This window comes from Dreissena polymorpha, chromosome 6, assembly GCF_020536995.1.
Source record: "Dreissena polymorpha isolate Duluth1 chromosome 6, UMN_Dpol_1.0, whole genome shotgun sequence".
In the NCBI taxonomy this organism is placed as follows: Eukaryota; Metazoa; Mollusca; class Bivalvia; order Myida; family Dreissenidae; genus Dreissena; species Dreissena polymorpha.
This window is the reverse complement of record NC_068360.1, coordinates 88,526,448-88,670,626: the sequence shown is the minus strand read 5'-3', so window position 1 is coordinate 88,670,626 and position 144,179 is coordinate 88,526,448. Positions and strand designations below refer to the sequence as shown.

The window sequence follows — 144,179 nt, the reverse complement described above, 5'->3', positions numbered from 1 at the left end:
GCGATTATTGAGAAAAATTTAGACACGATCATTGAGAGAACTGAACAATTACAAAACATAGAGCACTTATACGCAATTATTGAGAGAAATTAAGACGCGATCATTAAGAGAACTAAACACTGAGAGAACTTATACGCGATCATTGAGAGAACTAAACACTGAGAGAACTTATACGCGATCATTGAGAGAACTTACCACGAAAAGAACAAAGAAAACTTATACGCGACCACTGAGAGAATAGAACAATGAGAGAACATAGAGAATTTATGCGCGATTATTGAGAAAAATTTAGACACGATCATTGAGAGAACTGAACAATGAGAGAACATAGAGAACTTATACGCAATTATTGAGAGAAATTAAGACGCGATCATTGAGAGAACTGAACAATGAGAGAATATAGAGAACTTATACGCGATTATTGTGAGAAATAAGGACGCGACCACTGACAGAACTTAACAGGCGATCACAGAGACAAATTAAAACGCGGGCAATGAGAGAACTTAACACTGAGAGAACTTAGGGCACTTATACACGATAACTGAGAGAACTGAAGACGCAATCGTTAAGAAAACTAAACATTCAGAGAACTTATACACGATCATTGAGAGAACTTACCACAAAAAGAACAAAGAAAACTTATACGCGACCACTGAGAGAACAGAACAATTAGAGAACAAAGAGAATTTATGCGCGATTATTGAGAAAAATTAAGACACGATCATTGAAAGAACTGAACAATGAGAGAACATAGAGAACTTATGCGCGATTATTGAGAGAAATTAAGACGCGATCATTGAGAGAACTGAACAATGAGAGAATATAGAGAACTTATACGCGATTATTGTGAGAAATAAGGACGCGACCACTGACAGAACTTAACACGCGATCACAGAGACAAATTAAAACGCCGTTAATGTGGGAACTTAACACTGAGAGAACTTTACGAACTTATACATGATAACTGAGAGAACTTAAGACGCGATTATTAAGAGAACTAAACACTGAGAGAACTTAGAGAACTTATACGCGATCATTGAGAGAACTTAACACGAAGACAACAAAGAAAACCTATACGCGACCACTGAGAGAACTGAACAATTACAGAACATAGAGAACTTATGCGCGATTATTGAGAGAAATTAAGACGCTATCATTGAGACAACTGAACAATAAGAGAATATAGAGAACTTATATGCGATTATTGTGAGAAATTTGGACGCGACCACTGACAGAACTTAACACGCCATCTCAGAGACAAATTAAAACGCTGACAATGAGAGAACTAAACACTGAGAGAACTTAGCGAACTTATACATGATAACTGAGAGAACTTAAGACGCGATCATTGAGAGAAATAAACACTGAGAGAACTGAGAGAACTTATATGCAATTACTGAGAGAAAATAAGATGTTATCAATGAGAAAAATTAAGACGCTATTGTTGAGAGAATTTAACACTGATAGAACTTAGAGCACTTATACATGATAACTGAGAAAACCTTAGACCCCCCCAAATATGCTCAAAGTACCCAATATACTCTCAAAATACCCTAACCTTACCCTAACCTAACCCTAACTCTAACCCTAACCTGCCAAAATTATGAGTATTTGGGTATTTTGAGCGAATTTGGGTGCATTTGGGTGCATTTCAGGGTGTATTTCGGGAGGTATTTGGCTGTTAAGGGGTCAATCGTGTTTCCAACTTCACATTGATAGAAAAATAAGAACATATACGCGATCAATAAGAAAAATTTAGATGCGATCACTGAGAGAACTTAACACTGAGAGAACATAGAGCACTTATACGCGATAACTGAGAGAACTTAAGACGCGATCATTGAGAGAACTTAACACTGAGAGAACTTAAAGAACTTATACGCGAATTTTGAGAGAAATTAGGTAAGAACTTGGTAAGAACTTAACACTCCATTACAGAGACAAATTAACACATGGTCAATGAGAGAACTTAACACTGAGAGAACTTAGCGCACTTATACACGATTACTGAGAGAAATTAATACGCGATCATTGAGAGAACTGAACAATGAGAGAATATAGAGAACTAATACGCGATTATTGAGAGAAATTAGGTTGGAACTTAGTTAGAACTTAACACGCGATTACAGAGACAAATTAACACACAGTCAATGAGAGAACCTACCACTGAGAGAACTTAGCGCACTTATACACGATAACTGAGACAACTTAAGACGCGATCATTAAGAGAACTAAAAACTGAGAGAACTTAGAGAACTTATACGCGATCATTGAGATAACTTAACACGAAGACAACAAAGAAAACTTATACGCCACCACTGAGAGAACTGAACAATGAGAGAACATAGAGAACTTATGCGCGATTATTGAGAGAAATTAAGACGCAATCTTTGAGAGAACTGAACAATGAGAGAATAAAGAGAACTTATACCGGATTATTGTGAGAAATAAGGACACGACCACTGACAGAACTTAACAGGCGATCACAGAGACAAATTAAAACGCGGGAAATGAGAGAACTTAACACTGAGAGAACTTTGCGCACTTATACACGATAACTGAGAGAACTTAAGACGCGATCATTAACAGAACTAAACACTGAGAGAACTTAAAGAGGACTTATACGGGATCATTGAGAACTTACCACGAAAAGAACAAAGAAAACTTATACGCTACCACTGAGAGAACAGAACAATGAGAGAACATAGAGAACTTATGCGTGATTATTGAGAGAAATTAAGACGCGATCACTGAGAGAACTGAACAATGAGAGAATATAGAGAACTTATACGCGATTATTGTGAGAAATAAGGACGCAACCACAGACAGAAATTAACAGGCGATCACAAAGACAAATTAAAACGCGGGCAATGAGAGAACTTAACACTGAGAGACCTTAGCGCACTTATACACGATAACTGAGAGAACTTAAGACGCGATCATTAAGAGAACTTAACACTTAGAGAACTGAAGAGAACTTTAACGCGATCATTGAGATAACTTACCACGAAAAGAACAAAGAAAACTTATACGTGACCACTGAGAGAACAGAACAATGAGAGAACATAGAGATTTATGCGCGATTATTGAGAAAAATTAAGACACGATCATTGAGAGAACTGAACAATGAGAGAACATAGAGAACTTATGCGCGATTATTGAGAAATTAAGATGCGATCATTGAGAGAACTGAACAATGAGAGAATATAGAGAACTAATACGCGATTATTGAGAGAAATTAGGTTGGAACTTAGTTAGAACTTAACAGGCGATTACAGAGACAAATTAACACACGGTCAATGAGAGAACCTAACACTGAGAGAACATAGCGCACTTATACACGATGACTGAGAGAACTTAAGACGCGATCATTAAGAGAACTAAAAACTGAGAGAACTTAGAGAACTTATACGCGATCATTGAGATAACTTAACACGAAGAGAACAAAGAAAACTTATACGCCACCACTGAGAGAACTGAACAATGAGAGAACATAGAGAACTTATGCGCGATTATTGAGAGAAATTAAGACACGATCATTGAGAGAACTGAACAATGAGAGAATATAGAGAACTTATACACGATTATTGTGAGAAATAAGGACGCGACCACTGACAGAACTTAACACGCGATCACAGAGACAAATTAAAACGCCGTCAATGAGGAAACTTAACACTGAGAGAACTTTACGAACTTATACACGATAACTGAGAGAACTTAAGACGCGATTATTAAGAGAACTAAACACTGAGAGAACTTAGAGAACTTATACGCGATCATTGAGAGAACTTAACACGAAGACAACAAAGAAAACGTATACGCAACCACTGAGAGAACTGAACAAATAAAGAACATAGAGAACTTATGCGCGATTATTGAGAGAAATTATGACGCGATCATTGAGAGAACTGAACAATGAGAGAACATAGAGAACTTATACCCGATTATTGAGAGAAATTAGGATGCGACCATTGACAAAACTTAACACGTGATCACAGAGACAAATTAATAAGCGATCATTGAGAGAACTGAACAATGAGAGAATATAGAGAACTTATACGCGATAATTGAGAGAAATTAGGTTGGAACTTAGTTAGAACTTAACACGCGATAACAGAGACAAATTAACACACGGTCAATGAGAGAACCTAACACTGAGAGAACTTAGCGCACTTATACACGATAACTGAGAGAACTTAAGACGCGATCATTAAGCGAACTAAAAACTGAGAGAACTTAGAGAACTTATACGCGATCATTGAGATAACTTAACACGAAGAGAACAAAGAAAACTTATACGCCACCACTGAGAGAACTGAACAATGAGAGAACAAAGAGAATTTATGCGCGATTATCGAGAGAAATTAAGACACTCATTGAGAGAACTGAACAATGAGAGAATATAGAGAACTTATACACGATTATTGTGAGAAATAAGGACGCAACCACTGACAGAACTTAACACGCAATCACAGAGACAAATTAAAACGCCGTCAATGTGGGAACTTAACACTGAGAGAACTTTACGAACTTATACACGATAACTGAGAGAACTTAAGACGCGATTATTAAGAGAACTAAACACTGAGAGAACTTAGAGAACTTATACGCGATCATTGAGAGAACTTAATACAAAGAAAACAAAGAAAACTTATACGCGACCACTGAGAGAACTGAACAATTACAAAACATAGAGAACTTATGCGCAATTATTGAGAAAAATTAAGACGCGAACATTGAGAGAACTGAACAATGAAAGAACATAGAGAACTTATACGCGATAATTGAGAGAAATTAGGACGCGATCACTGACAGAACTTAACAGGCGATCACAGAGACAAATTAAAACGCGGGCAATGAGAGAACTTAAAACTGAGAGAACTTAGCGCACTTATACACGATAACTGAGAGAACTTAAGACGCGATCATTAAGAGAACTAAACACTGAGAGAACTTAAGAGAACTTTAACGCGTTCATTGAGAGAACTTACCATGAAAAGAACAAAGAAAACTTATATGCGACCACTGAGAGAACAAAACAATGAGAGAACATAGAGAATTTATGCGGGATTATTGAGAAAAATTAAGACACGATCATTGAGAGAACTGAACAATGTGAGAACATAGAGAACTTATACGCAATTATTGAGAGAAATTAAGACGCGATCATTGAGAGAACTGAACAATGAGAGAATATAGAGAACTAATACGCGATTATTGAGAGAAATTAGGTTGGAACTTAGTTAGAACTTAACACGCGATTACAGAGACAAATTAACACACAGTCAATGAGAGAACCTACCACTGAGAGAACTTAGCGCACTTATACACGATAACTGAGACAACTTAAGACGCGATCATTAAGAGAACTAAAAACTGAGAGAACTTAGAGAACTTATACGCGATCATTGAGATAACTTAACACGAAGACAACAAAGAAAACTTATACGCCACCACTGAGAGAACTGAACAATGAGAGAACATAGAGAACTTATGCGCGATTATTGAGAGAAATTAAGACGCAATCATTGAGAGAACTGAACAATGAGAGAATAAAGAGAACTTATACCGGATTATTGTGAGAAATAAGGACACGACCACTGACAGAACTTAACAGGCGATCACAGAGACAAATTAAAACGCGGGAAATGAGAGAACTTAACACTGAGAGAACTTTGCGCACTTATACACGATAACTGAGAGAACTTAAGACGCGATCATTAACAGAACTAAACACTGAGAGAACTTAAAGAGGACTTATACGGGATCATTGAGAACTTACCACGAAAAGAACAAAGAAAACTTATACGCGACCACTGAGAGAACAGAACAATGAGAGAACATAGAGAACTTATGCGTGATTATTGAGAGAAATTAAGACGCGATCACTGAGAGAACTGAACAATGAGAGAATATAGAGAACTTATACGCGATTATTGTGAGAAATAAGGACGCAACCACAGACAGAAATTAACAGGCGATCACAAAGACAAATTAAAACGCGGGCAATGAGAGAACTTAACACTGAGAGACCTTAGCGCACTTATACACGATAACTGAGAGAACTTAAGACGCGATCATTAAGAGAACTTAACACTTAGAGAACTGAAGAGAACTTTAACGCGATCATTGAGATAACTTACCACGAAAAGAACAAAGAAAACTTATACGTGACCACTGAGAGAACAGAACAATGAGAGAACATAGAGATTTATGCGCGATTATTGAGAAAAATTAAGACACGATCATTGAGAGAACTGAACAATGAGAGAACATAGAGAACTTATGCGCGATTATTGAGAAATTAAGATGCGATCATTGAGAGAACTGAACAATGAGAGAATATAGAGAACTTATACGCGATAATTGAGAGAAATTAGGTTGGAACTTAGTTAGAACTTAACACGCGATTACAGAGACAAATTAACACACAGTCAATGAGAAAACCTACCACTAAGAGAACTTAGCGCACTTATACACGATAACTGAGAGAACTTAAGACGCGATCATTAAGAGAACTAAAAACTGAGAGAACTTAGAGAACTTATACGCGATCATTGAAATAACTTAACACGAAGACAAAGAAGAAAACTTATACGCCACCACTGAGAGAACTGAACAATGAGAGAACATAGAGAACTTATGCGCGATTATTGAGAGAAATTAAGACGCGATCATTGAGAGAACTGAACAATGAGAGAACATAGAGAACTTATGCGCGATTATTGAGAAACTAAGATGCGATCATTGAGAGAACTGAACAATGAGAGAATATAGAGAACTAATACGCGATTATTGAGAGAAATTAGGTTGGAACTTAGTTAGAACTTAACAGGCGATTACAGAGACAAATTAACACACGGTCAATGAGAGAACCTAACACTGAGAGAACATAGCGCACTTATACACGATGACTGAGAGAACTTAAGACGCGATCATTAAGAGAACTAAAAACTGAGAGAACTTAGAGAACTTATACGCGATCATTGAGATAACTTAACACGAAGAGAACAAAGAAAACTTATACGCCACCACTGAGAGAACTGAACAATGAGAGAACATAGAGAACTTATGCGCAATTATTGAGAGAAATTAAGACACGATCATTGAGAGAACTGAACAATGAGAGAATATAGAGAACTTATACACGATTATTGTGAGAAATAAGGACGCGACCACTGACAGAACTTAACACGCGATCACAGAGACAAATTAAAACGCCGTCAATGAGGAAACTTAACACTGAGAGAACTTTACGAACTTATACACGATAACTGAGAGAACTTAAGACGCGATTATTAAGAGAACTAAACACTGAGAGAACTTAGAGAACTTATACGCGATCATTGAGAGAACTTAACACGAAGACAACAAAGAAAACGTATACGCAACCACTGAGAGAACTGAACAATTACAGAACATAGAGAACTTATGCGCGATTATTGAGAGAAATTATGACGCGATCATTGAGAGAACTGAACAATGAGAGAACATAGAGAACTTATACCCGATTATTGAGAGAAATTAGGATGCGACCATTGACAAAACTTAACACGTGATCACAGAGACAAATTAATAAGCGATCATTGAGAGAACTGAACAATGAGAGAATATAGAGAACTTATACGCGATAATTGAGAGAAATTAGGTTGGAACTTAGTTAGAACTTAACACGCGATAACAGAGACAAATTAACACACGGTCAATGAGAGAACCTAACACTGAGAGAACTTAGCGCACTTATAAACGATAACTGAGAGAACTTAAGACGCGATCATTAAGCGAACTAAAAACTGAGAGAACTTAGAGAACTTATACGCGATCATTGAGATAACTTAACACGAAGAGAACAAAGAAAACTTATACGCCACCACTGAGAGAACTGAACAATGAGAGAACAAAGAGAATTTATGCGCGATTATCGAGAGAAATTAAGACACTCATTGAGAGAACTGAACAATGAGAGAATATAGAGAACTTATACACGATTATTGTGAGAAATAAGGACGCAACCACTGACAGAACTTAACACGCAATCACAGAGACAAATTAAAACGCCGTCAATGTGGGAACTTAACACTGAGAGAACTTTACGAACTTATACACGATAACTGAGAGAACTTAAGACGCGATTATTAAGAGAACTAAACACTGAGAGAACTTAGAGAACTTATACGCGATCATTGAGAGAACTTAATACAAAGAAAACAAAGAAAACTTATACGCGACCACTGAGAGAACTGAACAATTACAAAACATAGAGAACTTATGCGCAATTATTGAGAAAAATTAAGACGCGAACATTGAGAGAACTGAACAATGAAAGAACATAGAGAACTTATACGCGATAATTGAGAGAAATTAGGACGCGATCACTGACAGAACTTAACAGGCGATCACAGAGACAAATTAAAACGCGGGCAATGAGAGAACTTAAAACTGAGAGAACTTAGCGCACTTATACACGATAACTGAGAGAACTTAAGACGCGATCATTAAGAGAACTAAACACTGAGAGAACTTAAGAGAACTTTAACGCGTTCATTGAGAGAACTTACCATGAAAAGAACAAAGAAAACTTATATGCGACCACTGAGAGAACAAAACAATGAGAGAACATAGAGAATTTATGCGGGATTATTGAGAAAAATTAAGACACGATCATTGAGAGAACTGAACAATGTGAGAACATAGAGAACTTATACGCAATTATTGAGAGAAATTAAGACGCGATCATTGAGAGAACTGAGCAATGAGAGAATATAGAGAACTTATACGCGATTATTGTGAGAAATAAGGACGCGACCACTGACAGAACTTAACAGGCGATCAAAGAGACAAATTAAAACGCGGGCAATGAGAGAACTTAACACTGAGAGAACTTAGCGCACTTATACACGATAACTGAGAGAACTTAAGACGCGATCATTAAGAGAACTTAACACTTAGAGAACTGAAGAGAACTTTAACGCGATCATTGAGATAACTTACCACGAAAAGAACAAAGAAAACTTATACGTGACCACTGAGAGAACAGAACAATGAGAGAACATAGAGAATTTATGCGCGATTATTGAGAAAAATTAAGACACGATCATTGAGAGAACTGAACAATGAGAGAACATAGAGAACTTATGCGCAATTATTGAGAAATTAAGATGCGATCATTGAGAGAACTGAACAATGAGAGAATATAGAGAACTAATACGCGATTATTGAGAGAAATTAGGTTGGAACTTAGTTAGAACTTAACAGGCGATTACAGAGACAAATTAACACACGGTCAATGAGAGAACCTAACACTGAGAGAACTTGGCGCACTTATACACGATGACTGAGAGAACTTAAGACGCGATCAATAAGAGAACTAAAAACTGAGAGAACTTAGAGAACTTATACGCGATCATTGAGATAACTTAACACGAAGAGAACAAAGAAAACTTATACGCCACCACTGAGAGAACTGAACAATGAGAGAACATAGAGAACTTATGCGCGATTATTGAGAGAAATTAAGACACGATCATTGAGAGAACTGAAAAATGAGAGAATATAGAGAACTTATACACGATTATTGTGAGAAATAAGGACGCGACCACTGACAGAACTTAACACGCGATCACAGAGACAAATTAAAACGCCGTCAATGAGGAAACTTAACACTGAGAGAACTTTAGGAACTTATACACGATAACTGAGAGAACTTAAGACGCGATTATTAAGAGAACTAAACACTTAGAGAACTTAGAGAACTTATACGCGATCATTGAGAGAACTTAACACGAAGACAACAAAGAAAACGTATACGCAACCACTGAGAGAACTGAACAATTACAGAACATAGAGAACTTATGCGCGATTATTGAGAGAAATTATGACGCGATCATTGAGAGAACTGAACAATGAGAGAACATAGAGAACTTATGCGCGATTATTGAGAGAAATTAAGACACGATCATTGAGAGAACTGAACAATGAGAGAACATAGAGAACTTATGCACGATTATTGAGAAATTAAGATGCGATCATTGAGAGAACTGAACAATGAGAGAATATAGAGAACTAATACGCGATTATTGAGAGAAATTAGGTTGGAACTTAGTTAGAACTTAACAAGCGATTACAGAGACAAATTAACACACGGTCAATGAGAGAACCTAACACTGAGAGAACTTAGCGCACTTATACACAATGACTGAGAGAACTTAAGACGCGATCATTAAGAGAACTAAAAACTGAGAGAACTTAGAGAACTTATACGCGATCATTGAGATAACTTAACACGAAGAGAACAAAGAAAACTTATACGCCACCACTGAGAGAACTGAACAATGAGAGAACATAGAGAACTTATGCGCGATTATTGAGAGAAATTAAGACACGATCATTGAGAGAACTGAACAATGAGAGAATATAGAGAACTTATACACGATTATTGTGAGAAATAAGGATGCGACCACTGACAGAACTTAACACGCGATCACAGAGACAAATTAAAACGCCGTCAATGAGGGAACTTAACACTGAGAGAACTTTACGAACTTATACACGATAACTGAGAGAACTTAAGACGCAATTATTAAGAGAACTAAACACTGAGAGAACTTAGAGAACTTATACGCGATCATTGAGAGAACTTAACACGAAGACAACAAAGAAAACTTATATGCGACCACTGAGAGAACAAAACAATGAGAGAACATAGAGAATTTATGCGCGATTATTGAGAAAAATTAAAACACGATAATTGACAGAACTGAACAATGAGAGAACATAGAGAACTTATACGCGATTATTGAGAGAAATTAAGACGCGATCATTGAGAGAACTGAACAATGAGAGAATATAGAGAACTTATATGCAATTATTGTGAGAAATAAGGACGCGACCACTGACAGAACTTAACAGGCCATCACAGAGACAAATTAAAACGCGTGCAATGAGAGAACTTAACACTGAGAAAACTTAGCGCACTTATACACGATAACTGAGAGAACTTAAGACGCGATCATTAAGAGAACTAAACACTGAGAGAACTTAAGAGAACTAATATGCGATCATTGAGAGAACTTACCACGAAAAGAACAAAGAAAACTTATACGCGACCACTGAGAGAACAGAACAATGAGAGAACATAGAGAATTTATGCGCGATTATTGAGAAAAATTAAGATACGATCATTGAAAGAACTGAACAATGAGAGAATATAGAGAACTTATGCGCGATTATTGAGAGAAATTAAGACGCGATCATTGAGAGAACTGAACAATGAGAGAATATAGAGAACTTATATGCGATTATTGAGAGAAATAAGGACGTGACCACTGACAGAACTTAACACGCGATCACAGAGACAAATAAAACGCCCTCAATGAGGGAACTTAAAACTGAGAGAACTTTACGAACTTAAACACGATAGCTGAGAGAACTTAAGACGCGATTATTAAGAGAACTAAACACTGAGAGAACTTAGAGAACTTATACGCGATCATTGAGAGAACTTAACACGAAGACAACAAAGAAAACTTATACGCCACCACTGAGAGAACTGAACAATGAGAGAACATAGAGAACTTATGCGCGATTATTGAGAGAAATTAAGACGCGATCATTGAGAGAACTGAACAATGAGAGAATATAAAGAACTAATACGCGATTATTGAGAGAAATAAGGACGCGACCACCGACAGAACTTAACAGGCGATCACAGAGACAAATTAAAACGCCGTCAATGAGGGAACTTAACACTGAGAGAACTTTACGAACTTATACACGATAACTGAGAGAACTTAAGACGCGATTATTAAGAGAACTAAACACTGAGAGAACTTAGAGAACTTATACGCGATCATTGAGAGAACTTAACACAAAGAAAACTTATACGCAACCACTGAGAGAACTGAACAATTACAGAACATAGAGAACTTATGCGCGATTATTGAGAAAAATTATGACGCGATCATTGAGAGAACTGAAAAATGAGAGAACATAGAGAACTTATACCCGATTATTGAGAGAAATTAGGATGCGACCATTGACAAAACTTAACACATGATCACAGAGACAAATTAATACGAGATCATTGAGAGAACTGAACAATGAGAGAGTATAGAGAACTTATACGCGATTATTGAGAGAAATTAGGTTGGAACTTAGTTAGAACTTAACACGCGATTACAGAGACAAATTAACACACGGTCAATGAGAGACCCTAACACTGAGAGAACTTAGCGCACTTATACACGATAACTGAGAGAACTTAAGACGCGATCATTAAGAGAACTAAAAACTGAGAGAACTTCGAGAACTTATACGCGATCATTGAGATAACTGAACACGAAGAGAACAAAGAAAACTTATACGCCACCACTGAGAGAACTGAACAATGAGAGAACATAGAGAACTTATGCGCGATTATTGAGAGAAATTAAGACACGATCATTGAGAGAACTGAACAATGAGAGAATATAGAGAACTTATATGCGATTATTGTGAGAAATAAGGACGCGACCACTGACAGAACTTAACAGGCGATCACAGAGACAAATTAAAACGCGGGCAATGAGAGAACTTAACACTGAGAGAACTTAGCGCACTTATACACGATAACTGAGAGAACTTAAGACGCGATCATTAAGAGAACTAAACACTGAGAGAACTTAAGAGAACTTATACGCGATCATTGAGAGAACTTACCACGAAAAGAACAAAGAAAACTTATACGTGACAACTGAGAGAACAGAACAATGAGAGAACATAGAGAATTTATGCGCGATTATTGAGAAAAATTAAGACACGATCATTGACATAACTGAACAATGAGAGAACAGAGAAAACTTATGCGCGATTATTGAGAGAAATTTAGACGCGATCATTGAGAGAACTGAACAATGAGAGAATATAGAGAACTTATACGCGATTATTGAGAGAAATAAGGACGCACCCACTGACAGAACTTAACACGCGATCACAGAGACAAATTAAAACGCCGTCAATGAGGGAACTTAACACTGAGAAAACTTTACGAACTTATACACGATAACTGAGAGAACTTAAGACGCGATTATTAAGAGAACTAAACACTGAGAGAACTTAGAGAACTTATACGCGATCATTGAGAGAACTTAACACAAAGACAACAAAGAAAACCTATACGCGACCGCTGAGAGAACTGAACAATTACAGAACATAGAGAACTTATGCGTGATTATTGAGAGAAATTAAGACGCGATCATTGAGAGAACTGAACAATGAGAGAACATAGAGAACTTATACGCGATCATTGAGAGAAATTAGTACGCGATTACTGACTTAAATTAACACGCGATCACAGAGACAAATTAAAACGCGGTGAATAAGAGAACTTAACACTGAGAGAACTTAGCGCACTTACACGTGATAACTGAGAGAACTTAAGACGCGATCATTGAGAGAACTTAGCACTGAGAGAACTTAAAGAACTTATACGCGATCAATGAGAGAACTTAACAATGACAGAACAAAGAAAACTTACACGCGACCACTGAGAGAACTGAACAATTAGAGAACATAAGAGAACTTGTACGCCATTATTGAAAGAAATAAAGATGCGATCATTGAGAGAACTGAACAATGAGAGAACATAGAAAACTTATACGCGATTATAGAGAAAGTAGGTTAGAACTTAGTTAGAACTTAACACGCAATTACAGAGACAAATTAAAACAATTTCAAATAGAGAACTTAACACTGAGAGAACTAAGCGCACTTATACACGATAACTGAGAGAACTTAAGACGCGATCATATAGAGAACTTAACACTGAGAGAACTTAAAGAACTTATACGCGATCATTGAGAGAACTTAACACGAAGAGAACAAAGAAAACTTATACGTGTCCACTGAGAGAACTGGACAATGAGAGAACATAGAGAACTTATGCGCGATGATTGAGAGAAATTAAGACGCGATCATTGAGAGAACTAAACAATGAGAGATCATAGAGAACTTATACGCGATTATTGAGAGAAATTAGGACATGATCACTGACAGAACTTAACACTTGATCACAGAGACAAATTCAAATGCGGTCAATGAGAGAACTTAACACTAAGACAACTTAGAGAACTTATACGCTATTATTGAGAGAAATTAGGTTAGACCTTAGTTAGAACTTAACACGCCATCACAGAGACAAATTAACACACGGTCAATGAGAGAACTTAACACTGAGAGAACTTAGAGAACTTATACGCGATAACTGAGAGAAGTTTATACACTATCATTAAGAGAACTAAACACCGAGAAAACTTAGAGAACTTATACGCGATAACTGAGAGAACTTATGAAGGGATCATTAAGAGAACTAAACACTGAGAGTACTCAGAGAACTTATACGCGATCATTGAGAGAACTTAACACTGAGAGAACTTAAACGCGATTACTGAGAGAAAATAAGACGTGATTAGTGAGAAAAATTAAGACGCTATTTTTGAGAGAACTTAACACTGATAGAACTTAGAGCACTTATATGAGATAAATGAGAGAACTTCAGACGTGATCATTGAGAGAACTTAAGACGCGATGATTGAGAGAATTTAACACTGAGAGAACATAGAGAACTTATAAGCAATTACTGACAGAAAATAAGACGTGATCAGTGAGAAAAATTAATATGCCATCATTGACAGAACTTAACACCTAGAAGTCTATTGTATTTAATAGTCAGTTGTATGTAAAAACAAACATGATTCCCATAAAGCTAATAATTTTTCAAATAATGGACATCAAAGAGAGCTTCAATCCTAATGAATTATCTCAAAATGTCCCAATCAGCAATCTCGTGGTAGCTTTCTTTCTACATGAGAACGTGCACAAGATGATCAGGCTCAGCTCACAGATTCTGGTCTTAGTGAGACAGGATCAGGCTCAGCTCACAGCTACTGGTCTTGGTGAGACAGGATCAGGCTCAGCTCACAGATACTGGTCTTAGTGAGACAGGATCAGGCTCAGCTCATAGCTACTGGTCTTGGTGAGACAGGATCATGTTCAATCAATTCAACTTGTCAGCTGCATTTCTGAATTAAACATCTAAACATGTGAACATGGATATGACAGAAAGACACCTGAAATAATAGGTCATACATTATGTCCCTAAAACAGCAAATAAGGCAGTCGCCGTGGTGTAATAGATATAGTGTCCGCCTAGTGGCCGGGAATTATGGGTACAATCCCCACTGTTGGAGCGTTCTTTAAATCTCCCCCAAAAGACACCAAGTACTGGTTCTAGGCCCAGGAAACAAACTCTTAGAGCCTTTCAATAAGCCTGAGGCTTTCAATGCAATCGAGCTAAAATAAATATGTTTAAACTAATCATTTAAAGTCTCTTCATCAACATAACAAATGTCAACAATATTTTTACTGCAATTCTTTTCAACACTCAAACTGTTATGGCAATAACCCATGTATCATGAACAAATTTAAATGATTTCCTATTAAATAACAGATTTAAAGTCTAAAACAAAAATTAAAAGTCTAAAAATCTTTCTTGCATTATTTACCAGACATTGAATGATAGTCCAGTTAAAGTTATTTTATGGTCAAATTTTAAGTTTGCAATTGCCTAGGTATGAACATGTATAATACAGCACCATCATCATGCATCAACTGCAGCAGCATTTGACTGTCATCATCAGCAGCATCACCACCTGACACCAACTGCAGCAGCAGGGTGTATGTAATCATCAGCAGCAGCATCACCAGGCACAAACTGCAGCAGCATTTGGCTGTTATCATCAGCAGCAGCATCACCAGGCAGCAACTGCAGCAGCAGAATTTGGCCGTCATCATAAGAAGCACAACCACTCTCTGAGCCATATCCTAAGCATAAGGCAGGTCAATAAGGATTTTCCTGCCTACGGTAAATTGATAGCTTTATTCTAATCACAGAGTTTTGTCAAACATGCAATTTAATAAATATCTCCTGCTCTGCTTTGTCACCATTGTCTTCAAATGCACTTAGATAAGAGTGCGGATCATTGGGGATCTCTTTGACATTTAAACTTCATGTCAATAACATTTTTTATGTTGCAATTAAAATGGCTTGAGAAATGTGGAAAAAGTTTGCTCCACAAAGCTTGCACCCAATGTGACCTACTAACATAAGTGGGTGGGTTCCATATATTTATGAAAGTTGATAGAGACTGCCAAACAGTGCATCAATATTATTCATATACAACTGCTTTCAAAACTACTAACTAAGTACAAAAAATGTAATTAACAAAATTAACTACATGAATGTGTGCAAAATGCAATGATAATGACCAGCATTAATTTTGGCTTCTGAATATATTACAGCCTTTGATGTTTGACCAATTATTGTGTGCCTGTACTGTCATGAATAAAGCATTTTGTTTTCAATTAATTGCTTGTCAGTTATTGGACCAATTTGAGAAGTTCTTTACCATATTGAGACCCAATTCAAGCATCAGACTACGTTGTTTTGACAAGTACAATAACAAATATTGGTGAGAGGGGGCAGATAGAAGTTACCCATCCCAAGAATGGCACGTTAAAAACTAGAGCGTCTGAAAACAATCTAGGGTAAGGCTCTGGCATTATATACAGTTATTGTTAATACAGGGAAACTTAAAATGAATTAATATTCAATAAAACTATATAAAATGATGCATTAAAATTTCATGTGAACAAGGGCTGTTTGTAAAACATGCATGCCCCCCATATGGGCTGTCTGTTGTAGTGGCAGCCATTGTGTGAATACGATTTTTGTCACTGTGACCTTAACCTTTGACCTAGTGACCTGAAAATCAATAGGGGTCATCTGCGAGTCACAATCAATGTACCTATGAAGTGTCATGATCCTAGGCAAAAGCGTTCTTGAGTTATCATCCGATAATCACTTTACTATTTCGGGTCACCGTGACCTTGACCTTTGACCTTGTGACCTCAAAATCAATAGGGGTCATCTGCAAGTCATGATCAATCTACCTATGAAGTTTCATGATCCTAGGCGTATGCGTTCTAGAGTTATCATCCGAAAACCATTTTACTATTTCAAGTCACCGTGACCTTGACCTTTTACCTAGTGACCTCAATATCAATAGGGGTCATCTGCGAGTTATGATCAATCTACCCATGAAGTTTCATGATCCTAGGCGTATGCATTCTTAAGTTATCATCAGGAAACCATTTTACTATTTCGGGTCACCGTGACCTTGACCTTTGACCTTGTGACCTCAAAATCAATAGGGGTCATCTGCAAGTCATGATCAATCTACACATGAAGTTTCATGATCCTAGGCATATGCGTTCTTGAGTTATCATTCAAAAACCATTTTACTATTTCGGGTCACCGTGACCTTGACCTTTGACCTAGTGACCTCAAAATCAATAGGGGTCATCTGCGAGTCATGATCAATGTACCTATGAAGTTTCATGATCCTAGGCCCAAGCGTTCTTGAGTTATCGTTTGACAACCACCTGGTGGAGGGACCGACAGACAGACCGATAGACCGACAGACCGACATGAGCAAAGCAATATACCCCCTCTTCTTTGAAGGGGGGCATAAAAATGTGACTTCTATAGTGTTCGATCACAAGGTTTCTCTCTATATAGTCACATAAGGAAAACTGCCTCACCCCCTGGCAGCCATGTTTATTGACCCATCGGGACCATTTGCAAACTCATCTGAGATATATATAAAACAAATCTATTCACCAAGTTTCATGATGATTGGGCAAGCAAAAAATGTAACTTCTAGAGTGTTCACAAGCTTTTTTTTACTATATAAATATAAGAAAACTGCCCCCCCCCCGGCAGCCATGTTATTCAACTGACCGGAACCATTTTCCAACTCAACTCTCGTATCAAGGAAACAAATGTTCTGACCAAATTTCATGAAAATTGGGCAAAAAATGTGACTTCTAGAGTGTTCACATGTTTTCACTATATACATATAGAGAAATATGCCCCGCCCACTGGCGGCCATGTTTTTTCACCGATCTGGACCATTTTCGAACTCGTCCGACATATCAATAATACCAATGTTTTGATTAACTTTCATGGTGATTGGGCAAAAATTGTGACTATTAGAGTGTTAACAAGGTTTCTCTATAGCCATATTTGGAAAACTTCCCCGCCCGCTGGCGGCCATGTTTTTCAATGGACCAGAACCACTTTTGAACTCAAACAACATATCATTAACACAGACATATAGACAAAGTTACATGAAGATTAGGCATTAAATGTGACTTCTACAGTGTTTACAAGCTTTTTCTTTTTTTTTTACCTAGTGACCTAGGTTTTGACCCAACATGACCCAGTTTCAAACTCGATCGAGATTTCATTGGGACAAATCTTCTGACCAAGTTTCATGAAGATCGGACAATAAATGTGGCCTCTAGAGTGTTTACGAACAAATGTGGACGGACGGACGACGGACAAAGACCAGTCACAAAAGCTCACCTGAGCAATCAAGTGAGCTTAAAACAAGACCTGTCACCATAGGACAACATATGCCCCCTATAAACGCTTTGATAGAAGTTATAGCATTTTTCTAATCCTAAACGCAGATTTCGAAACCTAAACGCGGACCCTTAGTTCAAGGTAAAGGTCACAGGGGTCAAAATTTGTGTGCGTATGGAAAAGCCTTGTCCATATAAACATGCATACCAAATATGAAGGTTATATCTCAAGGGACATAGAAGTTATGAGCATTTTTCGAAACCTAAACGCAGATTTCAAAACCTAAACACGGACCCTAACTTCAAGGTAAAGGTCACAAGGGTAAAAAATTGTGTGCATATGGAAATGCCTTGTCCATATACACATGCATACCAAATATGAAGGTTATATCTCAAGGGACATAGAAGTTATGAGCATTTTTCGAATCCTAAACGCAGATTTTAAAACCTTAACACGGACCCGAAGTTCAAGGTCAAGGTCACAGGGGTTAAAAATTGTGTGCGTAAGGAAAGGCCTTGTCCATATACACATGCATACCAAATATGAAGGTTATATCTCAAGGGACATAGAAGTTATGAGCATTTTTCGAAACCTAAACGCAGATTTTGAAACCTAAACGCAGACCCTAAGTTCAACGTCAAGGTCACAGGGGTAAAACTTTTTGTGCTTATGGAAAGGCCTTGTCCATATACACATGCATACCAAATATGAAGGTTATATCTCAAGGGACATAGAAGTTATGAGCATTTTTCGAATCCTAAACGCAGATTTTAAAACCTAAACGCGGACCCTAAGTTCAAGGTCAAGGTCACAGGGCTAAAAAAATGTGTGCGTAAGGAAAGGCCTTGTCCACATACACATGCATACCAAATATGAAGGTTATATCTCAAGGGACATAGAAGTTATGAGCATTTTTGGAAACCTAAATGCAAAGTGTGACGGAAAGACGGACAGACAAACAGACGGACGGACAGTCCGATCACTAAATGCCCCCTTTTCTTCGAAAGGGGGCATAAGAACATCTAACCTTGAATACCAATTAACACATAAATGAAACACAACTACACTGTATTATTATGAAAACATTAATAATATAAGGGGAGTAACTACTGTATTCTTAAATGCAATATTAAGAGTTGTCTCACATGTTACATGACCTTAATTCATGATTGTTTGCAAGCCTTTTTACTATATAAATATAAGGAAAACTGCCACGTCCCCCTGGCAACAATGTATTTCAACAGACCGGAACCATTTTCAAACATAACTCGCGTATCTAGGAAACAAAAGTTCTGACAAAATTTCATGAAAATTGGGCAAAAAATGTGACTTCTAGAGTGTTGACATGTTTTCACTATATACATATAGAGAAAAATGCACCGCCCACTGGCGGCCATGTTTTTTCACTGATCTGGACCATTTTCGAACCTGTCTGAGAAATCAACAAGAGGGCCATGATGGCCCTGTATTGCTCCACTGCTGAAAAAAGGCTGAAACAAATATTCTCTGCATGTGCAAATACTTAAATATAGGCCCTATTTAAGCACATGTACACTTTTGTGACCCCCTGGGCTAGGTCAAATTTAACCCCAGGGGCATAATTTGAGCAAACTTTGTAGAGGACTACTATATCTCACTACATGTACATACAAAATATGGTAGCCCTAGGTCCTAGAGTTAAGGACAAGACTATTTTTAAAGTTTTCACAAAATAAGCAAGATATAAGCGTATATATTGTTCAATTTTGTGACCCGCGGTCAGGGTCAAATTTGATCCAAAGGACATAATTTGAACAAACTTGGTAGAAGACTATAAGATGTTACTGCATACCAAATTTGGTAGCCATAGTCTGAATGGTTTTCAACAAGAAGATTTTTAAAGATTTCACAAAATAGGCGCTTTATAAGCGCTTATTCAATTTTGTGACCCCCAGGGCAGGGTCAAAGTTGACCCCAGAGGCATTATTTGAACAAATTTGGTAGAGATATATTAGATGTCACTACATACCAAATTTGGTAGCCCTAGGCCCAATGGTTATGGACATTAAGATTTTAAAGTTTTCACAAAATAGGCCCCATATAAGTGTATGTTCAGTTTTGTGACCCCCCGGGCGGGGTCAAATTTGACCCCAGTGGTATAATTTGAACAAACTTGGTAGAGAACTATTAGATGTCACTACATACCAAATTTGGTAGCCCTATGCCTTTTGGTTAAGGTCAAGAGAATTTTAAAGTTTTCACAAAATAGGCACAATATAAGCATATAATCGATTTTGTGGCCCCCAGGGCAGGGTCAAATTTGACTCCTGGGGCATAATTTGAACAAACTAAGTGTAGGACTATACAATGTCACTACATACCAAGTTGTGTAGCCCTAGGCCTAATGGTTATGGACAAGAATTGTTTTAAAGTTTTCACAAAATAGGCATTATATAAGCATATGTTCAATTTTGTGATCCCCGGGGGAGGTTCAAATTTGACCCCAGGGATAAAATTTGAACAAATTTGGTAGAGACTATAAGATGTCACTACATACCAAATTTGATAGACCTAGGCTGGATGATTATGGACAGAAAGATTATTGAAGTTTTCATAAAATAGGCCTTATATAAGCATATTTTAAATTTTGTGATCCCCCGGGGCAGGGGCAATTTTGACCCCAGGGACATAATTTGAACAAACTTGGTAGAGGACTATAAGATTTCACTACATACCAAATTTGGTAGCCCTAGGCCTAAAGTTTATGGACAGGAAGAGTTTAAAGTTTTCACAAAATAGGCCTTATATAAGCGTATGTTCAATTTTGTGACCCTCGGGGCATAATTTGAACCCAGGGGCATAATTTGAACAATTTAACTTGGTAGAGAACTTTAAGATGTCACTACATACCAAATTTGGTAGCCCTAGACCCAATGGTTATGGATAGAAAGTTTTTAAAGTTTTCACAAAATAAGCCCTTTATAAGCATATATTCAATTTTGTGAATCCCGGGGCAGTTTCAAATTTGACACCAGGGGCATAATTTGAACAAACTAAGAAGAGAACTATAACATGTCACTACATAACAAATTTGTTAGCCCTATGCCATACAGTTATGGACAATAATATTTTTGAAAGTTTTCCCACAATAGGCATAGAAGCATATGTTTAATTTTGTTACCCTTGGGGCAGCGTCAAACTTGACCCCAGGGGCATAATTTGAAAAAACTTGGTAGAGGACTATCAGATGCCACTACATACCAAATTTGGTAGCCCTAAGCCAAATGTTTATGGACAAGAAGTTTTTAAAGTTTTCAAAAAATAAGACCTTTACAATAATATATTCAATTTTGTGACCCCTGGGCAGTTTCAAATTTGACCCCAGAGGCATAATTTGAACAAACTAAGAAGAGAACTATTACATGTCACTACATACCAAATTTGGTAGCCCTATGCCATACAGTTATGGAAAAGAATATTTTAAAAGTTTTCACAAAATAGGCCTTATATAAGCATATGTTCAATTTTGTGACCCTCGGGGCAGGGTCAAACTTGACCCCAGGGGCATAATTTGAAAAAACTTGGTAGAGGACTATAAGATGTCACTACATACCAAATTTGGTAGCCCTAGACCCAATGGTTATGGACAGAAAGATTTTTAAAGTTTTCACAAAATAGACCCTATATAAGCATATCTTCAATTTTGTGACTCCTAGGGCAGGGTCAAATTTGACCCCAAGGGCATAATTTGAAGAAATTTGGTAGAGGACTTTAAGATGTCTCTACATACCAAATTTATTAGCTCTAGGCCCAATGGTTATGGACAAGTAGATTTTTAATGTTTTCACAAAATAGGCCTTATATAAGCAGATGTTCAATTTTGTGACCCCCGGGACAGGGTCAAATTCGGCCCCAGGGGCATAATTTGGAGAAATTTGGTAGAGGACTATTAGATGTCTCTACATACCAAATTTGATAGCCCAAGGCCCAATGGTTATGGACGAGTAGATTTGAAAGTTTTCACAAAATAGGCCTTATATAAGCATATGTTCAATTTGTGACCCTGGGGCAGGGTCAAATTTGACCCCAGGGGCATAATTTGAAGAAATTTGGTAGAGGACTATTAGATGTCTCTACATTAAGGGTGTCACGTTTACAGATTTTTCTAAACGTTTAAACGAAATGAAATAAACAAAACGTTACCGTTTAAACGGTATCCCTATATCCGTTTAAAAAGCATCAGTACCATCGCATTTCCAAACCGAAAAAAGTATTTTATTTCCGGAAGTAATATTCAGTGCATATCCCATTCGCGCAATGACGTCATATTAAAACCATAAAATATTATAAAACAGAGCATCCGAATCACCACATTTGTATTCTATAAAAACAATTAAAAGAACGTCAAAAATAATGTAAAATCAATGAAAAATACTGTTTCCAAAAACGACACTCCGAAACAAATGCACGTATTTTGCATATGAAATACAATGTGTATATCGTTTGACCGCAGAAAATGAAAAACCAGTTAACTAGCAAAAACGTAATAAATATATAATTCGGTTAAAATATTGCTTTTCAACATGCTACCGCAGTGTTTGACTTGGCTAATCAATCTCTTAAAATATTTCAAGATGGCGGCATATGCACTGTTTCGTTGCCAAGTTGTAAGATTTTCGGAAAGTAACGAAGATTTTGCGTTAGTTTCCATTCATGTCTGTGCCATCCGCTAACCAATCAGAAATAAATTATTGCCGAATTCAGTAGCCCGGATTTACCACAAGTACCCGGTTTCGCAGTTTGTCATCGATATACTTCGTACAGCTACATGTAGTCGGCTACGTTATTTGCACCCTAATATTTATTATATTGATATTGGCTGTTGTTTAAACGTTTACTGTTTTGGTAAACGTCTTTCAGCAAAACATGAAACGCGACTGTTTAAACGTTTAAACGTGACACCCTTACTCTACATACCAAATTTGATAGACCTAGGCCCAATGGTTATGGACGAAAAGATTTTTAAAGTTTTCACAAAATAGGCCTTATATAAGCAGATGTTTAATTTTGTGACCCCCGGGGCAGTGTCAAATTTGACCCCAGGGGCAAAATTTGAAGAAATTTGGTAGAGGACTATTAGATGTCTCTACAAACCAAATTTGATAGCCCTAGGCCCAATGGTTATGGACGAGAAGATATTTGAAAGTTTTCACAAAATAGTCCTTATATAAGCAGATGTTCAATTTTGTGACCCCCGGGGCAGGGTCAAATTTGACCCCAGGGGCATAATTTGAAGAAATTCAGTAGAGGACTATTAGTTGTCTCTACATACCAAATTTGAGAGCCCTTAGGCCCAATGATTATGGAGGAGAAGATTTTGAAGGTTTTCACAAAATAGGCCTTATATAAGCAAATTTTCATTTTTGTGACCCCCGGGGCAGGGTCAAATTTGACCCCAGGGGCATAATTTAAACAAATTTGAAAAAGGTTCACACCAGGAACATTCCTGTGAAATTCCATCAGAATTGGACCAGTAGTTTTGGAGAAGAAGATGATTTAAGGAAAAGTTAACGCACGCACGCACGACGGACACAGGACCATGACATAAGCCCCACTGGACTCTGGCCAGTGAAGCTAATAAAACCAATGTTTTGACCAACTTTTATGATGATTGGGCAAAAATTGTGACTTCCAGAGTGTTTACAAGGTTTCTCTATAGCCAAATAAGGAAAACTGCCCCGCCCACTGGCGGCCATGTTTTTCAACAAACCGGAACCACTTTTGACAAACATTTTGACAAAGTAACATGAAGATTGGGCATGAAATGTGACTTCTACAGTGTTTACAAGTTTTTTGTTTTTTTTACCTACATGTAGTGACCTAGTTTTTGACCCAGAACGACCCAGTTTCGAACTCGACCGAGATTTCATTGGGACGAAGCTTCTGACCAAGTTTCATGAAGATCGGACAATAAATGTGGCCTCTAGAGTGTTTACGAACAAATGTTAACGGACAGACGGACGACAGACAAAGACCGGTCACAAAAGCTCACCTGAGCAATCAGGTGAGCTAAAAAGTTATGGCCAATGTTAAAGTTTTCGGACGGACAGACGCCATAAATTTGACATTTGACCTTGAAGGATGACCTTGACCTTTACTACTCAAAATGTGCAGCTCCATGAGATACACATGCATGCGAAATATCAAGTTGCTATCTTCAATAGTGAAAAAGTTATGGCCAATGTTAAAGTTTTTTTCGGACGGACGGACAGACTGACTGACATACTGACGGACAGTTCAACTGCGTTATGCCACTATACCGGGGGAATCAAAAGATATACAGCGTTGATTGTGGTTGGATTTGGTGAAAGGCAAAGAGTTCAATGAATGAGATCAAAGATAGCGAATGTCTTTTTCTGTGCAGTTCTTAGCTGCGTGACACGCAGTACTGGATGTTACGCAGAGTTTTTGCGGCTTATTTTACATTATTACATATTGCTGGTCATAAACCTATAGATACAAAACAGAAAACCAAAAGAAGAACTGGCCACATGTGAAGTATCCGTACATATTTTAAATATTCATACGCCTGTTCTTCGAACAAACCTGTTTTAGTGGTTTGTCGATTATTTACAGTATTGAGAATCATCGCGCTCATGCTTAATACATTAGTCAATATGGTGGAATAATTCTTGTTAAATAAATTAAAAATATAATTTATCATTTTATTGTTGAAAACACATTAAGAATCTAGTATTGACTTTCCACAATTATATCACTGAACATTTCCATTTAACATATTTCTGGTCTAAAGAAAATTCCACAGTCCAGGTTATATGCCAGATTCTTGAGTCAGATAGACTTCAGCTCTTATCAGCAATAAAATAATGGTCTGGAGCTGTTAATGAGATAACATTCTGAGATTGACCCTTTGGGAAGGTTAACCAGAGAAAGTGATTTATTGCTGCTGACCACAAGTCTTCCAGATAACCCAAACACTTCACCTAGTTCACGCGATAGCGTCTATATTAAATAACGATTATTTCACTGGCCGCGAAGTGACCTGGATACTGGCGCTGGCAATCCTCTGAAAATAAAAGGTGCACGCACAAACTGCATTGATGTCGAGAGTTGAGTGTAAAACTGTTCTATTTTTCAAGCCTTTTCATTAGAGATAAAATTGTTTTATGCAGTAAAAGTGTTACAAAGACGCGTCCATGTTTCCAATGTTCTGGTGGAATTTTGAAATCAGCCAATTGAATAAATGAAGTGTATTCATTCGTATCTAGCCGCAGGAAAATTTATTAGAATTTTATTGGATACTTACAAAGGTCAGGTAAGGTGAAAAGCTGGCTTATACAGCTATGCCAAAAAAGTGTTTGGTTTAATACCGGGGTAAACTAATTGTTTAGTGTTGATAGAAACAGGATTTCACCCGATTGATAAATGTAAACATTGGATCTAAAAAAGTCTAGTTAAAAAAAGAATAAAATTAAAGAAAAACAAGTATCGTTGGAAAAGATGGACGCTCCCCAATGATGCGCTTTGTCAATCTATGTGTTAATAACCACATAAAAAATCGATTTTTAGCCTTGGTGACCTTGACCTTGAACCCAGTGACCTCAAACCTCATCAAAAGGTAGAGGTCCAAGCAAGGTACCTACATGCCAAATATGAAAGAGATCTGTAAAGTAGTGAAGGCCCTATGAGAAACTGTAACAAAAGCGTGACGGAAAATCTATTATTAGCCTCAATGACCTTGACCTTGAAACCAGTGACCTCCTACCTCATCAAAAGGTAGAGGTCCATGCAAGGTACCTACATGCCAAATATAAAAGAGATCGGTAAAGTATTGAAGGCGCTGTGAGAAACGGTAACAAAAGTGAGACAGAAGGAAGGAAGGAAGGAAGGAAGGAAGGAAGGAAGGAAGGAAGGAAGGAAGGAAGGAAGGAAGGAAGGAAGGAAGGAAGGAAGGAAGGAAGGAAGGAAGGAAGGAAGGAAGGAAGGAAGGAAGGAAGGAAGGAAGGAAGGAAGGAAGGAAGGAAGGAAGGAAGGAAGGAAGGAAGGAAGGAAGGAAGGAAGGAAGGAAGGAAGGAAGGAAGGAAGGAAGGAAGGAAGGAAGGAAGGAAGGAAGGAAGGAAGGAAGGAAGGAAGGAAGGAAGGAAGGAAGGAAGGAAGGAAGGAAGGAAGGAAGGAAGGAAGGACAAACTGGCAACTATATGCTCCGCCGAAATTTTATTTCGCGGAGCATAAAAGTAACCCACAACTGGGCTTGAACCACTGACCCCTGGAGTAAAAGTCAAACACTGACCACTAGGCCATCCGTGCTCATACTATGATGGTTTTATTTTATACTTTATATAAGCAATCCTCGTAGTGTCTCTAAATATTATAGGTTCTTAATTAGTAAAAAGATGCATATAATGAATATTTTAGAGCATGGGAAATGTTCCAATGATAATTTTATTATTATATTTCAGATTTTTTTATCAGATATCAGTTAAATTGTTTGAAATTCATGTTTTTCCCCTTAGGTGAAGACAACAGTTTCAGTGATATTTTTTTTTCAGAATTCAACTATATAATATAAATGTATTTTTATTTTTTGTTTTCAGAAATCAGTTAAACTAATAATACTTAATGTATTTTCCTTTAAGATGGAAAGTGTTTCAATGATATTATTTTTTCAGAAATCAGCTGTATAATCAATGTATTTTATTGCATTTATTCTTAGGTGACAGCAGTTCCAATAATTATTTTATTTTCCTTCTACAGATATTACACGTGCCCACTTCAAGAAAGCTGTGGAAGAAAGTACTGACATCCCATTTGTATGTATACCTTGTGAAGAACAGGTCGCTTTACAAGAGGATGTCACTGCAGAATGAGAGAAGGAGGTCATGGGCACCCAGTTCGACAACGATGATCATGTGGACCCTCTAAACGTGTCCGTGAACTACAATGAACCAGAACCCAAACCTCATTGACAAATAATGAAAATGAAGCAATGATAAACCTCCTTTCTCTATTAATGCGCTTGATTGATCACTGATTAAATTAACATTGATAATTCAATCAGTGACTAATCAATTATATCAATAGAGGTGTTAAAAGAAGCAGATTTATCCCCCAAGTCTGAAATATACTGTGAGGAGAAAAGACTAAGGTATTAGTAGGAGAAAAGACTAGGGGGAGAAATGTCCAAGGATGAGTAAAGACCAGGGGGAAGAAATTACCAGACACCAATGTTCAGTATTACTGTTTCCTCACAAATAGCAAATAACTCCAACGAAAATGTGCGAATCTGACAAAAAATGTTTTTTTTATTTTGTCAATTTACCAAAACGTCAAAAGATCCCTTTACTAATAATATGCAACTTTTCAATTGTATGTATGTATTTTTTATAAAATGTTTAGCATAATAAATAAATTTTCCAAATTCGGATTAAAAAGCCAGTGTGATCACAATCAATCAAGTAATGCCAATATGCTTTACTTACTGTCACAAGAACAATGTTAACATCGATCTTTGAATTCCATGTTTTTTTCTTTCCCGCGTTTTACCATCTCGAGCAGGTCGGGCGTTAGATGATCATGCGACGATAAAGCACAAGCTGAAATGGTCACTACTAATAACGGCCTCAGTTCAAATGGTCTCAATTCATTAAACGCTAGGTATTAGATCGTCGTCATAAATAGGGTCCCGACATTTTTTGCATCATCTTTATCATAGCATTGTGAGTTTTTTTAACATGAACACCCAATATGCACACATGATTTTGTTGCAGTTACTTGCTGTTTGGTAAAGTCTAAGAGATTTAATAACAATGTAATTGGTTATCAATTCGAATAAACTAAAGTATTGTCTGTTTACTTGTTTTGGTTACCCAAACGTTTCAGTTATCTTTAAGTTAATGTGCTTACTCTTTGCTTTGCGCTCTTTGTATACAGGTATCGGGAGGTGCTTACGGACAACTGCTTTTGCGTTAATTTTACAGCCCGGTCAATGTTCACTTTGTTATGTTGACAACAAGGACAATATGGTTCTTCAAATTTTTGACATTCCAGACAATTGTTTATATTATTTTATTTATATTATTTGTATAAAGCCAGTACAATGTTCATACAATATTTTAACAGCCTGTACAATTGTTTCAACATTATTTTGACACCCGGACAATGGTTCCTACGTTATTTTGACAACCGCAGGCCCGTAGCCAGGGTTTTGAAAAGGAGGGTGCGAATTTTCCTATCAACGATTGTTATTGGGCAACGAAGTGGCGAAGGGGGTACGTGCGAAAAGGGGTGTCCCCCTCCTGCAATCGGGGGGGGGGGTGAAGGTTCTTCCCCTAGACAATTTTGAAAATGAAACGTAAAATCCTGCATACTGGTGACTTTTTATCTGTATTTAGAGACTGAAGTTATAACGCATTTTTATATGAAATTTCACTTTCATTGACCATACTCAGTGACTGATCGACATGAATATGATATATATTACACATGTATTCCCCACTACCGTTTTTCGATCAGTCACGGAAATACATAATTTTATACGTTTTTTAACCCGACACTAGTATGCGCCCACACACTGTGTTTACATATGCAACAACACATTTATAGAATGTAAAATCAACAATAAGAACGGTATGAAATATCATTATTTATTGAAATCTTGATAAAATTGGTGTATTTTACCATTCCAAAATTCTACCATTCATAAATCAAGCAAATTAAACTTTGTCTGCTACTATGGATATAGTACCAGAGGCCTAGCATTGCTCTAAACGTGCTAATAGTGTATTGTAAAACAAATACTGATTAACAAAACTGGGTCTTCTCTAATCTGCATCAATACTAAACAGAAATAAAAATGGTATAACTGGTTACTTTTATTGTTTTAAAGTAACATTACTATTCAAAATCAACGAAAATTTCGTACAACTGTTCGTAAAATAAACTTGACCAATTAAAAATCAGTGTTCCTTATGGCAATTGCCGAAATTTTAACGTCAGATGTGGTCTGGTAAAATAGATGTTTGTAGATACAAAAATGCTCGTTTTTATTATTGTTTTGCATATCTATTCATACGACACATGAACACTGAAAAAGTGTTCGTGTGTCATATGAATAGATATATTCGCGGGAATTAATTTTGGCCACAAATAAATAAAAACGAGCATTTTGTATCTACAAAAATCTATGTAATCATACCACATCCAGTGCCGTAGCCAGACCCAAATTTAAGCCGAGGCAGTATCTTAGGTCCTTCTAGGGGGGTCCGGGGGCATGCCCCCATCCCGTTTTTTTTTATACCTAGAACGTCTCTGGTGCGTTTTAAAGGCCATTTAGACTACATTTTATACCTAAATTATTGGAATCGTGGACGCTACATATTACCGTTCGGTATCAATAAAGTTCATTGTCAATTTATATTCTGATACCATAAACGGTGTTTGAAGTGACAATGATATAAAAACTTTACTACAGATAAAATAGTCATATACTTCATTCGAAGTCAGATAGAAGAAAGGAAAAATTGAGACGCAGCTCTCTCATTCAAGCCATAGTATGTATATGGATAATAGAATGTTCTTTACATATTTAGTATTGAAATACTAAAATAAAATAGATCTACCTTATAATATGAAGAAACAGATCTATCAAACATTTTAGCGAATAATGTTTCATGAACATGTTTTATTATTCTTCAACTTTTAATTATCAATCTTATTGAACGCTAATTCAACTCTCCTGTCTCCAGTCGAATCCCACATTTGAAGATTTTTTTCGATCAATTGGAATGTGTTTATGCACAAACATTACAGCGATGCCATTAAGCCATTCCTCTTTCATAGTAGAACGTGTCCACGTTTTAAGCCTTCGAAATGCGCTAAAACTCCGCTCACATGTAAAAGAACCAATACAAAATATTATTTCTTAAGTTAACATCAAATCAGCTTCCGCAAACTTGCTGTTGTAGTTCAAACAAGTTCACCGTGAAAAAAATCGTGGACGATTTGTTTTTCCATTTAGAGCTTGAAAGCACAATAGGGCTCTTTAAAGAAATATTTAAATACATTAAATCAAACTCGTTTTCAATCATAAACACATATAAAAAGGATCATTGGTGGAATTTACTTATACACGGACCTACTGGGATTCGAACCAACAATAAAATAGTGAGCAATGGATCCAAAGTCTGACGCCTTACCGATTGCGTCACAGGGGCATATTGCTTATCATGAGGAGTACAAATATTTAACTTAAATCAGTAAAGTTTTTGGCCATTTTTTCAATGTTCTTGTGCAACATTTTGTTTTAGCACTGCGTCATCATTTTCTGTCAGTTGACATTTCTATCATCAACGTTCTATCATCAACTTCATTGACTATTAAAAAGAAAAGACTTGAACTTTATCTAAAAAAAAGTTTAATACGCGGGATACTGTATCATAATTTGAAAATTCGAATGTAAGTTTACAAAGATTCTTACCACCTGAAACGGTCCCGGATTAAACTCGACGCCAGCCATAAAGAGGAGAATTCCAATAAAGGCGAAAACGCAAACCACCCGAAGTGTGTCTAGGTCTAAAATAGACCCAGACCTGGCCGTAAAACACCCGATCCTCGCTCGGTACGTTCCGATGTCCACAACATTTTGTACACACCGGTCTTACTGACCTGTGTAAATGCGCGCTAAGAATTGTGGGAAACGGACTATTTCTAGCATTGGGCTGGTAAACATAAAAAACACGGAAGTGAAACATTGTAATTAATTATTATCAAAAACAGGCCCCATCAAACCGGGTCAGCTATAATACATTCTTGGATGCAGTTTGTGCTTTAAAAGGAGCCATTTTTCATGTCAGTCTTTTGTTGTAATATTCACTTAACACGTTGCAATGATAGCTCTCTTGAATGCTCTGAGCTTTTATAAGTACATACGATGATACGTACAGCTCAGAGCCCGGAGGGTCAATAGCTGGGAGTTGTATTATTGCAACTACTTGCAATGACTGTTATCTTCGAAATAATAAATAAATCGAAATCATATATACATATTTATAATTTAATACCTGTTGAATTTTGAGGACGTCAACGATTCAAAATAAACGCTGAGGACGTCATGGTAACTTGAACATTTGGCACTTTCATATATTTATTTATCAGTAGATACTGAAAATGCTGAATGTGCTCATCGCAACATCAAAGCAAAACAGGTGAGATGTTTACAGCTTTATTTTTCTTGACATAATATTGTATGTTTTCCATTTAATTTATATGCTCATTTTGTATATAATTAATTTATTTTTATTCATAATCAGAATAGTTGATGCATGTATCTTGATCATTGTGAGGTGCCACGTTTAGCCTTACAGAGTTCATTTGAAACATGCGGTGCACGATTTACAAAACTCAATTTCAACAAAGTTACCAACATCACTTTAAAAAATATGATTGGTGAAAAGAGCCTCTCTCAGGAATTTGATGTTATTCTAGAAGTTAGAAAACTCTATGAACACGATTTTTTTGACAACTATATCCTACCCCCGATAAAGGTAAGACATATAACATATTTGTTAACATTAATTAGTTAAGAAATCATTTACATCGATCAATGCAACGTAACGTTTAAAGTTGCAGTATAAGCACGTGTTAATACAGACATCGTCCGTTACAGGTGCATTCCATTGTGAACCTGACTTTGTTAGCAGGGAAATACTGCTATGCTCATAGTGATCCGCATACCAAGCCGTTCGATCACAGGTATGGCTGAGTTTAATGTTCTTTAAATTTAATAATTACACTGTTATCTGTGTGATGACTATGTTTTAAACGTAAATATCGCTAACTTGTAGGTATACCATATGCAAAGATGTTTGTCTATAAATTCCATCTTGTAATACATGAATGGCTTCATAAATGCGCGATACTAACATATCAAACCTGCAAAACCATGCAGTTGAAAACATTTTCAAACTAATAAGACAAAGCGATTTCAAAATGTTGTTCTTTATATTCATATTTATGCCGTTTTCAATATTACAACGATGAAACTTTTTATCAGATTGGCTATTAAAGAAAAAAAATATAAGAGCCACATTTAAGAGCACGGGAAAAGGGACATTTGTGATGTACAGGAATAAACGTTTGAACACAGAGGTGATATTGGTGTATAGCCAAATGTTAACAGTATATGTTTTTACAATAGTTAAGAAAGTGTAAATAATAAACTTTACTAGAACCGTCATAATTGTATGCAAGTTTGGCATTTGCTGCCACAGCGCTATTATTTAAGGTTTTATGGAGGTCGCGCTCATGTCTATAATTAATATGATTCAATGTGCAACTAATTTGTAGGTGCAGATAAAACAAGGAATATGTCGGAATTACTCACCGCAAAGAGCCATCCATACTGTGTTGTAACAGTGGCAGTTAGGACCGGAGGAGATGTTTATGTGATTGACTTGGTGAATACAAAAACTGCTTTTTTGCAATGTAGAGACGGTGTTTTATCAAGAAAAGTCAGAAGGAAAAGCACTAAGGAATACATGGTATAAATGCCCTCATACATCTCAAATAAAACTATTTAGATTAATTACAGCATGTTATAAGCTTCCATGTCAAATATTAGACCGGTATGCATTTAAATATGTTATTTACCGAATGTATTGCAGATTTATCTTCCAACCGGCACTGAAGTTTGAGTTACAAATTCATGGTACTCATTTGTGGAAGTCGATATATTACCCGGACATCATGACTTTGGAGAAACAGACGGACTTTGCGGCAAATTCGATGGAACGTCTCGAGCTTATGACTATTGTGTTGAACATGGGACGTGCACAGAGTAACTAATTTTAAATACATATTATAACAAATAATCGCAAATACCTACATAGCAAGTTTATTTTATTATTTGCCCTTTTTATGTAAAACGTATAACGTGTATAGCGTCAACATTTTAATTTAACACACTCAAGCAAGCACACGTAAAGATATATTTTTATTTAATTGGACCACACATAATGATATTAAATAAATAAACTATAATCCCTAAAGCTCGAATAATTTGGCTTTTTTTACAAATATATTGACGTTGTGATACGGTTGTTGTGTTTTGTAAACAGAAGGGTCAATTATTTGGCTGTATCAAGTGATGCCAAACTGGTACACATTAACGAAAATTATAACTCTTAATACAAATCGTTTTATCAACGAGGCACAGGTTATTTGCTTAATGATTTATGAATTAAAAAATGCAAAATATTTATTTCAAATTATCTTGAAATGCAAGCAAAATTAAAATAACGAATATGTTTTGTTTAATGACAACAAATATCCATTATATTTGCGTTTCTGATTTAATAAGTATTGAATACCGAAACTGATACACATTTCAGAAATATATCACTCTGAAAACAACTCGCTTTATCAAAGTTAGGTCACGAATGCTAGATACATTGACATTACGACTTTGTTTTTTAACCGATAGTAAGTGTATTTGTGTCTCGGATTTAATGAGTATAAATTGTGTAAATGTAAGCAAATTTATAGCATTGATTTGAAAAATATATCAAATATGAATCTAATTAGTGTGTGCTTTATTGAATTATTGCTGTTTTTGAACATATACTAAACTTGTGATTCTAAACATGACATTTCTGCATTGTTTAATGTCAAATATGAATATGACTTGAAAATGCAATTTTGTACTTTGCTTACTAAATAAGCACATTACATAAATTAATGGAGGATTGATAAACAGAAAATACTGTGTCTGGATGGCTAGATATACGTTTCATAATTAAATCACAGCTACAACATTGTTATGATCTGTAGTAAGGAAAAAATGCATATCTACATAACTTTGTATTATGAGCTAGCATAATTCCGCGAGATATTTAGATTTGATATTGTTCGCAATGAAACGCCTTTTACTGATGTAAACAAATGATGACGCACATGCAACAAACTAAACAATGTTCAGAAAAGAAAAATAATGACAATTACTTTACTTGTAAAATATTTAATTTCAAAGAAATGCGTTTTCATTGATTTACCGTGTATTAAATTTATAGGGATGTGTTTTTAGTATAAGCATACATTTACATTAAACTATAAATATCTGTGTAACAAGTCATTTAAATGCCTAAACCATGATTTCTTGAAGGTTCAAGGTCGATGAGTCCGCATCATTATTCAACAAGTCAGCACTCAAGTTATTAGAATCATGGAGGGAAGACTTAACACTCTGTGAATGTCAAAACAGTAATACGAATATAACTGACAAAATCCATTGTGGAACGGACATGAAAAACTCCTGCACACTTAAAAGTTACTCTGAGGTTGGCATAGACGAATGTTAAACTAGTCGACGGAAAAGAGACATGCACCTTTATTACGATTTTAAACCAGATAGACAACCATATATAACAACTGACAAGGTATAAGAAAAACATGAGTGTTATTATACCTTTTAATTATCATTTTACTATACTGCTACCAAATGCAGCTAGTTTCTTTTTAGTGTAATTTTAGTTTCTAACGAATACTTTTTAGGACATGACAGTTAGATCCAGACGTTCGAAAACAGTAATCGACTTTGACACAGCCAGACAACTTTGTGTGGAGCAAATGAACACAACTACCGTGCAGTTATGCTTAACAGTGCCTGGTCTTGATATTGACTCGTATTACGATGACTGTGCCTCAGATTATTTGGTATGCTATCATCAGAACTCTTTGTTTTGCATATTTGGTTGTTTTAAGTTTCTTAAATTAATCTGATTCAATCAACTATGGTATTTTAATTAAATGCAAAATACATTTATGTGAATAAAAAGCACATTTCGGTTTCTTTGTTTTTTAATACTTTATGCGATTAATGCACATGTTGTTGCCAGACCTAGACTTAATAAACTCGACTTCAGGCGTCCAATTCCATGGAGTGGGTTCAAATCCACATAGAAGGAATAAAACAAACCTGCATCCAGTACTTAGAGTTTCATAAACCAATCTCTCCTGAGATTATCAGGAACGTCACTTTAATTGACGAATACAAAACCAATGCAACCTCGGTTTCTACAACATCAGCGCCAATTCTTGATCCAGATTCAGTGACAGAGCTTTAACAACGTATTGAAGACATGTCATGTGTAGATGACTGTAACCACAATGGTGACTGTGTTTATGGTAAATCATTTAATGATATAATTATTTAGAATAATAATAATTTTAGTGTGCGGTCTATAATGAGTTAAAGGGTATTGTCGCTGTGTCACTGAAATAAAATGTGTGTGATTTCCAATGTTTTGTATTTTACTTTGCAGGAACGTGCAAATGTCGCACTGGTTATTTAGGTGAAGATTGTGCTTTTACAACGTATTGAAGACGTGTCTTGTGTAGATGACTGTAACAACAATGGTGAATGTGTTCATGGTAAATAATTGCATGATATGAATATTTTAAATAATAATAATGTTAGTGTGTTGTCCATATGAGTTTAATGAGTGCAATTTCACTAAAATAAAATGGGTATGATTGATCATGTTTTTTTATTTTACTTTGCAGGGACTTGCAAATGTCGCACTTGTTATTTAGGTGAAGATTGTGCCATTCATGAAAATGATGCCCCGAACATCATCGGCATACCAGACAATGGTTTGTGTGATCTATCAGAAAGACCGTGTGAACAGACGGCCGTTGTAGGAAAACATTTTGTTGATGGAAATCTTCAATGCCGACTCGTCCCTTTCAAGGTTGTTATAAAGATCAAATTTAAAAGCATATTACATTTGCATACCTCTCGATGTCTATAATACGGTTCTTTTTATGTATAGCTTTTCTAAATGTATGTAAATTATTATGTAACGATTCAGTTTAACTTAAAATACGCGATATTGGTATGAATTACAAAACAAGCGATCTGTATATTTTCAGTTAAAAGCAACTTTTGTAAGTACAATTTAATATGCATTTCACGATAACGTGTTTAAGTTATGTATAGACTATTACTTTTTAACATGCATAATATTGTTTCACTTTCAGGTCTTTTCTGACAACTCTATTGTTAAAGCAACTGCAATTTCGGCACGAGCAAGAGACTTGACACGTTTCTCCAAGTGTTTTGCACCTTGCCAGGAGCTAAACGTAAGCGTCGCTCGATGACAGATGTGGACATAGATGCGATGGCAAAGGGCTATGCAGTTTCTGTTTCTAACAACGGACATATCTTCAGTGTGGAAGACTCCATACTATTATTCGATTCTACGTGTTTGGATTGCACAAAAACCGGGAATGTGTTGTGCAAGAAAAAGGTATTTACTTTAAGACATTGTGTACATTTATTAAATGAACTGTGGAGTGTTCAAATATTGTGCGAAATCACAAATACTGAATAAAATCAAATAACTTTTAATTTTAAGCCAGGGTATTGTGTACACGAGGGGCATTGTTATAATCAAGGCGCCGCGGTCGGTTGTTACAGATGCATCAACCGGGAACATTAGACTGGACACCAGAAGGTAATTTCCATCCACTAGTATTACATATTGATTTCATAATTATTTCTCCCATTTTTATAAAATATTAATTTACGGATGTTACGTTTGAAATTCACATCTTTTGGACGATTTAGAAACGAACATCTTAAGAATTGAAATTAGGCTCTTTCATCCGTGTTTAATATAGCAAACACATGCCGATTTCTAACGTAATCCTATTCAGCACAAGGCTTTTGTTTATAGAAAAAAAGCTTCATCACATGACAAATGAAATGAAAACATTGTGAAGTCACACAAAATTAGTAGTTTGAGTAAATTGCCAATTTGCTTTCATGTAATATTATAATTTGTTATTGAGAATTATCCGTTATCTTCATTTAAATTGTCTCTACTATTGTATATTGCCATGGAACCATTAAACCATCGCTGGTGTTAAACACATTGCATTATCGTTTGTTATTATTCGCGTAGATGTCTAAACTCACTATTGACATAGATTTCTTGCGATAATTTATGCAGCGACACCATTGAGCACCAAAATTGAAATGCACACATGTTATAAATTTAGTGAATCTAAACATAATGCAGTTGTGTAATGTATCGAAATAGATGTTGTCTACCTTTTGGGGATTAAACGTATGCACTTATGGAAATAAGCGGTTTAAATAACTGTTTAAGGATATCTATAGCATACACTCCAGTTTTTAACACGTTTGTTCTCATTTTATGTGAAAATCATATTTAAATATGCGCTTATATATTTGGGATATTTATTTAACATGGTATATGTAAACGCGGCGCGTATAACGATAGCGTCGATGACAGAGGAGTTTAAGTGAATCATACCGTTATTTGCCTAATAATCTGACGATTGACCGTCAGCAGTATTAAGTTATACTTGTTTGACACTTGCACATCATTAAGTGGTTCTAAATGGGCCGGCTTAGTCAGTTGTTAGACCGCTGGTCGACATTATCTTTTTACTGGTAAACAAGCTTTCCTGCCAGTATATAGATATATATGTGTAAATCTCGTATGGTACGTTCTACAAATAGACATCGGTGAGTTGTACTAACACGTTTACTATTACCCTTGCGTGTGTACACATTTCAATAGATTTTGTAAATATTCATTTACATTGTGATGTGGTTGCATTTTATTTATTATTGAGTATAGTTTTTGTACCCTTCTATCCAATAATCCAGTAGTTATTGTTTCAATTTAAAAATGTTTCATTTCTTTATGTTAGCTAAATTCGAAGTAAATCTTGTCTCGCAAACGTCGATATTGTATTCATGTAACAATAGTACATAGTTAAGAAAATACATATATGACATCCATAATAATCTTTTGGAGTGGAGTATAAATAAAGAAAGGTCAAACACAGACTGAGTTAAACATATTAAAATAACGGTTTAAGCGGAGTACCAGTCTATATGAATACACTACACGAGTTTATGAAGTCTATTTAAGCGTCCGATGAATAACATTACCGATCATATTGTTCCTTTTGTACTTTATTCAGACCCCCAATTATCAATATGTACTTCGACTGTCCTTTATAAGACATTTTGTGTTGTTTCCCTATGTGTCAAGTAAAAGAAAATCTAGAATATGTGCGCGCAAACATGTGTGCAATACAATTGAACAACATTTTCATATTAATTTAAAGCATTGTAAAGCAATGTTGAATAATTGTTAAACAGTTTTTAGTTTTGAAATTTTCCATACCATTTATATAATGACTCAAATACATTTAAACAATATATTCAACAAATGTTTGTCTCCAATCATTTCAATGTCCTCTCGCAAATCGTAAACTCGTTATGAACGTGTTTCGGTTTTTCAGGCTGCATGATCTTGATTGGTTACGATTCATCAAAACTTTGGAGCATTGGTGCTGTTCTAGGATCGTTGGTTCTTGTGGTCTTTGTAATAGTTGGTCTAAAATGTAAATGGTAAGTAGATGCTTACTTTATTCTTTAAAATGATTTATGTACAACTAAACAAAAACTGTGTTTTCTATTATTGTCAAGAACATCTAACAAGTGTTTCGATACCAACATTCTCAAATTGTCATCTGCAAACATAATATGTGTGTTTTGTGATTGCTGCGTTTTTTGCTTAAACGGAATGCAGCAAACGTTAAGCACCGTTCTTAATTATATTGAAAAAGGTATTATGCGACATGTCCATGTATCGATGATTACTTTGTTGCAGGATACATGTGTCCGAACCTAAAACAAGAGACCAAGTCTTCCCGCCGACGCTACGCCGGTTTTCATTCGAGACCAAACCGTCGATCAAATTGAGCTGTATGATGGTACCATTTAACTAAATGACAGTAACTTTTAAACTGGAATGAAACCCGATAAAGATAAAAAAATAGTAAAATCTTTTCGTCATGTTAATAAACATATTATGAAATATCGTATTATGTCATGTGATAATTGCACATTGTGTGGAACTATTCGTATTAAAATCTACAACATTAACTTATGCAATGTAAACTTGCACCATTATGTATTTGTTTATTTATCAGGGGTATAATGTTTTATTTACTAACGAGGAAATTTACTTCACTTCCGAGCAGCTACACAATGCCATTGCATTACGTCATATACTTTTATGTGAAAATAAAGAATTAACATCATCTATGAAGCAGGTATAGAAACTAACAACTGTCAAAAATATGTTTTGTGGGATAACCAGGTATGTCATGTATACCATAAACTATCTGGGTCGTGGTAAGTATAATTTTATGATAAAACACTTACGTCAGACATGATACAAATTGAATCTAAAATTGCTTGATAAAAAACAATACTTGTTTATTCGTTTAAGTTTTGTTTATTGTTTGTTTTCTGTCGCAATTCTTTCTTTTTATGCGGTTTTGGATTGCAGGCTGTTTTTCTGGTTTTCTGTAATTGAACGTTTAAGGTGTACATGTATTCTACCGTCAATCAATCACTGTTACTAATGTGGATCGGTTTGAATGTTAGTAAAATATGTTGTTGTTTCTTGCGAATAAAAAACCTTTTGACGGCCGCAGTTTATATTTAAAACACATATATACCGGACATATATCTCAATGTATGATATGTAAAGTAAATTCTACGTTAGAATTTAGAAATCTATAAACAGCGACATATATTTGATTCTTTGGATGAGACAGTTTTTACGGTAAATATATGATTAAAGTTAAGCTCTATACTAAATACGTATCAATCTATTAGTATGGCATAAATTCGCTATACGTTTGGTAACTTAAGAATAAATATGTAAATAAAATTGCCAAAATGCATTAAAGCGAGCATGTTTGATCTTTCGAAAAATATCAAAACAGATAAATGATTGATGATATAAAGAAACAACTGGAAATAATATTCGAAATAAGTGGTACCAGAAATTAACCACAGTAAGAGCTATTTATAAACGCAAATAATTGTCCCTGGCATATTAAAAAAATAATTCGTGTTCAAAATTATGTACATTTAGCCAATCCCCACTTTTCTTTGCATAAACATTTATTTGTACATACCTTACTCGATCTAAGCTTGTGTATTAAGGCAAATGCGACTTATCGTATTGGTATATTTACAAACTTGGTCGTAATGAATACCACTGAAGTAAATATAATTTGAAATGCGGTATCATTATATGAAAGTAAATATATGTTTTGTATTTAACACGCATCGTTCATATGTAGGTACTGGTTTAAGATTGAGAATATAAAATGTTGACATTCAAAGAGGCTATACTCGCTCTAAAGGCATTTTTTTTTAAATGAAGTATTGCATATCAAGTACATAAAATAATTTCTAAACGATTTCTGGACTGGCTTGTAGGTGATCTTTGTAAACATGATCTGTATAGCTACTCGGTATTGCTAATTATGAAATTATTGCAAGTACCCAAAAATTACGTGCAGCAATTGTGTGAATGTTGCCGCTTGCGCTTCGCTGTCAGACACAACATTATTACTCATTTTAAACAATAGTGTGAGAACGTTTATTTTTTCCGTTAGAAAACAGTCTTGGGAGATATATGTTGACCCGCTTTCATGAAACAATAATCAGTTTGCAGGAATGATTAAGGGGTTAATTTTTTATTTTAAAATATTTTACATGCACAAAAATAAGATCATGTGAGGATATCTTGTTTTGAACACTCAAATAATTGAACATGTAGTGCAGTACAGATACAACGTAACATAACAAATAAAGACGCACATTTTTTTCACACATTAAGAGGCTACATAATCATTGTTATCAGTATCCATCTATATATTTGAATTATCGTATACAAACCTTGCTTGCTCTTCTGTAAGTGTAGATGAAGATCACAATGTCGATTTATGATACTTAGACAATTGAAGGTAACTGATCAAACGCATTTATCTTGTCCCCCCCCCCCCTATTTTTGGTGCGCTTTCGCTTATCTTGTTCTGGCAGGTGTTAACGACCAAAATTGCGTCGGTACAATTACAAATGTTTCTCGTTCATTATGACTGTTGTCGCTCGATCGTGTTCGTGTGTATGCTGTTTTGAAGAGCTCGAAATAAAAACTCGCCCATACGACTTTAACTTCGTATGGCGTTCCACTGTGGATGTGCGATGAGTAATACCAAAAGGGCACGTTATAACGATAAAACCAGGACGCAGATATGACATTTGCTGTGGTTGTTTCGTTTGTCTTTATAGATATCCTCAAACTTATAAGCATGTCTTCTGAACAATTTCACAGTGTTTAATATTTGATACTGTTATCGAACGACATATATCGCTGTATGTTCCTTTTTAAAATAATATATTTAAAAATCATGCTTACATGAAAGCGGCTTAAATCTGACCAAATAAATTAACATAACACAAAATTATTCTTACAATGTTTAACTGACATGGGTTGAAAAACATACAAAAACAATAGTTGTTTATACGCCATGTGCCTTTAGTTCTTTTGCTTTGTTTTTACGTAGGGCATTTATGTATGTAATTTATAGTTATAAATGACAGTACCATTTATGAATATATATAATAATCAAGGGTACATACTCGATTTAATAAACACACACATGCATTGTTTCAGCTTCAATACCGCGTTAATTTTGACGTCCGCTTTATAAAAACAAATAAACGTGGCTGCTACTCTTGTCAGGGTGACTCAACAAATTCTCTTTAATCCTGACCACGGTCTCTAATGCCTTCTTTTATCACTTATAGTTATGGGATGATATTCCACATCAATTATATGTATTTCTATGTTTGCATATTATTATAATATTTGAGTTAAATATAAAGTGAGGTAACTTATCTAACTTCTTCCCGATTGAAAGTGGCTGCAGACAAGGAGATCCCCTCTCATGTTATATGTTTATCCTCTGCGCTGAAGTTGTGTCACTTGTATTGAGAGATAATACGATGATAAAGATATAACCATCCAAGGAATTGACATAAATTGTCCCAGTTTGCGGACGACACTACTATTTCTTAGACGGTGCTAAACAATCCTTAAATGAAACACTTACTGTTATACAGGAGTTTGCAACTATTTCTGGTCTTAATGTACATTTTGATCAAACTTATGTTGTATAGATTGGCAAGCTCTAATATAATTCATATACAATTTAAACAAAATACAAATAAAATTGGGTGCAACACAGCCAGGAATAAATTTCCATGCTTATTTGTCAAAAATAGTTAAAATAAATTACGACGAAAAAATGTTAAAAAGTAAAGTATTCTGAAAACTTAAAAAAGGAAGAATTTAACACCAATTGGAAATATTGTTTTTGTGAAAACACATATTTTGTGACTCTTCAATCACTTGTTCATTTCATTTCCTAGCCAGCCAGATACCATTTTTAAAAATAATAAAGTCTTCTATTCTGAGTATTATTTGGGATGGGCGTAGTAAAATAAATAAATAAAACAATATTAACGGAATTTAGCAAAGGAAATATAAGAAATCATCAATTTAGATGCATTTATTCCCCAAAAAAATAATCCTTCAGGAGAAATAGGATAGAAATCACAAAACGCTATTATGATACTTCTAAACCCTTTAATTGCAGTTATCATTATGCTTTAAACATATCTAACAGAATGTCAAACCCTTTTTGGGTAGTTGTTTTATAAAGCTTCGCATTCTATTGCGGTTAATTAGAAGTAACATAAGAAATCTTGTTATATCCAATTGTTTATTATCCAAATATATTGATAGGAAATAAAGCTATTTTGATAAGTCATGGTTCGTTGCTGGAATTCATTGTATATGTGCTATATTTAAAAATGTAATCTTTATTTCAGTTGTTGAATTAAATTGAATGTACAATTTGAATATAAATGTTATTAATTGAACAGGGGCAATAGATAATTTTTGAAAAAAACACTATATGTCTTGCCCTACTCAACAAATTATAAACAAACCATTTTTTCCCGATTATAACTTTTACTGAAAAAAGTATACGGTGCAAAAAGACTATACGTCAGTCTTAATAAAAATAAAGAACAACCAACAGTTAAAGCAAAATGGTGTACACAACTCAATACCATAATTCATAAAAAGCAATGGAATTGTATACTTGAGCTACAATTTTTAATAACCAATGTTCATTATGTTGTTAGGGTTCGGTGATTCAAATACAGATACATTTACAGACTTCTTGGAACAAACAGTCATTTTAGTAAAATGAAATTTGGATGACCCAATATGTTCTTTTTGCAAACAAAGTGTGACAAATATTTTTTTCTGGGAATGTCAGATGTAAAGCAATAATTAATGAAATGTTACCAGTGCAACATTTTCCTTTCATTAATATGAGACATTTTCTGCTAGGAGATTTAACAAAATTTGCTAGAGCCATTTATAATGTTATTTTGTTTATTAAGCTATATTTGTACAAGTGTAAACTGAATAGATGCTTTCCAAGAAATACACACAATATGACGAATCTTAATTTCTAAACATAATTAAGAATCATTTGAAAGTCAATGGGAATAGTTAATGCTATCGTCTCACACACTTAGCATTAAAATTTGATACTTGTTGCAGTTGTATACAACTTATTACAAAGTCACGTTATTCAATTGAAATAAGATGCTAACACATAGACAAAGTATTTATTGATATTTATTTTGCTCCTTAATTTTTTACATATATACTTTCAGTAATATATGATCAACAACATACTAGCGATACCGTTAACGGGCTTCCCCCGTGATAATTATAAATTGTGAAACTACATCCCTTCTAGTGTAGTGTGTACTGGCTTCATGCTTTAATACAAACAGTGACTGGTTATATACCCATGATAAACAAGACGAAAAATGTAACATCCGGCAAAGTTCAGCGAATTACCAAAGGCGTGTAAGTAATAAATGACATTTTGGCCTATATGCTTGACTTTACATGGGGAAGTCGGCGAGGTGAATACATTAATAACTTGTAATAAGACCACGTCGTTAAATCATTGTTTTTGTAAACATAAGGCCACACCATAAATTTGTTATTTTTATAAATAAATGATTTTTCTAATGTTCAATATATAATGTATAAATATTCGTTACGTTACAACAAAAACTCTTTATAGCGTACCGTTACTTAAACTAACTTAATTAAATTAAATATGTGTCTTAAAATATAATAATGTGTGCGGAATATTGTTTATCTATGCTTTTTTCATCTGCTATTACAAATTAATAAATATAATTTTTGTCTATAAACACTGGAAAATGTCTTTGTTTTTGTCTGCTTATATTTCTTGAATGCCATTGATTATAATAATATGCACTAATATTGTTTCTCTTCGCCTTCTTATCTGTTATTGCAATTACTATATATATCCTTGTGTGTTTACTCAAACTGGCAAATGTTTTGTTCTCTCTTTTTACATTTCTTTAATGTATTTTCAACACCAAATTACTTGTAATTGTAAAGGTAGAGATTATTTACTTACCTAAATACTATTTATAATTATCAATTAGAAAGATAACTTTAGAATTGGAGAACTGAATTAAAGATTTGTTGTATGTTGTTTTTTTCTCCATTTCTGATTGCATAACAGTATTTTGTTATATTTCATTTTATATATGTAATTGTTTGCAATCCTGAAATAAAATGTATTGGAAAAATAAAAAAAGGAAAAGAAAAAATATATAGTGTTATTTTCCAGTGCGATGGTTATATACATTACACTGCCGAGTACAGGCGGCAATATGTACGACGCCAATATCGTTTGTCATATCGTTTGTTTTCGGGCTAGCATGAGCTCTTGTTTAAGTGACACTTTTATGTCACATATATGTACTGTACTACTTTGCTTGAACGTACCACAGTGCGATTTTAAAGCCTAAGATTTAATTATTTAAAAAAAACAATCGACATTGAATGTGCAAAAGAATGTTTCTAATTTAATACGTGTATGCTTTTTTTTTAATAAATCACATATGCCTGTGCATACGGCGAAGTTTTGGAATCTCCGTTTTTCTAACTTGCATGTCGTGTGTTTATTTTTCATTAAACGAGGTATTCTCTCAATATCGCCAGGCAGGTTTCATGAAAATTCACAGATATACAGCTCGGTGCACATTCTTTCAGGTTGATCAAATCGTGCAGGTCTGCTGCAGCTGTAGGTCACCACAGCCAAAGCCACATTTTCACATGAAAACTTCAACAACCTTTTACTCTTAAACAACAGATCCCAGAGCTTTGATGTAAACAGGAAAAGGCCCAATAGTTCATTAGTTTTAATTAAAAGGTTGTTGTAAAAATTGACCACCATCCAAGGTCACACTATTTAAACATACTAATTATGTTAAACAGAGCGTAGATGGTTAGTATGAAACATCCTTTTCAAAGGTTATTTCAATTTTTTCTATATCTAGCACACTAACGATATACTAGGTTGGTGGATGGCAAGGTGAATGGGCGGGTGGGTTTGGGTTTGGGTAGGTTGGTGTTTGGGTGGGTTTTGTTGTTCTTTGATTCGGATGATGCGCGTTACAGTAAAAGTCGCATTTCAGATGCAACTCGCTTTTTTCCTATTTATAAAATAAAACAATACTTAATTTCTCTCAAAGTATTTATGTTTCACTCTTTGAAAAATTCTATAATGTTGCTTTATAAAACAAAAACAATTGGGGTATTACATGGGAATCAGTATTGAAAGCAAACCTATATTTTATAGGATTGCATTTTATTAAATTTTCATGATATAATAAAAATGTTTAAACGTTTGTGATTGCATCTGGGTTACGTGTGAGGTTATGCTTGCAACACGGCTTTTAAATCCCCATGCTTGGAAATGATCGTGCATGATGGTGAACCCATGTTTTGTCTCTGATAGGCGTTTCTTGTTTGATTTAATTATTTTTAATTTGTTTAGCAGTCACATAAACAACCAAGCTATGTAATATGGAATTTATACACCCATTATTGCTGCTTCTTCCTGTATTTGCGCGATGATTATCTGAGATATTAACTCTATGATTCTACATTCTCAAATCTTTTCTATAAAGAAGGAATGTAGTTGACAATTGTTAATAGTTTTATTTGATCGTTCGTCAAAAAGTTGTAATTCTGTTACTCTTGTATCTTCAATGCAATTGAGTAATTAAATAGTAATTAAATTGAATGCGTTTTAATTCCATTTTATTATTGTTTAATTTGAGTTACAATGCTATGACGTTAAATTTTATTTACACTTGAATGTATTATGAATATTGCTGGGCCAAGTGTGAGGTTGAGCGCTCTATAACCAGGTTTAAACCCCCAATGCTTTGCATTGACCGTTCCAAGGCGGTGACCCCAGCTTAATTCATATTTTGTGTTTATGTTGGTTTGTATTGTGCTGTATTGTGCTGTTTTGTACTGTTTGGGCAATCGGTCACTTGCCTTAAATAAAGGACCAACTAATTGTTTTTAATGAAAATTCAATACTGCTCCAGCAGCTGGAGTTTCACTTCTTTATATTGTAATGGTATTATGACACGGTTTATTATCTGTAATTGCATAATTTGAACCATTTGTTGTTTTAAGCAAAATTCACTCAGCCAATTTACTCTCCCATACTAAAGATTTTTGTTGAAGAGTTTTATTGTTACATGAACTGATAGTATTCATGTCAATATGTTTTTCTAAACATGATTAACAGAATTGAATTGAAACAGATTGTTTCAGAATCGAAATTTGTGGTCGATATTTTGCCAGCAAAAAGTAATATTGGACTTTTACCATGCTTGAAAATATCAATTATATGCATCTTTTACGATTAAAAACCCTGAAAAGTGCAGTGTTATAAACGCGAATCGATTGAAAAATTTGGAGAGTTCTGTTGATATTGTTATAGATTGCAAGGGGGCAACACCGTAAAGCCGAAAGGGCTTATTCATTCAAAAGAAATATAAATATAAACTGGCTTACCGGGTGAAAATATCCGCTACTCCTTCACGAAAAACACTTAAACGACGCCATCTTTGAAGTTTTGCTCCAACTTTCTCACTTAAACGCGGTAAGCTCCCATATACGCAGCCCCCCCCCCCCCTGATTGTGGTAAATGGTAAAACACGATAAATATTTTTTAAGATGCTCGTCGTTCATTGTGAAAATTTCGCCAAGTGTTTATCTTTTATCCTCAATTATATAATTAGTCTACATAAAAATAAGATAACGCTTCTTCTTCTTGGCGTTCGCTCTACACGATCACACCAGTTTCTTCAATAAATGATGTGGTCCGTCTCAGGTCATCCACGTCTCCATAAAGTTTCTGGTGGAGGGTTGTGTCCTGGGGCCACTTTGTAGCTCGCTCCTGGTCGTGACGTTTACATCTTTGGAGGATGTGTTCAGCTGTTTGGTCTTCTGTGCCACACGGACAGGTCGGTGACGGGGCCAGTCTGTATTCTTATGCATGTGTGCATTGAGTCTGTTGTGCCCTGATCGGAGTCTGACTATTATCACTTGCTCTGCCCTGCTTAAGAGATGATATGCATCGGCCTCTTGTCTTGGCCGGGTGAGTGATTTTATGATGGTGACTTTCTCCTTGTAGCTTACTTGCACAGGTGGCTGTTCTAACTGAGCACCTTGTTTTGCCAGTTGGTCAGCATCTTCGTTTCCGGCCACTCCACAGTGTGCTGGGATCCACTGGAGGGTCACGTTTAGGTTGGTGCTGATTCTTTGTAAGGCATTTGCAAGCTGAGGAACCTTGTTGTTGGTCAGGGCTTCCAATACAGACATGGCATCTGTAAAGAATACTACCGAGTTGACATCTTCAGTCGAGTCTTCAATCATTGAGACTGCCTTCATGAGAGCTAAAGTCTCTGCTCTGTAGTTGCTACAGTGTGTTCCGGTTGCTGCATGTTGTGTTTCTCGTTTTCCGGATGGGTACAGAATGACGATGCCAGCACCTCCATTTATGACTGCTCTAGTGGCAGAACCATCTGTGTAGACATGAGTCCATGCCTCTCTTGGGTATTCATCATTGATCATGGCAAGTGTGTGGCTATTTCTGATATGCTTATCCTCTTGTTTACCTGGCTGTAGGTGAGGAACACTGAATCTTACTGCAACATTTGACAGGTCATTTTGTAATGGATCTACGATGTCTTCTTTACCAAGCGGAGTGGTGGGGATGGTCAGATCTGTTGCATAGGCCTTGTCCAGCTTCTTAGCTTCGTGTACAAAGCTGCTACGCTTGATCCGATTTTTGGTGTACCCTTTAACTCTGGTTGACATGGGGTGATCAGTGAGGCATTTATATTTCTCTGTCTGAAGCAGGATTTTGACATCTCTTCTTTCTTGAAGTGGTTGTATTCCTGTTATCTTTTCCATGAAGGCAATTGGTGTGGACTTGGTTGCTCCTGTCATGATGCGCAGAGCTTGGTTCTGGATTTTGTCCAGAGCCTGGCGATTGGATTTGGCTGTGGAAGACCATGTGGGGGAACTATACTCTAGTTGGGGTCTCACTGTGCCTTGATAGACTGTCTTCAGTATGTGCTCATTTGCCCCCCATGTAGTTCCCGCAAGCTTTCGCATCATTGCAAGTTTTCTTCGGGCCTTTCCTTCTGCTTTCATGAGGTGTGGCTTCCACGTTTGCCTCTTGTCAAAGGTGACTCCCAGGTACGTGGTCTCGTCCGCTTCAGTCATAGGGATGTCTCCCATCCTCACTGTCCCTGCTTTCTGTTTTGATGACAATGTGAATAGTGTGGTGGATGATTTCTCTTTGTTGATCATAACACACCAGTCTTCAGCCCATGCGGTAAGCTTGTCTATTGCTTCTTGCATTCTGTATGTGGCTGTGGTGGCATGCTCTTCTTTGCACCATAACACAAGATCATCAGCATAAAGTGCCGCCTTCACTCCCCTTGGCAATTCAGACACAAGGTCGTTGATGAAGAGTAAGAAGAGCGTCGGGGACAGGACTCCTCCTTGTGGGACACCGTGCCGTAGAAGGAACTTCTTACTGCTTCTTTGGTTCAAGCTGACTCTTGCCCTTCTATTGAATAGATAGGACTTGATCCACTTCAGCATGTTTCCTCCAACTCCATTCCTCATCAGTTTGACTTGGAGTCCGTCAGTCCAGACTTTATCGAAGGCCCTTTGAAGGTCTATCCATGCTGTCAGGACAACCTTCTGTTCCTGGAAAGCATCTTCAATTTCTTGTGCCAGGTAGGTAGTCTGGTCCTCGGTGGAGCGGAATTGCCTGAATCCAGCTTGTTGTTTTGCAAGTAAGTCGTTCGTCTCCAGATACCATTTAAGGCGTGCATTTACAATTCTCTCCATCGTCTTCCCAACACAGCTAGTGAGGCTTATTGGACGGTAGCTTCCAGCCTGCTTCGGATCCTTGCCTTTCTTGTGGATAGGTATCATAATGGCCTCTTTCCAGACTTGGGGAAGTTGGCCTTGTGTCCAGCTGTGGTTGAAGATGTCTAGAAGTTTGTGCATTGCTGAACTGCCTAGATGGGTGATCATTTCATTGGTCACATTGTCTGGTCCTGGAGACTTCTTTAATTTCAGCTGTCTGACTGCTGTCTGTAGTTCGTGCAGTGTCAGGCTTTGGCTCATGCGGTCTGATGTCACATCATCTGTTTTCCTGTCCCTTTGTTCTCTTCTTACTTCTCTCTGTCTCTCTCTACTGACAGGAATGTCACTGACATCTTTGTAGTTGCTGGCAAAGACCTTTGCCGCTTGTTTGCCTGTCAGCAGCTCTCCATTCTCTTCCAGAGTTACTGAGCCTCTTGCTTGGACTTCATCGTCATTCAGCTGTTTCGTTAACCTCCACAGCTTACGGCCATCTCGCTCCAGGTTGAGTGATGCTGTTTTGTTTTTCCAGCTCTTTCTCTGGGCTTCAAGTTTGTGCCGCAGGAATTTGGCCTTGGCTCGCTGTAGTGAGAGGTTGCTTTCTTGTGAGGGGTTGCTTTCTGCTTCCACCCTCGCTTCTGTCAACTTGGTCTGGAGGTCTTCCAACTCCTTACTCCAGTATGGCTTGTAGTCTTTTCTGGCCCCACGTGGTATCGCCTTCTGTGCTGCGTTTAGTATGCATGCATTGAAGTCTTTCACAACTTTGTTTATATCTCTACCATCCACTCTGATATCTCTGCAGAGGTCATCACTCAGACGTTTGTATAAGGTCCAGTCGGCCTTCTTGTAGTTCCATCTGGGGATGCTTGAGGATGAAGAGGTAGAATGGTTTATGATGAGGTGAACTGGACGATGGTCGCTTCCTCCTAGTTGTGCTCAGACTTCTCTCTTGATATGCCCATGGATATCTGAAGTGCAGAAAGCTAAGTCGACGTTGTATGCCATCTCCTAGAGTAGAAAGTTGCCAGATCTTCAGGCTGGTTGATAAGATTAAGCTTGTTTTCATCTTGCCAGTTCTCCACTTCCTCTCCCCGTCGGTCCATGTGGTCATATCCCCAGCTTTGTGAATGACTGTTGAAGTCGCCAACAACAATGAAGTTAGATTCTTCTGTTGGGATACTGTCTAGGGAAAGAGCTTTGTCATTTGGAGAGTAGAGATTCACAAGCTTCAGATTGAAATCGTTCTTCCTGAGACTCAGAACCTGGAATTCAGAGTCATCCATATGCGTTTTAGTCTGGACAGCATTGATGTTGTTCCGGACTAATGTCAGGATGCCTCCTTTCTTTCTGCCTTCTCTGTCACATCGGAAACTCTGGTATCCTCTGACCTTGAAGGATTTAGCTGGCTGCAGATGAGTTTCCTGAATGCAGCAGACGTTAATGTCCTGTTCATGAAGGATATGTTCTAGCTCTGTCTTTTTGTTAAAGACTCCTTCTGCGTTCCAATGCATCACCTTGAAAGGATGATGTTGGTCTTTTCTCCTCCTAGGCTTGTTGTAGCCAGCTTTCTTTCCTCCTCTTCTCTTGGCTTGTTGTGGAATGAAGGAGGGACCCCCAGTAGCTGTGGGTGGACTCTGTCGAGGCTCAGAGCCCGGCACTGAATCTCCCTGGTGGGATCTCAAAGATTCAGCACCACATCGAGTAACACCGGTTGATTGTGTAGACATAGCGATGTACATGACGTCATGGTTTGTTAAGGGAGTGCCAATGGCCTAACGTCTCCGATTTCAACTCCCTAGGTTTTCTGTCGGGGTTACCTCACCCTTAGTCTTTGCCGATCCAACGACAAACCACAAGGCAGTGGTTTCCTACTTAACCCTGTAGGCGGGGAACCTTATATCCCTGGGAACACAGGGGCCATTTTACCCTTTGGCTGGGGGTCTGTTCATGGGCATCAGGGCATTTCCATACGCCGGTGGGCCTGGCATGCCGCATGTCTGGGGGCAGACCACCTCCGAGTCCCTGTAGTTCAGCCTGAGGCCGCGAGGTACTCAGTTGACGTGTGTCGCCACTAGGAGGCACTACATAGGACTTGTCTGTAGAGAGGCTATGTACTGGCAGTGAAGACTTACGCACTTCAGCTTCATTTTCGCACAGGGCTAGCCAGCGGTATAGGCTGAAAGCGAAGGTGACAAGCACGCAGGGCCCAACACTACACACAAGACGCATCAACAGACCATTTGACACACTTAACTCGCGTCATTTCATTATCTTTCATCCTCAATTATGTTATGTAATATATTGCATAATTCTACATTGCTTATTCAAGTAATACGTTATAGTTTAGGGATTGTTTACTTTATTTCACTCATACTGCTTTATAAATGAATGTAAACCGTACATCAATTAAAATAAAATAAAAATATTCGCCGCACACATGAAGGCGTTTGGATATAAAGGATATAAAGACTTAATCGGTTTTGGGCTCATTTGCCTCGTCTTTTTACCGTGAAACCTGCGCTGATTTGGTCTCATTTATGTCTTGTCTTTGATACTTGTTAGCAGTAATGAAAAAGATGCAATTAAATAACCCGTGTTATTTGTTTAAACCTATGTTTGTGTTTTTATCCTCTTTGTATTGCCCATGATATTTTTTAAGTAATAAAATAAACAACAAGCAAGTATAATACAAATTTACGTTTTTCTGCTTTTGTTAAAACAAACTATGTTTCATGTAATCCTGTAAATTGCCTTTATACTATAGGAAAAGACGTTTTGATGCACTGATTATCGTGGGCTTTTCAGATATGGTGGAAGTAATAAATTCGAACTGTTTTTAACAAATCAGTTTGTTTTTACTCCAATCCTTTACCAACTGCAATAATTGTATTAATCAATAAAAGTCACGATTTTACAATCAAAAAAGCTTACTTTGTGTCGATTGACACACGTGTAGTCCACGGTGAAAATACAAATGCGGTAGATGTGTGTGATGTCTTTTCATCGAAATGAATTGTAAACAGTATTTAAATAAGATTTTGTAGATTTGCTGCATATCTTAACAGCCAGAATCTAGAAAACATATTAGGATGAATTTTGATCTACATTCCTGTTTTGCTTCAATGCGACGATTTACTAAAAGGACATATTGACCGAGCGCTGAATAGGATGCAATAAAATACTGCGAAAATTGTCCTTGTATATCTGCATGGTGTATCATAGAGAACAAAAACCAATTTTAAAGGATTAATACTATTATCACTACGTCAATACCGACACGTTTACTTGTATTTGTAAAAACGTCGATTTTGTGTTTTTGAATCCACGTTGGCATCCGAAAATGACACCTGAAAGATAATTACCTACCTGGAAGCTAAACCCACATGAAATGGCCATAGACGACTCATATGACATAAATTAGTCATTTGAATGTTCGGTTTTGAATAAAAACTTAGTCCTAGGAACGCTTTGCTCCTTATAATTCTTCTTTCATACAGTTTTTAAGCTTGACTATTGCTAGCCTGAACACATTTCAAATACCCAGAAAACTGATAAAGTTTGTCGAGTAAGATACAAAAACCGTATTAAAATACGTATTAATATAAAGTTCATTATCTAAGGATTGCATGTTAAGACAATTTGCTCTTGTTTTTCAAGGCAAAAATATTTTTCTATAGTCGTTTATATTTACAATATATAGTGTATAACTAAATATCGCAGTGTCCCTTCCTCGATAAAGGCTTTCAGTGAACGGAAAGGGCCTAGTTGCACCGAACGTTGGCGTCATTGAACACAGTGTGTTACACTAGAAAGTTGGGAATGTGTCAAACCAATATGTTTATTGAACTTCATGGTTTGTTCTCTGTTTGCTGTGAGCGATCAGGACATTTATGTTTTATGCGGTGGTACATCATCGCAATCCTCCTTAGCCTTTTACTCCTTATCAAAACCATCATAATCAATACCATCATTATATTATGAACAGTATCATCATCATCGTCGTCGGCGTCATTATATATACATGTATATATATATATATATATATATATATATATTGTAAATGAGTGTTAAAAGCAGATTGAGATAATGTGATGACGCTGACGATAATTATCATGATAATTTTGCTGATGTTGATTCTGATATTGATTATCATAATTATGACAATAAATATATGGGAGAGGAGAATTGTGCTATTTAATATATGTATGATGATAATACTTATGAACATGGCGAAAATGATTCTTAGATTGATGCAGTTGCTTCTGCTTCCGCTGCTGCAGAAGCTCCTGACATAATGTTTGAAATCGGGACTTACAAGGTACTGCAAAGTGTGTCTCGTTCCATTCTTTATATATATAACATTGCAAGCACGTAAGTGTTGATTACAAAGAGAACGCACTTTGGTACTAAACACCGCACAGTTTGAACGACAGGTCATCGAATGATTAATTTGTTACATGCCATTTGATGTAAACATATATACCGCATTGTATTATATAACAAGAGGGCCTGAAAGGCCCAAGGTATCCCCCGCAACATATGCTTTGTTTGAGGATGGGTGCAAATTGGACGGATGAACATAATGATATGGCGCGGGAATATATTCATACCAAGTTTCAAAGAAATCCGCCAAAGCGCTTCCAAGATATGGCTCCGGACACAAAAATGCCTATAGTAAAAAGCATTTTTTCAAGATACAAAGGGCCATAAGTCTGTTTTTAACAGATGGTGTACAATGCCCTTTGGCGTGCATCATCCTCTTATGCATATATATACTCATACCAAGTTTCAATGAAATCCGCCAAAGAACTTCCAAGATATGGCTCCGGACACTAAAAAGCATTTTTTCAAGATACAAAGGGCCATAAGTCTGTTTTTAACAGATGGTGTACAATGCCATTTGGCGTGCATCATCCTCTTATGCATATATATACTCATACCAAGTTTAAATGAAATCCACCAAAGAACTTCCAAGATATGGCTCCGGACACAAAAGTGCCGGACGGACGGACGGACAGCCGGACGGACGGACAACGCCAAAACAATATCCCCTGGCGGGGGATAATAACTCTAGTCAATTCATACCAAACAAAAACGATAGACTGTCGCGTATAGGTTGAATGTGTGTTTATTTGAACATTTAAATTTGGTAAATTTTGCTAAGAAATACTATGCAATTACGTTTGCATGCACGTGTACACTAGTGACAAGCAACTACGTTTGCATGCACGTGTTCAATAGTGGCAAACTATCAAGCAAACTACGAAACTGTTGTTTGCAATTGTAGTGCATGTGATTGTGTTATAGTCACATTTATTTGTCGTAAGATCGTATTGTCATGATGGTGCCTTTTGAACCCGCTAACACCCCAAAACATTATGGCACAAATCAGTAATTATAGGTCCTTTTCTAGAGAACAATATTTATTAGTGATGCATAAAAAGTTAACTAAACCAGTAGTAAACGTAAATATATGTTAACTAAAATATTGATGGATGAATGATACTAAACCACTAAATTGCATTCATTCTAAACTAATTTTTAGAGGCACTTTCCACAAAAGTTCTTTTTAATGTAAACTACATTATCAGACACACGCCGATCATGCGAATACTTTGATAACGGATGGCACTTCGATAACAGAGAACAACAAAAGCCAAGGTTAGTTCTTCAGCTGTTTTGCATTTGTGTTCTGTCCATTGGGTTTTCGGACACGGAACGTTGTTTGGTTATAGCACTTCTTATTGCGAAGAAAGAAATTCACGAAAGATCGGTGGATTGTATTAAAAAGTGATAAAATCCCAGCGAAAATCAGCATGAACCGGATGATAAGTACATATTTTAACCAAATGAAAATGTTCAAACTGCATTCATATTTTATTGAATACTATCAACATTTCAGTAATTTTAAGCACATTAATTACTCACATTCTGGACTAGCAAACAGTTTTGTAAAAAAAATACAATATAAATAAATGCATTTCAAGTAGAAGACAAAACCCAGATATCAGAGTGCCCAAGTTGTTAAGAAGCTCTGTTGTCCGACGTGCCCATCATCGGGAATCAAAGGGTCTACAACATTATGCATACTATCTTTTAAACCACGCTCTTAATTTATATGTCGTTGAGTACTATCAAAATTTCCGTATTTGATCACAGTTGTTAATCTACATGCTCGAATATAAAACACTTAATTACAGTATGTCTACAGGGTGCAGAATCAATGGGTATGTCAGGGGTTTACACACGGGCTGGGCAGAATGTAATCAAAACCGTAAATACTTTATTTGTACAAATATCTCAAGTTATTTGAATACCTTTGCAAAAATCTTTAGTGCTTAAAAAACAGTTTTTCTTGCAGTTTGTAAAGGTATAACAATAAATCCCTGCATACGTCTGAAATCGGTGACATAATTTCCCGTTGCGCGAAAAATAACCGTTTAGTACAAATCGATTTTTGAACAAGAACAAATGCTTATTAATTAATTTAATTTTGATGTATTTCACATAGCCATAAGCAGAATAAAAATATGTCTTTTGTGTTCACTAGTTGACCAGCGTGAGACGCGCAATGCAAAAGTTACCAAAAAAATTGAAACCGTCAACACGAATGATACCATCTGCACGTTGTAAACACAATGTGCATGTAGTCAATACATAAATTAAGCTGCACAGTTTATTGACACTGTGTTTGCGTTGGAACGTTTGCCTTGCTTGATTTAGCAATCAAATATTAATAAATTAGAATAATGATAAAGGTTAAAGATAAATATAAAAATGATAAAGACATAATTCAGAATGCCTACTTATGCATGTGTGCTTTGTCGTCGAATGTTAAACTAATTGTGTGTATGTTTAAAAACAAATAAGACGCGTCACCTTTCAAAAAGTGTGTACATCTGCAGTACCCTTCCAACTTTGGTGTTATTCGACACCGCTAGTTTTGTTCCATCTGCACTCATACACACTGTCCTTGGGAAGGTCATATCCAATGGGTAGGTACCGAGAAAGTCACCTTCAACAGTAAGGTGCACGATGGAGTTCGTCAACCTACTGCACACCAGCACCGTGTCATCAGGTCCAACGCACGCGCCACACGGTTCCTTTAATTTCTTATTAGTGACTGCTTTTGACGTTCCCTTCATTGTGTCGTAAATGTATACAGTATGAGCCAACCTGTCTGTAAGTATTAGCGAGTTCTTGGACGGGACATAAGTGCTCTTACTTTCACCAAGTGTGTACTTCTTTCCGGGGAATTCAACGTGAGCAAAGTCGGATTGCACACCGTCCATTCGTATCATTCTCACCGGACATGTGTCATTAACAGCACTTACAACCATGGTTGATGAAAAAATCTGACAAATAGAGGATAGCTTAGCTGATGTGCTTATTACCCTGGCCATGCATATAAGGTTGTTAGGACTCACTGACAACAGACACACATCATTGGAAACTGTTACTGCAATATCAAACCGTGAAAGGCATACGACGTCTTTAGGATTGGACTGAAAATGGTACGGTGTTCCTTGCCTTTGTAGTTGCCCGTTCATTATGACACATTCCATGTTCTTGCTATCCACTGTTACCAGTCTCCCGTCCGGCATAAAGTCCAGCCCGCTGATAAAAGGAGGCTTCTTAGGATCTTCAGTGCTTTCAAGACACAAGGATACTTGCAGCTTAAGCTTTAATGGATGCGCACGATTCAAAACTCCCGCGGCGTCTGTAATGTAATAATTTTTGTATGAATCGATATTTGTATTGTTTATATCGGACAATATGAAACAGTTATATATGGCTGTCATAAAGTAAACGCAAATTACCAGTATTATTCATGCGCAAAAGATCGCATACTTATGATGATATAAAAAAAAACGTCGATACACTTGCATCGGAGTTGATATAAGGGTATTCTCTCAAACGCCAGAAAGGAGTCGTAATACAATATATTAGTATGACAAACATTTTTCTAGCATCGTTGTGCCAGTTCAATTGAAAAAAAAGTATTACCATCGTCGACAATTGCCACTTTGCCTCCCATAGCTGCCGCTTTGATCAATTCGGCTTCAGCTGAACGGAACATATCTGAAGCAGAACTGCGTGCGCTAAAAAATTGATGTCCACATAATCAGCGATGCAAATAATAGGCATTCCTATTAATCAGATGTTTCCCAAATCAAGTGTTAATACCAAGTAAGAATTAAAATATAAATTAATTAATCTTTAAAAAGTGCTTGTTCGTGTTAAATGGATAAACGTGTGTTTTGAACCATGATTCAATAACATTGTTCCCGAAATCATAGAAACATAAGATGTTTTAATTATGTTTACATGTACTAGACGTACATAAATGTATATGTATTGTATTGTATTGTAAAGTAATATGTAATATATTGTATATGTCAATCGACGATAATGCATACTTACAATACGTAAATGATCATATATTCTTTGCAGTTTCTTAATAAAAACCCTCGTTTTACCTGCTAATTTATGATTCCTCAATACATTTATATTCAACATATCTTTTTCTTTTGCGATCAGTGATGTAAGCTCTTTTGGAACAGCCAGTTTGACTGTGCATTCTTGGTGCGCATTTTGTTGTTGATTGAAATCCGTTTCCATTCTCTGCACGGTGACTTCAAGATGTTTGGCAGCAATATACTGTTGCTGGTTTGTTCCATGCTCTATAAGAAGTTTGCAAAAAGACACAAGTTTATTTATTTCTTCTGTTACTTTTGCCGATACAGCGTGACTTTCCCTAAACTTCGTGAACTCTTCGGACTGAATGCGATTTGCTTCCGTCAGCAACTTTTGCTTAGCATCTTGAACAAGATGCACTAGACGATCTTTTATTTCATCTACTTCTTTCAAACTACTCGCGATCGACTCGTTCAATTCTGTCTCAGACTGCTTGCAGTTCACCGTGTAAGCATTAACATCAAATGAAATTTGCAAAAGACGTTCGTTTAAGTCGTGCAGTTCTTGTCCTTTCTGTACAGACAAACTAACTAAATCATGAAACTTGTCGCATTGTCTATGCGTTAACACGCACGAGCTACAACATAGTTTTGCATGATCTTCGCAGTAAAATCTGATCTTCTCGTCATGCTCGTGACAGATGTCAATTCCTTTCATGTCTACTTTTACTGGGACTGAATCAATATCTTCAATACCCACAACGTCATGCTTGCCTGGTTTGAAGATCTTATGAAGATGGTTGCATTGATCACAAAATAGTTCATTACAAATCTTGCAGAAAACAGTGGCTGTTGTAGATGAATTATTTCTAACACATGGCTCGCATGATTGAATAACGACACATTCCCCTGGCATGTCACTTGAATTAGTTGATTCATCACTTTCACACGCAGCCATTCTAGAATCGATAAAAAAATAATTAGTGTTTTCTATAATTTAACTTTTGCTTTGAAAAAAAATAAAACGAAATGTTCCAAAAACATGTCAAATTGTTGTTTATGTATTTTCATCCAAATGTCTAAACAAAATCTTTTTATCAATGACATTTGGCACCGAATTGCTAAGTTCAATTTGATTCATCTGTGTCATTTAATCCGTCATTAAACCTAGCTGGTTGTTTTCTAAAATTCTACTTTCGATTTACAAATAACTTACTGCGCCCTAAACATGTGCCTTTGTTTAGTATATAAATTTAGATATTAAACACTTTTAATTAATATAATTATGCACTTGATTGCTAGTTTATATAATCTGTCCAAAGCCACAAAAGCCAGCATTGTGATACACGATTGTTTCGAAAAGTTTCGTGTCAGTCTAAATGTACGACTTTTAATACATTCTATACATAGACGGTGACGTCACTACGTTATTGTCAGTAAGACCGGTGTGTACACAATGACTTTTAATACGCCTCAAAGAGTCGAAAGTTACGGTGTTCCCAAAGTGCCAAGCGTTTCGCAAAATCGACCATTTGGTCACTACCGCTATCGAAACAATTATGTAAGAATTAACGGAAACACGATGTGAGAATGCGAGATCACGATGCACGATCGCGAAATTAATATCGTGATATTGCATCGAACTATCCTGTCCTAACATCGCATTTCGCATTCTCGCTTGTACACATCGGACATGCGAAAACAAAAAGTGATTTATCGAAATAAATTTCGCGATTTCGATTGTAACCTGGCAACCTCGTGAATTTCGCATTTTTGACCTTCTGATTGCGAAGGCTCGAATTTACATCTCGAGATTGCATAATCACTCCGACAAAACGATAATATACCACTATGGTAGCTCGCGATATTAATAGCGATATCTTTCATTGTATTTCTGCGATTTCGCTATAGCATATGTCGTAATTGCAGGTTCGCGTTTTAATAATTCCGCACGATTGCGCCCGCTTGCATATGCACAGATAAGCCATTTCGGTAACTATTTTTAGCACACATTCAAGGTGATCTGAACTGAACTATGTGTTGTTATTGGCGTGTACAGATTTGAAAGCGCCTTTTCAATAATTACTTTAAGAGCAATAAGGAGTCATTGAAGAATTGTCAACGTTTATTTTACTAGAGTTGCGACACCTTAAGGGTTTCGCGGGATGGAATGAGTGGAGAGATCAAATCAAATAGAAAATTGATTATTTCTATAAAAAAATTGGTACGAAATAATATGTGGGTACGAAAAAAAAAATTGGGTACGAAAACAAATTTGAGTACGAAAAAAAGGGTACGAACAAAATAAGGGTACGAAAAACTATTTCGGTACGAAAAAATGGGTACAAATAAAAAATTAGGTACGAAAAAATTTGGGTACCAAAAAATTTGAGTACAAACAAATAGGTACAAATTTGGGTACGAAAAAAATGTGGGTACAAAAAAATTGGGTACGAAAAAAATGTGGGTACAAAAAAAAATGGGATACGAAAACAAATTAGAGTACGAAAAAATATAGGGAACGAAAAAAAATTAGGGTACGAATAACTATTTGGGTATGAAAAAAAGGGTACAAATAAAAATTTGGGTACGAACAAATTTGGGTAAGAAATAAATTTGGGTATGAAAAAAAATGGTCAAAAAATATGGGTACAAAAAAATTGGGAATGAAAAACATTGGGTACGAACAAATTGGGTATGAAATAAAAATTTGGGTACGAAAAAATTGGGTACAAGAAAAATTGGGTACGAAAAAAATGGTTCTGAAAAAAAATTGGGTACGAAAAAAAATTGGGTACAAAAAATTTGGGTACGAAAAACATTTTGGTACGAAAAAAATGGGTACGAAATTTTGTTTGGGTACAAACACATTTGGGTAAGAAAAACATTTGGGTACGAAAAAAATGGTTACGAAAAAAAAACTTGAGTACAATAAGTTTGGGAACGAATAAAATGGGTACGAAAAAAAAATTGGGTACGTACACATTTGGGTACGAAAAACATTTGGGTACGAAAAAAATGGTTACGAACAAAAAATTTGGGTACGAAAAAATTTGGGTCGTAACCTAAAAAAATTTGAGTACGAAAAAAATGGGTAAGAAAAAAAATGGGTACAAAAAAAATATGGGTACGAAATATTTTGGGTACGAAAAAAAAAAATTAAAATCAAATTTGAATTATCTAGCGCGTGAATTGTCTCCTGGGGGTGAATTGTCTTGGGGTTGCTATTAACGATACATGTACATCCGGCCAAGCCACGTGTTTATAGCGATTGTGCAATAAAAAAACACCACTTTTTCGTCATTTTATCAAAAACTAGATTTTTCCCAGAAATGATGAATATGCCATCGTGTAGATCGCGTTCTGGTCCATATACATGTCAATTTTCAGCAAAAGTTATCAGCCAGTTTCTAATAGAGTCAAATCGCGGCTATAACCAGGAGCTTAAAGAATTTTAGTCGCAATTATCATTCGTTCAATTGAACGTCATCAATAGATGACGTCCAATATATCACTCATTCCATACAAAAATGTGGATACGAAAAATTTGGGTTCGAAAAAATTATGCCAAAACAAATTGGGTAGGAAAAAAACATTCGTAAGAAAAATATGTGTACGGAAAAAAATGTGGGTACGAAAATTTTGGTTACGAACAATTTATGCCAAAAATAATTTGGGTACGAAAAAAAAATGTGGGTATGAAAATTGTGGGTTCTATAAAATGTGGGTAGGAAAACAAAATTGGGTACAAAAATTTTGCTTCCAAAAAAATGTGTGTACTATAACAAATGGTTATGAACAAAACTTGGGTACAAACTATTTTGAGTACAATTTTTTTTATTAGGAGAGATGGGGTACCTGTAAGTATACCGGGGTACCCAAAAGTATCATTTGAAAATTGGTGTACGGTTAAGTATACTTCAAAGTACCCGAGGTACGGGGAAGAAGTATCTGGGGGGACCTTGACCCATTCAGCGTTAGTATCCCAACAAGTGGACCATGGGCCCAAAGGCAGTCTCCTGAGACTCTAAGGAACTAAACTATTATCACAACAAGACCACCGCATAACGGATGCCGACGCTCGGTTGCGGGTGCAGTTTTGAATAATGAAAGCTTGTCAGAATATTTTTTAAGAGGTCACAGTGACCTTAACCTTTGACCTAGTGACCCAAAAATGGGTGTGGCGTGTAGAACTCATCAAGGTGCATCTACATATGAAGTTTCAAAGTTGTAAGTGGAAGTACTTTGATTGTAAAGCCAATGTTTAGGTTTTAGGGGCGGACCCCAGACGGCAGAAAGACACGACACAACACGACGAGCTGGCTATGACAATACCTAGGATTTTCTCCTGAAACATCCGAGCTAAAAAATGAAAGTACTTTATGAAACATAAATGCTTAATTTATATGCCCAATGTTAGTTTTGAAGATAAATATTCATAAACAAATCAGCCAAGATATCGTTAGAACAAATGACCTGACCAAGTTTCTTGAAGGATAGACAGTAAAGGTGATTTCTAGAGCGGTAAAAAGATTTTACTATACCCATGTAAGGAAAACTGCCCTGCCCCTAACGGCCATGCATGGTTTTAAGCGGACGGAACCATTTTTGAACTCGACCCAGGTATAAGATTAAAAGTTATCAAAATGTCAATGAAATCCGATTAGGATTTAGTATAACACTGACAGACATTAACATTGTATTCTATTTTTTCTACAATCGATAAGAAAAGGTTCATGAGAGAATCACAATATAAGCGTTTAATTAATAAAATCATAAAAAAATGTGGGCAACAAATCATTTTTGTTTCAAACAGAATTATACACTGTAATTAAATGTAGCACACAATTGGAATTATTCAAATATTGATTGCAAATGAAACGGTGCTGTACATTAAGATTCTTGACACTATTTCAGCTTTTATAGGAGTCATAAACAAGATGTGTTTGTGAAACAATATGTCCCCCATATATTTGACCTTTGACCTTGAATGATGACCTTGACCTTTCACCAATCAAAATGTGCAGCTCAATGAGATACACATTCATGCCAAATACCAAGTTGCTATCTTCAATATTGCAAAAGTTATGGCCAATGTTTAAGTTTGACGCAAACCAACAAACAAACAAACCAACAAACAGACAGGGCAAAAAAGAATTATGTATCAAAAAATACATGAACAGTGTGTTTTACTATATAATAAATGACTTTTTAAATGTTCATGGTATCAGTGTTTCAATAATGTAGTAGTATTTCATAATTATGTATTACCTAGGTTGTTTTGTTTCAAAAATTATTTCAAAGCATGTTCAGTCCATTTGCAAATTCCATGTTTATTTGTGTAATAAGGTGAATTACATGTATGTTGCACATGGCGTCAAATATTAATTTATGGTCCCACAGTTACACAGCGATTTCAATTGAGCAGAATCCTGCGTTTTGATGCAAGCTAATCGCATTTTTCTCAGTTTTGACATCAGCAAAAAAATTAGCCTTGCATCATTTTGACACATTTGTTTTAGAATAAACAAACTTTCAAAAGAACAAGAAATGATCTTCTATGCTACAAATAATGCTTTTTGAAAAGGTTTTCACCATGATTATGATAAATGAGCTATTATAAAATATTAAACATTCATTAATAAATAAATGTGAAGTTACTTGAGTATTTTGACCCTAAACATTTTCAGTTTACCTCTAATATTTGAAGCCTTGGTTCATTTTGACTCCAGGAGTCCTGGTTTTCAAAATCTACTGAAATCCCTGGGTGTAGAGGATGTTGTCCGCCTAGGCTACCTAGCAAATGGGAATGTGTGGGTTCGATCCATACTCTGCGTGTCTTCTCATTATCTTCTCAATGGACACCAAGTACTGGTGTACCAAGTAGTAGTAATGTAGTAGTAGAAGTAATTGTACGGTAGTAGTAGTAGTTGTTGTTGTTTTGTTGTAGTAGTAGTTAATTAATTAGAAGTAGTAGCAGTAGTAGTAGTTGTAATGGTTGTGTTTTTATTTGTATTTGTATTGAATTCTGGTCATACTACACAATTATGCAGCTGCTAATGATGATGATGATGATGAAAATGCTTCTGCTTATTGTGATGATGATTATATGATGGGACTTGGGTATAAGAAAATTTGTGAGGTTCAAAGAAGAAACCTGCTGGATAATAAAACCTCTCATGTTATGACAAAAGAGCTAGTTTATAGAGTTACTCAGGGCTCAACATTCACCTAAAAACAAACTTGCCCTACCGGGCAAGTACTGACAAAATCTACTTGCCCTGAACGTAAAGCCATTTGCCCAAACATGAAATATCACATTAACTGTAAACCTCATATTTTTTTAATAAAGATCAAAATGATACACCACACAACCTTTTTTACTTTCGCACATTTAACAAACTAATAACAGCAATTAAAGTCTAATTTAAGACAAAATTTAATGCTCTTTGGGCCACGACTTTTATATTTCTTGGTTTACAAAACCGCCGACCCTAATTTTTGGAAAATGGGAAAAAAAATAAAATCGGAAAATCGTCTTTTTTATAGATATTTTATTCCCGACCGCACTGAAAAACGAGCGAAACGAGAAAAAAAACGATCCGGTTTGAGTACGGTTGCGAATAAAATCAAGTAAGTACAATCAACGATTGGTTTACATATATTACAGAGATCGGGATATTTTTCAATGTGACACAGTATGTACCAGTCCTTTTATGGGCACTTCTCAAAAATTATTTAATTACAGACAATAGGAAAATCAGCGTCAGTAAAATGTCGACCGCATCAAAATTTATTTCCGAGTCTGTGACGCAACTATTTTGTTTAACATGTTTATTATATTAAACAAACCCGATATTATAGTAGATAAAAAAGTATTACCTTGCAATTTGATAATTAGTATAAATAATCCAATAAAACACTGCCATTATTTACGATATATGTGTTTAGGAATTTTGTAAACACGTCCGCCATAGTTTATAGGAACTGTACAGAAAGTTTGGAAATCGGAACAAATCGGTATATCTCGGAAAATCATTGATAAATGTATTTGTCGTTTTAATGCTTAGGGCCGAGTAATTTCGGCAAATCGGAACTCAACTTGCGTAAAATACTAGCTCAATTAACCGTTAAACTCCGCCTCCGTTCTCTGCAAAAGATTCGAAGGCGGAGCTATGCACGTGCTATAATTATAATTAAATTGGAGGATTGCAATTGAGAAACAAACGCACGATTGGTTCGGCATGTTGATTGCTAGACAAAGGAAGCCAATTTTGTCGGCGCGAAATTTGTCGCTTTATTGCTTCAGACAGCAAGCGGCTTTCCTTTGATGACGTCAAACTGTCAATTCACACAGACTGCACATTTTCGTAAGACTTTAACTGGCTCCTTGTTTACAATTCCAGTAAAAACACTTGCTAACATTAAAGGGATCTTTTCACGCTTTGGTAAATTGACAAAATTGAAAAAAGTTGTTTCAGATTCGCAAATTTTCGTTATAGTTATGATATTTGTGAGGAAACAGTAAAACTGAACATTCACCATGGTCTAATATAGCCATTATATGCATCTTTTGACGATTTTAAAACCTAAAAATTATAAAGCGTTGCAACGCGAAACGATTGAATAATTTGGAGAGTTCTGTTTTTGTCGTTAAATTTTGTGAAACTACGAAGATTGCTTATATAAGGTATAAAATACTTCATGTACGTGTATTCGGCGGAATAGCTCAGTAGGCGAAAGCGTTTTTACTTCAGGACTCTGGCAGGACTCCAGGGGTCACTGGTTCAAAACCTGCTCCTGGCAATGTTCTTTTCCTTTTTTAAATTTTATTCTTGATTTTTTACTGGAGCTTTTACGATCCAATGTTTACATTTATCAATATAAAGCATTTAATGAATAAGTTAAAAAATGCCAAAATCTGTGAAAAGGCCCCTTTAAACTTTGGATTAAATTATCAAAATAAAGCAAAAGCCAAGTTGACAAATATGATTGTATTAATTCGCGTCAGTTCAAATAAGACGTTTTGCTTTGTAAATCAACGAGTTTTCATGACAACAACAACTTTACCGCGACGACGCGGGGATCGATCTACCTCGATTTTTTTTCATGGACGATGTCATAAGTCCAATAAGAGCAAACACATACTTTGTGTATGAGTAGTTTATCTTATATAAGATTTATGCAACGGGCATCGCATTGCGTAATGGTGCGCATCGAATTACGGAAATGAAGCGCAGTTTTTCGTTTTAATGGGAGAAGAACGCATGTCATTTAATGGAGTGTTTAAAATTGCCTGATGTTACAAAAGGTGCTTTTAGGTGACTCATTTCATTTGAAGATATAGATGTGTTTCATTGCATAATTTGATTTTTCGTCTCTGTGTTAAGGTTATAAAAGATATGATGTCTTTGTTCTGATGTTATTAGTATTAACTTATATTTCCAATGATGTTTTTTTTTTTTTTTTTTTTTCGACCGCCCGATGGACCATTTTCAAAATAATTTTTGTAAACCAATAAAAAAAAGTCGTGCCCTTGTTCTTTTTTGCACTTGCCTGGGCGGACAACTAGATTATAAAATAACTTGCCCGGACCCAACATTTACTTGCCAGGGGCAATAGGACAACTGTTAGTGCTGAGCCCTGTTACTCAGTATAAATAAATATAAAATTGGGAAAGTTACCATTCAAGGATCATGTGGGCTTCATCAACAGCACTGCATGAAACAGTTATATCTCTTTCAAAGGCGCTCAATATTGCTGTTACAATTGTTGTGATCAGAAATGCTTATGTATGGGCATACGCCAATGAGTAATTTCCTTAAATTTTTTCCTTTAAAGGCACATTAACAACACTTTCGCCCTAAGCAAGAATTCCGAACGTTCCCCCCCCCCAAGATGTTTCCGTCCCAGACATTTCTCCCCCCCCCCCCTATGAAGTTTCCTCCACTAACGTTTCCCTCCCCCATTTTAGTTTTAGTGCTGACGCCCCCTCCCCCCCCCCCCCAATAAATTTATAATTGTTTTGTTGACGTATAATCTTGATTTATTATCAAAATGACTATTTTGCTTATGAAATCTTTAATTAACTTTATCTATGAAGAAGCTTGTTTGTTGTTTTCTTTGGATTAAGAATTCATTTTTTTTTTAACTGTTTAAGGAATGCATGTAAATCATTAGTAAGTGCATGTTGGTGTACTAGTTAAAATCTTACTGAGTATCTTATACATGTTGTTGCTTTTAATCCAATTAAATAGGATCAATTGATGAAGTATTCCAGTTTTTGAAAACTTGGGCTGAATTGTGGAACTGTAATTTTTGTTGTTTTTAATCCAATTAAATAGGATCAATTTGTGAATTGAAAAATGGTAAAATCACATTTACATTAATTTCAAAAATGTTTTCCTTGTAACAGTTAAATATGATAAATAAATAAACTATGTAACTGTCAATTTTTTTAAAGGGGCCTTTTCACAGATTTTGGCATTTTTTAACTTATTCATTAAATGCTTTATATTGATAAATGTAAACATTGGATCGTAAAAGCTCCAGTAAAAAATCAAGAATAAAATAAAAACAAGGAAAAGAACATTGCCCGGAGCAGGTTTCGAACCAGTGACCCCTTGAGTCCTGCCAGAGTCCTGAAGTAAAAACGCTTTAACCTACTGAGCTATTCCGCCGAGTACACATACTGAATGTATTATATACCTTATATAAGCAATCTTCGTAGTTTCACAAAATTTAACGACAAAAACAGAACTCTCCAAATTTTCAATCGTTTCGAGTTGCAACGCTTTATAATTTTTAGGTTTTAAAATGTCAAAAGATGCCTATAATGGCTATATTAGAGCATGGTAAATGTTCAGTATTACTATTTCCTCACAAATATCATAACCAAAACGGAAATTTGCGAATCTCAAACAACTTTTTTCAATTTTGTCAATTTACCAAAGCGTGAAAAGATCCCTTTAACATGCATTCATATGTATATACTCCAATTATTGGATGTCACTGATATTTTCATTTTTTACTTATAGCTAATTTAGACTAATTTTAAACAGATATTGTTATTATTTAAATTTGCCCAAAAAACTAGGGTAGGTAATGTAGGTAGGGAATTTTATTTTTATTGTTTTAATTTGAAATTATCAGTGTTGACAGTGTAAAATATTTGTCTAGCTTCTTCGATATCAGTTTTACATTTTTTGACCTGCAACAGATTCTATGCTACTTTATTTTACTATGGTAAGTCATTAAAGTGTTGTTTTTTTTTAATTATAGAATGTGCTAATCTCATCTAATTCATGACTTTCCCCCTTTAAAGATGTCACCTAATCTAAATTCATTAATACAGTAGTTATAATTGTTATATTTGTAACATACTAATCCACTAAAAAAATGCCCATCAAAGAACATCAATGCTGTGCTTTTACCAAGTTTTTCAATGATCTCAATGATTTAAAGAAAATTTCTATCAGGCACTTATAAAAACAATTATAATTAGATCTATTTAATTGATAACATTTGTTAGAGGCTTCCATCAAAACAACCATCAATGAACTTCAAAGCTTAGTGCTTTAACTCATGTATCTATATTTTCCCACTTGCATATTATTTGTGTTAATTTGATCCAAATAAGTTCAACTGGCAATTTGTTGGTACAATTAATTATTTATTTTTTTCACACATCCCATTATTACAAATAACTACTTCTAGTATACATTTTCTTTTTCCTTGTTTGCTAAATGCATTTATTTGGTCCATCATGATACTGTTTAAGGGTGTCATAATTAAACAAACTGAAAGTCAACTTGAAGTTGAACTTGTCTTTCAATGCAAATGGAGCAACTTGAAATATTAAACTTTCCCCATACCAAGTCGGTAATATAGCCATGACATCGTGTCTATTCAAAACATGCACCAGACACTCCTTCTGAAACTCTTTAAGCGGTTTTGAAAACCCTATTTCACTGCAAACTTTTGTCAATAAAAGATCCATGTTGTTATACAACCAGGGTTGGCATATTGACCGGTCAATTGAGTATTGACCGGGCCGGCGGTCAATACCCGGTTAAAACCGGTCAATACTGGTCTTTACTGGTCTATACTGGTCAATTGAAAATTGTAGCATTTAAACATTACAAAGGAGCCATTTTATATTAAATCAATAATTATTATGTAATGAATAAACTTTTTTTTCTGAGTTATTTATTGTAAAAAAAATCTTTAAAGCTGTAAACAGTAATTATTTATGGAAACAGCCTCAAATACATAAGGACTAAGGCAATATCTTTATCTCAGTGTATCACATCTGTATTATTACTATTGTAGGTACCATAACATTTCACTTATCTATTGATATATCTATTTGATAAGCAGATGGACAAACAGAACTCTTGTGTATTCTAGGGTTATAAATCTGGCCTCATAGTTGGTAATATAATGCATGCAGTGTTATGTCTCTGATATTGACAATTAAGCAAATCTGCCCTTAGGCTATTTCATATCACTCACACAAGAAGATTACATTGTACTTGCTATTAATTTAATAGTTACTTCTAACTTGTTTCCTTTCTGTATTAAGAGGTTTTTTTCCCTTTCATATTAAAAAGTTCAATTGGTATTCAAATGAATAAACAATCAAAGTTCTTGATTTTGCCAACAAATAATGTTTTCCAATTGTGGGTCTACTCTTCTTTTCAATTATTTTTTTCTTTTAATAATTATTTCTTATTATGTTTTTTATTCTTATATCAATAAAAAATTAAAGTTTTTTTTCACTATTTTGTTTAAAAAGTATTCAAAGAAATCAATGCAAGAATACATGACAATTAAGTAAGGATTGTGTCAAAAAGGTGCCATTTAAGGCCCTATTATCAGTTTTGGGTGCCCCAACCTGTATAGGTGAGAAGACTGTTAGAAGACTGTGGGGACAGTGGGGTATGAGGAACAACTCATACACAGTAATTGACAGGTTCTTGTTGAATCAAGCACAGAATTATGTGAGCATCATAATTCATTAGAATTGAAAAAAAGTTCAATCAACCAGAAAAATCAAATTGACCAACTTTGACTTATATGCAAAATTTTGAGAGATTGGCCTACAAATTGCATGAACAGGTATAAAATAGTGGGTATTAATAGCTTAAGACATTATTGGCAACATGTCTGTTTAATTTATATTATCAATATTGTTTAATAAGGCATGGAATGTAAATTAAAATTGGGGGTAAAGTTCAATCGACCAGTATTGACCAGTAATGACCACTTCAGGAGTATTGACCGGGGCGGTTTTAACCGGTAAAAACCGCCGGTTAAAACCGGGGGCGGTCGATTGGTGCCAACCCTGTATACAACCGAAAGTGAAAGTACAGTTTTTTTTTTAATGAATAAAGAGCAAACTTGTTGAAAACTGACGAAAATTTTAACTGATACTAACGTAAGACCATAAGACTGAACAAAATAACACTCAAATTTTAAATATAACACTTAAATTTTAAATCATTACAATAATGTTTACTTCTAAAACAAATTCTTCGTTCATCCGCGGCTCTTCTTTGTGTCGTAGTCATAAATGCCTCAAAATGGAGGTGTGTGATGCGTCTTAGGGTAGAGGTGACAATAACGTAGTGACGTCACCATCTATGTATAGAATGATGTCCACAATGATTGTAACATCGAAGTGTACAGTGCGACGCTTTGTTTAATATACGGATTTTCCTAATTATTTGCTGAGCCATTTGGCATCAATTGAAGTTATTACCCTGCCAAAATAATCCAAGATGGACGCGTTGTCGCCAATGCCTTTCCCAACTGGGATACTATCATGCAAGGCAGCCGTGTAACAAGTCACAAACTTTTATTTACAAACACACAGTATGCCTCAGCTAGCAATGTAAATAAACCAAATACACAGCCAGCAATATCACGAGCTCCTCGTGCCCAGTCCGTCAACTCAAACAAAGCTGTATCGCAGGATCGTAGCCAGCGAAATCAATCCCCTGTTCTTGAGCACAGGACCCCGCGGAAACAACAGTCGCCATCGCCTTCCAGGAGGAGGAATCCTCGCCCACACGCACCTCGTAGGGAAATCCCACACCGCCATCAGGAAACGGCCCAACAGATTAGCTCATCGCAGTCTCAACCGATGATACAGCGCCCCTGGGACACACCTGGATCCAGAAACACGCCTAACCCGGGGAGAGCTCGCTAGGCCCCCGGGGGAAGACATTGTGCCACAAACCTGAAAAACAGTAAAATTAAGTTAGGTTGCTTAAACGTTAGTGGCCTAAAGAAAAGGCTACTTATACCTGAATTCCAAAACTTTATACAACATTATGATGTATTTTGTGCCTCTGAAACCCATGCTAACGAAACAGACATTCTGGATATTCCAAATTTTACATTCTTTCATAAGCACCGTTCTAAAGAATATAAGAGAAAATCTGGAGGCATTGGCGTTTATGTAAGAGATAGTATTTCCCAACATGTAAATGTTCTACCAAATTCCACAGATTATGTTCTATGGCTAAATATTGACAACACAATAACCGGTTTTGACCAAGACCTAATACTAGGCTCCATATATATACCCCCTGAAAATTCGCGTTTTTACTCTATTGATGAATTTAACATACTTGAGGACGAACTATCCTCATATTGTAATAACAATAAATATGTCTTTATAGCTGGAGATGCCAATAGTAGAGTAGGGACACTAAAAGACTTCATTCTCCCTGATCACCATACTAATGAACTTTTCGGAATAGACATAGAACTCGAAAACGACCTGTACAAGCATACTATACTTGAAAACCTCTCTATCCCTCTCATTAGAAATTCTCAAGACAAACGTACAAACACTCATGGTTTCTTACTACTCGATATGTGTAAAAACAATAATATGTTTATCATGAATGGCAGACTATTTAAAGATGAAATAACTGGCGCTTTTACTTTCAGGGACAAATCCGTCATTGATTATGTATTGGCAAGTGCCGAGTGCTTTAACTTCATCACAGATTTTGAAATTATAGAAACTGACCCTTTATTTTCAGATGGTCACAATGTGCTATCATGGGACATCTCTACTGTACAACCTGAAAGTAAAAAAACATTAAATAAACAAAATACTAACCGCCCTGCCTGGCAACAAGATCAAAAAGACCAATTTATAGTCAACATAAATAAACAACAATTAGAGGAATTACATCTCAGCCTTAATACATACCCACAGTCACAGGAAACATTGGACTATATCACACATGAATTGCAAACAATCTTCGAAAACGCCTGCTCAGAAACATTCACAAACCAAAAACCAAATTATAAAAGCAATTACCCCAACAATAAATCGTGGTTTGGCCCAAAATGTCACCAAGCAAGGAAACAATACCATGAAGCAAAATCAAAGTACAATTCTATTAAAAATCCAGATAATAAATTATCTTTGAAACATGCCAGCAATCATTATAAAAGGACAATCAAATTTTATGTAAATAGAGATAAATTATGCGCCAGTGCTAAATTACGTGCAATTAATGATAAAACCCCGAAAAAATATTGGAAGTTCCTTAGGAGTCTCAAACCAAAAACAAAAGAAACAAGCTCTCCACCAATAGAATCCTTTTACAAACACTTCAAAGAAATAAATACAAATGCAATCGAAGATAATCGTTTCAACAATGATATACAACATATACCTGACACAAATGATGTCTTAAATATGGAAATAAGCCAGGAAGAAATAAGCCGATGTATACTTAAACTACAAAACTCAAAAGCCCCTAGCCCTTCTGACCATATATTAAATGAATATATAAAATCAACAAAAGACCTCCTGCTCCCATTTTACATAAAATTGTTTAACTGTGTATTACAAACAGGGATTATCCCACTATCATGGCTCGAAGGCACTATCATCCCTATATTTAAAAACAAAGGGAGTCCAGGTGAACCAAGCAATTATAGGCCCATAACACTCCTTAGCTGTATGGGTAAACTATTTACCTCAGTCCTAAACCAAAGACTTAACACTTTTCTTGAATTAAACAATCTATTAGAAGAAAATCAAGCTGGCTTCCGTAAGGGTTACTCTTGTGCAGACCATATCTTTACCCTCCATGCATTAATAGAGATTCTTAAAAAACGCAAACAAAAACTCTTCTGCGCCTTCATCGATTTTTCTCAGGCATTCGACAAAGTTTGGAGAGCTGGTCTCTGGCACAAATTACTTGGCACACAAATTAATGGTAACTTTTTTCGAGTCCTTTTAAACATGTACAGAAACATAAAATCATGCATTTCCTTTAATGGAGAATGCTCCCAGTACTTCTTATCAGAAATAGGTGTCAGACAAGGAGAAAATCTATCCCCAGTCCTATTCTTACTTTTCTTAAATGACCTTCACTCATACCTGCATATAAATGGATCCGTTGGGGTTGAACTTATCAACCCAGATACTGCAATATCGTGGCTTAAGCTTCTGGTCCTGTTGTATGCAGATGACACCGTCATTGTCGCGAATAGTGCATCTGACCTGCAAAACAGTCTCAACACATTTCATAATTATTGCAAAAACTGGTACCTCAATGTAAATATTGCAAAAACAAAAGTTGTAATTTTCGGTGCAAGACAAACAAGAAACTTTAAATTTAAATGTGGCAATAATCAACTTGAAATTACAAGCACTTATCATTATCTTGGCGTTACATTCTCAAGTAATGGTTCTTTTTTAAATGCGCGCAAACATGTTAAAGAACAAGCCTCAAAAGCCATGCACCTACTCTGGAATCGTGTTAACAATGCAAATCTACCCATTGACCTAGCTATTAAACTTTTTGATCATACTGTCCTACCTATTCTTACTTATGGCTCAGAAATATTTGGATATGAAAACCTAGAAATATTGGAACAAGTTCACAAAGATTTTATGAGAAAAATAACTAAAGCCCGTCGATCCACACCAATCAACTTTCTATATGGTGAACTAGGTCGCTATCCTTTAAGCATTAATGTAAACACAAAAATGATCTCTTTCTGGAATAGACTCATCACAGGCAAAGAAAGCAAAATATCTCTTCTCATTTATAAATACATGCTTTCACAACCAAATCTAAACTTCAAATGGATACATAAGATAAAAGAAATCCTAACATCTGTTGGAAGACCAGACATCTGGCAAAACCAAACACAAATTACACAAAACAACATCCACATACAAATCAAACAAACACTTATTGATCAATTTAAGCAATCGTGGAATGCTGAATTACAAATAAGCAACAAAGGGCGCATATACAGCAGTTTTAAAAGAAACCATGAGTTTGAGCCATACCTGATTAAAATTCACCCGGATGAGTCCCAAAATATCTTCAAATTCCGTACTGCCAATCACTTTCTTCCTGTAGAAACAGGCCGCTATGAAGGCACGCCATTCCATGCACGCCTTTGCAACCTATGTCACACAAACGAAATAGCTACTGAAAAACACTTTTTAATGACATGCCCTTATTTTTATAACGAACGGCATCGATATATGGGAAACCTAATAGAAAGGCACATGACGTTTAATGAAATTATTACGCCGACATCAATAGCAGAAATGAAACAGCTTTCGAGATTTACCAAAATAATAATGAAGAAATATACCAGGCATTAGACTAGGCTGTAAAGGTCGAACACTTATTTCTTAAACAACAACAACAAACGCCAATGCCTCAACTCTCACTTACTATGCTTTTTAACAATTCACTTCTATCGAACACCTATAACCCTTATGTATGTACTTTGTAATAGCATTTACTTCTCAACTCTAAAATGCCCTACCTTAATCTCTCGAGCAGTATCCAATTAACTGTGCACTTGAACTCTGTAGAACACACGCGCCTGCCATAACCGATAATCTTCACACGAGGCAATGTACAATTCTAACTGCACACGGTCTCAAACGAGGTCGCAAAGACCCGTATGTAAATAGCGCAGCGGCGTAGCCACCTGTCGCTTATATTATCATAGCACGATGTTTAACTGCGAGATGTATTTACTCTTATATACGATACATAGCATATCTATACTCATATTTGTTAAAAATAGCTTTTTCTTATAAAGAGTTTACTTTGAAAACACAAAATTAAACGCCTGATAATTGTCTCGAGAGCAACCTACACTGTAACACTGATAAATATGTGCTTGATTAATGATCGCGAAAATCATTCCTTATCCTGATGCTTTTTGTCACTTATAATTGTGCCATTATTATAATTATGATTATTATGATTATGACATTGATGTTGATTCTTCTTCGTATTATTATTATTATTGTTATTATTATTATTATTATTATTATTATCATTCCTATTATTATTATTATTATCTATATATTATTATCATTATTATTATTATTATCTCGCCGTTGTTGTGATGACTACTACATGTCTTACTATTATTACAAACGTTCTATTTGTAAACATGCTTATTCCATCTTTACCGTATTAAGAATTAATACTATAAAATATCAAAGCATCTATATATAAAAGCTGCAAATTGATTCACATTGTTTATATGACTTCCCCCATACAACAAAATGTACCACACTTGAACCGGAAACATGATATGTATTTTGTAACATGTATATTATATGTTCCCCATGTTGTATCTATGTATACCTGGGAGAAATAAAGTATTGTTCTGTTCTGTTCTATTAAAATGAAATAATTATCTGCCTCAACATGAACCAATTGTACTCAATGATAATATTTGTTTGTGAATATCATAGTGCATTAAATTAATTAAATTGCCTCAATTTCTTAAATTATAGATTTTATTCTTAGACATTAATTTTCCTTTTTTTCCTTGTTATTTCAACATTGCTCTGCAAATTTTAGCCGAGGCAACTGCCTCGGTGTGCCTCAGCGTGGCTACGGCGCTGACATCTAGCGTTGATATTTTGGCTATTGCTATAAGTAACACTGATTGTTAAGGTGTTGACTTTATTTTCCGAAATACTTAACGAAATGTTCGTTGATTTTGAGCTCTATAGAGACTTTAAACTATTTATAACATATTAGTTATCTTTTTCGAAACGAATTTCAGAAACATATAACAATTAAGGCTTAATAAAGACCCTATAACCACAAAATATTGGCCATATGGTCTCAAAGTCCTTAAAGGGATCTTTTCACGCTTTGGTAAATTGACAAAATTGAAAAAAGTTGTTTGAGATTCGCAAATTTCCGTTTTGGTTATGATATTTGTGAGGAAATAGTAATACTGAACATTTACCATGCTCTAGTATAGCCATTATATGCATCTTTTGACGATTTTAAAACCTAAAAATTATAAAGCGTTGCAACGCGAAACGATTGAAAAATTTGGAGAGTTCTGTTTTTGTCGTTAAATTTTGTGAAACTACGAAGATTGCTTATGTAAGGTATATAATACGTTCAGTATGTGTAATCGGCGGAATAGCTCAGTAGGTTAAAGCGTTTTTACTTCAGGACTCTGGCAGGACTCAAGGGGTCACTGGTTCGAAACCTGCTCCTCGCAATGTTCTTTTCCTTTTTTTTTATTTTATTCTTGATTTTTTACTGGAGCTTTTACGATCCAATGTTTACATTTATCAATATAAAGCATTTAATGAATAAGTTAAAAAATGCCAAAATCTGTGAAAAGGCCCCTTTAACAATGTACACCAGGACGTTGAAGAAAAAATATGGAATTATTTGCCCATTATTCTCAAGATCCGTCACTGTGAATGAACATTAAACGTTAACGTCCACTTGATCATATGTTATAACGTTTTTTAAATTCATTATAACAACTGTTTAAGAGTAGGGCATATTTCATAGTATCAAGTTTGAAATAATTAAAACATTGTGGAAAGTTCTGTATGTGGAGCAGAACAGATTCCATTAAGTGTTGGTAAACTAGAAAAAAAAGCTGCATTGCTTTGTAGAAATTATTTGTTTTCTTGCCAAACAACAACACAAATTTCCTGTCTTGAGCATAGCTGATATTTGTTTTGCTGAAAAACCCTTTAAGTGATCCGAAAATGGTTGTACGGGGATGTAACAAAACGACAACGCAGTCAGTCTAAAATGATATGCACAGTGTGTAATTGTTATAAATCGTGGTATAATATGCAAAATTATTAACCAATGACTTATTAGTCACCGGCAATAGTCGACAGGGTGTCCTTTGATTTAAGTCATTTTGGAAAGCTGGCATAACATTTCGTTAATAATCTTCTAAAATGTACTTTCTTTTTTATGAGATTATTTATTCAAGTTAATCAAATTATTTTCCCATTCATTTAGATGATTGTCGAAAAAGGTTATTGGACTGGGATTTCAACCCACAATAAGTAGGCTTCATCATTACCTTATGATATCTATTACAGAACTTTACAGCTTTAACAGACATTTATAACGATGACAAAAGTTTCAAAACAATCATTGAGTTTCAAATATCTATAAATAAATATACATTTTATACGGATAAGAGAGCCAGGTTAATAATTTTTCATTATACAGAAAACAAATATCTATTTCAGATTTCAACAATTCTACGATTAAAATTTTTACATAAAAATCACGAGCTATCGCGGAAATGACTTCATCGAGAAATTTATTATATGGTGACCTGTCGGTAGCCTAATGAATTCAATATTATTGCAACGCTTAAATACGAAGACTCACTGGATCCCAGGAAAAGGTAAACAACCGTTTTTGCGTCGAATAAAGTTGGTGCAACTTAAAGAACACTTTTCAAAAATGTATGGTGCGAACGCATCCAACGCACCCCCCCCCCCCCTATTTGGCTACCGTTATGGCCCTGGCAATGGTTCCTACAATATGCTGACAGCCGGGACTATCGTGCGTACGTTATTTTGAAAACCCAGGCAATTGTTCATACATTATTTTTATTAATTAACTTTATAATATTAGACGAGAATGTGTTCGTTTTGTTCGCCCAATACAAGTTGAGCCTCGCCAATAAAATCGAAACTCGCCTTATACGAGAAATACGCGACCAATGTGGAAAAAACGCGGCCAATACGGAAAAAGGTCGGCCAATACAAGATTCAGTCAATCAGAAACCAGGAAAAACTCGGCCTTATATGAGAATCTTAAATTTCGACAATTTTGGACGCCATTTTAAAATTTTATGCTTAGTTTTGGTGCAAAAGTTTTAATGCAAAACTATTTTCTACTTTTTTATTTTTTATTCATCATATTTTTGTCTTGCCTAAAATCATAATTGTTGACTCGGCTGGACGATTTTCTGTACAATTTACTGTCACTAATCATTCATGTCTTCAGCCTATAAAATGACGATAACGATATTTCGACCTTGTTTCGCTATACCGTTCCAATTATGGCGTCTACTGTTGACATCGACTTCCCTGTGGATGGGATTTTGCCAAAGAAGGAGACTGGCGCAGCCTCTTTTCTTATAAAGTATCCTGATTTTGATGGGCGGAATGTTCTTATTGCCATTCTTGATACAGGTGTTGACCCAGGTGCCCCAGGATTGCAGGTGACTCGATAAAAACTAAGGATGCAATTGTCATTCTAAACAATGGTTACATCCTACTATATTTTCATATTTGCTCATCTGATGTAAGATTGTTGCGTAGACTCATTTGCATCGGTTGTATGGATTTTGATTTATCAGGGGTATTTAAAATATCAAGAAGAAAGTTGATTCACAACATGAGCTCTTTCTAGAATAATGAGAATACAAACCAGATCTTTTTAGAACAAAATGTACTACAGATCTTATGGAACAAAATCATGTGACTTCTGGTATGGTTGTTGCTGGTTGAGTCGTGGGTTCTGTTTGATTCGTGGGTATAGAAATTGCGTGAAATCTCGCAAAAGAACGTTCGCACATGATGCAGTTCGTTACAGAAAAATGTTTTGACACAATCACCATTTTTTCCGATCAAAAATGCGTCAAAAACAAGTAAATAGTGTATTTCATCATAAATTGATAGGTCCTTATGAAATATTTCCTCATTAATGTATTGTTCATATAGTGTTCAAAGTAACACAAAATCGTTTATTTTGGAGTATTTACCATGCTACATCGTCTGTTGACATTTTTTCAAAAGAAATTAACCTGCCCTGCAAGGTCAGTTTAAAGGCTATTTATAGTATGCAAATCTTGAAATTCTGGCAGCCAATCAGAACCCACGAATCAACCGGAAGCTAATTTTCATGATGGTAGTTTGACACTATCAACACAGTCGATTATTTTGATGTTTAAAGACAATAAACATTTGGAAAAAAGCAACAAATCTTAAAGAAGAAAGGTAAATAATAAAGTAACTAATAAAGTATATAACTATAATAAATATGATTTTGAATTATTATAAAGAGTTATATTAAGTTAGTTTTTCCCAAATCAGTTAATTTTACATGATCCAATTGCATTTTTTTCCCAAAATGGCCAGGGAAAGGCCTGTTGTACATGTATCTAGGTATATTGTGTCAATATTCTTTGATAAAAACATTCCAATTTGGTCCATTTTATTGATAAAAAATGCTAACATTTTCCATTTTATCGATTTAAAAAATCCCAATTAGACTCAAAATGGCTAGGAAAACTAAGACTGTGCATGAAGGCTGAACTGTCTTAAACTAATGTTGAAAAAATCATTGGTATATATTTAAGAAAAAGGACAAAGACATTCAGCTGTGAATATTACATTCATGCATACATGTGTATTCATATAATAAATATCATTACATATAAAAGAGTAAATTTTTTATTTTCCCCTTTTCCTAAAAAATGACGCGTTTTTCCCCTTTTGACGGGCCCAGCCACCATTCCCCTATAGGTGAAAAAAAAACACTTGCTAGAAACTTGCAAAAATCTGTTATCAAAAGAGGATTTACATAGCAATTAAACTTGCCAGCCATGTAGAAACAAGTCATTTATCAAATAGAGTACTTATTAATATGTTTCACTATTTTCAACATTATATTTGAGTCAAATTGACGAGTCAAAAATTAAGAGGTTCTAAAGATGGTTTGTCCATGATAATAAACTTTCTACCATTATTTCCGTTGGTGCATTTCTGCATTTTTTCTTTGATTTAAGATACGTGCTTGTTGTTTTTTTGTTACTTTTGATTTCTATAGCATTAGTGTGTGTGAATTATTTGTGTTCCGTAATGTTCTCAACTTGCTTTCTTCCTCAGTGTTAAATATGAAATGTTTCTTCAAGGTAACATCCACTGGTGAGGCTAAGATTATCGATCTCATAGACGCCTCTGGTTCAGGTGATGTGGACACTTCCACAGTGGCCGAGGTAAAAGATGGAAAGGTCACTGGCTTGACTGGAAGGACTTTAGTGGTAAGTTCATTAAGGTTAACCTGTATATGAGTTTTGGGTTAGAAATGCTGAATAGCGCACAAAATGTTTATGTTATGAATTCAGGGATTGAAATTAGCAGTTCCACCGACAAGTCTGACTTCTTATATCTCGACTTGAAGTCTAAAGAACCAGAAAATTTCCCTAGACAGCCCTTGTGCAACTGAAAATGTTAGGAAGCCCCGTTAAAGATTTATCAGTTCAGAGCTTGCCTGCTGATTAAGATCACTGTTTATTAACATTGATATTTTAAATTATATAGATAATAAATAATATTATTGATAGAATAATATCTTTCCTCTGACATTACTGACAAATCTTTCACTTGTTTTTAGGTTGAAATCAAAGCCATTTAAAACTTTGTAAGAGGTACTATTTTAACAGTTACTGGTACTCTGCTGTTAAGAAATAATAAATTACATTGAACATAATTCATAATTCAAATTTGTATCGTATACAGAATACATTCACCCACACCTCAGTAAATGCATTCAGTTCCAACACTTTTGTGTAAACCCTTTCCCGCTCAGAGGCGAAGTGAAAATGGATCAATGCAACCTGCATAAAACCAGAACAGCCTGCAAGTAACTTGCAATCTGTTCAGGGTTTTTCGCTGTTTGCTGCTCTTCAGTATCTTAGCGTTATTAGTAAGGCCTTAAAACTTGAATCTATTAAGAAAGATATTAAATTCAATTTGATTTTCTTATAAGAACTACAAATGTGTCAAAAAGTGTATCTTAGTTGTATAGGGTTAATGCCCACAGATTCCCGAGGACTGGAACATAGCAGGGGGTAAAGTACACCTCGGCTTCAAGGTCGGCTATGAGCTCTACCCTCGCCTCCTCCGTGATCGGATCGTCAAGGAACACAGAGAGGCCACCTGGGATGCCAGTAGTCGACTGGCCATGGCGCAGGCCTCCAAGGCCTTGGAAGATTTTGATGCTGCGCACGCTAATCCTAGTCAGGTAAGAGGAGTGTCTTGGGCCCAGTGTAATTAATATAATAACATAATAATAAACATGTTTGCTCAACTCAGAAGCTGATATTTGAGTATCCACTCATCTGAGTATTGAGAATGTTGGTCAGCGTAGGCACAATCTCAAATATCAGCCATAAGAATATTCACATATTCCTTTACAAACTCAAAAGGCAAAAGCTATTATTGTAAACACCAAATTGAGCATTATTGTCAAAATCATCTTGACAATAGAGAAAAAACTAAAAGTTGAGTCAGAATATTGACCTAAGCATAAGTTTAGTTGTGGTCAAATTTTCTGGGAAATAAAAATTTATTTCAATTGACATTAATGTTAAATTTGGTGACATAAAATTGATTTTTATGACATCAATTTGATACATGGCTTGATGCCTAAAATTGTGTCATGAGTTTGTTTGTATTTTTATGCTCCCCCCAAAAATTTGGGGGGAGCATAGTGCGTCCGTGTGTCCGTCCGTGCACAATTTTTGTCCGGGCTATTTCTCAGCAAATAATGACCAGAATTCAATGAAACTTTATGGGAAGCTTCACTACCAAGAGGAGATGTGCATATTATCAGCGGGTTCCGGTCGGATGATTTTTCACAGAGTTATGGCCCTTTGACATTTTCCATTAACTGTACATATAGTGCAATTCTTGTCCGGGCTATTTCTCAGCAGTTAATGACCGGAATTAAATTAAACTTTATGGGAAGCTTCACTACCAAGAGGAGATATCCATATTATCAGCCGGTTCTGGTCGGATGATTTTTCACACAGTTATGGCCCTTTGAAATTTTCCATTAACTGTACATATAGTGCAATTCTTGTCCGAGCTATTTCTCAGCAACTTATTACAAGAATTCAATGAAACTTTATGGGAAGCTTCACTACCAAGAGGAGATGTGCATATTATCAGCCTGTTCTGGTCGGATGATTTTTCACAGAGTTATGGCTCTTTGATATTTTCCATTGTACATATAGTGCAATTCTTGTCCGAGCTATTTCTCAGCAACATATTACGGGAATTAAATGAAACTTTATGGAAAGCTTCACTACCAACAGGAGATGTGCATATTATCAGCCGGCTATGGTCGCATGATTTTTCACAGAGTTATGGCCCTTTGAAATTTTCTATAAACTGTACATATAGTGCAATTCTTGTCCGGGCTATTTCTCCCCAACTACTGACTGGAATTCAATGGAGCTTTATTGGAAGCTTAACTACCTTGAGGAGATGCGCATGTTATTTGTGGGTTCTGGTTAGATGATTTATTTAGAGAGTTATGGCCCTTTGAAATTTTTAAGTTGCTAAACCATCCATCGTATTATTTTGTCTAAAGTTATGCCCCTCAAGACGTTTCCTTTTATCTGAATATAAAGTGCAATATTTTGACAAAAAAAACATTTGGGGAGCATCACCCGACTCCGACGGTTTCTTGTTGATATTGGTTTTGTTGGTGAATATGTTTTTAATAAAAAATAAGGTAAACAATTCTAATCAATATAAGCTGATATTGTTAATGGATTTCAGAAGTAGTTGTGTTAACATTGAGGCAAGAGCTGAACCATTTGCTAACTCTCATAGCACAAAGGGATAAGGCTTGAATCTTATTCTATCACTTGAAACTAAGAAAATTGTTCAAGATTTTTATTCAACAATCAGAATCAAGTAAATAATTATGATCTAAGTCATCATATGGTGCAGCCTTAGACAAGGTAGGACATATGATTTAGGGATGATCATTAGATTGAGTCCACTAGTAAATTGACCATTCAGTAAAGCTTCTAGATTATCTGGAAAAAACTAACATGTCCTCTGAACATAAAGTGTGGAAAAACATTGGGTGGGCAGCCCTGGCAAAACTGGTTATTGTCCTGCTGATATAAATATTTAGGCAGAGAATGTAAGTCTGGTTACAAGTGCATGGGTTATTGAGTTGTGCTCATTTTGATCACTGGGAACAATAAAATTATATGTGCTGTGAGTGCAACATTATGTGTATTTATAAAATACACAAATACATGTGCCACATTCTGAGAAAACTGGGTTAAATGAATTTGGGTAAAGGATCGTTCCACATAGGAACGGTACTTTCTGCTTTTATGGTATTTTTCTATTTTAAGGAAGTCTCCTCTTAGCCAAATATCAGTTTAGGGGTGAAGTGTCATCCCTCATAAGCCTGTGCGGATTGCACAGGCTGATCTGGGATGACACTTAACGCACATGCATTAAGCCCAGTTTTCCCAGAACGCTCATATTGTTTTCTCAGGAACAGAAGCTGGAGCGGGAGAATCTTCAGGCGGTGTTGGACGTAATGACTGACCTGGATAAGAAGTACAATGACTGTGGCCCCGTGTATGACTGCGTTGTGTTCAACAATGGAGAAACATGGCGGTATGCTCACTATAGTGATGTCTAACATTAATTTACGGTACTTTGTTCCAGATTTAATATATCAGAATATTTAAAAACAATACACATTTGGATCTGTTTCCTATCAATGACTTGGTGTATTTTTATGCCCCAGAAGGGTGGCATATAGTTTTTGAACTGTCCGTCTGTCAGTCTGTTCGTCTGTCCGAAAACTTTAACATTGGTCATAACTTTTGCAATATTCAAGACAGCAACTTGATATTTGGCATGCATGTGTACCATATGGAGCTGCACATTTTAAGTGGTGAAAGGTCAATGTCAAAGGTCAAATATATGGCTTCAAAGTGGCGCAGATAAGGGCATTGTGTTTCTGACAAACACATCTCTTGTTTAGAAGTATTATTTGAACTCTCCTGAGGGATTATGTGGACATTCCAGAAGAAGGTATTTTACTCAAAATGAGGTCATTCAAATCACATATATACTGGTACAAAACCGCCACTGTATGCATGACATAACTCCAACCTTATTCATCTTTATTTTAACTTATGGGATCACCTAGACATTTTAGAAATCTGAATGTCATCTTAAAATTATGAAGTTTAAAGCTAAGATTTAAACCATTTAAAAACTAAGCTTTAAACCATTTGAAAACATTATTTCTTAACAACACCCAGACAGAATGTTAACATTCGATTTTTACTTCCACTACAAGTTTTCCCATTATTTAATCACAACTACTGGTGACAGAAAATCAGAACATTTATTAAAAAACAGATGGTTATTATACATACCTGTATAAATGTGAGTACCATGTTTTGAGAGATCTTCCTTTGTTGCAGTGCCTGCCTTGACACCAGTGAGACGGGTGACCTGTCAGCCTGTGCAGTGCTGGCAAGCTACAGAGAGGAGAGGCAGTACAGGACCCTTTCCAAGCAGGGTAAGAAGGGACGGGGGCGCTAGAGAATGGAGAATGGCTCAAGGGTTTAAGAAGCAATAAGTCAGATGACACTTAAACTATGTTTTACATAACTGTTAACCCTTTGCATGCTGGGATATTTGTCGTCTGCTAAAATGTTGTCTGCTGAATTTCTAAAATTAGCATTTTCTTTGATTTTTTTTCAAACAATACTATCAGAATAGCAAACAGTTTGGATCCTGATGAGACGCCACGTTTTGTGGCGTCTCATCTGGATTTAAACTGTTTGCAAAGGCCTTCAAAATTCGGTTCCCGCACTGAAAGGGTTAATTATCCTTTACCACTCAGATATGTACTTTGACATGTTTGTATTCCCATTGAAAATCCAATTAAATTGTACACCATTCTTACTTGATTCAAGTTTTAAAGGATTAATTTCCAACCCTAAGGTACTGATCAGCAGCAGACAGCTTAAAACCTGAATAGATTGCGAGTCACTCGCAGGTTGTTCAGGTTTTTTGCTGGTTTCATATAGCCATTTTCACTTTGTTTCTGAGCGGGAAAAGGTTAACCCTTTGCATGCTGGGAAATTTGTCGTCTGCTGAAATGTCATCTGCTAAATTTCTAAAATTAGCATTTTCTTTGATTTTTTTTCAAAGAATACTATCAGAATAGCAAACAGTTTGGATCCTGATGAGACGCCATGTTCTGTGGCGTCTCATCTGGATCCAAACTGTTTGCATGGGCCTTTAAAATTCGGTTCCAGCGCTTAAAGGGTTAAGTGAATACAGGCTAAGGAAACAGTTTCATCAACCCTGTTACGTTAGTTGCATTGATTTTTAAAATTTCAAAATGTCTAGTTATAAGATTCACTGCAGGCTTATGGGTCATAACTCATGAGAGCATGTTTAAATGAACTCCTTACTGAACATTCTCAAGGGGTCAAAGTACTGAAGTTGAAGGAAATTCGTTTCTCCATATATTGTTTAATGCTTAGGCAATGAAGTTTTGAATAAATGAACATTGATGAGTTTCAAGTATTAATGTTGGTACGCTTAAAGGAAAAATTACTTTCACAATTTTGTTCCAATCTTTGTTTCTGTAGGGCAATTTCATCCAAACAGTTAGGTGACAAACGTTTGCCTGCGAAGTTGCATGCGCTGTTTTGATCTGTTAGCTGGGTAGATTGGTCTGTGATTCATCAGTAAAAACATGCAGTTTTGATCTGTGTTTTGATCTGTGTTTTATCATTTTTAGATATGCTCAACTACAGTGTCAATATATATGATGAGGGCAACACTCTTGAAATTGTTACCAACGCAGGTAACGAATATGTATAGTATTTTTGCATGTGAAGCAGTGTTTCAGTGTATGATCTTGTATATAAACTATACTCTGCCAACGACCACTTTTTGTCTTTAATGCAAATGGCAAGTCAATTGTGCATTTAACAATTAAAGGGTATTTCTATGAAACTAATATATATATATATATATATTTATTTTGCATTTGTTTTTCATGCGTTCTATTTTATATACATATACATTTCTTGTTATGCTATACAAACATAAAAGCATCTCTCTGTGAAATGTTAAATTGATGTGGGAAATTTAATGTCAGGAGTTTTTCTGCCTATTTTGGGAAAAGGAGTCTGACCAAATTAGGAATTTTTTATCGACAAAATTGTCCATTTTGGTAATTTTTGATTCAATGAAACGGCGTATTTTGGGAAAACATTGTGAATTTATCATGCTTAAATAAGTCAGTGGATTAACAAATAAATGTTGTCTTCTTTATATAAACACATGCAATATTGGGCATGTTCCAACGTTTATTCAAGTACTGCAATTTTTTTTTTCAGTTACAGTTGCACTCTGAGATAAGAACTGTACAGTCAAAAACTTATAGCAGATATTTTTGACCAAAACAAACACTGGTTAGTCACACAAGTTACAGCATAATTTTTCTCTACTTTCTGTTTTTGAAAGCATCACACAGCTCCTCCAATGTTTTGTCATTCATGTCTAGACCTTCAATGCAGGTAAGCATCAGATGAGTAAGTTTGGTTTGTGTGAACGTGCTTCGTAATGGGGAGCACAGCAGGTTCATGGTGCTGAATCCTCGCTCAACCACAGCATTGCTTGTTGATATGATACACATCAGCTGGACGAGTTGGAACATTACTTATCTAATAATCATTATTCGTAAGACACTTCTTTCTAAAAAAAAAAAAAAAAAAAAAAAGGTATTTTTTTTTTTTGGAAATTGGGATTTTTGTTTTAAATTTTGCTTTGGGATCAAGTCTGTTTGCTTTGGGAATGCCTTCCGTTTTCCGGAGGCGCAGACAGTGCTGAAAAACCCCTGAATGTTTAGTTATGATGTTTCAGTTGGGGGATAAGTTTTCTACCAGGGGAATCTGCTTAATATATCAGTTTTACTGTATTTGATGAACCAATTAAGGCTTGATACATCAGTTTGACACTTAACCCTTGCTGTATTAATTCCTGCTTCAGGGGCCCATGGTACCCATGTTGCCTGTATAGCCGCGGGTAACTTCCCAGACAGCCCAGAGAGGAATGGAGTGGCTCCAGGAGCCCAGATTATTGGCATCAAGATAGGAGACACACGTCTGGGCTCCATGGAAACGGGCACTGCCCTTGTCAGAGCGGTATGGGGGAATGGGGCCTGGATTAACCATTTACCACTTAGATACACTCTTTGATGCTTTTGTAGTCCCTTAGAAAATATGATGAAATTGAAAATGTTTCTTACTAGATTCAAGTGTTAAAGCCTTCATTTCCTAGCCTAAGATACTGATGAGCAGCAAACAACATAAACCTGAACAGACTGTGAAATGCTCACAGGCTGCTGGTCTGGTTTTATGCTGGTTGCCTTGAGCCATTACTTTGCATCTGAGTGGGAAAGGTTGCATTGAAAAGTTTCAGTCATAATTTATACGGTTCTTATGTGTGCATATAGATGCTGAAGAAAAATTAAATCTTTTTCAAATTAATTAGAAATGTCATCCAATAATTGACCAATCAGATTACATGTCCTGTTGTTAGTACGTTTCATACAAAAAAGCACTCCCTGAAGTTCGTGAGTTGATTGCATAGTAAGTTATGTACTTTAAAATGAATTGAACCCTGTTTTCTTAAAGCAAGGCTTAAATGTATGCTTTCTCAGAATAATGCTCATGGATACCATGTAAGTTGTTGAATTGCGAGAGTACCCTTCCTTTTTCAGATGATTAAAGTGAAGGAGTATGGCTGTGACCTGGTCAACTACAGCTATGGGGAGGCGTCCCACTGGTCCAACTCCGGGTATGCATGGATAGAAATGAGTTGTGTTCTGAGAAAACTGGGCATAATGCATGTGCGTAAAGTGTCGTCCCAGATTAGCCTGTGCAGTCCGCACAGGCTAATCAGGGAAGACACTTTCCACCTAAATTGGATTTTTGCTAAGAATAGACTTCATTTGAACGAAAAATGTCATAAAAATAGAAAGTGTCATCCCTGATTAGCCTGTGCGGACTGCACAGGCTAATCTGGGACAACACTGTACGCACATTAATTATGCCCAGTTTTCTCAGAACAAGACTCAAATGTGTCATTGCCTGTTATTCTGGGGCTAGTACACTTTGGCCTGGGCTATTCTTATTTTAAATTTCTGGTAGATTTTATTACTATACATTAGAAAAAAGCAATTTTAAAAGTAGGTATTCCGGCTGGGCAGTTATTTTAAAGCTTGAAACAATTCCATGCAATTGATAATTAAACAAACATTGGCCACCATGGTTCAATAGTAAATTTGACAATATTCATGAAATTAGACCCATGAAATTATTCAATGCAGACTCATAGTAGGTTGTTATTAATTGAAATATCTTCATTTCAGCAGTGTTGTTGTTCTATTATCTATGACTTTATTTATAGATAGTATGAGGTACAGTTTACATGAACATAATTCTGGACTCATCACTTTTTGTTTGGCAACCCCTAAATATTGTCATTTTGGTAGTGTCCATTGTCATAACCCACTTTCACTCATATGTGATATGCTAATTGATCGAACGTGCCACTTTCACTCAAATGTGATATGCTAATAGATCGAACGTGCTTGATTTAGCTAATAAAATTTCGTTGTCATGAAATAATTTTCAAGCTTTTAATTTTGGTTCCATGTACCAGTGGGCATATACATATAGGATCTGGCACGAGTTGTCATATAATACCATATTTTATTAAACGCCTCTAGGAATTTTGTTAGTAAGCGAGCCTTTGGTGAGCTTATTAACAAATTTCCTGGACGAGTTTATAGAGAATACATGGTTGGTGCCGCGATGGAGAAAGTTTATCCGGCGAGGCTTAGAAAAAGAAAATAGGGCTCGCTTTTTTTATTTTTATATTTCGGGCCAAACCGGATAAACTTTCCTTTCTCGGCACCAACCATGTATTCTATTTATCCTGCTTCATGCTGTTGACACATTTTATCAAAGACAAATGATAAATTGACATAACAATTTAATTATTCTTGTCGAGCCTCCTACATGTACACAACATTTCTAACGACTGAATAACTACCAATTGTTTCACGTAAAAAATAGTTCCACTTTAAACTGTTCCTTTTAATACTTTCCTATTGAAAATATGAGAAGAAATAAAAAACGAATGGAGAATGTGATATTTTTCTTGGTAAAAAATGAAAAAAATGCAGCAGTAAAACAAAAGCTAAATTTTATTTACCATAATGACAATTTTAATCCATTGCTTTTAACAATAAATTAACAACAATATACACATCCATTTTCTGTTCTTCCATCCCTTTCTCAAATCCATTTTCACATGTTAGAACATGTTAATCGTCACAGCGTGCGTAGTAATACACTACTTCCTGTTGACCGGAGGTAGGAAAATTTATTCAACCCTGCTTTATTTGGTCAATGTTTGCAACAGAGGCAGGATAAAATAAAATATGGTATGATATGACAACGAGTGCAGATCTTTTTTATCACATGCTTTTAAATGAGCAAATTAAATCAGGGTTGGCACCAATCGACCGCACCCGGTTTTAACCAGCGTTTTTTACCGGTTAAAACCGCCCCGGTCAATACTCCCAAAGTGGTCATTACTGGTCAATACTGGTCGATTGAACTTTACCCCCAATTTTGATTAATATTCCATGCTTAATTAAACAATATTGATAATATAAATTAAACAGACATGTTGCCAATAATGTCTTAAGCTATTAATACCCACTATTTTATACCTGTTCATGCAATTTGTAGGCCAATCTCTCAAAATTTTGCAAATGAGGCAAGTTGGTCAATTGGATTTTTCTGGTCGATTTTTTTTTCAATTCTAACGAATTATGAATGCTCAGAAAATTCTATGCTTGATTCAACAAGAACCTGTCAATTACTGTGTATTAGTTGTTCCTCATGCCCCACTGTCTCCACAGTCTTTCACAATCTTCTCACCTATGCAGGTTAGGGCACCCAAAACTGATAATAGGGCCTTACATGGCACCTTTGACACAACCCTTGTCATGTATTCTTGCCTGGATTTCTTTAAGTACTTTTAAACAAAATAGTGAAAAAATATTTTATTTTCCATTGATATAAAAAAAAAAACATAATAAGAAATTATTATTAAAAGAAAGAAATAATTGAAAAGAAGAGTCTAGAGTAGACCCACAATTGGTAAACATTATTTGTTGCCAAAATCAAGAACTTTGATTGCTTATTCATTTGAAGACCAATTGAACTTTAAAATATGAAAACCTTTTTAATATAGAAAGGAGACAAGTTAGAAGTAACTATTAGAATATAACATTAATAGCAAGTTATCTCATTTTGTTTGAGTGAAATGAAATAGCCTAAGGGCAGATTTGCTTCATTGACACTATCAGAGACATACCAGTGCATGCATTTTATTACCAATTAAGGCTTAGAGGCCAGCTCATTTATGACCCTAGAAACCACAAGAGTTCTGTTTGTCCATCAGTTTATCAAATAGATCTATCAATAGATCAGTGTAATACTATGGTAACTACAATAGTAATAATACTTAAGTAACAGGTGTGATACACTGTGATAAAGTTATTGCCTTAGTTCTTTTGTATTTGAGACCGTTTCCATAAATAATAAAGAAGTATTTTTTACAGCTTTAAAGATTTTTTTTAAATAGATAACTCAAAAAAAGTTTATCAATTACAGAATAATGATTGATTTAAAATAGAATAGCTTAAATTCTTCCTTTGTCATGTTTAAATGCTATAATTTTCAATCGACCAGTATTGACCAATATTGACCAGTAATGACCAGTATTGACCGGTTTTAACCGGGTATTGACCGCCGGCCTGGTCAATACTCAATTGACCGGTCAATATGCCAACCCTGAATTAAATAAATATTTACGCAAACATAATGATAAATCCCGAATGTTGTTTACATTTCGTGATATTATTTGACGTTGCAACGTCATTTCAGCAAAATAACAAAATGCGATTTATCAATTGAACGAAAATAAGCCAATTAAAAACGATTCAAAAGTATATTTCACATGTGTAAGATAGAAATATTCATAATGGTTTTATGACATGGGAAACAGGGTATATCAAGTTTTTGTCATTAATACCATGTAGTATTATAACATATATATCTAAGCACTGTTAACATTATTCATTATCATTATACAGTCAATTAAAAACTAGATTTTCATACTTCATGGAAACAGTATTGAAATGTTTTGTTTTTTTGTAATTTCATTTGCCAAGATTCATAAGAAGGAATGTCAGTGAATTCTCTTATTTTATTTAAATTTTGTAGTTTAAAAAACTAAAGTCTGTTTAACAAATGTAAACAAACATTCAAACACAGAGTTTTCATTGTCATATCATGGATTAAGGGAGAGATAAATTAAGCTGATACTGCAAATTAATACACTTAAAACAGTAACAATCCTCATATTATATATGTAAATTATACTGGTACATGCTTTATAAATATATTTTTTTATTGGGTGTTATTTTATGTGCCTTGAATATTTTGTAATGTTGCATATAAACAATTTCAAAAGAGAAATTTGAATTTGTGTCAGATTTTCAGTCTTATGATTAACATGCTGAATAAAATATTCTGATGTTATGAACTATTGTTTTACAAAATGCTGGTTTTAATCTTAGTATATATTGTATTTGAATTGCTTTCTATTCTTGTGTTGAACATGCTGAATATAAATAATGTGGTCCGTGGTATCCTTTTCAGACGGGTGACAGACATACTGAGTGAGGTGGTAAACAAGCACAATGTGATATTTGTCTCAAGTGCGGGCAACAACGGCCCCGCCCTCTCCACAATGGGTACCCCTGGGGGCACAGTGTCAGCCCTGATAGGGGTGGGGGCCCATGTGACTCCCGCCATGATGGCCGCCGAGTATTCCCTAAGGGAGAAGCTCCCTGCCATGCACTACACCTGGTCATCCAGGGGACCTTGGTATGCATACATGATGGGTTGTTTATTTTAGCCGCAGTCTGGGGAAAAGTGCGCATAAAGTGTTCTCCTAAATTAGCCTATGCAGTCTGCACAGGCTAAAAAGGGACTACGCTTTCTGCCTAGACCTGATTTTTGTTTGCAAAAGCCATCCTTTTAAAAGAAAAAAAATATAAAAAAGGAAAAATTTGTCCCTGATTAGGCGTCTGCACAGGCTAATCTGGGATTACTCTTCATTCACATTCAATAAGCCCGGTTATCTCAGAGCGCTGCTGATTTTTATGTAGCCTGTGTGAAAAGTCAATCAATTTTGTTATATCACCATCTTTCTGTCGCATTTTTATCATAATAAATTCATGCTGTTGTATTTTCGCTCTATCAGCATCATGCTGTTGCATTTTCACCATAAATATGTGTATCGTGCTCCTGCAATTTTATCATTGTGTAGACACATTATCTGCACTTTATGCTAATGCAACTTCAGTATTTTTGTTATTGTACTTTTGCATTGTAGTCATCAAAGTCTCATAACAGTTTTCATTTAACTTTAAAATTTAAGCAAAGAAACAGTGTTTATTTTGCAATGAAACACATCATATCTAGACTACATGTTTAACAGGTGTAAGTCCTCAGTATTCTCACATAAGTTCCTCACTCCAACCATACATTCATTGCCAAGTAATTATTCCTTTTCATTATTTAAAGTTATTTTAATTTGCAAGTAGAAATGGCAGCTGTGAAAATTAAAGAAAATGATCACCAGAATAAATAATTTCACACAAAAATATTCCTTGTGCAATACCTATACAGAATTCCATAAAAAGTATTGTGATCAGTTAAAAAAACGTTGATGGCAGGCAATATTACTTGAAAGACCATCATGATGTAGCCCCAAGTGTGGATAAGTGCCCCAGATGGTGCCATTTCCTCTGTACCCAACTGGACCTTCAAGTGTTCTCAGCTGATAAACGAGCCACGTTCTGGGAAGACTAGGTTAAATGAAGTGCCTCAAGTGTCTTCCCAGATTAGCCTGTGCAGTCCACACAGGCTAATCTGGTGGTGACACTTTCCACCTTAACTGGATTTTTACTACCAAGAGACTTACAAAACATACCATTAAAACGTGTCGTCCATCATTCTGCACAGGCTAATGTGGTACCACATGTTACAAAATTGCATTACGCGTAAGATTCTCAGAACAGAGCTCAAATGCAACGAGTATCTCCAATAATAATTACTATCCCCCTGGTGTGTTTCAGTCATGATGGAGCCCTGGGTGTTGATATCAGTGCCCCGGGTGGGGCCATCGCCTCTGTACCCAACTGGACCCTCAAGTGTTCTCAGCTGATGAATGGAACCAGCATGAGCTCACCTAATGCATGTGGATGTATAGGTACAGTGAAATATAGCAATATCTCTCACCCAATGCATGTGGATGTATAGGTACAGTGAAATATAGCAATATCTCTCACCCAATGCATGTGGATGTATTGGTACAGTGAAATATAGCAATATCTCTCACCCAATGCATGTGGATGTATAGGTACAGTGAAATATAGCAATATCTCTCACCCAATTCATGTGGATGTATAGGTACAGTGAAATATAGCAATATCCCTCATTGTAGCCCTTTAACTCTCAGATAAGCGGCTTGACCCACTTGTAGTCCCTTACAAAATGAAATTAAATTTAAGACTTTTCTTGCTAGATTCAATTTGTAAAGACTTCATTTTCAACCCTTAGATACTAAAGAAAAGAAAACGGTATAAAATCTGAATAGTCTGTGAGTAGCTCGCTCACTGTTCTTGTTTTATGATGGTTGCATAGAGCCATTTAACATTGGACCAGTGCAGACAAGGTTTACCATGTTAAGTTCGAAAAAGTTGTGTTAATGTCTGTATTAGTTGTAATCTTACTGTTACGGGCATGAACATTGTTAAAGACCACTCTTTAGGTTGCATTGTCTCTTAAACTCAGGTAAGCAAAACAGCTCCATTTTAGTTTTCTTGTTTACTTTTTCAAAAAAAATGAATGAGGCTTTTATGGAATATTTTGTTTCAAGGAAGACTTTTCTTATCAAAATCCAGTTTAGCTGGAAAGTGTTGTCCATTATTAGGCTGTACGGACTGCAGAGACTTGTCTGGGAACAACACTTTACGCACATGCATTACGCCCCATTTTTCCACATCAGCCCTCATATATATCAATATCTCTCAATTTAAGGTGGGTTTTTTTCCAAAAGTTGTGTTAATGTTTGTAGTAAATGTAATATTATTTCTATGGGCTAACACACTCTTAATAACCATTGTGTAGATGTAATTGTTCCTTAAACTCATATATGCTAACCAGCACCATTTTGGGCTTCTTGTGTACTTTTTTCCAAAATTTGACGGAATCCTAATGAATGCAAATCTTGAAAATATTCTTTTCAGTTCACAAATCAGAGAAAGTTTCTGCATGTTCTCTGAATATTTTCCAGCCCTAGTATTGTCTGGCCTGAAGGCAGGTGGTATCTCTTATAACCCATACAGTGTGAAGAGGGCCCTACAGAACACTGCCAAGCCAGTGGACGGGGTGGAGGTGTTCGCTATGGGACACGGACTCGTGCAGGTATAAATGTACACTAGAGCCTCATTGTAGGAAGACTGGGATAAATACATGTGCAGAAATGGCGTCCTAGATTGTGTTTGAACTATGTTTCCATTTAACCATGACCCAGGTTTTTGTGAACTATGTTTCCATTTAACCATGACCCAGATGTGTTTGAACTATGTTTCCATTTAACCATGACCCAGGTGTGTTTGAACTATGGTTTAATTTAACAATGACCCAGGTATGTTTGAACTCTGTTTCCATTTAACAATTACCCAGATGTGTTTGAACTATTTTTCAATTTTACAATTGCCCAGGGTCGTTTGATCTCAGTTTCCATTTAACCATTTCCTAGGTGTGTTTGGGACTGTGCTTTAATTTAACGATTGCCCAGGTTTATTTGAACTCTTACAAGTTAAACCATGACCCAGGTGTTTCATTTAATCATGCCCCAGGTGTGTTTAAAATCAGATTCCATTTAACCATGTCCTAGGAGTGTTTGAACTTTATTTCTGGAAAACCATTTTCTGACGGTGTTTTAACTCCTTTTCCATTTTCCCATTCCTCAAATGTGTTTGAACTGCATTTCCATGTTCCTACTGCTCCAGGTGGAGAAGGCCTATGAGTACCTCTGTCAGTACGAGAGGGCGATGGAGAGCAAGGTCCAGTTCACCATCAGCTGTTCAGGCTTTGGGCAAGGCATCTACATCAGGGAGCCCGTGGACCTTGATAAGCCCTCTGTGGTGGCCGTGTCTGTGGAGCCTGTGCACTACGAGGGGATCACAGGTGGGTGAAATGGTACCACACATGTGTGTTAAGTGGTACCACACATGTGTGTGAAGTGGTACCACACAGATGGGTGAAATGGTGCCACACAGGTGGGTGAAGTGGTGCAACACATGTGGGTGAAGTGGTGCAACACAGGTGGGTGTAGTGGTACCATGAAACCAATATTACTTCATGGGTCCTCTCGCCTGTTTTTAATGTTTGACAAAAGTTTATTTTATAAGTATTTTATTGGAAATATATGTTTAAAAAGTGATGTCAGACTTAAAAGGGGAAACCAGTTTTGACATGTCATTAAATGTTTTCGTATCTTTCATTATGGTTTTAGCATTTGAATAAGCGCCATTGAAGTAGAAGCTTAATAGAGATGCCTACAAAAACATGAGATGCTAATTTAAGGTATAGAGCTATTTTAAGGTATAGAGATGTCTTGCTGAAGGTACCTATGCAGATTAAAAAATGTGATTTTACAATGATAATATGCATTGAAGCAATTACCGGCAAATAGCTATATTAGTCTATAATTCTAGACCTTATTTGTTTATGCCCCCGAAGGAGGGCATATAGTGATCGCACTGTCCGTCTGTCCGTGCCACTTGGCGTTTAGGTTTCGAAAAATGCTCATAACTTCTATGTCACTTTAGATGTAACATTCATATTTGGTATGCATGTGTATATGGACAAGGCCTTTCCATACACACAAATTAAGACACCTTGGACCTTGACCTTGAACTTAGGGTTTGTGTTTAGGTTTCGAAATCTGCGTTTAGGTTCGAAAAATACTCATAACTTCTAGGTCGCTTCACATGTAACCTTCATATTTGGTATGCATGTGTATATGGACAAGGCCTTTCCATACACACACAAATTTTGACCCCTTTGACCTTGACCTTGAACTTAGGGTCTGCGTTTAGGTTTTGAAATCTGCGTTTAGGTTTTGAAAAATGCTTATAACTTCTATCAAAGCGTTTATCGGGGGCATATGTCATCCTATGGAGAGAACTCTTGTTTCTTTCTACTATTAATAATCATATAATGTTTCTTTATGTTGAACAAACAGAATAAAGTGACAGAAGCTCTGAAGGGTGCTGATTGCTCTTTTGTCAGCACATATAAATTTGCAGTTTGTTCCTTGTTAAATGCCCTTAACTGGATGGTACGCAGTTGAAGACAACTGTTAAACTGCATGTGTGCAATTTGTCTTTGTCTTTCAGACAACGACGAGAAGATCTCATTCAGCATGCAGCTGAGTCTCACGTGTGATGCCGGGTACGTGGAGTGCCCTCCCCACCTGGAGATGATGAGTGTACAGCGCTCTGTCTCCATCAGGGTTGACCCCCGAGGTCTTGCTGAGGGTGTCTACTTTACTGAGGTATGTCTGTGGAAAACCTATGGCACCTACTATACTGAGGTATGTCTGCGGTAAACCAAAAGTGTCTATTATACTGAGGTATACCTGAGGTAAACAAATGGCACCTACTATACTGAGGTATGTCTGCGGTAAACCAAGAGTGTCTATTATACTGAGGTATGTCTGTTTTAAACCAAGTGTGTTTATTAATCTAAAGTATGCCTTAGGTAAACCAAGGGCATCTTCTATACTGAGGTATGACTGTGGTAAACCAAGGGCATCTACTATACCCAGGTATGACTTTAGTAAACCAAGGTTGTCTACTAAACTGAGGTATGCATGAGGTAAACCAAAGGCGTCTACTATACTGATGTTTGTCTATGGTAAAGCAAGGGCATCTACTATAGCCAGGTATGACTGTAGCAAAACAAGGGTGTCTACTATACTGATGTATGCCTGTCGAAAACCAAGTGTGTCTATTATTCTGAGGTATACCTGTGGAAAATCAAGGGTGTCTACTATACTGAGGTATCCTTGTGGTAAATCAAGGGCATCTACTATACTGAGGTATGTCTGTAATAAAACCATGGGCGTCTTCTATACTGAGGTATGCCTGTGGTAAACCAAGGGTGTTTTCTATACAGTGTTATGCCTGTAGTTAACCAATGGCATGTAATTTACTTGTGTATGTATGTAGTAAACCAAGTATGTCTACTGAGGTATACCTGTGGTAAACCAAGGGTGTCTTCTATACTGAGTTATGTCTGTAGTTAACTGAGGTATGTCTGTTTTAAACCAAGTGTGTCTATTATACTAAAGTATGCCTTAGGTAAACCAAGGGCATCTTCTATACTGAGGTATGACTGTGGTAAACCAAGGGCAACTACTATACCCAGGTATGACTTTAGTAAACCAAGGTTGTCTTTTATACTGAGGTATGCATGAGGTAAACCAAAGGCGTCTACTATACTGATGTTTGTCTATGGTAAAGCAAGGGCATCTACTATAGCCAGGTATGACTGTAGCAAACCAAGGGTGTCTACTATACTGATGTATGCCTGTCGAAAACCAAGTGTGTCTATTATTCTGAGGTATACCTGTGGAAAACCAAGGGTGTCTACTATACTGAGGTATCCTTGTGGTAAACCAAGGGCATCTACTATACTGAGGTATGTCTGTAATAAAACCATGGGCGTCTTCTATACTGAGGTATGCCTGTGGTAAACCAAGGGGTGTCTTCTATAATGAGTTATTCTTGTGGTAAACCAAGGATGTCTACTGAGTTATGCCTGTAGTTAATCACGGGCATGTTGTTTACTTGCGTATGTCTGTAGCAAACCAAGAGTGTCTGATTTGGAGAAAAAGTACCTAGCAAAATTGGGATTTTTCGAGTCGCGAAATCTTTCCAATTCGGAAGAATTTTCATCGACAAAAGCATTATTGGGAAAAAAATGTTCTTAATTTTTCTTCTTTAATGCAATGTTTTCATACATAGGTATTGCCCTAAAATGCTTAGAAAAGTATTTAAATGTTTTTTCAATGCAACAGTCATTTTCCACTGCTAGCGTAAGTATGTGTATGATAAAAATACAGACTTTGTTAATGTTATGCTTGAAGTTCAAATAAAATACATAGCTCGATATGTCATTTAGGATTTTTTATGAATATTTACAGTCGAAGGACCTGCGTTCAACATATTATTATTCAAATTCAAGTTGCCAAATGTCTGAAGGCAACCATTTTTTGAAACACAGTGACGTTGAAAGTGAAACCAGTCCACATTTCTCTACCCCAGACCATCGATATTGATTCTCAACCAATTTACAATAATTAATAAGTACACATGATTATCACATGTTGTGTACTGGGAACATTACCTGAATAATCCAGCACTTCAATATTTGAAAGCAAATTCTGACAGAAAATGTGTCTTAAGAATTGCATAAACACAACCGGCCGCCATTTGTCTGAAGTGTCAAGGTTGCACAAATTGCATTATGGAACACTCGGTACGATGACGTTTTACATGGTATTCCCATTGTACCTTAAAACACGGCACACTGTTATTTAAAACACAGTACCTACCGGGAAACACATTTATCGGCTTCAGTCATTTCGACCGGAAATGGGATTTCTTTTGGAGAATTGGGAAAAATATGCATATTTGGCATTGGAAATGGGTCAGTCTATCAGACCCGTGAGATAGGCAGAAAAAGGCCTGGGTGTTAATTGAGGTATGCCTGTGATAAACCAAGGGTGGCTACTATACAGAGTTATTCTTGTGGTAAACCAAGGGTGTCTACTGAGTTATGCCTGTAGTTAATTAAGGGCATGTAGTTTACTTAGGTATGTATGTAGTAAACCAAGGGTGTCTACTGAGGTATGCCTGTAATAAACCAAGGGTGTCTACTATACAAAGTTATTCTTGTGGTAAACCAAGGGCATCTACTGAGTTATGCCTGTAGTTAATCAAGGGCATGTAGTTTACTTGTGTATGTCTGTAGTAAACCAAGGGTGTCTACTGATGTATGCCTGTGGTAAACCAAGGGTGTCTACTATACAAAGTTATTCTTGTGGTAAACCAAGGGCATCTACTGAGTTATGCCTGTAGTTAACCAAGGGCATGTAGTTTACTTGTGTATGTCTGTAGTAAACCAAGTATGTCTACTGAGGTATGCCTGTGGTAAACCAAGGGTGTCTTCTTTACTGAGTTATGCCTGTAGTTAACCAAGGGCATGTAGTTTACTTGTGTATGTATGTAGTAAACCAAGGGTGTCTACTGAGATATATCTGTGGTAAACCAAGGGTGTCTACTATATAGAGTTATTATTGTGGTAAACCAAGTGTTTATACTGAGATATGTCTGTGGAAAATCTAGGGTGTCTACTATACTGAAGTATGTTTGTGGTGGATGTCTACTGAGGCTTGCCTGTAGTAAACCAACGTAGTCTACTGATGTATGCCTGTGGTAAACCAATGGTGTCTATTATACTGGGGTATGCCTGTGAAAAACCAAGGGCATCTACTATGCTGATGTATGTCTATGGTGAATCAAGGCTGTCTATTATACTGAGGTAGGCCTATGGTAAAGCAAGGGCATCTACTATACCCAGTTATGACTCTAGTAAACCAAGGGTGTCTACAACAACAATGGGTATTTGATAGGGGTTTACCATAGTTTGCTTGACAGTCAAACTGGGGTTTCAAATCAACAACTATGACAAATTTAGGTTTGTTAATCAAACATTAAAGGGGTGGCATGTGGGGGGTCATGGGTCAATGTTACCAAAAATACAAACAGTTTCCAGGCAATAACTTATTGAAAGAATTTAACTTTTGTTTTGGGACTTCATAATTATATTGATCTATCTTGCTTGGAATTGCATATAGGGTACAGATGGTTAAGTTAGGTCGCAGTGACACAAATTTTGAATATTTTTATTATCTCAATTATTGAGGAGAAAAAATATGCATTTAATTTTTTACTGTTTTAGAATTGTTATGTTTCATGTTTAGTTATGTTTCAGGTTGTCTCTCAAGGCTGAATTATTGGGTCTGGAGTGTTATTTAATTTATAGTAATTATACGCAGGTTGCAAACACTGTTTTGGGATTGAGTCAAATCAAATTATCGCCTTTGGATTATGCAGGTCTGTGCCTTTGATGTGAAGTGTGTGGAAAAGGGACCAGTGTTTCGCATTCCCATAACAGTGGTTGTACCAGCATCGTAAGTGTGAACGCAGTGAGATGGAAACTAAAACTGATTAAAATGAGCTTTGCTCTGGGAAAATGGAGTTTAACCCTTTGCATGCTGGGAAATTTGCCGTCTGCTAAAATGTTGTCTGCTGAATTTCTAAAATTAGCATTTTCTTCGATTTTTTTTCAAAGAATATTATCAGAATAGCAAACAGTTTGTATCCTGATGAGACGCCACTTTCTGTGGCGTCTCATCTGGATCCAAACTGTTTGCAAAGGCCTTCAAAATTTGGTTCCCGCACTGAAAGGGTTAAGGCATGTGTGTACAGTGTGGTCCTAGATAATCCTGTGCAGGCTTATCAGGGATGACACTTTCCACTTGTATGGTATTTTGCTTAAAAAGGAATTCTCTTCTCAGCCAAAATCCAGTTTAGGTGAAAAATGGTGTCTCTGATGAGCTAATTTATGAAAACCAGTATGTTAGATAAGGTTTTTGAATTTCTGTGTGAGAGCATCCGTTTATGACCCTGACATTGTGCTAACTTAGAGTGGCTTGGATCATTGCACAACATAATTAAAAATAAAAACCTACGAAATGTTAGAAAAAAATAACTGAAAGTGAAAACAGTTTTGTATTAAAATATAATACTTTTAAACAAAAAAAATCATTAAAATCCTTATAAAGATTGCAATTTGTTTCCACATCTGTAGAAGGTCGGCAGCCAAAGACGGTGAAGTACGTTATGAGAACATGAGTTTTCGTCCAGGCCAGATACGAAGGCACTTCATACATGTACCTGAAGGGTCAAGCGTGGCAGGTGAGTCAACAACACTATATACTTGCTTCATACCATTTTAGCCACATCATGCAAAAATGGGTCTTATGCCACATGCTGCCAGCGTAGCCTCATAACAGCCTATGCTATTGTTCAGTCTGGTCAGGTGCTACCCTTTCTGCTATAAAGTCAGGCAAGGATTCGTGGTCTCATTTGCTGAAAGGGCTGTTCTAGAGCTAAGCTTTAGAGCTACACTTGCCCCCACACGGCATCAGACCCATTTTCGAAAGTCCGAAATCTCATGAATTAAGCTAATCTTAGACTCATGGTTTTTATTGATATATTATTTTGGGGTTTGCTCTGTGAAAAGGGGGTTTAATTCATGTGCATAAATTGTTGTCACAGATTATCCTGTGCAGTCTGCACAGGCTAATCAGGGATGTCAATTTTTCCGCTTTTATGATATTTTTTAGTTACATAGAGTCTCCTCCAAGCAAAAATCCAGTTAAGGCGGAAATTGTCGTCCCTGATAGCCTGTGCAGACTGCATATGCTTATCTGGAATGGCACTTTACGCACATGCATTAAACCCCCTTTTCACAGGGCGCGGCCCATTTGTAAGTGTACACCTTTTGTTTATGACTATGTGACTGGAATGAAATATAACTTGTCTGAATGAATTGCGTAAGGTGAAGAATAACTCCCATTATTTCAATTATCAATACATGTGTTATGTATAATGATCACGTCAGTCATGATAAATCCCGCCTACCATGTTGTATTGCTGCATGCCTATCGCTGTATCTGTGTAGTATTAAACTAGCCATCAAACAGACCGGTGTTCTCGCGTTGTCTTAAACCCACATACACAACAATTGGCGACGAGGATTGAGCAGAGTTTTTATTTCGGGAATTTTATCCTTTCTTTTAAAATGAAGTATTGTGCATAAAATTCTGGATATTATATCTGTGATAATCATGGCAACAGCGTTAATAGGAAGCATTAATCCGTTTGAGAGTAACACGGAAACGTGGACTTCTGATCAAGAACGCCTGGAGCAATATTTTATTGTGAACAATATTGCAGCTGAAAAGAGAGTGGCTGGATTACTTACCCTCCTAGGGGAAAGGGCATATTGTCTTCTCAGGAGTTTAACGTCGGCGGCAAAGCCGTCGGAGAAGACGTACAAGGAACTGTGTGATTTGCTTAGCACTCACCTTAGTCCAAAACCGCTTTTCATTGCCGAACGTTTTCGATTTCATAAACAAAATCAGGCGACAGGGGAATGTATCAAGGACTATGTAGCGACATTAAGGAAGTTGGCGGAATTATGTAACTTTGGCGACAACCTTAACGACACATTAAGGGACAGATTCGTTTGCCGTCTTCGTGAGGAAACAACACAAAGGAAGTTGCTTTCAACAGTTGACCTAACATTCGCTAAAGCAATAGAAATTGCGACTGCTGTGGAAACAGCGACCAAAGACGCCCCAGAACTTCAGTCGTCGGCAGCTACCGGAAGTGTACACCGGATTACTAACCGTAAACACACAAAGACAAGACCACCGCCTAAAAGGGAAACGGTGCAAGTTACTTCCAAACCGAACTGTATTCGCTGTGGGAAGAACAACCATGTGTCACAAAAATGTCGGTTGAAAAATGCCGTATGTCACTTCTGCAAGACAAAAGGACACATTCAGAAAATATGTCTTAAAATGAAACACGTCAATGCAATGAACACCACAGATAATGACAATGTTTTGATTATTTATTCTGTGAACCGTGGAGACAACAAAATAACAGTGTCACCTGAAATTGACGGACATATATTCAGAATGGAAGTTGACACAGGATCGGCAGTGACATTAATGTCGGAAATTGATTTCCGAAAACTGTTCGGAAATGTACCACTAGATCCCGCGAAATCAGTACTTAAGACGTACTCCGGGGAAATCATTAAACAAGTAGGTACCAAGGTTGTAACAGTAAAGTACAATGGACAATCAACACAATTACGGCTTTGTGTGGTTCAAGGCACTGGTCCTATGTTGTTCGGGAGAGACTGGCTAACAGCTATCAAGTTAGACTGGCAACGCATTGTTCCTGTAAACGTGATCGAAAGAGATATTGTTAAAGACAGACTAAACACGATTTTGAAAAACAATGCAATTGTTTTCGATGAAGGTATCGGAAAAGTGAAGGACATAAAAGCCAGGTTAACATTGAAAGAAGACGCGTCACCCAGATTCTTGAAAGCAAGGACAGTTCCGTACTCTATGAAACCGAAAATAGAGCGTGAACTCGACAGCCTTGAAAGGCAAGGTATTATTTTGAAGGTAAATACCAGCAGATGGGCAACGCCAATCGTTCCAGTATTGAAAAGCAACGGACAGGATGTTCGAATTTGTGGAGACTTTAAAGTGACTGTCAACCAAGCACTTAAAGTTGACAAATACCCACTACCAAGGATCGAGGACATCTTCGCGAATCTGTCACACGGACAGAAATACTCGAAACTGGATCTTCGCCAGGCGTATCTCCAACTTGAGGTCGACGACGACAGCAAGGAATTGTTGACCACTAACACTCATCAAGGGCTGTATCGGTACAACAGATGTGTGTACAGAATATCGTCACTTCCCGCAATCTGGCAACGCACAATTGACCAGATACTTCAAGGAATACCTGGAGTACAATGCATTCTTGATGACATGATCGTGACAGGGGACCGTGATCAGTCTCATTTGGATAACCTCGAGAAAGTGCTTTGTCGTTTGAACGAGTTTGGTTTAAAACTAAACAAAGACAAATGTGTGTTCTTTGAGGATAGAGTTACGTATTGTGGGCACGAGATCGACAAAGATGGATTATGGAAGTGTAATGACAAGGTGCAGGCTGTGATGGACACACCCACACTTAAAGATGTTACTTCTTTAAGGGCATATCTCGGTGTTCTCAATTACTACCACAGGTTTCTGCCGAATCTCGCGACTGTCATTAAACCACTAAACGCGATGCTTGAAAAAAATTGTAAGTTTATTTGGTCAAAAGAATGTGAGATCGCGTTCCAAAATTAAAAAAAGCTGATTACTTCTGAGCCCGTGCTTACGCATTATAACCCAGATCTACCTGTTAGACTGGCGACGGATGCCTCTCCGGTAGGAATATCGGGAATACTGTCTCATGTCATGACAGACGGTTCTGAAAAACCTATTGCTTTCGCGTCAAGGTCATTAAGCAAAACAGAGCAAAGATACGCGCAGATTGATAGAGAAGCGTTGGCTATATTCTGGGCAGTAAAGAAATTCTACCCATACCTGTACGGTCGGAAATTTTGCCTAGTAACGGACTGTCAGCCGCTGTTATCAATCTTCAGTCCAAGCAAAAGCATACCCGCAACAACTGCTGCGCGCATACAAAGATATGCTTTGTACCTATCCGGTTTTGATTACGACATAGAGTACAAATGCACAAAACGGCATACAAATGTTGATGGGTTGTCCAGACTACCCGCGCCGAATCATAATCATAACTCTGATGATGTAGAAGAAATATTCTACACTTCACAATTCGAGCAACTCCCTGTAACAAGTTCGCAAATAAGCCGCGAAACGCAGCGCGAGCCAATTATGTCACGCGTCTTAGAATACGTCAAAAAGGGCTGGGCTTCAAACGCTAATGACCCAGTACTCAAAAGCTATTATTTCCGCCGAAACGAGATAACACTTCATCTCGGGTGTCTAATGTGGGGAAATAGGGTTATCATTCCCATTAAACTAAGAACGTGTGTGCTCGATCTGTTACATGCTAGCCATCCGGGAATTGTAAAGATGAAAGGACTAGCTCGGAGCTATGTCTGGTGGCCGGGAATTGATGCTGACATTGAAAGTCTGGTCAAACGTTGTAATGGTTGCGCAATGCAACAGAATTTACCAGCGCATGTCCAATTACATCCGTGGGAATGGCCAAGCTCTAGCTGGGAGCGGATACACGTTGATTTCGCAGGCCCGTTTCTAGGACGAGTGTTCTTAGTCATGGTTGATGCTCACTCTAAGTGGCCTGAGGTCATTGAAATGAATACAACGAACACAGAAAGAACAATTCAAGTCATGCGAACCGTATTTGCAAGATATGGGTTACCGAAACAAATTGTTTCTGACAATGGAAGTGCGTTTACATCTGAAAGCTTCCAACTGTTCATGAAAAGAAACGGAATTCTCTATATAAGGACTGCGGTTGCTAAGCCATCCACAAATGGTCTTGTGGAGCGCTTCAATGCTTCTTTCAAATCAAGCATTCGCGCAATGAACAGCGAAACGGATGACCTTAACCAGAAACTGAATTGCTTTTTGCATACATATCGTAACACGCCACATTCTACAACTGGCGAAACGCCAGCAAAATTGTTCTTAGGTCGTGATTTGCGAAGAAGGTTAGATTTGCTTAAACCTGATACTAAGCAGCATGTGAATGACCGACAAATGAAAATGTCAGTTCCGGACAGAAATAAATTTCGCGAACTAGATTTAGGTCAGAGTGTCCTTGCCCGAGATTTTAGGCCTAACTCTAAGGAAAAATGGATAAAGGGCACTATTGTTTCACGCGACGGACCACTTATGTACAAAGTGGACATCGGTAATACAGTGTGGAGAAGGCACATTGATCAGCTTCGCGCTACGGACGTGCAAAACGCTTCAAATGAAAATGACACAATTCCATTACCGTGCGAACCGCTATCTGTTACCGATACTCCGTGTCATAGCCAATTTATGTCAGACCACCCGGTACTAATTGAGAACAAAGATAAAAATGATAATGATTCTCAAAATGATCCTCTGGTTTCAAATGAGCAATTAACTAAGGAGCGTCTGTATCTATTGAGAAACAGGCGACAGCCTGAACGACTGTCTTATCAGTAGTAATTTGTAACTAATCAGATTCATTGCTGCAGTACTTTTCCTCGGACATTTTGGTACTTGTGAATGCTAATGAGCAATGTTATGTATAATGATCACGTCAGTCATGATAAACCCCGCCTACCATGTTCTATTGCTGCATCTGTGTAGTATTAAACTAGCCATCAAACAGACCGGTGTTCTCGCGTTGTCTTAAACCCACATACACAACAACATGTGACATTTTTAGCAACAGATCACATCAGTGAACTGTACACTTTTATCATTTAATTGTATGCTTATCAGTGATTAAAGATTTGTAAATTACTGTTTTAAACACTGAAAAAAAAAGTTAAAACTACTTTACACTGTTTCTCTGCAACCACTTTTTATACCCCCATTACTGGTAATGGGAGCTATATAGGAGTCACTTTGTCGGTCTGTCTGTCGGTCTGTCCTGAAATTTCTTCCGATCTTCACCAAACTTGGTCACAAGTTGTATCTAGATGATGTCTAGGTCAAGTTTGAATATGGGTCATGCCAGGTCAAAAACTAGGTCATGGGGTCACCTAGTGCGTTTTAAACCGAAAGTTTGTCCGGACCATAACTATGTCATTTATTGTTAGATTTTAAAATGACTTGGTACATTTGTTCACCATCATGGGACAGTGTGTCTTGTGAAAAAAGTATGTTGATATCTCCAATGTCAAGGTCAAACTTAAAGTTTAAAGGTCAAATGCTTGTCCGGGCCATAACTTTGTCATTTATGGTGAGATTTTAAAATCATTTGCAAAATTTGTTCACCATCATTGGACGGTGTGTCGCGCAAAAGAATTACGTCGATATCTCCAAGGTCAAGGTCACACTTTGAGTTCAAAGATCATAAATTAGCTTGTCCAGGCCATAACTATGTCATTCATTGTAAGATTTTAAAATCATTTGGCACATTTGTTCACCATCATTGGACGGTGTGTTGCGCGAAAGAATTACGTTGATATCTTCAAGGTCAAGGTCACACTTGAAGTTCAAAGGTCAAAAATGGCCATATATGAGCTTGTCCGGGCCATTACTATGTTGTTCATTGTGAGAATTAAATAATCATTTGGCACATTTGTTCATCATCATAGGATGTTGTGTCGTGCGAAAGAATTACGTCGATATCTCCAAGTTCAAGGTCACACTTTGTATTCAAAGGTAAAAAATGGCCATAAATGAGCTTGTCAGGCCATAGCTATGTCATTCATTGTGAGATTAAAAATCATTTGGCACATGTGTTCACCATCTTTGGACGGTGTGTCAAGCGAAAGAATCACGTCGCTATCTCCAAGGTCGAGGTCACACTTTGAGTTCAAAGGTCAAAAATGGCCATAAATGAGCTTGTCTGAGCCATAACTATGTTGTTCATTGTGAGATTTTTAAATCATTTGGCACATTTGTTCACCATCATGGGACGGTGTGTGGCGCGAAAGAATTAAATCGATAACTCCAAGGTCAAGGTCACACTTTGAGTTCAAAGGTAAAAAATGGCCATAAATGAGCTTGTCTTGGCCATAACTATGTCGTTTGTTGTGAGATTTAAAAAATCATTTGGCACATTTGTTCACCATCATTGGACGCTGTGTCGCGCGAAAGAATTACATAGATATCTCCCAGGTCAAGGTCACACTTTTAGTTCAAAATTCAAAAATTGCAATAAATGATCTTGTCTGGACCATAACTATGTCATACATTGTGAGATTTTAAAATGACTCTGTACATTAATTTTGTTCACAGTCATTGGACGGCGTGTCATGTGGAAGAATTCAAGAGTTCAAAAGTCATAATGGCTATAAATTATAATGATATAATAATTCTTAAAAATTGCCATAAATTAGATTCTCTTGTTTTGTTAAGACAGCATGCAAAATAGTCTGTGTCAATGCGGCACGTGGGGGTATACGTCATGTCTGTGACAAAGCTCTAGTACGGGTTGCTGACAAAATATTTTTCAAAATCATAAATCCACAAATTAATGTAAATACAAAAAGTCTTTTTTTTAACGAAGGTGTTTCATGCAGATGAAAATAAAATATTTTACAGTAATTTGCACACTGTCTGCAGTGACAGTGTTGCGTGTTCTGTTATCCTCTATAGTTTGCTAACCTTCTGCTAAGTGACGGTGTTGTGTGTTCTGTTATCCTCTATAGTTTGCTAACCTTCTGCTAAGTGACAGTGTTGCGTGTTCTGTTATCCTCTGTAGTTTGCTAACCTTCTGCTAAGTGACAGTGTTGTGTGTTCTGTTATCCTCTATAGTTCGCTAACCTTCTGCTAAGTTACAGTGTTGTGTGTTCTGTTATCCTCTATAGTTTGCTAACCTTCTGCTTAGTGACAGTGTTGTGTGTTCTGTTATCCTCTATAGTTTGCTAACCTTCTGCTAAGTGACAGTGTTGCATGTTCTGTTATCCTCTACAGTTTGCTAACCTTCTGCTAGGTGATAGTGTTGTGTGTTCTGTTATCCTTTATATTTTTCTTACTTTCCACTAAGTGACAGTGTTGTGTGTTTTGTTATCTTCTATAGTTTGCTAACCTTCTGCTAAGTGACAGTGTTGTGTGTTCTGTTATCCGCTAGTTTTCTTTCTTTCGACTAAATGACAGTGTTGCATGTTCTGTTATCCTCTATAGTTCGCTAACCTTCTGCTAAGTGACAGTGTTGTGTGTTCTGTTATCCTCTATAGTTTTCTTACTTTCCACTCAGTGACAGTGTTGCGTGTTCTGTTATCCTCTATAGTTTGCTAACCTTCTGCTAAGTGACAGTGTTGTGTGTTCTGTTATCCTCTATAGTTTTCTTAATTTCCACTAAGTGACAGTGTTGCGTGTTCTGTTATCCTCTATAGTTTTCTTAATTTCCACTAAGTGACAGTGTTGCGTGTTCTGTTATTCTCTATAGTTTGCTAACCTTCTGCTTAGTGACAGTGTTGCGTGTTCTGTTATCCTCTATAGTTTGCTAACCTTCTGCTTAGTGACAGTGTTGCGTGTTCTGTTATCCTCTATAGTTTGCTAACCTTCTGCTTAGTGACAGTGTTGCGTGTTCTGTTATCCTCTATAGTTTGCTAACCTTCTGCTTAGTGACAGTGTTTTGTGTTCTGTTATCCTCTATAGTTTGCTAACCTTCTGCTAAGTGACAGTGTTGCGTGTTCTGTTATCCTCTATAGTTTGCTAACCTTCTGCTTAGTGACAGTGTTGCGTGTTCTGTTATCCTCTATAGTTTGCTTACTTTCTGCTCTGTGACAGTGCTGCGTGTGCAGTCATGTGACAAGGAGAAGAGTTGTCGAATGCTACTTCATGCGGTCCAGGTGATGCCCCAGTACCAGTACAAGAAATACGAGTTTGAGAAGTTTGTGAACCTCGCCGACCAAGGGGAAACCACCCAATCATTCAATGTCGTGGTAAGCTTTCACTTGCTTATTATATTTCATATAGAGTGAAATTTAGAAATATGTATTTATCTTTTGGGGGCTTAAGTATAATATTAGTTGGAGAAATTTATGAATCTTGCAGACCAAGGGGTAAACATTCAATCATTTAATGTCATGGTAGGATTTCGCATGCTTAACCCTTTACCTCTCAGAAGTAAAAAATAGATTTTGCAACCAGCATAAAACCTGAACAGCCTGTGAGTTAGAACAGCCTCGGAGTAACTCACAGGCTGTTCAGGTTTTATGCTGTTTGCTTCTTATCAGTATCTTAGGGTTGGAAACAAAGCCTTTAAAACTTGAATCTAGTAAGAAAGGTCTTAAATTCAATGTGATTTTCATGTAGACTTCAAACACATTAAAGTGCATTTCTGAGTGGTTAAGAGTAATGTTGTGCTTGTAGATTGAAATGCAGAACTATTCGTCCTTTTTATACGCCCGTATAAAATACGGGACGTATTATGTGAAACCCCTTGGCGGGCGGGCGGGCGGCGGGCGGAAGGCATCACTTTGTCCGGACTCTAATTCAAATTGTATTCATCCGATCTTCACCAAACTTGGTCAGCAGTTGCATCTAGTTGATATCTAGGCCAAGTTCGAATATGGGTCATGCCGGGTCAAAAACTAGGTCATAGGGTCAATAAGTGCATTTTCAAAGGGGCCACTTTGTCCGGACTCTATTTCAAATTGTATTCATCCGATCTTCACCAAACTTGGTCAGCAGTTGCATCTAGTTGATATATAGGCCAAGTTCGAATATGGGTCATGCCGGGTCAAAAACTAGGTCATAGGGTCAATTAGTGCATTTTCAACGGCGCCACTTTGTCCGGACTCTAATTCAAATTGTATTCATCCGATCTTCACCAAACTTGGTCAGTAGTTGCATCTAGTTGATATCTAGGTCAAGTCCGAATATGGGTCATGCTGGGTCGAAAACTAGGTCAAAGGGTCAATTAGTGCATTTTACTTTGTCCGGACTCTAATTCAAATTGTATAAATCTTATCTTCACCAAACTTGGTCAGTAGTTGCATCTAGTTGATATCTAGGCCAAGTTCGAATATGGGTCATGCCAGGTAAAAAACTAGGTCATAGGGTCAATTAGTCCATTTTCAACAGCGCCACTTTGTCCGGACTCTTATTCAAATTGTATTCATCCGATCTTTACCAAACTTGGTCAGTAGTTGCATCTAGTTGATATCTAGGTCAAGTTCGAATATGGGTCATGTCGGGTCAAGAACTAGGTCATAGGGTCAATTAGTGCATTTTCAACGGCGCCACTTTGTCCGGACTCTAATTCAAATTGTATTCATCCGAAACTTTTAAACAACTTTTTATCCTGCGTCAAAGTGGTATGGGGGTATAAGTCACATTCAGTGACAAAGCTCTAGTTGTTCATTCCAAAAGTATGTTTAGAAAAGAAGCCAACACCTGACCCAATAAACTTAAAAAAAACACTCTGTGTTTTTTATATGCCTGTTTTCCAAAACGGGACGTGTAATAGTTTCACCCTTGGCGGGCGGCGGCGTCTACAGTAGTGTCCGCTCTCTAATTGCAGTAGTTTTCATCCGATCCTCACCAAACTTGGTCAGAAGTTGTATCAAGACAATATCTAGGTCAAGATAGAATATGGGTCATGCTGAGTCAAAAACTAGGTCACAGGGTCACTTAGTGCATTTCAAGGATTTAGCATTGTGTTCGCTCTCTAATTGAAGTAGTTTTCATCCGATCTTCAACAAACTTGGTCAAAAGTTGTATCTAGACAATATCTAAGTCAAGTTCGAATATGGCTCATGCCGGATCAAAAACTAGGTCACAGGGTCACTTAGTGCATTTCAAGGATTTAGCATGGTGTCTGCTCTCTAACTGAAGTAGATTTCATCCGATCTTCACCAAATTTGGTCAGAAGTTGTGTCTAGATGATATCTAGGTCAAGTTTAAATATGTGCTGCTTAATTTTCAAAAATAATTCATTTTGCCACTCAAATGGTAAAGTTATCAAGTTGTTCAAAACCTTCAAACGGGCGTATCTTGTGACAATTTGGCACTCTTGTTTAAGTTTTATGAAATATGTTTTCCATCTGGAGACCTTTTTCCTGGAGACCTTTTTCCTGGAGACCTTTTTTATGTATTGCTTGAAAGATTTGTTCTATGAAATAAGCGAGCCACTTCTGTCCAAATCAGTTTCAACAAATTGGCTACAGGGTAGTAACTCTGTCATAAATTGATAGTTTCTTTTGTTTTAACTGACTTTTTATGTCCCCCACCACTATACTGGGGGACATATTGTTTTTGCCCTGTCTGTTGGTTGGTTGGTTGGTTAGTTGGTTGGTTGGTTTGTTTGGTCAAACTTTAACATTTTGAAGATTTTTCAGTTTTCTCGGCTTGAATCACATTTAATATGTCTCAAACACTTGCATGGATGCTATTTAAAAAAAATCAAAGCTCTTGTTTAAGTGTAATTTATAGATTTTTTAATTTTCCCTTATAATGAATAACTACACATTTTTTGGCAATTGAATGTTGTCAAAATTTTGCCCTGTCTGTTGGTTGGTTTGTTGGTTGGTTGGTTGGTTGGTTGGTTGGTTGGTTTGGTCAAACTAACATTTTGCAATAACTTTTGCAATATTGAACATAGCAACTTGATATTTGGCATGCATGTGTATCTCATGCAGCTGCACATTTTGAGTGGTGAAAGGTCAAGGTCATCCTTTAAGGTCAAAGGTAAAAATATATAGCTTCAAAGCGGCGCAAAAGGGGACATAGTGTTTCTGACTCACACATATCTTGTTTATGAAATTTCATGGACAACAGTCAATTAAAGATACAAACCCTGAAGATTTTTTAGTTTTCTCGGCTTATATCACATTTAATATGTCGCAAACACTTGCATGGATGCTATTTTTTTTAAATCATAGCTCTTATTTTAGTGTAATTTATAGATTTTTATGCCCCCCTTCGAAGAAGAGGGGGTATATTGCTTTGCTCATGTCGGTCTGTCCGTCCACCAGGTGGTTGTCAGACGATAACTCAATAACGCTTGTGCCTAGAATCATGAAACTTCATAGGTACATTGATCATGACTAGCAGATGACCCCTATTGATTTTGAGGTCACTAGGTCAAAGGTCAAGGTCACGGTGACTCGAAATAGTAAAATGGTTTTTTGAATGATAATTTTAGAATGCATACGCGGCCAACAGGGCACACTCTGAACAATATTACTGAAGCAACTATTCTGTAATCCTAAATCTATAATTATCAGTCCAATGAAACATCATCCTTTTAGTAAAATACAGTGGATCAGTAAAAATATTATCAGAATATGAGATTTTTTGTATATTTTGTATATTAAATATTGTGTTTATGTTTAATTTTGTTGATTTATATAAATATAAGCAGGACAGGGGAGGTAATACACTACAGGGGAAACAAATGCAATAAGTCTAAATTTATTGTTACAGATTTGCCTCCCTTGTAATATATTTAAATTTTACCAAATGTAAGGCTGACTGCATTTTTGTAATGCATACTACTACTACTGCTACTACTACTACTACTACTACTGCTACTACAGCTGCTGCTGCTGCTGCTGCTGCTGCTGCTACTACTACTACTACTACTACTACTACTACTACTACTTCTACTGCTACTACTACTACTACTACTACTACTACTACTACTCTACTACTACTACTACTACTACTACTACTACTACTACTACTACTACTTCTACTACTGCTCTATTACTACTACTACTACTACTACTACTACTACTACTACTACTACTACTACTTCTACTACTACTACTACTACTACTACTACTACTACTACTACGTACTACTACTACTACTACTACTATTTCTTTTGCTACCACCACCTACTACTACTACTACTCTATTACTACTACTACTACTGCTACTACTACTACTACTACTACTACTACTACTACTACTACTACTACTACTACTTCTACTACTGCTACTACAACTACTACTACTTCTACTACTACTCTACTACTACTACTACTACTACTACTACTACTACTACTACTACTACTACTACTACTACTACTACTACTACTACTACTACTTCTACTACTACTACTACTACTACTACTACTACTACTTCTACTACTACTACTACTACTACTACTACTATTTCTTCTGCTACCACCATCACCACCACCACCACCACCACCACCACCACCACCACCACCACCATTCACAGTGACAAAAAACGTATTCAGTGACAAAAAAACGTATTCACACAATGGCTGCTACTACAACTTATAGCCCATATAGGGGGGCATGCATGTTTTACAAACAGCCCTTGTTTAATTGTCCCTTATAATGAATAACTACACATTTTTTGGCAATTGAATGTTGTCAAAATTCTAACATTTGGGATAATAAGTTGATATATCATACATGTTTTTTGACTACCGGCTGACAGCCTTAAAACCTAACAGACGAATGCAAGGAGTCAATGGACCATAACATGTGATTTGTGTTAACTGGTTATAGACAATTGTTTCAACGGATATGTAAAGATTATGCTGTTGAAATGATCCTAGAAGGGAAATTATGAGATGGCATTTGCCTTTTGTTTCATTTTCAGCATGATGTAAATTAGAGCCAATTATAATAAAAATCCAATTGCTTTGGAAAATTAATGTTTTATAACATTTGTGACAATTTATGACAATTAACATTTCACTTTTGATAATTAATGTTTTATAACTTAATGACAATTAACAGTTTGCTTTTGATAATTAATGTTTTATAACTTAATGACAATTAACAGTTCAGTTATCTAATGCAAATGTTCTGTTGTTCTTGCCCTGAAATTGAAGATGATAAGGATAAAAATGTAATAACAATATAAATATATTCTTTATTTCCTTCGATATCGAAGATTCGAACAACATAGTTATACAATAATCGCAAAGCATATTTAACATAGAAAGAGTGGCATGATTTACACAATATGTAATAATGAATAAATATACAAACAAAAAGTCATGTAAGTTTCATACCATTACAAAAACTATAATAGCCGATTTTAAGTGAATGCATCTTGATCATGTTTAAACAAATCACATATAAGTTTGAGTAGAACGAAATTGCTAAAAAGGTCATCTTGAGTTACTGTTAATGCACGACACACTAGATGTCTACTCATTGTCATTACTGGAAAAAGCATAAATTGCATAAATTTGCAGTGCCCAGTCATTTTGTACAATTCATCAATAAGCTTATTCCTTTTACTATACGTTCTTGTCATGACTGTGTGATTGTGTTCCAGGACAACAGAACTCTAGAGTTGTGTGTAGCCAAGTGGTGGGCAAACATTGGGGAGGTCACTCTCAACTATACTGTAACATTTCATGGCGTCCACCCTACCTCAAATCCTGTGATTGTAGTAAGTATAACTGACCAAAATTAGCCATTGTGTAATGCAATGATATATCAAAAATATTGATTTAGTGATTTGTGAGATGAAAGTCTTCAGAATTGTATGAAGGCTACATGTAACCATTTAAGAAAATTTGGTGGCCATTTTAAAACTCCTACCCAGGGTCCTCTAGCTCTGAGGGCGAGTGCTGTGGCGACTGAAATAAATAATTTCATGCATACCAATGTATATGATTTAATTGTTTATCAGTAATTCAAATTGTTGTAAGAAAAATTCTAAAGACAGATCCATTGTGCAGATGGTGTTTGTAAATGAACCCCACTAAAATGTTAAGTTCTTCTCCCACGGCAGCATGGTGCAGATGGCGTGTGCCGGTTTGATGTTCGCTCCCACCTGAGGTCAGAGGACATCAACCCCACAGTGACCTTGAAGACCCTCACCCAGCCCCTACGCCCCAGCGACTCCAAGATCCGGTGTCTGTCTGGAGCCAGGGACCTGCTACCTGAGGGCAGGCAGATTTATGCTCTGGAGTTGACATACAAGTTCTCTGTGGTGAGACGAGAAATAAATATGATTGGGGATCTGGGAAAATGGGGTTTAATGCATATGCTTCAATTGTTGTTCTGGATTAGCCTGTGCAGTCTGCTAAAAAGAAAATTGTTTTAAACGAAAAACTACCATAAAAGCGGAAGTGTCGTCCCTTATAAGCCTGTGCAGGCTGGCCAGGTTAATCTCGGAAGGCACTTTAGGCACAGGCATTAAACCCTGTTTTTCCAGAGAGAGGCTCATATTTTTTAGAAAGTAAACTTACAACATTAAAAAAAACTTAAGTGTGCATAAAAGCTACATGTAGGTTTGATAAATTGATACAATTAGTTTTAAAGAAGTCTAACTTAAAAATCTCTGACTTATAATGTTTAGATTACAGAACTTTGTGTTAAGTTAGATTGAGTTTTTCCTTCATAACACACTAGTTTTTAAAATAAAGTTTTATCCATAACAACAAGAAATATGTACATGGTGGCTAATGACCTACATAAAATGTATCACACTAGGTGAAAAAGGATTGATAAATCTTTATTAAAAAAAGACTATGGCTTATGAAAATAAAATTGACAACTTTCTAATGTTTTCTGTTATAGTGCAAGTCAGTAAAGATAACCTCTGACCTATCATTGCTATGTTTCAGTGCAAGTCTGCAGAGATAACCCCTGACCTATCATTGCTATGTCTCAATGCAAGTCTGCAGAGATAACCCCTGAGCTATCATTGCTTTGTCTCAATGCAAGTCTGCAGAGATAACCCCTGACCTATCATTGCTATGTCTCAATGCATGTCTGCAGAGATAACCCCTGACCTATCATTGCTTTGTCTCAATGCAAGTCTGCAGAGATAACCCCTGACCTATCATTGCTATGTCTCAATGCAAGTCTGCAGAGATAACCCCTGATCTATCATTGCTATGTCTCAACGCAAGTCTGCAGAGATAACCCCTGACCTATCATTGCTATGTCTCAATGCAAGTCTGCAGAGATAACCCCTGACCTATCATTGCTATGTCTCAATGCAAGTCTGCAGAGATAACCCCTGACCTATCTATCATTGCTATGTTCTAATGCAAGTCTGCAGAGATAACCCCTGACCTATCATTGCTTTGTTTCAGTGCAAGAATGCAGAGATAAACCCTGACCTGTCATTGCTAAGCGACCTGCTGTACGAGTCGGAGTATGAGAGCCAACTATGGATGCTTTTTGACTCAAACAAGCAACTTCTTGGAACAGGGGATGCTTACCCACATCAGGTCAACAAACAAGTAATCAGCATGTTCTTGGTTTATTTGAGTTTGGCAATATGCACAGGTTTACGTTTGATTAACAGACAAATTACCTTAAATTGTTGAGATATAGCTCTTGATCTTTCTTTTATACCTAATGATAAAATATGACATTTCTGCAGTGAAATAACAGCAGTGAAAATAACACAATTGTTCTTTTCACAGATGAAAATAACACATTTTTTGGAACCTTTTTCTATTTTTAGATTATCATATCAAGATGTACTTCCCTTGTTTATATCCTTGTTTATGTTTTTCTATGATCACAAGTGAAACAAAATTGATATTCCACCGAATCCAACACGTTTTCTTTTAGTTTTATGCTTTTTTTACCATTTATTTACATTGTTAAAGAGTTTAACTGAAGAAATTCCCTGGAATAATGACGTATTTTCGTCAACAAAATGACGTCATTTCGTAAACAAAATGACGTCATATCAATGTATTGAGGCACGCCACGGGAGAAACTCCGAGAAAGGGTAACTTTTCAGCAAAAGGGAAACAGCTGATAATTTTTTTCTTGAAAAAGGGGCATAAAAGGAACAGAAAATTTGTTCATGTCAGGGCCACTCGTGAAAATATATTTTCTACCATCACTCGTGAAATAACAAACGATCTTACACTGACATGAACAAATATCCTCTATATCTTAAATGTCCTTCTTATCTTTTTCTGTTCCATTTTGAATCTTTCACTTCATTTATCATCAGTAAAAAAATCAGTATAAAGAACTGCTTCTTGCATAGAAGGAGCATAACTGTTTTACAAAGCAGCTCTTGTTACCTTCTAACTGTACAATAAATCTTAACAGTACTTTGCCCAAAGTGGGGTTATATAAATAACCCATCACTAACTCCTAACAGTGCAATTTCAACAGTGGTGAAATATATATAACGCATCACTAACTCCTACAGTGCAATTTCAAAAGACGTAAAATGTATATAATCCAGGGCTTTTCTACCCCTTACAGTACAACGTGAAGCTAGAGAAAGGCGACTACACCATATTGGTGCAGATTCGTCATGACAAGAAGGCCTCCCTGGAGAAACTCAAGTCTGTGATACTGCTGCTGCACTATAAGCTGGCCAGTCCCTACACCCTGGACCTGTACGGGACCTGGCAGGCTGCACTCACGGGGGGCAAGAAGCTCGGCTCTCTCACCGTGAGGCGCACGGAACTGGTGCCCGTGTTCACAGCTCCAATCCCTGATGACAAGTAAATAATCACTTCTCCAATACCTGAAGACAACTTTATGGTCATTTCTTTAATCCCTTATGACAAGTATGTAATATCAGCCTTGTTCTGTGGCAGTTGGGCTTATCGCATGTGCGTAAAGTGTCATCTCCAATTAGCCTGTGTTGTCTGCACAGGCTAATCAGGGAGGACACTTCTCAGATATAATACTGGATTTCAACTAAAAGAGATCTCCTTTGATCACAAATTCCATTAAAGCGTTTCTTTCGTCTTCCCTGATTAGCCTGTGCAGATTGCAGAGGCTTATCTGGGATGACACTTGACGCACATGCATTTAGCCCAGTTTCCCCAGAACAAGACTCATATCAGTACTGGAATAAGTGCCAGCTGTGTATACCCTGCAGTGGTGAACTTTGATCTGGGCTGGCTAAAATTTTAGGTTAAACCTTTCCCACTCAGAAGCAAAGTGAAAATGGCTATGTGCAAACAGCATAAAACCAGAACAGCCTACGAGTAACTCGCAGTCTGTTCAGGTTTTATGCTGTTTGCTGCTTATCGGCATCTAAGGGCTATAAACGAAGCTCTTAAAACTTGAGTCTAGTAAGAAAGGTCTTTAATTAAATTTAACTTTCTAAGGGACTACAAATGTGTCATAATAGGTATCTAAGTGGTAAAAGGTTAGGTACAAGCAGGCTTTCATATTTTCTTGGTTTTAGAAAATAATATAAGAACTCAAGCTTGCTACTTTCAATGCCAGGGGTAAGTGCTCTATGCAATGAGTAAAGTGTAGGTGAAAGTTGTTGCCTCCCTTCAAAGAAGGCCGTATAGCAATCGCACTGTTGGTGTGTAAGTCTGAATGTCTGTCAGGAAATTCCAGTCTCGTCCCTAAATTTGCCATATTTTTATGGATATTGAAAATAACTTACCACAGATGTGAACAATCATAAGAAGATGTGTCTCTGGTAAAACTCATCGCCGATATTTGAAGGTCACGGTCACACTTTGAGGTCAAAGATCCACTTTGGCAATATGACAGCTTGTACGAACTGTACATTTGTCATTCATCATGAAATATTTTTATAACATACCACTAATAAGGAGACATAATTTGGCTTGTAAAGACCGTCTCCAAACTTCAAAGGTCAAGGTCATACTTAAAGGGAAAAAGTCATTAAAACTATTTAAGTACTGTAAGCTTTTCCACCCAGTTTATAAACCTCGCCAAAAGTAGGGATATAAAAATGGTATGCACAACTTCTACATTTTGCATGTGATTTTCATCAAATTTTAACATAATGATAATCTCTAAGTGCTACAGCACATGTTGTCAAGGTATCACAGTTGTAAGGAGTTAATGCCCTTTTGTTGAAAGTTACTTATAAAAGATTCTGTGCTGTTCCTATAATGTGCATGACATTTTCGTAAAGCTTTTACAGAATCGTTTTATTCTAATGCTACAGTCACAATTGAATTATTCAGTAAGGAATTCTTGTCCTTTTTTGTAAAATTACAAAATTAAACAGGGCCTTGTGATTTGCAGTTTTTCTTTTTTATATTAAAATTCAAATTCTCACTGTACCCTTTAGACAACAATGCATCCATGTCAAGTGGTCCACTGTTGCAGCTTCTTGTAACAGAATTTATTGATTAAGATTGCTGGCTGAATTATAGATGTAGTAATAATAATTACCCGGTAGTTTGGCAGTATGAACAAGCGAATTTAAAAAGCTGTTGCAAATGTAATTTTGATAAAGATTGTATATGTTGGTAGGTCCTTACATATCATTGTCAATACTAAGTGTTATCAAGTATAATTTAAGAATATATTTCATAATGACAATTAATGGTTTTTATAGAAAATTTTCCTATAAAAAGCATAAATTGTCATAATGAAAGGAGGTACATGTAACATTTAAAATTCAGTCATTGATTTGTCGTAATTACTAAATATGAACAGTGCTCTATGCTCTCAAATCGCGTCACGTGATTAACGCATATTCAATGGGAATTCCCCCATCCCACAATTCAAATTGTATATGCACTTGCGTAAAATGGCGGATGTTTGCGGACGTCAATATTGGCTGTACTTTGGTTTGGAAAATAGAAATCGTAATAATACTGGATTATCAGGTAAAAAGCTAACGGAAGCGCTGGGAAAATACTGTGTATTAAAGTACTGTTATTTACTTTATGTTTGTTCAATTTTATTCTGTCAGACTTAAAGTGGCAGTCGTGTTCACTGGCGGATGCAGTAATTGTATGGGTTTTCTCCAATTTCGTTTTTTGACAATATATACATATTTCCAGTGATGTTTGGTATCAAGATATATAAGAATTCCATGGTGTCAGCTCTACTGGCAACCCTTCAAATCAAACTGTCCCCTGTTTTCAGGATCCCTATGGCAAAGACAGCGTCCCCAGGTTGCTACCTCTCAGGAACCCTTAACCTACTGAAAGAAGACCCAGCAAAGAAACAGGTGTGGGTTAAGATTTCATAAGGAAGTGAACAACATTCCTTTTGAAAGTGAAAAACATTTGTTAAGAAAGTGAACACACTTCTTAAGAAAGTGGAAAACATTTTGTTAGAAAGTGAAATACATTTTGTAAGAAAGTGAAAAACATTCCTTTTGAAAGTGAAAAATATTACTTAAGAAAGCGAAAAACATTTCTAAAAAACATGAAAAACATTCCATAAGAAAATTTAAAAAAGCATACGTTCAAACAGTACAACACAAGTGTTTTATTGTATATAAAGCGTTACCCTTAAACGCTTGATACTTTGCAATTCAGGATTCGGCATCAATAAAATTATGTTTTCCACTCCTTATTGTCCACTAATCACAATTTTACTAGAATCTTAAAATAGCTCACTTAATTAAAGATATGATAAAACACTATGTGACATGGATATTTGTTATTGAACTTTCATAATTCAAAGATAGATTGTTTATCAATTGATACTTACCACCTTCAAATGACTATAATACATTTTATTAGCGTGCCATGCTAGTATTTATTTTCGCATGCCATACTTACTTTGTGTGCCATGTTTATTTTCACATAGGAAACAAAATCTTTGCAGTGTGCAATACCGTTTAAATATGTGATAACTGAGGCAGCTAAAAAGAATGGCAAAAATGGTAAAGACAAATCCAAGACCGATGACTTTGCTGAGAAAACCCCAGACGAGAAATTTCAAGAGGCTCAGAGAGATCTAAAAATAACCTGGTTGTCCAAGTAAGTGAGAGAGGTCTAAAAATAAGCTGGTTGTATAGGTGAGAGAGGTCTGAAAATAAGCTGGTTGTATAAGTGAGAGAGGTCTGAAAATAAGCAAGTTGTATAAGTTAGAGAGGTCTGAAAATAACCTGGTTGTCTAAGTAAGTGAGAGATGTCTGAAAATAAGCTGGTTGCATAAGTAAGGGAGGGATGTCTGAAAATAAGCTGATTGTATAAGTAAGGGAGAGAGGTCTGAAAGTAAGCTGGTTGTATAAGTTAGGGAGGGAGGTCTGAAAATAAGCTGGTTGTATAAGTTAGAGAGGTCTGAAAATAAGCTGGTTGTATAAGTAAGAAAGGTCTGAAAATAAGCTGGTTGTATAAGTGAGAGAGGTCTGAAAATAAGCTGGTTGTATAAGTAAGGGAGGGAGGCCTGAAAATAAGCTAAATGTATAAGTAAGGTAGAGAGGTCTGAAAATAACCTGGTTGTATAAGTAAGGGAGGGAGGTCTGAAAGTAAGCTGGATGTATAAGTAAGGGGGGAGAGGTCGGAAAATAAGCTGGTTGTATAAGTAAGGGAGGAATTTCTGAAAATAAGCTGGGTGCATAAGAAAGAGAGGGAGGTCTGAAAATAAGCTGGTTGTATAAGTAAGGGGGGGAGGTCTGAAAATAATCTTGTTGTATTAGTAAGGGAGAGAGGTCTGAAAATAAGCTGGTTTGTACAAGTAACGGAGGGAGGTCTGAATATAAGTTGGTTGTATAAGTAAGGAAGGGAGGGAGGTCTGAAAATAAGCTGGTTGTATAAGTTAGTGAGAGAGGTCTGAAAATAATCTGGTTGTTTAAGTAAGGGAGGGAGGTCTGAAAATAAGCTGGTTGTATAAGTAAGGGAGTGAGGCAGGGCTCAACATTAGCAGTTGTCCGATTGCCCATGGCAAGTAAAAGTTGGGTCCGGGCAAGTTATTTTATAATCTAGTTGTCTGCCCGGGCAAGTGAAAACAAAGAGCAAAGAAGAACGTGTGTTTCTTAGGTTAAATAGTACAAATAATCACAAACTATTCGCCTAAATGCACAAATTTAACTCAGCAATTGTTGTTTGTGGAAGTCCGAACTAATTATGCATGGTGCGCATGCATTTTCAAACTTATTTTTAGAAACACTGTAAATGGCTTGGGATTCCATACATTGGCTTTCAAATGCTATTGCGTTTATCTTTTTCATTACTATATAGTTACAAATGACATCGTTGGTGTTTTCAGTCATCGAAGACAACTACTAAAATTATATAACTATATAAAAACAACAAAAAATAGCTTCGGTATATATATTTAATATTTTGCTACATACATTTTCAAAAACTTTTGCTTTGCATCAATTAACATGTTTGTTATGGTTCATGTATTGTTAACAGTGCTGTTAGCAGTTGAGAAATGTCTAATTTATTTAGCTTTGGCTTTACAAGTAACTGTAAGTCTGCAGAATCCAATAAAAATGCACAGAAAAATCATCCATTAATAATCAAACATTTGCACAAATCTACATCAAGTCTTTAATGAGACTTTAAATGCTGTAATCATTTTGTTAAATGTGCAAAAATAAAAAAGGTTTTGTGGTGTACATGTATCAATTTGATCTTTATTTATAAAGATATGAGGTTTACAGTTAATGTGAAATTTCATGTTTGGGCAAGTGGCTTAACGTTCAGAGCAAGTAGATTTTTTAAGTACTTGTCCGATAGGGCAAGTTGGTTTTTAGGTTAATGTTGAGCCCTATGAGGTCTGCAAATAAGGTGATTCTGTAAGTAAGTGAGAGATGTTTGGAAAATAAGCTGGTTGTCGGAGTAAGAAAGCTTTGAAAGTCAAGTGTTCTTCCATGTAGAAGAGAGAAATATGAAGCTTCTTATTGAAGTGAGTAGGACATGATATTTCATGTTTGATTTAAACATTATTTGCTGAAAATTCTGAATGAAATTGTCTCATAAGGTTTGTTTGAAAGCGAAATCCAAGGCTGAATAATATCTTGAATAGTACCTGTTTCTGATAAATATAAATGTTTTGTTGTAAATTGTTTGTAGCTTCATACATGATAACACCTGTTGCTTCATACTTTTTATTTCTAGATAGGCATTAATGATGTATGCAATCTTAACATATTACATGTTACCTCACACTCTGGCTGAGCAAGCTCATGTGGTGCCTGTAGTTTTGGGACATTGTCCATAGTTGTTCATATGTTTCAAAGAAATGGCTAAATGATGTCATGTAAATAAGAAGATTATGTCATCATACAGCTATGCTCTTGTTCAATAACACTTTACTTACCCTGTTTAATATTGTATTATGAAAAGCCTCGGTCTGGGAAAAGTGGGCTTAATGCATTTGTATTAAGTGTTGTCCCAGATTAGCCTGTGCAGTCAGTGCAGGCTAATCAGGAACAACAAATTCTACCTAGTCTGAATATTGTATAAAGAGACTTCACATAAATAAAAAATTTCATTAAAATAGAAAGTGCTGTTCCCAGCTTTACCTGTGTGGACTGCACAGGCTTATCTGGGACAACACTTAACTCTTTCAGTGCGGGAACCGAATTTTGAAGGCCTGTGCAAACAGTTTGGATCCAGATGAGACGCCACAAAACGTGGCGTCTCATCAGGATCCAAACTGTTTGCTATTCTGATAGTATTCTTTGAAAAAAATCGAAGAAAATGCTAATTTTAGATATTTAGCAGACAACATTTTAGCAGACGACAAATTTCCCAGCATGCAAAGGGTTAACTCACATGCATTAAGCCCAGTTTTCCCAGAACACCATTCAGCAAGGAGTGCATCTGACTGTTCATATGTGACCATGTTTCAGACTGGATGTAGAGGATCCATTGTATGGAGAGCTTCTAAAAGAGTACCCGGACCATATACCAGTGTACCTGGCTAGGCTGAATGCACTGGACCAGGAAAAGGTAGGCTGCTATTCACTAATTGCATCATGAAGAGTGAACACAACTTAAAATCAAGCATTGCTAAACCCATGACTAAAGCTGAAGTTTATTCATTGCTTCATAACCTATGACTAAAACTACAGTTCATTCATTGCAACAGATCCAATAACTTAAGCTGCAGATATTTCATTTGACAGTAACCAATTACAAGTTATGCAGTGTATTCATAGTGCATCCGACTTGCATAATATATACATATTCAACTTAACTCATTGCAGCTTTCATAATGTCACATTCTATTCAATTTTTCATTATCACTAATAAACTTATAAAGTATGGACAATGAAGTGTGTCAATATTTTGTGATGACAGCAGAACATTAATGTATCTGTTGTTCTGAGAACAAATTTATTTTTTTAAGATGTAAGATGTATTTAAGATTTCTTAATATAGAGTTACTAGTTTTCGGTTCATAATGTATTTGCATTGTTACCAGGATAGAGCCAAGCATATAGGAGAGATAATTGACACAGCCAAAGTTGTGCTGTCCAAGATTGACAAGGTTTCGGTGCTCGCGTACTTTGCCATCAAGAGCGACATACATGCAGATGCCAGCCAGACAAAAGTGTGAGTTAAAATTTTCCTACAAAATTTTTGAATAAAAATGAAATGTTGAAAAATATGCTGTTCCGCATGAACTGTATATATTCTGAGTTTTCTGACACTCTTTATGCTTAAATTTGGAAGTCAATTAAACATGCGTTACTATTGTTCTAAAGATAGAGCAAAGGAATATTGCTTGTCAAATAATAACATCAATGGTTTTTGTCTTGTTACATTAATTTTAAAAATGTTATTTTTGATTGACAAAACAACAGATTAAGCCAATTGTCCGGCTGAAAAGTCTAGAAATCTGGACCAATCAGTTTTGATATAAAAGTTAAATAAAATTAATGGATCAAAAGCAGAAGGGTTATTGTAAAGCTGTTAGGTCCATTTCCTTGGAAGAATTAGTACTTGGTGTCTTTGTGACGTAATCTAAAGAACGCCCTCACAGCCATTTCCTTGGTAGAATTAGTACTTGGTGTCTTTGTGACGTAATCTAAAGAGCGCCCTCACAGCCATTTCCTTGGTAGAATTAGTACTTGGTGTCTTTGTGACGTAATCTAAAGAACGCCCTCACAGCCATTTCCTTGGAAGAATTAGTACTTGGTGTCTTTGTGACGTAATCTAAAGAGCGCCCTCACAGCCATTTCCTTGGTAGAATTAGTACTTGGTGTCTTTGTGACGTAATCTAAAGAGCGCCCTCACAGCCATTTCCTTAGTAGAATTAGTACTTGGTGTCTTTGTGACGTAATCTAAAGAGCGCCCTCACAGCCATTTCCTTGGTAGAATTAGTACTTGGTGTCTTTGTGACGTAATCTAAAGAACGCCCTCACAGCCATTTCCTTGGAAGAATTAGTACTTGGTGTCTTTGTGACGTAATCTAAAGAACGCCCTCACAGCCATTTCCTTAGAAGAATTAGTACTTGGTGTCTTTGTGATGTAATCTAAAGAACGCCCCCACAGTGGGGATTTAACCCCTGACCTCACCGCTGCCAGGCAGACACCATATCCACTACGCCATGGCAACCAAGTTTAACCAACATATATGGCATAATCTGACTCCCACAGTAAGCAAGAAGAGAAGAAGTCCGAGATCCTGACTGCGCTACTGAAGCTGGGCACTGCGCAGGCTGATGTGCTTTTCAACAACTGGCAGGGGGAGAATGTGACACGGGGAGACCTTGACACCACCATGGTGGAGTTAGCCAAGTGGACCGATCTCACTGACACCAAGGTAGCTGAAGAGAGCCTCATTCTGGGAAGACTGGCCTATCAGGGACAACACTTTGCGCCTAAACTGGATTTTTGCTATAAAAGGACTTTTATGTGAAAAATACCATTAAAGCAGAAAGTGTTCTCCCTGATTAGCTTTGCAGACTCACAGGCTAATCTGGGAGGTTACTCTACACACATGCATAAAATCCCAGTTTTCCCAGAACATGACTCAAGTTATAGAGAGGGTATACAAGAATCACCATGGATGTGTCCACAGGTTATAGAGAGGGTATACAAGAATCACCATGGATTAGGGTCAGCAGACACAATGCAAGATCGCTTGACACTTTTCTACGTACAACATATAACATTGCATTGTTCCTTTTGATATGAAATTTTGCATGTGCAGTTTTTATCATCTTATCTTAACTAGCCAAAGAAATGCCCTTTGTAGTTGGACTATTTACCAAGCTATTCTTCTCACTCAAGTGTCTATGTTGCCATCTGTGTAATGCTTTGGTTAAGGTAAACAGACAACCTCTAAATATCAAGTATTCAATTGAAACTTCATACATATATTAGCGGAGTTAGCAAAATAATGGCCCTTTTGTACTTAGAACACCATATCACTTTTTCTTGTGCAGGTATTCAATAAAACTCAATTGAAACTTGTGTTTGGGTAATTATGTGAGGTCACTGACTGAGTTCCATTATTCTGACCTGCAATTTTTTCAGAATAATGCCGCTTTGTGTGCTTTAAAAATTGGTAAAGGTTAACCTGCAACTTCTGAATATCAATATATCTACTACAATGTACTTGTATTGAAATGATACGTTGCATTTGTTTTCAGGGTCTTTATGAATATTCGCTGCATTTGTGTTCATAGAACACATTTCTATTTAATTATATGTATTAAAAGTTTTGCCTAAAAAACATGGTAAACACCCTGCACACGTTTTCACCTTATGTTAAACACGCTTTTCAGGTGCTTCCTCTGTCCATCAAGTATGCAATGGTGTGTGAACACTACGGGAGAGCTCTGAAGCTGACCTTGAAACAGCTGGAGGACAAACCCAGCAAAGACCTTGAGCAGAAGCTGATTGAGGTGAGATACCAGTGTCTGAGCTTCAAGATAAATGTATTTATATGAACCTCGCTCTGAGAAAACTGGGCTTAATGCATGTGCGTAAAGTGTCGTCCCAGATTAGCCTGTGCAGTTCGCACAGGCTAATCAGGGACGACACTTTCCGTTTTAATGGTATTTTTTGTTTTAAGGAAGTCCCTCCTTACTGAAAATCAAGTTTAGGCGGAAAGTGTCGTCCCTGATTAGCCTGTGCGGACTGCACAGGCTAATCTGGAATGACACTTTATGCACATGTTTCTCAGAACAAGGCTCATATAGTTATCACATTGTTACAGTTACACTGCAAGATATTCATATAGTTATTTTTGGCAATATATTGATTTTGTTGTCACTCTGTTACAACTATATGGCAATATATTCATATTCTTGGCACTGTTTTACAGCTACTTTGCAATGTATTCATAATTTTTGTCACTTAGCTACAGCTATATAGCAAGGTATTGATATTGTTGTGATTGGGTTACAGCGTCATGGGAAGATTTTATTGTTGTTGCCACCTTGTTGCTGCCTCTTAGCAAGATACACTGCAGATCAACTATACCACAATTCTTGCTTACGCGATGTCCACTAAGTCGGCCGTGGGGAATCTTTTTTTTAATACCCATATTAATTTTCTGTGTAATCAGTAATACAGCTACATCCAGTTTGGTTCAGAGTTTTGTACCTTCATTATACCCCCTCTAAAAGAAGTTTAGGGAGGTATATAGGAGTGAGCTTGTCAGTCGGTCGGTCTGTTGGTCGGTCGGTCCGTGTCCGCTCTCTAATTCAAGTAGTTTTCATCTGATCTTCACCAAACTTGGTCAGATGTTGTATCTAGATGATATCTAGGCCAAGTTCGAACATGGGCCTTGCCGGGTCAAAAACTAGGTCACGGGGTCACTTAGTGCGTTATAAACATTCAGCATGTTGTCCGCTCTCTAATTCAAGCAGTTTTCATCAGAGCTTCACCAAACTTGGTCAGAAGTTGTATCTAGATGATGTCTAGGCCAAGTTCGAACATGGGTCATGGCAGGTCCAAAACTAGGTCATGGGGTCACTTAGTGCGTTTTAAACATTGAGCATGGTGTCCGCTCTCTAATTCAAATAGTTTTCATCCGATCTTCACCAAACTTTGTCAGAAGTTGTATCTAGATAATGTTTAGGTCAAGTTCGAATATGGGTCATGCCGGGTCAAAAACTAGGTCACTGGGTCACTTGGTTCGTTTTACACATTCAGCATGGTGTCTGCTCTCTAATTCAATCAGTTTTCAACCGATCTTCACCACACTTTGTCAGAAGCTGGATGTAGATAATGTGTAGGTCACATTCGAACATGGGCCATGCAGGGTCAAAAACCAGGTCACGGGGTAACGTAGTGCGTTTTTAACATTGAGCATGGTGTCTGCTGTTTTTTGTGAAGACAACATGCAAAATATTCTGTGTCAATGCGGCATGCGGGGGTATTCGTCACGTCTGTGACAAAGCTCTAGTTTTATATCATATCACACTTGTGATGTGGGACAAACAATAACGCCACTTGCTTAACATCAAGATTTACAGTTTTTCATCATGGTACCTTTGACAAGGTTCTCTTTTGTTACAGCTCTATGTCACGGTGTTACAGCTATATGTCATTCTGTACAGCTATGTGTCACTGTGTTACAGCTGTATGCCATTGTGTTACAGCAATATGTCATTGTGTTACAGCTATATGGCAAGCTGGGCTGGGACCACTGCACCTCTCACTTCTCCAACTGGCTGCTGGTGAAGTACCCTCCATCCTACAGACCCTTTTAGATACATCAGACACGTGCATTCTAGTAGGGGCGACAGACCAAGATTTCAATTAAAAACTTTCACCTTTGTAATATTATTACTGGATTACTAGCACCTGTAGCTCAATGTTTTCATAATGCAATATTCTTTGAAAATACTGTTTAATATTCTCAAGACATGTATCCATTTGATTTAAATAATATGGAAGATTAAAGACAATAGATAATATTGTGTACTAAAAGCTTGATTTATAAGTTAATTTGTGTTTGATAATTTAAATCATTTTTCATTGCTAATTTTTAAAGCTGGCTATTCTTTTGAAAATTTAAGAACTTTAAGCCAGCATGGTTGCAAATTACTGTTGAGAAAGTTGATCCAGTAGACCAATCTCTGATTCTGCAACATGTACACAAATCTTTGATGATATTATTACAAACTCAAAATAGCAAGTGTGTGTATAATGAAATCTTTTAAAGATGTTGCCGCAATATGGGCAGAAAAACTAAATAGTAGAGGGGGCATGCTGTGATATAAATAACCCTCTCCCCCATCAGAAGCAAAGGGAAAATGGCTATATGTAACCAGCATAAAACCAGAACAGCCTGCCAGTAACTCACAGTCTGTTCAGGTTTTATGCTGTTTGCTACTCATCATTATCTTAGGGTTGGAAATGAAGCCTTTCAAACTTTAATTTATTAAGAAAGGATTTTAATTTAATTTGATTTTTTAAAGGACTTCAAATGCATCAAAATGCGTTTATAAGGGTTAAAGGTATAACAGTGTAATGGGCAAACAGAGTCTCAGATTACTATTCACATCAATAGCATATGCAATAGATGGAACTTTCCTGCTTACTATATGCTCAAAATGTGATCGTATTCTAACAAACTTCAAAATTGTGATAGTGTTTATTGAAAAAAAAAGTAGATATATATCAGATTTGTATTAAAACTGCTTGGATTTATTTTTAAGAACTTTTTAACTTTTTTTTTCATTTTAATTCAATAACAGTCAAATAGTTGTGATGAATTATCATTATTTCTATTATATATTGCTTCATTTATTTGTTTGTATACTGTTTTGGTTGTAGAAAATAGATATATTTGATGTTATATAATATAGTGTAACTACATTTTCTCAGAGATAATGAATTTATTTACATTATACTAGTAGATTTCAATGTCTTTTGAGGATGGTCATAAACTAAGTATGTCTATCATTTTTTTTCAAATTACGAAATAAAACACAAAGATTTAAGGAGAGAAAAACTTAGCTTAGATTTTATCCTACAATCTACATACATAATGAAGAGTGACTATTTACTTTTTATCACTTACGTGTTTATGGATTTTTGTAACAAATGTTATGCTGGATAGCGATCTTATGTATCAGTTGAGCCCAATAACCTTAGTAAATAAATAATAATATAATTACCACATACGAAGAACATTTTATTATTTGTTAAAATCTATCTTTAACATACTTTTTAAGTAATACGTTCTTGAGAAATCAGTTTATCTGAACAATGTTTGAACATATAAATGATTTTATGGCTATGCTATTAAGTGTACAAAATGACTTATTGGTCTAAAAAAGTCAATAGTTGTTTGATTTTGTAAATGTACACTTTACAGATAAATATTTTTTAAAGTAATAACCACATAGAGAAGTATAAAAACTTAATAATTTTGTGCATTTAATAATGGTATCCAAGATATGATTAATAGTTGACATGTGATTATATAAGTTATTAACCAGCACAGACATAAATTGTGGCACCTTTATACTGGTCCAATGTTGTTGTCTAAGAATTTGAAGTAAAACAAATGAATGATGCAAATAATCACAAATGAAAAAAAAACAAGATTGATTAACTGAAATGCTTAACCCATTTATGCCTAGCGTCTAGAAAAAAGACCTTGGCAAACAGTGCAGATGAGACGCCGCATAATGTGGCGTCTCATCAGGGTCTGCGCTGTTTGCTTAAAGGAATTTCTGTAAGAAATATTCTAAATATAGAAATAAATATACTAGGCATCCCTAATTTGTGAAATAAATTGATCCAATTTAAAAGGATGGGAGAGTCCAATAGGCATACATGGGTTAATTGGCAAGTATCAGGCTGTGAGTTTTTAAAGGCCAAGTTTTAGGAAAGAATGTAAGACAAACAGACATTAAATCGGGTGCCAATTGTCCTGGCCAACAAATTAACGAGGTGGCTATTGTCTGAGAATGCAAGAAAACACAGGGTTCCGATTGTCCAGTTGCCTTTTGTCCTGATTCCGGCCCTTCCATTGTATATGGGGTCTTCCACTCACTATCATTGTACAGTTAAGTATCATAGATATAATCGTTTCTCTCAGTCGACTTATCAAGGGTTAACTGCATCATTTCCTTTGCATCTGTGTATTGATAAGTGCAGATAATGTCCGCAGTAATTTTACCACAGTGGTTTGCAAGTACACAGTAATATAAAACATGGGAGGGGAATTGAAAGGTGGTTCAAATAAAGGATTCAAACAGTTCTTTAAAGGAAAAGTTTTTTTTAATGGGCTGTGCTCTGTGAAAAAGGGGGTTTAATGCATGTGCGTAAAGTATCGTCCCTGATTAGCCTGTGCAGTCCGCACAGGCTAATCAGGGACAACACTTTCCGCCAGAACTGCCTTTTTACTAAGAAGAGACTTTCTTTAAACGAAAAAAATATTGTATAAGAGGAAAGTGTCGTCCCTGATTAGCCTGGGGGGACTGCACAGGCTAATCTGGGATGACACTACGCACATGCATTAAACCCCTTTTTCACAGAGCACGGCCCAAATGTAACTTCATCATGTACTCAGTTACACTAATTGCAGCAGGAAATTATAACCATACAATTGTATAGGACCCTGGTTGTACCAACAAGTCAAGGAGCTTTTTCATCCCACTGTTCTTGTATTACAATTACACATATTGATGGCGTCTCGTTCATGTACAATTCGAGGTGAAATTTATTTCAATGTGATCTAGTTTTACATCTCTCATTTGTTTTCTGATTATATGTATACTTTAGTACATTCTTATTTTAACTTATTAATTAATAAATTGTCAGTTTTGCAAGATTGTGTTGTGTTTATCCACATGTCACATTTGGTGTTTAAACTAAAAGACGTCCTTAACAGACTGATATTCTTTGTTTATTCTGCAAATCCAACTACTTAAAATGCTTATTTAATTGTGAAATTCAATCTCATTTCCATCTTATCAACATAATTATGTCGTATTACAATAAAACATTGTAGGTAGAATACCCATAATATTCATTCTTAAATGGACTTGTTAACGGTATGTCAAAAATAAGAATTTTAAAACTTTTGTCATTCAAACGATTAACACTGTACATCCGTAAGAGAAATAACACGAATGAGGGCAACTCTTAACCCTTTGCATGCTGTGAAATTTGTCGTCTGCTAAAATGTCGTCTGCTGAATTTCTAAAATTAGCATTTCCTTCAAAAAAAAATTCATCGAATACTATAAGAATAGCAAACAGTTTGGATCCTGATGAGAGGCCACGTTCTGTGGCGTCTCATCTGGATCCAAACTGTTTGCAAAGGCCTTTAAAATTCGGTTCCAGCGCTGAAAGGGTTAATGAAATACCGGCGCTAGACTTTTACTCTACGGGTCAGTGATTCGAGCCCAGGTGGAGATACCTTGTTTTCCTTATTTAATTTTATGATTGCTCGTTACTGCAAATTTTAGGTGCGATGTTTACATTTATCAATTTAAAGAATTTAATAACCACATGTCAAAATCTGCGAACAATTTCCTTTAAGAAAGTTTATTAAGAATAAACGATTTCCACAATATAAAATAGTAATTTATACTAAATACAAGTTGTATATGCAATTAAGGAGCAACGTTATGCAACGTTTTATCAATGGTTTATTTTTTTAAACGACTTAGCTATTTTTTTATCGTTAACGTGTTCGTTTTTCAGTGCCTTTATTTTTTCCTGTCTTCTTTGTCTGTGGTTACCGGTAGATCTGATTTCTGTACTTTCATGACATCTCCAAATACATGAAGTTCTGAAAATGGAAAACAAAATAATTATGAACAAGTATACAAGTGTATTTATTAAAATATAACTACGGTAATTGTATTGCATGCATTATATTCTACAATAAAAGCATCAATCATGTTACATGTCACCGTTTAAAATTCATTTGCAGCGTAATACACTTAATTTCGGATAAATTGTAGAAGTTATGTATGGCAATGACATACGGGATAACGTATTCTCCTAAACTTCCAATGCAGTCTTTAATAGTACATGTAAATTTCGTGACTTTGGTATTCAGACATTATTTACTTTTACATGGAACTTAAAACAGGGACCTATACAAACATGTTTGTATAGGTCCCTGCTTAAAACTATGAAAATCATATCATGGAAAATTGCCCATTCGACAAATTATTGTTATGCTACTGAATACTTTTGTCACGTAAGTTCTTTACGACTTCAGTAAAGCGGCCACCCCCCACCCCACCACCAACACCATCCCTCACACACACATCAAACGGCACCCCACTAAAAATACGCTCATATACCCTTTCACTGAAGAGGAATCAAACACGCGCGCACAATAGCGAAACCGAAAAAAAACGCCCCAAACACATGCGAACATTATACCGGAACCTGAAACAACGCCTGCAACAATCGCGAACACAATAACGGAACCGTAAACCTCCCAAACAAGCCCGCGCACGTTAGCGGTACCGTAAATAACGCCCCGCCAAACACAAGCTCTATCAGAACCGGAAACATCACCCACACACAAGCGCGCGCACTATAGAGAGACTGTTAGCCACGTTATAGCGGAACCGGAAGCTTACCAATGCACGCACTTACCACGAGGAAAGCTGCTCCGATGATCAGGGCCTTGTCGACGCCGTCGAGCTTCGGTGGAACTGAAATCACGAACACACATCAGTAAAGTTCGCCATTAATCGGTGAAATAGAGGAAATATGCCGCTTGTCCAGACAGTTACATTTTATTTATCAAACAATTGCCTTATCGAAAATGTCCAGCATGTGGAGACGGAGTTTTGCGCGCCACAGCGGAAACAGTTTATGCAGACCGAAACTTAAATCATTCAATCGGATAACATGCCTCTTATTTTCACCCTGTTGAGTCTTGATAGTATGTATTGCGCGCAAGTTCAGTGTCCCGGGCTCAGCGGCCAATGTCAAACTGACATTCGGGCAAAGGCACTATACATGCTTCCAACAGGAATCAAGTGACCCTTATAATATGAAGTATGAATAGACTAAAGGTGCCTTACTAAGATCGACACTTTGTGATACGTTTCGGCAGCGATAGAGGCCCCTAATAATGATTGCAATATAAAACAAGATATGTGTTTGTCAGAAACACTATGTCCCCTTTTGCGCCGCCTTGAAGCTATATATTTGACCTTTGACCTTGAAGGATGACCTTGACCTTTCACCACTCAAAATGTGCAGCTCCATGAGATACACATGCATGCCTAAGATCAAGTTGCTATCTTCAATATTGCAAAATTAATGTTAAAGTTGGAGCAAACAAACACACAAACAAACCAACAGACAGCGCACAAACAATATGTCCCCCACTATAGTGGTGGGGAACATAAAAAATCTTAACCATGCCTATGTTTCATCTTTTGCCTTTAATGTGACCTCAACATTTGACCAAGGTAATTCCAAATAATTGACAATTTTGCTAAATTATTGTAAAAGTGCATGAGGAATCATGAAGTCACAGTGATGACAATGTGTTTTAAGGTCAAATTAAGTCTCATAGTTTGACCTTGACCCTTGAGAAATAGAGACAGATGTTACATGCTACAGGTCTTGAGGTGGTCATTTTTGATAAATTTTTTAAGTGTCTGTTCAACGACTAAGTTAAAGCCCGAATTTTGATGCCGAGAGACGGATGTTACAGATGACACGCCGTCTTTCTCGTACACACGCGCACTCCCTCTGCGCTTGGGAATACTAGATAAAGATTTTCGCAACCGGTATCGACAATAATAACAAATAATGACAATGTAAACGAACTTCCCTAACTACCCCACTACAAATTGAGTTGCAGTTACTTACACGTGACGTCAAAGTACTCGTGGTCCACGTTGACGTTGTCTGTTCGGTCTCCACCCCATTTCTTCTGGATCCGCCCTAACTGACGTTCACCGGTCTTGTTCAATATCTGAGATAGAAAACAAATCCGGAACTGAAATATGCTACTATATAGTTGCACTTTCCTTAATGAATACTTTCCATCAATAGGTTGTCAGGCGTCAGTTTCCAATTCTCAGAGTTCCTAATGTATGTGCCGCAAGTGGCTGCTGGCCAAATAGCAGACTACAGCTGTCGTTTCTGTCGAACGTTTAGTTCAACGTGTATTTAACAAGAGTTAATTTGCCCCTACTTTTCTACATGCATACATAGCTGTTCATAAAACCTTCCCAATTAAAAATTTCTTGGTGAGATGAAACAAGAAAAAATGAGCCTCGCTCTGGGAAAACTGGGATTAATGCATGTTCGTATAATATCGTCCCAGATTAGCCTGTGTAGTTCGCACAGACTAATAAGTGACGAACTTTACGCGTACACTGGTTTATTGTTTAGAAGAGACTTTATTTAAGCGGAAAATTCCATCAAAGTGAAAATTATTGCCCCTAATTAGCCTGTGCGGACTGCACAGGCTAATCTGTGACGATACGTTACGCATATGCATTTAAACATGTTTAAACAGTTCGCGGTTCAAATGATTCGTATAGTTTTTAACTAATTTTTCGTGGACGAAAAACTATTCAAGCCAAATAGTTGAAAACCTTGCACCGAGGCCTTCATTTGACATCTTCTAACGAACGTTTGCTATGCAGAGACGTATATGCACTAGTTCCTGTTGGATGATTTTATCTTGTACGCGTACATACGTATAGTTTCCAGCCACCCGGAGTTACAGCAGCTGTTAGTTGGATTAGTGTAACTAGTATACGGTCCTGGAAGTATAGCTCGGTGGCGCAGCGACCCGGAGTTACAGTAGCTGGGAGTTGGATTATTGCTACTAGTATACGCACCTGGAAGTATAGCTCGGTGGCGCAGCGACCCGGAGTTACAGTAGCGGGGAGTTGGATTATTGCTACTACTATACGTACCTGGAAGTATAGTTCGGTGGCGCAGCGACCCGGAGTTACAGTAGCGGGGAGTTGGATTATTGCTACTAGAATACGTACCTGGAAGTATAGTTCGGTGGCGCAGCGATCCGGAGTTACAGTAGCGGGGAGTTGGATTATTGCTACTAGTATACGCACCTGGAAGTATAGCTCGATTGCGCAGCGATCCGGAGTTACAGTAGCGGGGAGTTGGATTATTGCTACTAGTATACGCACCTGGAAGTATAGCTCGGTGGCGCAGCGACCCGGAGTTACAGTAGCGGGGAGTTGGATTATTGCTACTACTATACGTACCTGGAAGTATAGTTCGGTGGCGCAGCGACCCGGAGTTACAGTAGCGGGGAGTTGGATTATTGCTACTAGAATACGTACCTGGAAGTATAGTTCGGTGGCGCAGCGACACGGAGTTACAGTAGCGGGGAGTTGAAATATTGCAAGTAATATACGTACCTGGAAGTATAGTTCGGTGGCGCAGCGACCCGGAGTTACAATAGCGGGGAGTTGGATTATTGCTATTAGTATACGCACCTGGAAGAATAGTTCGGTGGCGCAGCGACAAGGGCAGCAGGGCCCCAGCACCTTGAACAGAACGTTGTTATCGTGGTCCACGATGTCGAACTTGGCGCTGAACACGCTGAACCTGTTACATTACATACAACTGTTTATGTGCCTGTTAACAGGCGAAAAAAGTAATACCCACAAACATCTAAAATTAAATAGAATAGGTAGGGAGGCTTTTTGTTGAGTTCACGTTTTATTTTACATGAGTGATTTTACCCATTTTAATAAGGAGGTCAATCAACGAAAGTCTTTCAAATCTCTATTTTAACGTTATTTCTTTGTATTATTGCAAAAATGAAAGTACCGAATATTATACAAAAAAGTCGAACCATAAAACATGCATTGAAACCGAAACAAAATGTCTTGGTCGGCAAGAAAAAATATATTAGATCGGGTACGTGGAATTTTTTATTATTTTGGTCGGAGTTTTCGCCGTTTTCAACAATATCTCGTTTATATCATTGCCCTAAGTTGAGCAGCTCACACTTTTACTTGGATAGATGGGTTACCAAAACTTAATGCGCATACATATTCCAATAACTGACAACAGTCATACTTGAATCATAGGGAGGGGGAATGGCCGTAGCCAATCCCTACACACGTTATGCGACCTGGCCGGGGGTCAAACCTGCGATCTTCTGAATAGTAGTCCAGCGCCCTTCCATTTGCAATAGCAGGTCATCAATTTATGACAGTTCATGTTTAAGTTCGCATATGAAACGAGCGCACGCATGGCTTGTTAATAGATTATTCATCGTCGCTATATAAGTATCGAAACAACTGAAGAGCGAAATTCTACCTGAAGTAGAGGTCGACGACTATTGTGAGCAACTCAGTGCTCGTAAGTTTCAAGTGACCAAAAACCAAAACAAACAATACAACACACGTAACAACCACACATACGAGTTAAACTAGGGTTATGGCGCTGGACAGAAAAATGCTGTTAAGAAGACACCGTTTCTTACTTTTGTTTAACAGCGCCAAGAGTGCGTCCCAGGCAATCGACGACGTATAACTTCTGCAGACAGAGGAAACAGTCGAGGCAGCAGCAGCAGTCACACCGGCAGGCGGTGCGATGGAAGTTGAGCACTAGATCGTCTTCTGTGGAGAACACGTCCAACGAGAACTGGCGGGCCGGGCCGCAAGCCCAGCGGCACAGGCATCCGGACTCTGGGTGAGAATTATCACAACATGTTAAGTACAACGTTTCTAGGGTACAACACATCTTAAGTACAGCGCATCTAGGGAACAACACATCTTACGTACAACGCATATTAAGTACAACGCATCTTAAGTCATTTTGTTCATTACAAGGGCGTACTCCACGAAAAGCTTTATTGACTGCAGATTAAGAAAAAGATCTCTTCTGTGAGATAATTGTTGATAGAGATTTTTAATTGATATGTGGCCTACGATTTCACAATTTGGTTAACCTTTTTATTCTACATCAAACATTGGTACAGGCAACCAGACAGACAAACAGATATAAACAAAGCCTCGAAGTATTATGTGTGTAATTGTCACTTTGGCAGCTTTCTTCAAACTTCATGATGATTCACATACTCTGTTACGACATGAAGTATCTTATTATAAGTAAACTATACATGTTTTGCGGTGGTTGTACTTAATTAAAGATACTTTGTAAACAACAATAGTTTATCACGTCGCGATTAACTAATTGAACAATAAATGAAACTTACTTATAAGATACAATAAGCTTTATTTTCTTAAAAAAGTAGTCGTATTTGTGATAATAGAAAAAATAAAACTTACGCCATCGTAATTTTAATTGTATGCACGTTAAAGTTATTTCAGTTAAGTTCAAACGCACAATAAATTATATAAATCGTTGTAAAACTAATGTTTCATTTTTTTTATTGGATAGCTTTATATTCTACTACCATGCGCCTGTTTTAGCATATGAGCGCCTTATTATCGATACTTATCGATAACAGGTTCATTTCAAAGATGTTCTGAAGGTGCTTATATATCTTTAATGGTGGCTGATGTCTGTAAAAAATGTCGTGTTGGCGCTTAATTTGTTGTGATGGTTGTACTGTGTTTCGTTCTTTCTTGTTAGCGTGTTTACGGGTTTGAACGTCGTAACACGGCAACACGCTAGAACGACAAATACACATGCAAAGACGACACACGTGGCGAAAAATAATAAAGTAGCTTCAACAAATAAACCAATTATGAAACGTTGCATAATTCTTCTTAGTTACATATACAACTTGTATGGCGAAACATGTTATTATTGTCGAATGTGTACCCTTGTGGCTTTCTTGAAGATATGTCGTTCTGTCGTAATGACGGGTTTGAAAGCCGCCAACACGCTAAAACAAAACCCGAAAGACAAAAACGGCGACATAATAATTGCCGTATTTCAACATTTTGACTTCTTGTACATAAATTTTGTGTTGGCGTCCCGACTGATCTGAAAGTCGCCAGCACGACACAAGTGTCGTCATAATAGTCGCATTTGCGCTCATTGTGTTTTGTTTTGGGCGGCTATGTGTGTTGTTCTCTCTTGTCGGTGTGTTGGGGGGGGGGGGGGGTTGAAATTCCAAACACGATTTTATGCAAGAATGAAAAACATATCATAGAACTTCAAAAGGGGCGACAAACGTCATAACTATCGCATTAATGCCATTTTTAGTTGGTCGCGTCAACGGCCGACTAAATTTACAGTATGTGCTTAGAAGCCTTAGCTACGGTTAGAACCGCAACTCACTCTGCTAGGGACGATTACAGCTGCCTCTCTGCAGCAGACGACAAATGATTCTGCTCTAGCAGTGAGTGTATATACCAGTTTGTAAGACGACATTGACCAGTCTAGTGTTCATCACTGAAGTCTGTACATATTGGCTGCTTTCAGGGAAAACGGGGCTAAATGCACGTCAAATAAGATTAGCCTGTGCACACTGATTAGCCTGTGCAATGCGCACAATCTAATCAAGGACGACAACAGCGAACAACTTCGGTGCCTTCAGCGCTTTGATTATCGATATGGTTGATATTTGTATATATGTGTCGTTTTTTGTTGGTGCGTAAGCAAACTTCGTCAACCCCTCCCAAACGCCAGAAGGATTTGGATAAAATCAGTCACCATAATTATTAATTTATAAGACACAAGCAATAGGGTTTATTATTGTGCATGTTAATGTTTATTGTATCTGAATAAATCACCAGAATTAACAACACATATAAAAACCTAAATTAATTATAGCAATTTTTGAAAATGATTTTTTTTTTGTAAACACCACTCACCAATCAAGCTTCAGTGTTTAGCCAAAGATAATTAGCATTTTTTTTAATTACACTGCGGGGTCAACAAATATCCACAAGAAAATGGAGATATGGGGATTGTTATGTAACTACATCGGAAGGTTTGAATACGGCAAATGTCTGCATTATAAGAATAATGCCATGACCCGGACCCCACTGAATATTTTACTTTGAATATTATCTGTTAAATCTTATATTTTGGCTGTGTTTTATTGTATTGTTGTTGTCAGACAGAGGCCAAAAGCCACAAAATGATGTTGAAACTCTTGAGTTGAATAACACTTCAGTTAAAATAAGCATCTTTGCATAAGTTTGCATTTCCCTCTCCGAGTGTTTTATATTTCAACAAGAATATGAGAAGAAAACATTATTTGGAATGAAGTATCAAACTTTACCTTCTGACGCAAAGAACATCTGTTCGTCGTTGGTATCCCAGATCTTGTACGTGTTTGGCGTCCCGCAGCCTCCTGTTTTGGAAACATACAGGTTAAGCACACATCAACTGCGTAATGCTAAAATGGGCCTTATGTCATGCGCGGCCAGAGTAGCTCCAGCCCAGCCTGCGCAACCGAACAGTCAGGCCAGGAGCTACGTTGTCCGCTAATGAGACCATGCACCCTGCGTGACTTAATAGCGGACAGTGTAGCTCCTGACAAGACTGTGCAGGCTGGGCTGGAGCTATGCTGGACAAATATTAGATAAACCCTTTTTCGCATGACGCATTTTTTGTCGGGATGGTAGACACTTTAACATTTATATAGTCGGGAAAGTAGATCTGATATTGCTGGCTAATAAAACGGCATATAAATGACCAAGTACGTACAATATATAAATGTATCCAATTAAAACGATGGTTCGTTAAAATTAAATTAAATATACGGCGATTTTAGGGCGCTTTGTTAACACTTAAAACGATCTAGTGTTATAACTTCTAATTCGTCATGAATTATTTACTTATTTTCTTATTTATTTCGGATTCAAAGATGATATTAAAGGAATTTTATTGACATAAATACAATTCAACAAGTAACCTAGATCAGCATTGTATTTAAAATGTTCATGTTAAAAGTAATTTGTTTTCACCAACATTGACAATATAATAGGGTAGGTATGTCATCTAAACTGGTTTTCGTGAACATTTTTTTTTACGATTTCCACTTTATTTTTTATATAAAATTTCAAGTATATGTAGTGAATAAGATTGAAAGTTATAAAAAATGATCAAAATTTATAGGTTATTTTTTTGCACAATGATCCAAAACTCAACTTGCTGTACCAAAAAAGTTTATGGTCGGGTCATACAATTTGAGTCGCTCGGGTTAATTGAAACAAGCTTTTCTTTTAAACGCGCAATTAGATGCAGAGGTTTTGTTACTACCCACTTTTAAATGAGCCGTGTAAAAGGGTTTAATGCATTTGCGTAAAGTGTCGTCCCAGATCAGCCTGTGTAGTCCACACAGGCTAATAAGGGACGATACTTTCCGCTTTTATGTTTTTTTTCGTTTACAGAAAGTCTCTTCTCAGCAAAAATCCAGTTGATGCGGAAAGTGTCGTCCCTGATTAGCCTGTGCGGACTGCACAGGCTAATCTGGGACTACACTTTACAGACATGCATTAAACCCCCTGTTCACAGCGCACGGCCTAAAAATATATATGCGTTTGTTACTGACACGAACCCAAATACTTGACAATGTTGTACAACCCCACCCTGGAGTACCTTTAATGTCCATCTCCATCTGTTGGCGGATGGCCACCATCGCCTTGTTGCTTAGCACCTCGAGGCCAGGCGGCGTCATCACGCGGGGATTCAATGATATCTTGCGCTGTAGCTTGGCGATCGCCAAAGGAACCATTATAGAACTGTGTGCGCTCATCGGCTGTTTTTGGATAATCCCCTGCGATGGTCGCTGGGCGATGGCCATATTGCTTAAGATGCTGACTTTCTGAATTGTGAGATTTCTTAATCACTAGCCACGTAAAAGAACATCAAAATACAAACAGGCGTGTACAGTGTACATAATAAAACGTTTGCATTGTATTTAATAATAATATGAATTGTGACAATGATTTGAAAACTTAATCATTACGATCAGCTGTTTGGTATCGCATGGAAGATCAATCAATTTGTTTATATATGCCCGAAAATAATATTAATATTAATAATGATAAAAGAATAATAATAATAAAAATAATAATAATAATAATAATAATAATAATAATAATAATAATAATAATAATAATAATAATAATAATAATAACTCTAATTGTAAAGATATATCGGATATATAATACCAATGTATTAAAGTAAGCGACATATCCCTTAACCGGATTGATTTGCTTCATGCAAAACTTCTTACATTCTGTCGACCTTCCTCTCCCTCCTCTCCCGGCTCCTCCACGTGCCCCTGGATCTCCTCAATCTCGCTGACAGGGCTCACGACCGCCTTGGCCCGGCTCGACTTCCGCTCCAGACTCGAACCAGTCAGCTGCGACACCTCGTGCGGACCCCGGGACAATCGTCTCGCCGAGCCGCCCTCCAGCAAAACCTCGTGCGGGTCCCGGGACAATCGCCTCGCCGAGCCGCCCTCCAGCGACACCTCGTGCGGGCCCCGGGAGAAACGCCTCGCCGACCCGCCCTCCAGCGAAACCTCGTGCGGGGCCCGGGAGAATCTCCTCGCCGACCCGCCCTCCAACTGGCTACTACTGTACCTTCTGTCCTGGTCCATTGTGCAAGCTACCACACTTTATGATGTTATTGATCTAATTCTACTGATTTCCGTTTATCTTCATCATCGTCATTAAACTATTCATTAATCAGGTAAAGTTTCAAAAGTTATACACGTTTTTCGGTTCGTCGGTAAATAAACTTTCCACGTAATAATTCTGACCTTGTACAATCAGTTGAACACACGCATTACGAGTTTAAAAATATGTTTTCTTTTCCCTTTCGTCTGTTTTTTTAACCGATTTTAAAGTATCGACGTTTTGATTGATGAAAGTCAAGTATTTTACTGATGGCAATAAACTACATTGGACTGGACGACCATCGTTTGAAGCATCCTATCCAATTCCGTTTTAGTTGCAATAAGACCCCGTTTCCTATTGGTAATGTTTCGATTTTCTTCGATTGATCTCATGAAATGTTGATTTATTTAGCCTTTACATATTCTGTAATTGGTGATGTGATAGCTATATGAATTGGATAACCGAGTAGGTTGTTAAGTGGTCGTAATCATGGATTTAGCCGACAGATACTGAGAGCTGACATTTTATGGCATTGCTATTCATAGATGTGCACATTCCTGTCACACAACAACGATAAGTCTGTGGTAGCGTTCATTTGAGTCGCGTTCTGAGAAAACTGGGCTTAATGCACGTGCGTAAAGTGTCGTCTCAGATTAGCCTGTGCAATCCGCACAGGCTAATCAGGGACGACACTTTCCGCTTTTACGGTATTTTTCATTGAAAGAAGTATCTTCTTAGCAAAAATCCATTTTAGGCGGAAAGTGTCGTCCCTTATCAGCCTGTGTGGACTGCACAGGCTAATCTGGGACGACACTTTACGCACATGCATTATGCTCAGTTTTCTTAGAACGCGACTCATATGTCTGCGGTAGTGTTCATTTAATTTTCATTTACATGGCTGTGTTAAAGATTTACAGTATAGTTCAAACATTAAGAAAACATTTGGATGTATATCGATCTAAATTTTAAGTTCGTCTTGCAGCATATATACTTATTTCTTGAATTAAAGGTAGTTTCAGGGGTATTTTTTGTGCGTTTGTTTTAGACTGTGGTGTTTGCTGAACACCATTTTTTAAACGGGAGTTCGAATGGATCTAAACCAATCTTATATGTTTTTACGCATTAGCGTATAAATTCAAACTATGTCGATCACATCCATTCAATAATAGAGCTTTTTGATACAATTTTTGTGTTATGGTGTCGGATGCAATGCTGACCTACTAGAA

The 144,179-nt window shown here is 36.6% G+C and overlaps 2 protein-coding genes and 4 long non-coding RNA genes across 12 annotated transcripts in view; 3 read left to right on the top strand and 3 right to left on the bottom strand.

Moving 5' to 3' along the window:
- The window catches only part of LOC127833481 (uncharacterized), an 80,197-nt gene extending 73,750 nt beyond the window's left edge, over positions 1-6,447 (top strand). For all 4 annotated transcript variants that reach the window (XR_008027437.1, XR_008027440.1, XR_008027439.1 and 1 more), the window contains exon 3: positions 6,381-6,447. This is a non-coding gene — a long non-coding RNA (uncharacterized LOC127833481). The remainder of the gene's footprint in view (positions 1-6,380) is intronic.
- Positions 6,448-14,680: 8,233 nt separating this feature from the next.
- On the bottom strand, positions 14,681-28,032 carry LOC127833480 (uncharacterized). The gene is made up of 3 exons (XR_008027436.1): positions 27,943-28,032; positions 27,284-27,398; positions 14,681-15,799 (listed from the first exon to the last, which is right to left on the bottom strand). It is a non-coding gene; the product is annotated as an uncharacterized LOC127833480 (long non-coding RNA).
- Positions 28,033-35,384: 7,352 nt separating this feature from the next.
- Positions 35,385-36,160, top strand: LOC127833655 (uncharacterized). The gene is made up of 3 exons (XR_008027531.1): positions 35,385-35,641; positions 35,779-35,808; positions 36,050-36,160. It is a non-coding gene; the product is annotated as an uncharacterized LOC127833655 (long non-coding RNA).
- Positions 36,161-71,037: 34,877 nt separating this feature from the next.
- On the bottom strand, positions 71,038-75,176 carry LOC127834710 (uncharacterized). Its single transcript, XR_008028075.1, has 5 exons — positions 74,991-75,176; positions 74,500-74,619; positions 73,579-73,701; positions 72,208-72,262; positions 71,038-71,406 (listed from the first exon to the last, which is right to left on the bottom strand). It is a non-coding gene; the product is annotated as an uncharacterized LOC127834710 (long non-coding RNA).
- A 3,352-nt stretch (positions 75,177-78,528) lies between these two features.
- LOC127834337 (tripeptidyl-peptidase 2-like) lies at positions 78,529-132,256 on the top strand. 4 transcript variants are annotated; one of them, XM_052360087.1, is made up of 27 exons: positions 78,529-78,701; positions 80,397-80,525; positions 81,308-81,508; positions 83,792-83,916; positions 84,738-84,835; positions 86,072-86,137; positions 87,328-87,482; positions 88,061-88,137; positions 92,082-92,309; positions 93,566-93,699; positions 94,786-94,916; positions 95,507-95,684; positions 96,899-97,056; positions 100,685-100,761; positions 101,442-101,548; positions 109,672-109,826; positions 115,157-115,273; positions 115,619-115,819; positions 116,931-117,068; positions 118,072-118,316; positions 120,688-120,772; positions 121,378-121,532; positions 124,361-124,460; positions 124,936-125,066; positions 126,114-126,279; positions 127,247-127,366; positions 129,092-132,256. In XM_052360087.1, exons 1-27 carry the CDS (start codon positions 78,540-78,542, stop codon positions 129,179-129,181), a joined length of 3,729 nt encoding a protein of 1,242 aa, XP_052216047.1. In that variant the 5' UTR covers positions 78,529-78,539; the 3' UTR covers positions 129,182-132,256. The 4 variants fall into 4 exon arrangements, with proteins under 4 accessions (XP_052216047.1, XP_052216044.1, XP_052216046.1 ...); XM_052360084.1 differs by having other exon boundaries at positions 121,360-121,532; XM_052360086.1 differs by having other exon boundaries at positions 116,931-117,080.
- Positions 132,257-133,063: 807 nt separating this feature from the next.
- LOC127834338 (phospholipid scramblase 3-like) lies at positions 133,064-143,296 on the bottom strand. Its single transcript, XM_052360088.1, has 8 exons — positions 142,566-143,296; positions 141,926-142,151; positions 140,604-140,675; positions 137,886-138,090; positions 136,888-136,999; positions 135,281-135,386; positions 134,048-134,106; positions 133,064-133,223 (listed from the first exon to the last, which is right to left on the bottom strand). The coding sequence occupies exons 1-8, from the start codon at positions 142,932-142,934 to the stop codon at positions 133,197-133,199; spliced, it is 1,176 nt and encodes a 391-aa protein (XP_052216048.1). The 5' UTR covers positions 142,935-143,296; the 3' UTR covers positions 133,064-133,196.
- Positions 143,297-144,179: the final 883 nt, after the last annotated feature.

What these genes read in the sequence shown, in the direction of transcription:
- LOC127834337 (XM_052360083.1), top strand. Translation starts at nt 78,540, where the DNA reads ATGGCGTCTACTGTTGACATCGACTTCCCTGTGGATGGGATTTTGCCA. An exon ending in ACAGTGGTTGTACCAGCATC is followed by an intron (nt 100,762 to 101,441) that starts GTAAGTGTGAAC and finishes CCACATCTGTAG; the next exon opens with AAGGTCGGCAGCCAAAGACG. An exon ending in CACATCAGGTCAACAAACAA is followed by an intron (nt 117,081 to 118,071) that starts GTAATCAGCATG and finishes TACCCCTTACAG; the next exon opens with TACAACGTGAAGCTAGAGAA.
- LOC127834338 (XM_052360088.1), bottom strand. Translation starts at nt 142,934, where the DNA reads ATGGACCAGGACAGAAGGTACAGTAGTAGCCAGTTGGAGGGCGGGTCG. An exon ending in GAGAGGAAGGTCGACAGAAT is followed by an intron (nt 142,152 to 142,565) that starts GTAAGAAGTTTT and finishes CTCACAATTCAG; the next exon opens with AAAGTCAGCATCTTAAGCAA. An exon ending in GATGTTCTTTGCGTCAGAAG is followed by an intron (nt 138,091 to 140,603) that starts GTAAAGTTTGAT and finishes ATTCTCACCCAG; the next exon opens with AGTCCGGATGCCTGTGCCGC.